This window comes from Phoenix dactylifera, chromosome 7, assembly GCF_009389715.1.
Source record: "Phoenix dactylifera cultivar Barhee BC4 chromosome 7, palm_55x_up_171113_PBpolish2nd_filt_p, whole genome shotgun sequence".
Lineage (NCBI taxonomy): Eukaryota > Viridiplantae > Streptophyta > Magnoliopsida > Arecales > Arecaceae > Phoenix > Phoenix dactylifera.
Window position 1 is genome coordinate 782,373 of NC_052398.1, and position 139,665 is coordinate 922,037.

A 139,665-nucleotide genomic window follows, 5' to 3' on the forward strand; every position below is an offset into this window, starting at 1 on the left:
ATTTTAATCATTTTATTTGAAACCGTTAATTTTTTAGCATCGTCAAATAGTATGGGTACATATGCAAAAACAAAAATTAAAAAAAAAGGGGTAGAATGGCAAAACAAGTGTTTTACGAGGATGTACATGCAAATATCAATTTGAGAAGGATATGCATGCAAAATTCGATATTTAGAAAGGTATTCATGCAAAAAATCCAAAAAAAATAAGTCTACCAGTTCTCGTCAACTATTTATATCCGAATTACTTATGGTCGATGTAAACTTATCTAAATTGAATCCTGCTCGCAGAACCACCGCCAATTTGGCTAGATGGGGTGCAACGTGGTGCATCCAACCCGACAAAATACAATATATATGTATAGATGCATATATTATTGCATTAGAGAATAGCAACTGAAACAAAAATAAAAACATTGTCCAACTTCCATTATTCCTTGCAATGAGACACAAGGCATTGCTTCCCAGTGAGGCCACCCAAAACTGGAAAAATACTAAACCCAACCTCCTCACCATGTGCGTGAGGGCCTTCCAAAGCAACCTCCGAAAGCCTTCAACCCCACCTTCTTCCCCTCCCAACCTCCTCTCTTCAAACTCCCCCACCCCCCTCCCAAGGCTCCAATCCCAGCGGCATTTAAAAGTTACTCCACCCCCCTCCCAATGCCTCCTTCCCTCACTCTCCCCGACCATCCCCCGCCACCCCAATTGAAACCACCAACCAGTTCCGGTTCCGAAAATCCATGGGGCCATCAAGGCAGCTCTTTGCCTCTGTTTTGGTGCTGCTCCTTTCATTCCACCTCTCTATGTGCTGCACCTTCACCATATATAACAACTGTCCGCATGCGATCTGGCCCGGGACGCTGGCCGGGGCGGGGACGCCGCAGCTGCCGACGACCGGCTTCCGGCTCGAACCGGGCCGGAGCGAGCGGATAGCGGCCCCGCCCGGGTGGTCGGGCCGGTTCTGGGCGCGGACCGGGTGCGAGTTCGACGCGGAGGGGGCGGGCACGTGCCAGACAGGTGACTGTGGGGGCCGCATGGAGTGCGGCGGGGCCGGGGCCCTCCCTCCCGCCACGCTCTTTGAGATCACCCTCGGTAAGAGCAAAGACCGGGACTTCTACGACGTCAGCCTCGTCGACGGCTACAACCTACCCATCGCCGCCGCGCCCCGGGTGCCTCGCGGGAGGTGTAACATTACCGGATGCGTAGCGGATCTCAACAGCGGTAATTAATTATTTCTCTTTATTAGATTTCATTTTTTGAAAAGAAAAAAAATCGAGTTACATGAGCTCGAGATCCAAACTTAAATAAAAATATAAATTGGATAATTAATTATTTCAGCTTGCCCGAAAGAGCTTCAAGTAGACGGGGATGGTGGAGTGGTGGCCTGCAAGAGTGCTTGCGAAGCCTTTGGGCTGGATGAGTACTGCTGCAGTGGGGAGTTTGGCAACCCAACCACTTGCAAGCCCTCTTACTACTCGAGCATCTTCAAGACTGCCTGCCCAAGGGCTTACAGCTATGCGTACGATGATGGAACCAGCACCTTCACTTGCAAGGCCTACGATTACACCATCGTCTTCTGCCCCAATGCCAACGGGTAACTTTCTGCCCTCTGTAAATGTTGCACCTTTCTCTGTTATCGCTATTATAACGGCTCCTTTCGTCAGTTGCATCGTTGACACTATTTTTTTTTTTTGCCTAACAACTTTACCCATGCTAATTCAGCTTTTACAGTCCTCAAGTTTTTGTTCAGCATATGATGGCCTCGTTATGCTTTTTCACTCGATTTCATAGAGCTGGGTGATTAAATATGCAGATACCTAATCTTTCATGATCTTGTTCATGTCTCCTTGCTTCTGCCTTGGCATTTCATCTCTGCCTCAACATTCTTGCTCTCATTCTGAATGCATGCATTCAGTTTCTTTATGTAAAAGATTGAATGATAAACAAGTACTGTATTTAACTTCCATCCCTGCACAGGATGAAGAGGTCAGATGGGTTTTCTACAGGCCAAGCAATAAATGGACATGGAGATGAAAGTGAACCCCTGGCGATGGCCTCATCTGCGACCGTGGTATCATTTCACCTATGCTTCCTTCTCCTGTCCGTTCTCTTTTTCTAGGCGGCTCTGAATGATCTGATTGCCTCAGCTGTCGCGAACAAAGCTGGGGCTCGGTGACAGGCTGACCTGAGAATTAAAAGCTCGTTCAAAGAAAATACGGCTGTACAACCAGCTTTACATCATGCGAATCCAGGAGATAGATCTCGAGCAAAAAAGGATATGGAACTGAAAAGATGAAGAACACCTGTGTACACTCCAGAAGAAAAAAGAGCAAAAAATTTATTGCAGAGACTCTCTAACCGGAGGTCATCCTAATAATTTCTTTGCGATTTCATACTTACCATAAACCTTGTATAACACTATCTGAAAGCAAAAGCAAAAAATGAGAAGGATACTAGAAACTGGAGGTAATAATATAGAGTTGTTTAATAATTGTTATTGGTGTAAAAGTCAATAACACAAATGAAATGCTGGATAGTGCTTTGCTCAAAAAAAAAAAAAGGCGAAGAAAATAAATGACAGAAAAGAAAGACGAATGCCCCTGCGGCCACTGCCACCACCCTCTACCCCTCCCACTCTTTTCTCTTTCCTATTTCCTAATTAACAATAACTAGTGTTGAAATGATCCGGTACAAAGATACAAGGATATATTAAGCAGGCGATCATCTCATTTCTTCTTCTTTGTTTTCTTTGCAACTTGAGGCTTCCTTGCTGCTTTCTTGGATGACCTTGCAGTACCTTTTGCCTTTCGCACCGAACCCTGCATATGAAGTCTTGTCAGTTACCCGTGCAGCAATAATTTATAATGGAAGCAAAAGAAGTTTATAAATTTAGAAGGCCCCAATCATGAGAAATAAATTAGTACTGGTATCCTTCATTACAACTCGGTTCCAGTTCAATGAAAGAATGATAACCCTTTCAGCAAAAAGAAGAAAAAAAAAAGAATGATAACCCTTCAGAGATCCTATACGACTGAGACAGCAAAATGCCACTGCAATTGTTTTTCATCCAATCTGATAGAAGGTACCTCAAACTCCTGTCCTGAGATATATTGCAGCATTGCCATCTGATAGAACAAAGGAAATCAACCTGTTCTCAATACTGCTCGTCTTCCACACTTTCCCGTCAAATAGCTGTATGGTCAGCGTGCATTGAGCACGGTGACAGTTGTGATGAATTTAGTGAACAACCATGATTCTCTTTGTTTCTTTCTATTTCTGATTAACATCCAAAATTGAACAAAACTTTTGCTTATCCTAAATGTCCCTCTAGGACAAAATTGCTAAACAATTCATTGAAAAAAGCTTCTATTTTATGGCTAGAAGCCACTATTTCTTACTTATTCGGGCTACACTAACCCCTCAACACAGCTAAACAAAAATGATAACCAACTAGCTGACCACACTTCTAGCCTTAATCCCAAGAGCCCACCATGAACTGTCTGTACCCAAAAGCCAAAGAACAAGCTGGTCAGGTATGTAGCTTTCTATTTCTTTGTAAGTTGGAAAAAAGCATATGAAATCATTTACTTAGTATCATATACCCAATTTGAATATTTTAAGCATATATAAATCGGTTTATTGAAGAGCTGATAATTTGATTCAGAGGAAAAGAGTTAATCAAAATCTCTCCCAACAGTAGTAATCTGTGCCATGAGCACCGTAACAAATCAGAAACAGTTATAGAAGGGACTATTAGTTGTTTTCCAAATATCAATGAGAAAGCATTAATCCAATTACTTCTATAAGAAAATAATTGCAATACTATTTTCCAACAAACTATAAGTGAAGCCACCAATGCTGTCAGAAATAAAAGAAAGTGATCTACCGTGAACTTTATCCATGCCAAATTAAACACGACTGCATCTTTGCAGAATTTACAGTTCCATAAACTGTGTCTAAAAGAAATTAACCAGGATTGAGAGCATACCGATGACTTCTCAACTTTTCCTTTGGTCTTCATATCTAGTTGGACCCCATTTTCATTGCTTCGATCACTTTGATGAGCAGAAGATTTAGGCAACCTATCTGCCTCCTCTTCAGAATCAAACGAAAATCCATCAAGTGTTCCTACTCAAAATGGGAGAGCTACTTGTTATATGATAGATAAGAATAGTGGCAGTAAGGCATATGTAAGTATGCATAGAACTGCATAAGGCAGCAGGGAGAAAGAAGATGAGAACAAGCTATTCAAATGTTGTAAAATGAATATTGGCATGTTGTTTCCAACAAAAAAATTCTTTTCATGCAGCCGAGCAAGGCTACTCCACTATCCTGTAGGTTTCTCATGAGGTGCTGGAAAACCACTTCCCTAATGCAGAATTATCCCAGGACATTGTCCTATAATATCCACAAGATGCTAAACCTTCTTAGATTGCTTCAACTAATTAATACGTATCTTCGAGACCCCTGCTTCAACTTATTTTGCTTTAAAATTACCTGTATCGTTAATTGAGATCTTCGTGCAATAGGTTAATGTTTCAAGGAGTGCTGGGTCTTGATTGAATGGTGAATCAATGATTGCTGACCACCACAATTAGTTAGTGCATGCACAATCAGTTACTAACATGAAGTATGATGACACCTTTCAACCTGAAGTTCTAAAGCAAAGGAGGATGGTTCTTATGCATTAATGAAAACTTATGATAGAGTTCACAAGAGCTAATCTAGCAGACATTAATAGGAAAAGTTGTACTAAATGGTTATGCGGGGAAAATTTATAAGATATATTTAAAAGCAAATTATGCTTGCAAGCAATGACAAAAGCAACAGAATTCTTCCTGTAGATATGATCATACACCAAAATTTAATATAAGGAGAAGGGTCGTGCTGATTTTCACAAAGAAGAAAATGTCTTGTTTCTACAAGACCAAATATTTGTTTAAACAAGTGACTATTTTAAGCCAAAAAATCTACCTTCAATCATTGTTTCAGCTTCAAACACATTAGACTGAGGCTCCAATTGGATAAAATCATTCATGATAGCTTCTATCTGTGCAGTCACCATTTCAAATCAACAACTAGATAAACAGTTTTGGAAAAGAAAAATTATAAACATCTTAAACATCTAACTCAGACTGGGCACTGGTATATCAAAAGATAACTATATGAAATTTAGATCTTATTGGCTCAGAGCTTGAAATAAACACACCGCTAACCAGAACAGCATGCAGATCCCAGGAAACTCACATGAAACTTCAGCAATTCTTAAAACATTAAATGCCATAAACCAGAATTAGTTTTTGTTCCCGGTTCTGCTACAGTACCAATTCCATTAAAATTGCACTTGCAAAATAATACACCATGATGTTTCTTTAACCAAAACAGGTCTGCATGTGCTCTAGATTAAGCTTGTAATGAGCTATTCATGATTTAAATTCTATAGAATAAAATTTAGGAAAAGAAGATGGAGTTCTCCTAACTCTACAGCTCACGGCACAACAAAAGATAATAGAATCTTAGAATAGAATAAGTATTAACTTGTGCAAAATAAAACGATGTGACACGGGACTCAAGTCTCCATGAATCAGTATGTGCTATCACTTGATAGCACAAAGAAAGTTATAACCATAACAACCTAGCCTTTCCCCAAGCACCTGGTGTCAGCTTTAGCAATTGCCCAGTGAAAAAATAAAATAAGACAGAATTATCTCTACAATCTTTGAGCATTGTGAGAAGTCATGGGAGAATTAAGCCTGCCGGCGAGGGGAGAAAGAAGTAAGAACTGTGAATCATAAAATTAGTTATGTTATGATTCAACAAATCAAGTTGCATCATCGAATTAAAAAATATAAGGACGATAAAATGTAGAAAAGGGCATTGCCATGTATTTCGCTTTCATTAGGATATTAACTGAGCTTACATTTCTCATTCTAAAAGCACATACCCAACAGAGAACTCAGAAAATGTTACTCTAGGTTTTCTAAAGACAGACCTTTGCTTCTGACTGTCCGACACCAACCTGAAAAATAAGAAGTATTTGTCAATACCCAGCTATCACTGTTATTTGAAATTCCAAATCACAGAAAAATCACATGTTTGAGTTCAGGAATAAGCTAGAATTAAATCTAGTCCCGAGATTATGATGGATGGCATACGATGCAAAATGTCCTCGAAGGAACTATTGTTGATTTATATAAGGTCCCTGTAAATCAGAAAAAAATATAGCTATTATCAGATATCATTTTTAAGTGCTGCAGATAGATGGATGAACAAGGATAAATACAGAAAAGCCTCTTTAAAGGGTTAACTGAAACTCCAAAAGACCTTCTCAGTTGATAAGAAAAAGAAATCCATTGTTAGCTTGAGAAAATGGAACACAAAGGGCTGAATTTAAAAGGTAAAAGAAATATAATTCATGTCATAACAGCATTCATAAGTTCAAGAAAAAAATTAGGATCCAAACTAGGATGAGGCGATTGATGAAGTGCTAATCAAGAGAGTGATAATAACAGAAACTCTTATCTGTTTTCTACTTCATTATGAACCCGAGCAAAAGTACCTAAAATACAAATGGTTCCTTTAACAAGTCCAGACCACTATATTTTACTAAGAAAGTACTCAATAGCAGTGACCAATTAGCAAAACAAATGAGATTAATTATTTGCGCTGGGAGAATTGGGGGCCAGAAGTATAATTGTCTCTTTGTTTTCTGCAATATTTGCAAATAAGTATCTTGAAAAGTTTTTGTGAGTCAATTTATCCTACAAGCAAGTTTGGATTCATTAGAAACTCTAAACTCTAAAGATGTGACTAAACACAAAGAAGATAATCAACAAAATAATTTCAGGTTCATGGAAATCTTGAGCTTTCTTATACAGTGAGCCACTTCCAATTCTAAAGCCATCTAAGACTTGAAATGCTTGAATTGAGAGGAAATCTATAGCTTTCATTTTAACCTTTCCTTCTATCCAGACATAATATTCCCAACCTTTCTCCCGAACAGCAAAAAAAAGAATATTATTTCACTGAGTTCAAGGATTTTTTTCCTTTTTTTTTAAAAAAAAAAAGAACAATAGGACACATGGAAAAAGCCATTATCGAGTACGAACCATGTGAAACATTTTAATGATTGGCTTCATCATCTGTTTCACAAACAGGGATAAGGCAGATGGTTCACAAAAGTTTATAAAAACTACCTTTTAGGTCTAAGAGCATTTCCTGGTTTCCAGCAGAAGCATTTGATATTACTATTCGCCCAACAGCACCCACATCCCCACTTAAGTCTATGGAATCCCCATCACATTCAACCAGTACCTGAACTTAACAAAAGCAACCATTTAGAGAGCGAGATGTTCACAAATATGAACTTCAAAAAAGTCAATTAAGTAGAGTAACTGTTGCTAAGGAAGCAACCTAATGTCCATTAGATACATGACATGCATTGCACAGGACTAACCTATAGTTCATTTGCAACTGTTGGAAGATAATAATATTGGTGGTTAAAATCATGTCAGATGACAGTACATACTCCATTTCAAAACTTAGTAGAAAGCCAACACTTCATGGATACTACTTTTTTAGCTATATACTACTGATCAAATCCACTTTTTTTTTCTATAAGATATATATCAAACTGTTTTTATAGAAAAGTATCCAAGAAATAATTTTCTAAAAACCAGTGATGCTTCACATGAATGATTAATGAATAATCAAAGCATATCTATTCAAAAAAATTTAATCATATAATACCACATCACTATGCTGTGAAGGACACAGGTGCATGTGCATTTCTGGTGATGGTGAAAGTCAAGTGCATATCCTAATTTTTTTCAGATTTATATCTATGTCATTAACTGTGTATGGAATGTGCATTTCATACAAGGAGTTATTTATTGGAAAAGTAACACATGCCATAAACAGAATATTGCAGAACAGTTTTTTTTTTTTTTTTTAAAAAAAGGGGGAAAACCAGACATAAAATAAATACCTTTGAACGTTGAACTTTGTCTGGGAACACTAGAGGCAACCTTGAGGAGATCTGAAATGCACAAGCGCATGTAACCCATCATAGGGTTGTGCATGAAAAGAAAACTAATGTATCCAGAGAATATTGGTAATTAAAGAAGGATGAAATAGGATGCAAAACCTACATTAACAATATCTTGGAAAATCAGAAAATTAGTTCCCATGACAAACCTATCAGTTAAACCCAAAATGCTCGGTGGAGAAATGACAATCATCACAATGAGCATTTCCAACATCAACATCATTAGTAGGATCTAAACTTAACCAGCAGTTCATTTAGCTTAGAGAGTTAAAGATAAAAAGGTGAATTAATGTTGGCATCTTACAGTAGGTCCAGCAGGTTTCTCCCTGATATCTTCCTCAGACGGTCCCTCGTCTTGCACATCCAAGGTGTCTATGACAGATCATGCAAACGTAAAATGAACAAAGAGATTAAACAGTAAAGTGGTAACTGAGACTAAAAGATTAGCTGCCGACATTCTGTCGAGCAGTTATTCCAAAGAATAATTGACCTCATTCAGTTATTTGACTACCTTCTTTTAGCTTTTGATTAGTTTTAGTTTTTACAGTCTTCTGTTTTTTTCCCTTGATGGCCGGGCTTTCTTCTCCACTGTATATTAGAATCGTATGCTGTTCTTTTTGACGTTTCTCTGGTACTTCGCGATGGATATGATCGGACCTTGCTGGGCTACTTTCTGGGGAAGAGTCCGATGCCGAAGATAGTATCACGAAACCTTGACTTGGTGCCTGTTCGAGAGAGAGAACCCTTGCGATTAGCATGAAGTTAGCAGTCAAATGGTGACCCATCATCATAAAAATCTAATAAATAGAGCAAAAATTAGGGCAAAATGGTCAAAAATAAACCAGCGAATAGCCAAAATCTCAAGCCGAATTACAGAAATAAACTAAACGCGATACTCTATAGCGAATTAATTGGACAAGCATATCAAAACCCTAAAAAGATGCCCAAAACCCAGTACCCGATTCAGTTGACCAGTACCGATTTTAGTAAAAAATATACCCTGAGAGTAAATAGCATCGGAGGAAAGTGAAATCCACGATGCCAATGAGTTAAACATACCTCAAACAAACATTCAAAGCTTCAGCAGTATTAATTCGGAAAAAATAGTTGAGAGGAAAAGAGAGATGGAGCTCAAAGTGAGCAAAAAGTGGATTCTTTTTTACTTCCTTTTCTTCGATCATTAGCTTAAAAAAATCTAAAAGCGAGAAGTGAGGCGTATAAATCATGAATCACGAAGAAATTGTAGCGAGAAAAATAGGGAGATAGGGAACCTGGAAAGCTCGTAACCAGTCGGGAGATTCTTCGCGAGAGTCGCTCATAGCGTCGGCGATCCAAGAGAAGGTGGTGCTGAGGCTTTTGCCGCTTTTCGTCGGGTCATGGACTTTGGGGATGGAGGAGGTGGAAACGGGTCGGATCTTTTATGTGTTTGCAAATCCGGTTTGCGAAGGAGGTTGGACCATAGTTTTACCTATGAGAGCCTGGATTTCGACAGGTTGGTGCTTCAAGCGAAGTATATATTTAGATAGTCCAATGGAGCAGCTGATTGGATAGCTTCTTTTGTTACTAATTATTTGATGGACCACCCATAAGAGAAAGAGGTGGAGTTGCCTTCTGTGATGCACTGCTTTTTAATTTTTTTGGTGCATGAGGCTTTCGTTTTCACAAAAAAAAAAAATCCAGATTCTACCGTCCATTAGTAGTTATTTAAAATCCACGAGGCTTTCGTTCCATTTGAATACATATTTTTCTCCGTACCATGGTTAGGTAGTGCCTTTCCTATTAAAACCACAGTGTAGTAACTTTTTCTAAAATAAACAATATCTTTTCATTGCATAAAGGTACATATGACATCTTAGACCACCAAAGACTCAAGATTCATTATTATTAATAATAATTATAAAAATACGGCACACCAAATGATGAGTATCAAATTTTTCGTTTGGAAAAAAATTTGGCCGAATATATCTATATTTTAGCTTTTTCATTATTTTTTTACTGATTATGTATATTTTGAAACAGTTATACCGTTTTTTCGATTAGAAGAAAAATCCAACCTAAATTGTTGAAAAAACAGATGCCACTAGCATAAGTAGAGTCTTTATAACATAATTTTGTAAGTAATCAATAAAAAAGAAAAAAAATCTAAATCTTATTTTCTTCACGTTTTCTACTTTCGTACTAAATTTTTCAAAAAATTTAAGTTGAGTGAATAGAAAGAATTACTTTCTTTTTCTTGGCCGATTTATGATTGGTGGTAAATCATGCCGTTCCCAATTGATTTCAAGTTTTCCCCAAAATTGACAGTTTTGGTTTAGGAGCATCATCAGAACTGGATTTCCTGGTCTTCCATCTCAATAGATCCGAGTTGTTGGTGAATGTAATGCTATGAGTTTGGAGAGTGAAAAGTAATTCACTGGTGCTTGTTCTTGGAGAGGCACCTCGGCATTTGAGCATATGCATGTTTACGCATGGCTGATAAATGCATTTCGTAAATGTCAACAAGGGCCAACTACCTAAAATAAGGTTAAGCAAAGGGCTTAGAGGTTGTTATATGCTTCTTTTTTTTTTGGGGGGGGGGGGGGCGCGGGGCAAGGGCCAACTACCTAAAATAAGGTTAAGCAAAGGGCTTAGAGGTTGTTATATGCTTTTTTTTTTTTTTTTTTGGGCGGGGGAGGGGGGTGGGGACATCTTTTGTCATGAGTGCAATCAACAGAGTTAAGTGAAAAAAAAAGGTACATAAATGGCTTCTGCATGAGTGCAGCCAACAGAGTTAAGTGAAAAAAAAGGGTACAAAAATAGCTTCTGACAATACTACAGAACCTCGCCTGAATGTTGGGCAGTAAAAAAGACGAAAGACGATATAGTCAGTTGTCATGTTTGCCTCTTGGTACATATGTACAGCCTGAAAGGTACTGTAATCCTCGACCATTCGAAGTAAGTCACAAAGCAGAGAGTTCTTATCCTCCCTTCGTTCCCTACCTTATAATCTCTCAATATCAAGGCTGAGTCTCCTTCGAAGATGATGCATGCTTATTTTTTTTGGACAGAATTATTCGATAAAATCTTTCATAATATTTTATTAAAAAAAAATAAAGGATCGGTCACCAAGAAGATGACAAAAGTAAAAATAGGAAGGATGAACAAGAAGAAGAAACAAGTCCGAACTCAAGCAACCATACAATGCCAAATAGAGATAACTAACAAAGCCTGATCCAATCAGAAGTAACAAATAACTAGAAGACATGTTGAATTAGATCACACGTTGCACCACTGTCACCTTTTTGGTTCTCAAGTGTTCAATGCCACTATGGTATGCTATGCATGCTTTTTGTTTGCCTAAATCGGTATGATCCCATTTTCAACGCGACATGGATGAAAGTGGAAGATAATAGGGTTTGGTAACTCAATCTCAACATAAAAATTGAGCATGTATGAATCATTCAAGGTTGCGAAGAATATTATATTTAAATTTTCCCCCCTCTGTTCTATACAAACTATTATTATTATTCACAAAGAAGAACCGGACATAGTATATTTCGCCAAAGCAGCAAATGCATGGAAAAAAAAAAAATCAAACCATGGTAGAACACCGAAAACCTACACATGTGTGGAGCACTGCACACGTACCAAGCAAAACCTATTGCATGTTCTTTTACTTGTAACGTTCTCACGTTTCCGGACGTTTGTTCCGATCGGGGCTGCGGCTGAGGCTGGGGCTTTTGTAGGACTCCCTGCCGATGGACCGCCCGAGACACCGCTCCTCGATCGGGTCCAGCTTGGGTTTCCACGTCCGGGCCCTCGGGCGCCACGGCCCATTATTCCCCGGGCCAAGCTTCCCGGAACCACTGACGGGCTGTAAGCACCCGGCCGGGGCCGGTCCGCCCCGCCGGGCGATGGCGGTGAGGCGGGTCATGAGGGAGGCGAGGTCTACCAGCGACGAGTCGGACTGGAAGACGGAGTGTGGAAGGAGGAAGTAGAGCAAGCCCGGTTCGAGCGGGTCGTCGGGCCGGATTGGTTGGGAGCCGATGGAGAGGAGGTGGGCCGAGGTGCACAGCACGTGCTTGGGGGGCTTCCCGGTGACCTGGCCCGCCGTCACCGTTCCGGCGAAGTCCTCCACGTAGCCGTTGATGTGGATTACCCGCACGCCATCGAACTGCTGCGATGAGCCGCGAGAAAAGAAGCAGCCCATCTCTCTATTTCTGAACGCTAGGCAAAAAGCTGGAGATCATACACTAAAGAGAGGAGATGGAGATTAGGGAGGAGAGCAGGGGCGATGATGGGGTTAGTTTGGTAGGTTTAACGCTGTCAGATATTATAACTATCTAAACTTGACGGGGTCGTTCTTATTGGTGCACCACTTCCTTTTGCTCTTGTCCTGCGATGTGCTGTCACTTTCGTTAAGTTTTGGCGCTAAGATGTCCCCTGTTGGATGTTTTAGCCAAAATACCCCTCAAATCTTTTTATTCGCAGCCTCTATGGAATCTCGGAAGCAACTCTCCTTTCTTTTTAATCATGCCCCACCAAACTATTCTCAAGGCACGATGCTTGAATTAGAAGCCACATGACCATCTTCGATAGAACCTTGGATTTAGTGTGATGGAGATCTTCTCAAAATGCCCTCCCCGGTCCGACGATTTCAAATATTTGCTCCTTCTTGTATCCTATACGACCGAGCCAAATCGCATTAGGTGAGATTTTTGACATATAATAATAATACTAATTGGTCATTGGAAGCCCGATTGCTCTAGATTGATTAATGAATCAAGAGTAGTTATGATATGAATAGATATCTATCAGCTGCTGCTAATATGAGTCACGCTGGAAGAGCACGTGATGATTTTGTTTAATAGCAGCAGCCATGGAATAAATAATAGGAAACTTCTATTAGCCAAGAGCGGGGGAACTTTGATGACAGCGTGGCTGACGAGGAGAAATGCAGTGGTATAGAGTTCGCCATCCGAGACCATGACGCTAGATTAGGTGCGACGGTGGTCTGGCGGGCTTTTGACTTGTTAATGGTGTGTGCCGAGGTTAAAGCAGCCTGAGAGGGTATGTACTATGCAAGACGGACACTGGGTGCAGACCGTATTACTCTTGAGGACGATTCGACCACGATGGTTGAGTGGATCCGAGAACAAAGACGCACAACTGAGGACCGGCCGTTGATCCATGAGATTCGCAAATTGATGGAGGAGTGCGACTCCCACGCCAAGCCTTACACGTGTATAGACTAGAAGCAAACGGGATTGCCGACTGGGTGGCTTCCTATGGGACCCATCACTCCGGTGGCTTCGTCTGAGTGGACAGTGGGTCTATGCTAGGGCCTTAATGTATTCTTTTATTTTCTAATTTGTTGGCTGCATTTACATCTGTAGTGTGTGAGCCGTCGTTGTGCCAAAACAATAAAAAAATAAAAAAAGGAGCAGGGATAGCATGGAAAAACAGTTGGCCAAGCAAAGTTATCAGAAAAGCAATTTTTTTTGACTCATCGCCATATTCTCCCGGCCCGCGTGCTGCTCAGGGTGACCTCGAGATATATATAGCTCATGCACGACAGCACGAGGAGTTGAAGCTACCAGCGATCGAATACAATACCTCATAACGGAAGCGAGAAAAAATTAGCTAGGATTGTGTATAAGACCATTCCTTGATAAAAACTTTTCAGGGAAACAAAAAATTAATTGCAAAGCTACCATTATATTTGATCGACTTTATGCAACAGGAATTAAGTGCTTAGTGGGGCTTGTTCCACTTTGTGTGGGCTTCCAAAGGCACGAGGTACATGTCAGCCATTCGGTGTTAATTTGCTACTCCAATCACACGTGGACCTCAGCATGCAAGGGCTCATGCAGCTTTGGTCATGCACGCGGGCGCATGCTCGTGGGCATGATATGCTCTAATTATAATGAGCGGAGTTCGATAAAAAACGACCTGCCTTTTTTATTGCCAACCATCCAGAAGACTAGTTTTGGATAGGAAAGACGGAGTTACCGAGTACACTTCATGATGTCCTGTTTTTGACTTTTTTAAATATATCTGTACACATTATGTATGTTACTCTCATTTTTAGTATGTATGTTACTCTTATTTTTAGAGAAAAAAAACATCTGGTACAACTGCTAATTATGTTACAAAGAAAAAATAATTTTCTTTGTAACATAATTGGACAGAAAACAACTGCTAAATCGAACGCATTGGATGTCCGGACAACAAGACCGCAACGCCCACAATTATAACACACACACACACACACACACACACACCTGAAACCTAAATCAAGAGAGCTGTATTGAATTGGAAAGCAATCCGAAAAGGTTCCATTCTGATCACAACAAGAGTCTCGGAAAGTTACAATATAGATAAACTAAGTATTCTATGTAATAAAAAATACTTTTCTTAATTTTTCATTAACTACAGTGTTATCTTAATATAATAAGCACGGCGTTAATTTTAGCCCGATTAGGGCCCGATCCACCTGACCCGCTCGAGTTGAGTTGAGTTTAGCCCAGCTAAAGTTGGGTGTTCCTTCCTTTCTTTGCCCCCGGCAGCTCTGGCTAGGAGTTGGAGAACTAGGGCCACAGGAGCCTCGGAGAAACTCCTCTATAAATAAACCTCCCCCGTCCTCCGTGACCCTCCGCCACGGAGCGGTGCCGCTCGTTGTCCCTCTTTTCCTCCTGCAAGTTAGTTGTTTCCCAGCACCGTGCCCACCAGATTGCAGCCAAAATCCTCACCGGAAACAAGGTATGAAGCCCGCCCTAAGCCCTCTCTATTTTCTTGTCCTCACGTTTCTCTATGATTAGGCTTGTTGCTACCCGAATTCCGATGATAAATTGGCCAGAACTTGACCAAGAACCCCAAGCCCTCCCCTCACCCAATGTTCATCACCACTATTTTTTTCTGTCATCTTTTCTTCCTTGTTCGGCCGCCACGGTGGTTGCTCCTCATTGTTGGGACTCGGTGAAGTCCGAACCAAGAAAAACCTCCTGTTTGGTCTCGTTTTCTAGCCGATTTCACACCTCTTTGAGCCGGTCCCCACTGCCGGCCGTGACCGCATCTTGTTGCTAGACCTTCAACCGTGCTGCCGCACCTAGCCAGACCCCCACCATCCCTTCCTTTCTCCTCTTTTTCTTTTTTCCTTTGGAAACAGCACGAGGAGTTCTTCTTTTCTACTTCGCTAAAAAAAAAAGAAAAAAAAGAAAAAGAATGATAGGTAGAAGAAGAAGATCCATCCCTCTTAATTTTCTCTATCTTCTCTCTCTTTCTTTATCTAACTTGACCGATGGATCCTCGTATAGAGTCTCATCTCTTTTTCCTATGGATCTAAGTTGATTCTAATAAAGAGATCCTCAACCATCCTAGTGTCTAAGTAGCCTACCGGACCAATCACTCAGACTCTTTTTATCTCTAAAATCTACTATTGATAATCCCTGTTGAATAATTTTGACCTTAATGGAGTCCATACTTCAAATTCATTGAAATCAAGTCCATACTTCAAATTCATTGATCGAAATACTTAAATCTGGCCCATCTATAGCCACTAAATGTCGCCACCTGACTAACAATCCCTTTTTTTTTCTTTCTTTTAAATTTTTAGTACCATTAAAGTTATTGAATATGAATTTAATGAGGCTTTAGATGATTTGAATAGGTTTAGCTGGTTCATATAATTAAATTTCGAAGGTTCAAAGATGAGGTAAGTCACTCTGACACTCCTTATTAATTTTCAAACTTGTAAGTAGTTCTGATATTTTTTACTAGTTTTTGCATTATAGGTTATTTTATCATGAAAAGAATGATTGTATTTTTCTTAAAATAAGGATCAAGAATATAATATTATAAAACTTATAATATATTATAAAATAATGGTTCTATAAATATTTTAATATTAATGGCTTGTTTTTGAAATATGAAATTCATATTTATAAAATTTATATTTTTGTTTTAAAAAAAAGATTTCATGATTGCTCTACAACTAAAAACTTAGTTGGAGGCTACAAATTCTGCAAAATCTAAGAAAATATGTTTTATGAAAATATAATTTTAAAAATATAGCTAAAGGCTCCTGAATAGCTATGCATGGCCTCTAAAAGAGAAAAAGATCAACATCTAATGCTAGTTCCGTACATCTCTGTTAGTGAATGATAGTAGTTAATATATGATCCTGCCAGCGAATAATAGTAATTAATATACGATCCTACCAACGGATAATAATAGTTGATATGCAATCTTTTTTTTTCTAAAACAAGCATTTTATACATTACGAGTATGAATACATTCAATAAAATCAGAAAACAACGAGTTATAAAGTGTTTTAGGCAACTTCCTCTCCCCAGCCCACAGGGTGCCTCCAAAACGGTAAGCCACATAAGCAACCACCCAGTCTGCTACTCTGTTGGCCTCTCTGAACATATGTTTGGCCTGAAAGACCACTCCATCTCTCACCATCGTCCAAATGTCCCGATATAGGGAGTGTCCCCCTCCGCTGCATGAGCCCTTTGGATATAGCTGATTACAGTGGTCGAGTCACTCTCCAATATAATCGTGCTAGCCTGTAGCACTCGTCGTGCATGACTTAGGCCGGCCCAAGCTGCCCACAGCTCTGCTCCAAAAATCGAAGTGTCGAAGATCTGACAGTTACCAGTAGCCACCACCCTAGAGCTCGGGCCCTTGATGACAAACCCAGCACCTCCCTTCATGCCTTCATCTAATACGAATGCCAGCGAATAATAGTAGTTGACATACAATCCTGCCAACGAATAATAGTAGTTGATATATGATTTTTTCAGTGGATAATAGTAGTCGATATGCGATCTACTACCGAATATAAAGTTGGAATATAAATTATAAAACGTGGCACCCTGTCGATTACAAAACATAGCCCCCTATCACAAATATAAAATGACCTTAGTACAAATATCTATAAGTAATGCTTTGAACTATGATCTAGCTGAATGGCAAAAATAATTTATAATTTTATTTGCAATATATATTTAGAACTATTTTATAAAATAATCAAAATTTATGGCTATAAAATTGACTTTATGATTTGTTTTATTACATGATACTATAAAATATTTTATTTTGTAATAATTATTATTTTCTCTAAATGATACATCAATCCATATGAAAACCAGATTGATCCAATCACGTAGTATAAAATTACTTTGGCATCTCTTTCTCAGACTAATAAAATCCTACAAAAAATGGTCCAAACTTGAAGTTTACACAATAAAACTTTTGTAGCAAAATTTTATTTTGTTAGTTGATTATAAATTTGCAGCTGCCAATTTTATAAAATTTTAAACATTTGAATTTTAGATTCAGCGGCAACTTGTTTTATCATTCAATTTGATGGGAGATTTGCCTCTTTTATATTTTACATGAGATGTATATTTATACAATTGCTATTGATAGCTTTGTGGGCGTTAACCTAGCATTATGTACTGAATTCAGGATGCGACATTTCATCTGCAAAAATGGATCACCTTGCAGCTGTTAGATAGGCTAACAACCCATGAGATCGAAAAAGAACAAAACCTCCATGAAACAGATAACAAAAGAATGCTATTGATTAAAAAGAAAAAAGAAAAATTATGGAGACAAATTCACCCGAGGGTAGAGCACTTGGAGAACTCAAACCATCCCTCATGCTCCAACAGTCTCTCCGCCCGTTCTAGGAACCAGATTGGCATTATAGATCCACAAGCAGTTTCATGCATACATGATGTATATATCAAATTTGGAACGGAGGGGTGAGGGGCAGAGGTTGAATGCTCGACCTAAGAATGATTAGTTCGTTGTTCATTCAGATAGAGCTGTAAAATTGGAGAACAAATTCATCAGACTATCAAGCGTTTCAGGGAGAAATTTTCTGGCAAATAAATAACATGGCCTCTTCGATCCATTCCATAAGCAAGGTCTCTTCAGCACTTCCTTCTGCAAGAGCACGAATGAGAGTGATAGTTCTATTCATCTTTGATTGGTGCATATCAAGAGAAAAATGCAGGGAACAATGAGAATGTCCCAAGTGGAAAAAAGAATCAGTAGAGTATGTTACAAACAAGAAAAATAAATAAATGACTACATATAGGAATAGTTCTGAGTATTGGTCCAACTGAAAGCTTAAAAACAGCCTAAATATATATCCTTGCAAATGACCATAAATGCAAATTTGGTGGAAGGGAATAATTCTGCATTACAGTCAGCATGGAAACTACAGAGGACAAAATTTCTCCTCCCAGCTAATGAATTATCAACCATTTATCCCTTTTTTAAAGTTTTCAGTGAAGATCTTTTCATGAATACAAAATTTGAGATAGGTTGCATAGCAAGTAAATTGGTTTCTGAGACTGTCTCTAAAGGCATAGTCATCCATGAAAGAAATTATTATACTGATAGGTATTGATAATGAGTTTAATTATTCTGCATTGATATTGCTACCAGTAACAACAGTATCTTCCACACGAATCTATTTTCATGATATCCTACAAAAGCATATTTTGAATAACTGGTAGGTCTTGGCAGGGTTCTCCATGAAAATATTGTCTTGAGTGTATACTTCATAGTCGATCCATCATGCTACTAGTTAGTGAATCTTTCTTAGCTTCAGTTTTTGATGTGTGTATACAAGCTAGCTTTATAATTTAGTATGAAGGTGCAAATTGTCATTTGTGGCTTGCTTGTTTGGCCTATTTCTATAGGTAGTAGAGCTTTTATTTGTAGAGTTTCCGTTAGTTGAGCTTTTACTAAAAAGCTGTTTGTGGTTTGGCAACAACATTTATGAAGTTTGTGGAACCATTAACATCTATTACCAAACCAAAAATGAGAAGTACTTTTAGAATCAGGAAATGACAAGGACATTGCATGGTGTTTTTCATTGTCTGACTGTTTGCACTATTAAAAACTGTTACCATAAAGTATTCTTAAATTATAAATTATTTATTTTGATGTTTTAATGTAAATAATATAATAACGTAAATTCTATATTTATTATAAAATCATAACAATATTTAGTAATATCATTATTTTATAAAAACAATATTATTAATATTTTAATATAATATAATCATAATAATATATTATTATAATATGATTGCTAATAATATAATAATGATACTAGTATAGTATAATTATAATATACTACTATTATAATATACTATAATAAATATAATATAATTAATATTATCATATCACATTACATTACATTACATTGTTATTGTACTGTATTATCAAAGTTTGCTTTATAAAGTGTTATAAATCTATATTTTTATATTTTAATCTAAATAATATAATAAATAATATAATTATTTTTAGGGTGATTATCAAGTAATGAAGAATATCATAACAACCAGCTGGATAATTTTGATTCTAATAGCAACATAAATGCCTGACTTTATTCACCCAAATATAAAAAAGGCAATAAAATTGTTTATACATCCACAATCATAATAGCAATATAAATGTTCACCAATATTTCTAAATATCCATGTTACAAGCACAATATCTTAAAAAAAAAGAGTCAATAATTCATAAGAAAAGCCGCAATATAATCATGCAAAACATGCATCTCATGGTTATTCAATGTTCAACTTTGTTCCTTACTCCTTGATGTTCCTTAATCTCTAAACAATCAGGAGTAGATCTCCACATTATTATAAGGTTGAAACACAAATTCCTTAATTGCATGACCATAGCAATAAAAAGACACCAAGTAAAATAATTTTAGCAATAAAAAATATTTTAAAATATTTTTTAAGAATTTCAATGCTGGGACTCGAACTCAAGTCTCTTGTTGCCCCTAGAAAAAACAACTTCCTGCCCCTGATGCATCTCAAGTAGAGTTTTTCCCTAGTAAACTTTTTTCAACTTTTCGAGAAACCAGAAAGCTATTTTAGTATTTTTGTCAAACCTTAAAATCACTTAAAAGAGCTTCTAGCACTCCAAAAAATGCTTATCGGTCCAAAAGTAATGCCACAGGGAACCTTTCCAGCTCTTTACCAATTAATTCATGTTCTCCCAACCAAATTTGAATTTCAAACCAGTTAGTGAGAACTTGACCACCTAATCTCTTTATCTCCCCATTAGGATTCATCAATTTCAAATGCCATGATTGCCTCTCCTTTCATAACAAGCATTCTGATGAGATAATTTTGGTTTCCCCTTTGCTATTGTAGATCCTCCATGAGAGATTCTCAATTTAAGCATCATTGCAGTTACATGTATGCGCAAGATTGTGGATTTTATTACAAGCTCTCTTTCTATGTTTTGAAGCTTATTGTTTGGGTTTTCCATCAAAAAGAAAAGGAAAAAAAAAACAAGATTATTGTTTGGGAGGTTAATCTATCATTTAGCGAAATCTGAAGTTATATTTGTGCCCTCAATTTTTAGTTACTCTTATTGGTCTTGTACTAGTACGAAACTTGGTTTCCACACTTTGGAATCAGGTCTTAGAGATATCCATCTTTCTTGGCTCTCCACATCTTACTCAAAATAAAACAGCTACTATACCCTAACTTATGGTCCTTAGCACAAAGGAGACCATATATTCTAGGGTGCAAGTCTTGTCATGCTACATCAAAGTTGTGGGGAACCTCTTGAGAGTATCTATATTTCAAAATATATTATAAAATGAAATGGTGCCTCGTATATTAAACTACATCTTTTATTGACACAGCTTACAAGGTTAGATCCAAAAGCTGACACATGCGTAAATTGGATAACATAATGGTCAGAAGCACACAAATAATGCAGTGAAAACTCCGAGCACTCTAGCCTTTCTTCTAATATATCAAATGCCCTAGTGTGGCTTAACATTCACAAATGACACCAGGAATATCGGCTCCTTAGTTGGGATCTTTTTTTATCAGAGCACTACCTCTTAAATCTCTACAATATATAGAGATAGAAGGGAAACATGTCAATAGAAAATGGGACATGAAGTGTCAAACTATACGAACAAATATCTTAAGGTCAAGATATGCTGTACCGGTACCAGTTGCCCGAGGGTATGGTATGGTGCAGTATGGTGCTGTTCCGTTCCGGGCCCATACCAATATAGCCAAAGCCAGCAAGGGAGGGGGGTAGGGAGAAGGAAAGAGATGGAGAGAGAGAGGAAGGGAGGGGGGGGGGGGGGAGAGAGAGAGGGGGCTTGCGAGCCCCTATTTCATTGAAGAGAGAGAGAGAGAGAGAAGGAGGGAGGGAGGGAGAGCAAGGGAGGGAGAGGGCTTTCAAGCCCCTCCCTTCTAGCCACATGATAACAAGAACGGAGCCCCTGCTTCAAAACAAAATAGGGACGAAATAGGGGCCTCACCCTTTTTTTGTTTTTTTTATTGAAGTCGGCACGTGTTGCCGACTTCACTCATAACAAATTAAGCAGAGTCAGCAGCACGTGAAGACTTCATTTCGAAGAGGAAAAATAAAATAAAGAGCCCCCAGTCCTTATTCCATTTGAAATCAAGGAACCGAAAGACTTCTGGCCCTCCCTTCGCCTCTCTCCCTCCCTCCCTCTCCCTCTCTCTCTTCCTCTCTTTGCCCCCGTTTCGTTCAAAATAGGGAAACTGAAGGGCTTCTGGCCCTCCTACCTCCCTCCGCCTCTCCCTCCCTCCGTCCCTTTCTCTTTTCCTCTCTCTCCTCCCTCTTCACTAGATTTCTCAAATCAAGAGGTCGAATTATGCCAGTCCGTCTCTCGTTAAAAATATATCATATAATCTCGTAGTTGACATCCATTCACATCAAATATACTTTAATTGATCGGTCTATCATTGCATTTGCTGAGTTTTATTAATAGATAATAAGAGCACATTAACAATTGCAGAACATTTTATTGAGAAGGAAAAGCATAAAAAAAATCATAGCGCACTTCAAATTGAAAAATGGACTAGGAAAGAAAGAAAAAAATGCAGAAAATCTGCTGTGTACCTTTTTATCACTTGTAACATGTACGCTCTCATCAATAGACTGCAAAAAGCACCATTATCAGATAAATCATTTTTTTGACTGTACACAAAATTGTAGATGTTACAGGTCAAGGAAAAAATAGAACTTTTCATTTTGCTGTAAAAAAGAATTCAAACATACTGTAATATTCTTCAAGAGCTCAAAAGTAACATCCTGAGCCTTATATGATTTTGGGTGCCACTTTCCTTCAGACCAATCTACATGAGTCACAGACCAATTTGCAATTCCAGTAGGATCAAACATCTGAATGATTTAAAGAAAAAAGACCAATAATAAACAAATGTGAAACACAAAAGAGGAAAATTATTTGATGAAGCTTTGAGTGTAAATGGTCTTATGTGCTGACATGGAAAAGAGTTGGCAAGTAATGTTCATCAGAGTAGCAATGGCGTCCTTCGAAACCTGGCTGTGAGAGTAAGAATATATAACATTAGTACACTTTATATAAAAGTGAGTATTATGAGACATTCTTATGATTGGAATTGTTTAGTCAGAAAAGTAAACCAACTCCCACAGATAGCAAATTTACTGGTGTTGCCAAACTCCATGCTGAATTCAAATATACATGAATGCATATATGTTTTCTACACAGTCACCATGATATCATGTCAATTAGAAAACAAATCCAAATCACTGTTTGCTTGCAGCTCATAATACTTTTAGTTGTGGAAATCTGGCATAAGTACCACATCATATAATACTCGCTATGTCAAGGTCAATCAACAGAATTTCAAAATTGTCACAACATGAAACAAGAAAAATAATTGGAAAAAATAGCTAAAATTTCTCGATTGTTTGCTGGAATTAAGTTGTAATTTATTATATACACAACTTACCTTACAATAAAGCTTCAATTTTGTGTAGTAAAGGCTGTCAGCCAGAATCAGCACAGCATGTTGCCGCTTGACTGAAAACCACTGCAATATGAATAACAGTTGAGATATTGCAGCAATCTCATTAACCAAAAAAGAAAAAAAAATGCTGAACCTACGGAAGTTTTGTTACTTCTAAAGATACTATTGTATTTGTACATTTGTCTATAAATTTTACACTTTTTTCTTTGTATCATCCTCTCCTGTGGCTCATGCAAGGATGTGCCCATTGTAACTATACATATAGGGCCTTCCTCTCACACAGTAAAATGCATTTTGCTGGCTTTGCTATTAAACATGATCCTGTCTCAGGTTCCAGTTACAGTCAGATACTCCGTATCATTTCAACAATCAACATGGAACTTGTCTCCAATCAGAGAATAAAATAAGCATACAAAAAAAGGAATGTGATATAGGGCATTGTTTTTTGACTGAAAATTCCAGAAATATTGCATGGTTAGCAGTTCATATTGTTAATCTGAAGATTGCCCAGGTGGACACCTCCCAGGCATACTGATGTATCAACAAAGATTCAGGCGGATAAAAACGAGTTATTATGAGAGAGGTTCTCTAAATCTACCTATTATTTTTAGGCGCATCACTTATTCTCAAGATAATGTATGTCATGCTTCATCCTTTTCTACTTTTGGTTGTAACTTATATGAATTTTTTACTTCAGCAAATTATTCATCCAAAAGCAAAAGAACTGAAACCCTGTGCACATAGTCCAAAATAAGATGATGTTTTGCAGAACTAAACTTCCATGTATCAACTCCAGTGCTGCTAATAGTGAATTAGTAACAAAATCCATCTTCAGCATGCATACTTTGTGCACAAAATACCCTAAAAACTCAACAACAAACTCCTATATGTCAAATTAGTTCTGCATAATATCAATACAATGACTCTAGGACGACAAACACCAAGCTGACCAGGATAATAGGGTACCTCAATTGCATATCATGTTATTCATAAATGGGATGATGACCTTGTTAATAGGCAACCCATAAAACTCCATCTAACCTCGTTAGTTTGATATTTGTAAGAGATAAAGGGCATTCAGATATCATGTTTCACCGATAGGCTAAGGCCAATAGTTAAAATATTAGATGATGCAAACAGTTGCTGACGACCTCACATTAGATCCTGCATTTCCTACTCTTCTTATGGTTTCATTTAACTCCATGACTCTCTTGCATCCCATGGTCATTTGGCCAAACTTTTTCTTTATCCTTATTCAGTTAATATCCTTGTGATCAATAAGAAATATACTTCAGCTTACCTGTGCACCTTTCCTCCAGTCTTTCTTTACAATCACAGGCGACATATGCTCTGAATATCTGCCTGCTCCATGTGGACCAGGATCGTTGAAACTGAAGATAAATAATTTGACAAGAGAAAAAGATGCAATTCAGTAAAACTATAACTGGGATCCATATATAAAGAATCTAAAAATTACTACAGCATCAAATAATTATAAATTTAATCAGAACAAATTTTGTGGCAAAATATCTGAGGGCTTACCAGTCAATAAAACTGATATTTGTTTCCATCAGATAACTATATACATAATCAAAATTGTGTAATGGTATACACCTGCAATGCAAAAAATTGGTAGTCAAAATGCTGTTCAGAGCACAACCAGAGCAACTTAAATAACTTGCTGACTCAACACAATCACCTCTCAGAAAGCAACACAAAATGCTGATTATCAGTGTCTTGGAGTGCATTTGCCAACAATCTCTTCTCTGCATCAACCATGGAAATTTTCCCCCAGGCCACCTACATGCACTTTGGATGAATAATAAATGTGCAATTACAATTTCAAACAATAATCAACAATTTAAGTTCCAACCAACTAATCCAAACCAAAACTACAAACATTTATTTTGAGAAAAGAACCATCACAGAAAAATCATGTTTTCAGATGGTACACACTGAAGTTCACAAAAATCAATATTTTACTCATAAATATTTATGTTTGCTATAACTGACATATTAGTTGTCTGCCTGTACTGTCATGTTACGCAAGTAAATCATTCGTTGCTTGTAATTATTCTGAGTGAATGAAACAGCAAGTGCCAACAACTTTTTTTTCCATGATGGCTTTCCTAAAGAGACCTAGAAATTGGCTCAGTACTCTATAAAAAAAAGAATACTTGAAAGTGACATCAGCTTGAATTAAGAATGAAAAAAAACATGAAATACATCAAAAGGAATTCCAAAGAAAATGCAAGAAGATCCCATGGAAAACATACTGCTGGTTAAGGTGTGTATTCATTAACCAACAAATAGAAAGACCATCTTTCCGCTTTAGATGTCATACCTAAAGCATGCAACAAATTATTCCAAGAGTCATTGAACAGTGGCAAGAATGAATGGTGTACGAGTCATCTTTCCTGTTAAAGACTGGCTAGAGTAAAGGTCAATCTTGTAACATAGAAATTTTAGGTGGCAGTTAAGGAGGCAATATTGGGTTATGACATTACCTTCACGTTTCATTTCAGAAAGTTATCAAGAATTGCAATGTTTAAGCAATAGTCTACTGGCTTAAAGCAGCTATCAGAAGAATGCAAAACACGTATTAGGGTAGCAACCATTTTGGCATCTTAATACAAATTAACAGATAGTTGTGCTCTAGCGATTAAATAACAGAAGCGTGATGTTGTCTTTCTACTTTCTGTTGATAGCAAAGTGGGACCATAGAGATCAAAATACAGGAAGAACATCACAGCAGAAAACATGACACTACCACAGTGATATTGGAAGAGCAAAAGGGGTTAGAAACCTATTAGGGTAGAGATCTAAGGATTTGCAAGAATAATAATAATAGTTGAAATCTTTAACTTAATATTCTAGAAAAAGCTAGTAGACACTAAGATGTTTTTACTTCAGCCTACTGAAATATTATAAACATCATTGTCATCTTCAAAATGATAGGAGGGAAGGTAAAGGATTGTTCCTACCAAATATAAGGAAGGTGATCGATTTGCACACAATGAAGTAGTGCTTTCCTGCTAAGTATCATAAGTCTGTTCACACATCACAAAAAGCTTCCATCTAGATACAACATCATCACACAAAACTAGAACCAAAACTGAAATTTCAAACTCTGGTCCAAACTTTGCAAAATTATAAGTCATTAAAATATAAAATTTATAATATTAAAGAACAAAGGCAAATAAATATATTAAAAGTATTTTGGTAATCAACAGCCTTAGTCGCACTTATATTTATGATGCACTAGAGCCTGAGGACTTTTACGGGCAGCTGTCAGCCTGATGTCATTCTTTGTGAATCAATGCTGAGGCAACATAAATTCATAGAAATCTATTTTCACAATGTTCTCTTAAATTTTAATTGCAAAAGGTGACTCATTATATATTTTTTTTACAACAATTGTCACAGGGCATCATGCACATAATTACAGAAGTTTTGCCACTTAAACAAGACATGAAGAGGGCCTTTTGGCTTCTTTGACTGAAATGGATTTACACCAACACTTTCAGCCTATCTTTAATGCTAAAGCATACATATGCATGATTAATATAGTCAAATAAAGAAAATTGTCACATAGTTGCAGCCCAAAAGCTTAAGCTATTGGGTGAAGGACTGCTCAGGCTTATAAACCCAAGTGGCATCCCCTCCCTAGTCGATGTGGATTCATTACATTCTCCCCTACCCAATCTCATGATGCCCTCATCAAGAATTCACTCCATTCACTCCTTGGAGAGGGGGGGTTGGCACAGGTCCTACTTGACCCCTAGTGAGGGGCCCACATGACTGATAGGGCTGCAATGGCCTAGGACTGACTTATAAATCCAAGTGGCACCCCTTACCTAGTCGATGTGGGATCATTATATTAAAGGCTTTGCAAAAAGAGGAACATGGTCTATGAGGAGGTAGTCGAGAGCTGCCCGGGCTTTTCCAAGGCAAAATCCATAAGTCCATGACAACATAAACATAATATTTGAAACTAAAAAAGTTACATAGCTACTCAGCTTCAAGCTAAAACCATGGATTTAACTACTGGTCAGAATGGCATGACAAGTGCTGCATCAGTGATATATTGGTGTGCGACAATGGCCCAGCACTGGTTGGGTGCTAGTATTTGGTATGCTGCCATGCTAGTGTGTAGCAATCAAGCGAAGCATTGCATGGAATAAGATGGCATGGTACATACAATGCTAATGCACGGCTTGGACACCACCAGCATGAAATACTTCAACATTTGGCTGAAACAATCAATCATTTTCTATTTTGGCCAAAACATAAATGATCTTCTTGTACTCCACAACATACATCTTCAACACAATATATTGGATGAAACTTCAAATATTGGGTTCTATTAACAGTATCAAACTGATAACATAGGGTTTTATATGTTCAGAATACAAGCAAAAGTTTCTTGCTTTCAGTAATAAGTACAATGATTGGTAATTTTTTGCGGTACATACATCACATAGATATACAATATGTTAAATAAAAAGGATAGCACAATTGTATCACATTATATGCAAGAAAGATCTTTATATTTTTCTGAATGCGGTACATAAGACCCAATTTGGCAATAAAAGCTTGTAAAGTAAAATAATTATAAAAACAAAGTAGAGAGAAAGGTTAGTTTAATAAAAAGAACAGCACGATCCTATCAAGTTATGTGCATGCAAGATTTTCATATATTATTCCTGGTGGGGTTTGTAGGACTGTATTTGGCGATAAGAAAACTTGTATAAATCAAGTGAGAAAGGAAAGGTGCGAGTACCTTATCACTGCGTACGTCTCTGCCAATAAATAAAGGACTCACATGTACTGGTTTTTCCTTTGATGCATGCACATAAATAGAAAATCTGCCTTCATGACCCTGCACATATAAAAAGCAAGTCAATAGAGAATGATATCGACCGTTCAAACAATAACCTCAATCAACATGAGAATGTTTGGATATTTTTTTCCTTCCATAGATGCTAACTGCAATTACCTTGAATGCCTTTACCATGTGTTATTGTGATTATATGCAAATATGCAGTTAGTCACTATTGACGAACTAAAAAATCTGTGATGCATGAAAAGGGTGGAGGGTCTAAGTTTCTCAAATGTTGCATCAAAAGCTTTCTTTTTTGTGCCCAGTTAACTTACTTCATTGGAACGGAACACTGATTTGGACATTTATAAAGCTATAGACATGGCAAAGAGGAAGGCATTTCAAGGGAATGTAAGATGGGGAAATCTGATGGTGGCATTGCCATGTTATTGTTTCTCAATATAAATTTCAGATTTTAAATAATATCAATTGGGTAAATGAAGGTTACCACATAAAAACTAACAACAGGATCTGCTTGTCTTAAAATAGCATTCTAATGTTTATGTAGAATGAAATCCAGCCAACGCCAAACCCAAATCTGACCACTTCTAAATCTAAAGATCCAGATTCATCAAGTATGAGTCCCAGAACTAGACCAAAGTTTCCAAAAACGTTTTTAATGGTTTTTGCAAAATCTGACCCGTCTAGTATGTCATGAAACCAAAGGAAAAAGGAAAAGTCAAAAGGTCATCCTATCCTGTAAAACTCAAATCTTTCTTTATCCAAAAATGAATATGATCCAGCCTAACTTTTATGTAAATGGGTTAGATCGAGTTCTATATCCCATATTTAGATCCAATTCAAATAAAATTCAAGTTATGCAAGATCTAGACCCAACCTGGCCCGCTTACACACCACAAGGAACCATTGCTTCCATTGGAAGCATTGATCTCCATTCCCATATCAAATATTATGCTTACTTAAGAAATAATTAGCATAGCTGAAGGGTGAAACATAATACACCAACAAGCCTCTATCTCTGCCTAGCAATCTTGTGATGTGATGCAATCTCTTTTTATCATAACAAGACTTTGAAATTACAATACTCACCTCAATAATAGACTTGACACGTAAGAGTCAAACAAATTACTTTGACAAATCCTTACAAGGATAACTATGGCTGCCTATGCTAGCCACCGTTTCATCTTATGAAGAATAAAGACTTCACATCCAATTTAAGATATATGTCAAGTTGAGATCTCTATTTTTCTATAAACCATAAGTTGTAACTGTTCACTCAATAGTGTGCTTGTTAAAACTTTATACTAGAGCAATTTAAGATTCTTGAGATTCATTGAAAGAACATAGTCATTAAACTCTCCTCACTGCATCTGTTGATCAACTATTCAAAACTAGATGTAAGGGGCATTGTCCCACAGATTGTAGTGAATATGAGTTATATTTTCACAACAATGGCATTAGCATAGGGGTGAAAGTGGACAAAGATAATATCTATCCGGATCTATTTTCGTATATGAATCTATCCGGATATGGATAAAAATTTGAGCATCCGACTAATATTCGTATCTATATCTGTAAAAAAAAAAGGATATGGATATGAATAGACAACTACCCGATCCATATCCAAATATCCGATTCTATTTGTAATTCTATGAAATTTTATATAGCACTCATGAACTTTTAACGAAAATATATAACCCTAATAATATACTATTAACTTGATTTACCATCCATTTAGTAATATTTTTTATACTATGGTCGTAAAGTTTTATCCGGCTTATATCCAAATTTCTAGTATCCGATTTCTATCTATATCTGTTTAAAACAAATATGGATATGAAGTTTTACATCCGATTAAAATTTATATCTAGATCTGCATTTGTCAAACAAAAAAAAAAAGGATATAGATATACTAGTATCCGATTTGTATCCGATCCGATTTCAATCCTACATTGGCAAGTTATCTTTGTGCCCCAAAATTTGATTTATACTTGTAACAGCGAATAAGAAGCAGCCGTCTAGGCCCTAGAAAGTTCCACCCACCCCTGTAAAGAGAATCAAACACTACAAACTTATATACAATAAATTTAGATAAAGAAGAGAAGCATATTAGTACCCCTATAAACAACCAATGAATTGTAAAGCAAAGCTAAGGAGTTGTACCCGGAAGAAATTCTCCCAAAGCTTTTCAAAAGGCAATGAACCTGGAGTCAGGAACATAAAAGCAATTTTGGGATTCTTCGATGGAATAGATGGCACTGAAAGAATCTCTCTTATGACAACACGAGCAGCAAGCTCATCATCAGTGTAGATTCTAGCAGGTACAGGCGGATACCAATCCTTAGGAGGACCACAAACACTTAAGAAATAGCAAGCTGAATAACGTTGAGGTGGATAAACGTAGGCCCCGATCAGTGCCACACACACCAAAGCTACAAGGACAATAATCCATAGAGGCCTTTTCGATGAGTTTCTATGGCGAGCCGCCCGCATGATTTTCACGTCTCCAGTGCCTGGCAGCCACGTCTGTGCTATCTTCATCTAGAGAACCTCGTCAGGGTGATATCTCCATCTGCAGCCACCTAATTCATTGGCATTGCAACATTAGCCTCCTATGTAGATAAAGTTACTCAAAACCCAACAACGGCTTCACATGCTATGACTGCTTCGTTCCGTGGTTAACCAAAGTGCCGAATCAACAGACACAGAAGCTCTCAATTTTCCCTTTCCAAAGAATAAAAAGAAAGATAAAAGCAGTTCCATCCACTCAAATCTTCATTTATTGTTAAAGGCCCAAGAAAGTAACTGAAATAAATAATATTAAGCACAAAATACAAGAGAGAAGGAAAAGAGAAGAAGAAGAAGAATAGATGCATGCAGAATGTAGTAAAGAAAGAAACGCTCATAGGTTTCTAACAAACCTAAAAGATGGGACTAATAAATAAGAGTAAAGACCCATTGAATAAATCAATCAATTCGTATATTTACAAGTTGCAATCCACTAAGTATTCTTCCATAAAATAGAGGAAAAGGATATTCAACAGATCAATCAGTCCTTTCTTTTCCTCTTCTCCCACAAATTCTTCGCACCTCTAACGAATTTTTTAGCATAGGTTCATCAAATCCATGCATTTTCGCTTATTAGTCAAATTCTAATTCCAAATTGAATCAAGAGACCACTTAAGGCAACGGCAAAACGCTTCTTATAAAGAGACGAGAGACATCCGTCGGTTAGATTTCCAGCTACCAAACCCTAAACCCCCCATTAAAATTATAAAAAAATAACGAGGAAAAATTCAAACCATCAGAACAGGTTCAACGAAAACCAAACCCATCTAGGTCGAAATCTGGAGGATAAAAAATTCACCTCTATCTACATTCTCCGAAATATCAAGTTTCAAAAAAATAAACTCGAGTAGCAAAAAAGAGACCGTCCTAGCAAAAAAAAAAAAAAAGAGACCGTAAAAACTCAAGAAACCAGCTCGGAATTTCAAGAAACTCCGAAAAAATCCAACCTTCCCAGCTCTTGAACTTCAAGAACTAAGAAGTCGAGGCTATCGACAAGAATCCGAACGATCGACGAGAAATGGCACAGGAAAGACCAGAATCCAATCGTTTCAAGCTCACAGAGCCCGAGTCCATCGAGAATAGAAGCAGACCACGACGAGAGAAGAGCGGATTACCTTGGAATCGCAGGAAGCGGCGGAGACGACGGGCCCCGAGATCCGGAGGGGGAATCGGGGTGAGGGATCTCCTATCTCCGAGATCTAATAAGGTGGGAAGGAGAAGGGAGAAAAGAGAGAGATTTTACTGTCGGAGACAGCGGTGAAAGTGTACCTGTGTCAGATTCGAGGATAGAAATTAAAGCGGCATTTATAGTTTGTAAAATAATATAAAAAATAATTATATTAATATATTATTAATTTGATTTTTTATTTAGTATAGCTATAAAATTTGGTTATCTAACTTATCTCATATATATATATATATATATATATATATATATATATATATATATATATATATATATATATATATATATGTGTGTATAAATAAATATATATATATATATATATATATATATATATATATATATATATATATATATATATTAAAAAGGAGGTTCAATGTTTGTAGGGCTCTCCACATAAAAGTTTTTTTGGTATTACAGGAAATATACGAGTTATATAATAACCATTACCTTCTAGAGCCACTTTTAATGCAACGAACTTTTCACCCATCTTTTTTAAATTCCGTCTGTCTGGGCACGGTATTTAATTTTACACTTAAAAGCTTTTTGCTATTATAATGAAATTCTTGGCTCTTTTTTTTGGGGATCTTACATACTCCACATGCTTTAAACATACGTATTAGCCTCTGCTATTCTCTATCAAGAAATATACAAGTTATATAACCATTACCTTCTAAAACCATCTCCAATACAATGAACTTCTCACCCATCTCTTTAAATTTCGTCCGCCACATGGTATTTAATTGCATACAGAAAATCTTTTTTGGTATTATTCTTGAATTCTTTCGCTCTTTACATTCAGATATTATATTTCATGCGGCTTGCATGCATATGTTACTCCATGCATTTTCTACCAAAAGTGTATGAGAGAGTCTACTTCATTGGCCGAAAATTGGAATAATTTTTTTCAAAAATATGCTTAAGTTTTTATATAAATTGAGAAAAAAATTGTCACTTTATTAAGAGTATAGTAGGTATTTTATACAACTTTTATAGAAAAGTGGATGCCCGATCAAATATAAAACATTCTGAAATATATTATTTTTTTGAATATCAGTTTTTTTTAAAAAATATTTAATATTAAAAAAAATTTGATGAAATAAACAAGATTTGAAAGTAGAAAAGTCGGAAAAGATAAATTCAACGATCTGAATCATCCAAGAAAGAGAAAGTTTATACTTTGAAAATAGGGCGACTTTTTGGGATCTCTCTCGGTTTCGTTGAAGTTAGGCCATGTTTGGGGAGCTTTTAAAGTACTTTTAGATGAAAAACTGTGTTTGGAAAATTTTTTAAAAAGCTGTTTCAACTTTTGCGGGAAGCTGAAAACAGCTTTTGGGAAGAAGCTCCAATTTGGAGCTTTTGGGAGGAAGCTGTTTCAGCTTTTTCGGAAAGCTGTATTTTTGACAAAAATGTCCATATTAAAATAACATATTAATGTATTATATTACATTACATTATAATACATTAATATGTTATTTTAAATAATTTAATATTATGTTATATTATGAGAAATTAATTTATACTAATAATTATAATAGTTTATACTTTTATTATTGTATTATACTATAAATATAATATATATTACATTATATCATAATACATTAATATATTATGTTAAATAATTTAATATTATGTTATATTACCAAATATTAATTTACTCTAATAATTATATCACTATTATGCTATATCAACATAATATTATTTTATATTACAATAATATATATTATACTATATCATATATTTATGTATTAATTTATGTTATGTTTTATTATGTTCTGTTATATAATACTATGCAATGTCCTTTATGGTAATTTTGTCATACAAAAATACTTTATCAGTTTGTTTACCAAACACAAAATAAAGTACCACAGCACTTTACGAATGTAGTTACCAAACAGCAAACAGCTTTTTATAATAGCTCTACTTCAGACAGCTCTAATTCCAACAGCTCTACTTCTAACAGCTCTACTGCCAACAGCTCCCCAAACAGGGCCTTAATCTTCGGAAGAAACAGGAAGTAAAAGAAGTCAAAGATCAGATTTAATAGAGGAAGAAAGAGAAATGATTTGAATATTCGGTTTCAGCCCTATTCAAAGACGGGAGACTTAAAATACATTATATTTATATTTATATAAATATTTAATGCAGGAAGAAGTTCTTTTAATTTTATTCGGTTTATCTCTCTTTTCTCACCTCCAATCGGAGCGGAGAACGTCGCTTCACGCGGTCCAACGTCAAAATCCAAGCCGGCGGGAGATTTATTATTGTTATTATAACATATATTACTAATACTTTTGTCAGATTAAGTAATTAAAAATCCGTTAGCTTTCCCGTTATACGTAGGAGCGTTACATTTCATGAGTTGGAAAAATATTAACGAACCTACTTCCCCAAAAAACGCCCGTGTATTCCCTCTAATTATTCGACCAAAAGTGCCGAGTATTTTTTTTTCTAAAGCAATAGAAAATGATAGGTTTTTAAAGAATATTAAAAAGTTGATTAAGTAGTTAGATACAATTGAGGTTAGATGGCAAGGCAGATCTCGGGAGCCGTGGACAGCCCACAAAGCTTTGAGTGAAAGCAAAAGAAGGGCAGCCTTAGCCAGGGACTGGTCTTTCTAACAATGTTCTCACTTCTCTTTATAGTTCTCACAGCTTGCATGGAGAAATTGTCTTCTAGTACTGAGTTCCAAAAACCGAGTTGGCTGTGACCAACCAGGTCAGCTCAACCAAAATAAGAGAGAGCATGCATGGTTGGCACAAATTAGGCTAAGTAATCTTGACCCATCAGTCGGTATACACTAACCACATATCTCGAGGAGTAGCTCTAATACGTACGTTTACTTAGACAGTATATGTACAGTAGGTTTTGTATGTTCCTTAAAGCTATACTCTATGGAATTGGTGGGTTTGACACACGATAGTATACAACTTTAAGAGCTGACATGTTTAACTGCTAATGATTGTTCTATAATGTAGCATTGCATTTACCTGAGTGGTGACAATTGAACCAGTCACTACAATCCCTAGCATATACTTTTCATATTGTTTGTTTGAGCTTGGCTCTCGAGTCATAGGTAAAAGGTGAGATGAAACTGATGGGCTAACTCGAGTCAGCTCGAGTCAACCGGGATGCGTGCTTTAATCCTTCAAAAAGAGACCTTGAAAGGAATAAGTGCTGCAAACCAAGCCAAGCAAGTCCTCGTCTAGCTTGGCGGGTTATGACATCTTCCTCAATACTTTTAGATGATGCACAGTGATCCGAGCTTGAGTTAGGTCAAACATAGTTGGCTCAGCTAGAGTTCAGTCCATAAGTCAACTCTGCTTTTTCCCCCCCCAAAAAAAAGAGCTATGCGAGCAAGAAATTAATTAGATATATAGCAGAGGCATGGTTTCAGTTCAAGTAGATGGACTTTCAGTACAGTGATTGCAGTAAAAACACCTATATCATGAAGCAGCAAAGGAATCTAGGACATTCAAGGACAGGTGATCTGTTATCTTATTGTTTCATAAGTAGATATCAAATGGAAATGGAGCGATTATTGTTTAGAAAGAGTACGAAAATTTGAGGATTGATCCAGAAAAACGATATCATGCAAAAAAAAACAGTCATCATAGACTGACAACCCTCAAACTTCATTTCATGGTTGCAGAATCCAGATGTAAGGTTCCATGCGATCTCTTGAACTTAGCATCGAGGGTGGTGTCACCTTCTGGATGATCTGTTTAACTGTTGAGACGTATACCCCAAATAAAAAGGCATATTCAGTGCTTTGCTTCATGCCTTCAGGCCATTCCACAAAGAAAAATATTGTATCTCTAAGAAAATTTCCTCGATTGCTTACAGCACAAAAGGAGCCAAAGAACACATCAGACATTAAAAAAAAGAAAGAAGAACAAGACGCAGAAAAATCTCCAGTGGTTACTGCTCATCGATAGAGCTTGTTACATTAGGCATTGATAAAGAAAAACCATTTGTTCTAAGGTTTCTCTCTTTTTTCTTTTTCTTTTTTAAAGGAAAACTTTTAGTTCCAAGTAACACAGTGAAAATTTCTACTAAAAATACCCGAAACTAAGTCCATAATTAATTCATGCATCTTTAATAAAGAAACTTTTTTCAGCCACATTCCAGCATGTTTTTTGATGGCAAATCACGCTTTGACTCACCATTATCTCCACTAATCACCCTTAATGTTCGATATATTCACCAAAAGTAAATTATTTATACTGTCTGTGCACATCAAAATGATTTTTGAGTTCACTGCCCTGAAACAGCAGCAGAATCACTGAGTTTTTTTTCAAAATATATATATGTGAGCCCCCATATGTACCATAAGCTATTTTTAGATTTGCCATATCTTGAAGTTGCTTCACTATCCATGATAGAGGCTGCAAATTGCTTGCAATATTTGAACGAAAACATGAAAAAAATTATCTAAAAATCCCTGCAAGAGTCAAAATTACGTTATGTTCCTTAAGTAACCACAACGTCTCAATGAGACGATGCATAGATCCTAACGCTTATCATAGTTTATTTTTAGGTGCGCCATATTGTTTTTTTTAATAAACAAGTCAACCATGAGACTACAAAAATATATTTATTTACAGATCTCTATACATATCATTGCTAATTATTTTTAGGCGTACAACCCTAAAGTAGCATCACCATGTCTATTACTGTAGACTAAAATTCAATCTCTACATGCAAACACAGAAGATAAAATTATTCATAATTCCGTGTATGTATCATTAACTACTTCTATATCCATCACCTTATAATGGCAATATTGTCTTGTCAAAAATAATCAAGCAGCAACATGGTTGTTTAAATGGATTAGTTTTTGGGCAGGTGACTAAGAGGTGGCAAAGATGGTCATCATGTGGTCCATTTGCATCCCCTCCTTTTAAGAGCTAAAACTTTGGCAAGAGAAGTTTGTATGTCTTAGCGCCCGTATTATGCTTTGTTTAATAAAAATGTGTTCTTTGATAAATGGTATAGGTTCGATCACCAAACGATATTTCATTTTCAAAACTTAGGCATTAGGTATTATCTCAAAAATTGACAAGATTTTATTACAGATAGAATGACATTTCTTATCTTCTCTTCGTAAACTACTGATGTATAGAAGAATCTACTTGTAGTTAAAAAATCAAAGTCTTATCTCTTTAATTTATAGGAAGTTGTGTTTCTAGTAAGTTGTGCTTGCATTTATTTTTGGTTTAGAAATTATAATGGGTGCTTAGTAAGTTGTGATTACATTTATTTTGGGTTTAGAAATTGTAATGGGTGCTTAGTAAGTTGAAGCATGATTAATGCGTAGATTAGTATAAATAGACCATGCGGTAGATGATAAAAGATAGATTGTGATTACTAAACTATTTGATATATGAGATAGCTTGAGCTTGTAGCTCGCCTTATCTATCCTCCTCTCTTGTTGTGAATAATTATTCATCCATTTATCCTTTCATTTGGCCTACCCCCTTTATCATTTGGTATCAGAGCTTGTGATTACGCTCTTGGGTTATTCTCTTCTTTCTCATGGAGGCATGAAGAGATAGAGGACGACGTGGCAACAAAATGAGGGACAAAAGGGATGATGAACTTCAAGCACTTCGAAGACAAGTCGAAGAACTTACTTTCATCTTGAGCGCCGAGAAGCTCGTAGCGAGCGAGGTGGTTTAAGCCGTGGGTTTTCTAGTGACAAATCCGATGTGAATCCATTTGCCAATCATGGAGGACGATTCGAAAGAATATTGTGTCGTGATTTCCACATTTTGAAGATTGATTTATTGAAATTCCATGGTCGCCTTCAACCCGAAGAGTTTCTTGAATGCATGGCTTAGCGCCATAATTCTTTGAATATAAGAAGACATTGGAGATTCAAAGAGTGAAGCTTGTTACTATAAGGCTTCATAATTATGCTTCAGCATTGTGAGATAGAGTTCAAGAGATGCAGCTTCGCAAAGAAAAGCCTAAGATTTCTTTTTAGGAGAAAATGAAATCTAGGCTTAAGGAGAAATTCTTTCTAGTGGATTTTGCTTAAATGGCCTTTTCTCAATTCAACAATTTTTGTCAATAGTCTAGATGTGTGATTGATTACACTGAATAATTCTACAAGCTAATGGCTCACAATAATCTTAAAGAATTTGAAGAACAACTTGTGCAAGGTATGTTGGAGGTCTAAGAATTTCAATTCGGGATGAACTAGAATGCACCCCCCCCCCCCCTCCTCCCAAAAATCACTACTAATTAAAACTTTTTTCTGTTGTCTATATGAATTATAATGCAACACTCCAGAGATCAGCTGAACCTGGTGGATTATCTACAAAACACTACATGCATCAGGTCCCAACCTGAAGAGTCCTTGTAAATTTGTTAGCCCAAAGTTACGAAGAGGAAGTTCAAGCCTAGCATACTATTATAATTAGGGCTTTATTGGGGCTTCAACGCATAACAACCTTCGGAGTATTATTGCGTTCTTGCTTGCGTGCTACCATTTGTTTCCTTATAAGATCATCAAAACAATATTGCGAAAGCTTCTTAGAGCTTACCAATTACAAGATCTAACATCTTAGGCATTACCGCGAGAGAGAGAGAGAGAGAGAGAGAGAGAGAGAGAGAGAGAGAGAGAGAGGGTTTAACCAGTATGAATGGAAATACCCGAAGCTACAAGTGATTAGTGTCTCAATCATTCTTTCTTCTACTGTCTTATATATTTCTAAGATGCCTCCCCTCTTCCTGTCTATTGAACTTACACGAATCCAGACTCTATGTTGATGGATTGACTAATTGAGAAGAAAAATTACTTGGACTGTCTAATTTTATATATCGCCAGCACTCCAAAATAAGGGTTACCAACGTTCTGAATTCTACATAACCTGAAATATTTATGACACCCAGAAAGATTTTGCTGAAGAATGCTAGAAACTAGCATCGTACAAGGTTTATATCACTTCGTTTCTCACCAATGAGATCTTATGGATGCACACCTGAATTCAAGACACTGCTTATAATTTTAACAAACAACTTTGATCTTTGGTGGGCCTACTTGATTTCTCGTGAGTGATTAAATTGCCAGGGCGAACCAACCTTCTGGTATACCGGCCATTATCCAGAAACAAGATCCATATAAATTATGGTAGCGTTTGATAAGTAAATCTACTGATATATGGATGCCTGAAGCAATGTTTCTACTGAGTCTTACTGATCACTCTGAGGTTTTGGCCCACCATTCTAACCCAAAAATAGCGTATGGAAACGAGCTTAGAGCGTTCTCCACCCTCTTTAATTCTCTCATTTTGAACTGCCCATCACTCACCGTCTTCACATGCAATCTTGTCGATGCAATAGGATAACGTGGTGGTCTGGAACTTCCTCATTGCAACTTTGTTTTAGGTGATGCCACCAACCCTGTATATGGCTACCTGGAGGACCATAATCAGATAGTTCAAGAAACTAGTCATGTTTACTGTCTTACTATGGGCCGGTGAACCAACCCATTTCAAGAAATCTTTTAAAAGTTATACTCAAAAGTTAGGAACACGTCTTGGATAGAAGATATTATCCTTAAGCAACCACAAGTATCTAAAATTATGTATGACTAAATACATCAGCAGGAATGGGAGAGAGGGGAGAGAGCTCCAAAAAGAAGATCAGACACAAATGTAACTCTCATGGTCATCAATAACTCAAATCCTTATAATAACAAGTGTGTTTCAAGAAAGAAAATAATCAGTTCTTGCTGAATGTCATTGTCACATTGCGCTTGAAGATTTGAGATCATGGTGTAGCACAGCAATTGATTCAGGCGGATGGATATCCCGGGAACTTGAAGTTTAATGATGCTGCGCATGTCTGTTGAATGTTTCAATGTTGGAATAAATAATGCTTGGTAGACAAATTCCAGCAACGGTGCGGAGATGTCTGCGACAAACGATGGCGTGTATGTGTTTCTAACAAACAACTCCGATGTGAATCAACACTTTGAAGTCGGCCGTTGTTTACAGTCGTGATTTTGAGCAGCTTTGGAAAAGCTATTAGCATTTCGTATAACCATTCCTTCAATTTCTTGACGCACTAAAAAAATGGTTAGATAACTCATCAAGTGTAGTTTAATTATCGGTCAATCTGTGTTATATCTCAATCCCAGTGACTATAATCTTGTTTTTCTACGTCGTAGTCAGTCAGACACTACAAAACTAATCCTCTAATCTACAACGCACTATTTCGTCTACCCGGATGTTCCATCTAATAATGTCATGACAGTGATCAAAACTTGCATGAAATTTCTTACTTTGAAGTGCTTGACAAGTTATTCAGGAGAACCATGCGTGTTCTAGTCTTCCATTTCTTTGCAGATATTATTGAAAAAAAGTGTTTTTCTTCTCATGAATCTCGACTTGAGCACTTAATTAAATTTTCTAGATAGACTGAATACTGGGTTCCTTGCAAGATCTCATAGAATTATTCAAAGATCAACTATAACATGGTTATTGCTTTTTAACACATGTACATAAAATTTATAAGTGATGGGAAAACTATATATGTGTCTGAATTTTTGTAATGAACAATTACTTTTAACCTTGCAATGATTATAAGCTAAAAATCATCTATTACAAGTCTCAATCGAGCCTTTTTATCTGTGAATTTGTTGATATTTGATAAGAATTATTAGATTGGAGTTCCCATTTATGGAACTTTTATTTGTTAGATAGGTTATATATTAAGAGAGCACGAGCTTATTATTTCTACACAATTGCTTTATCATAAGAAGATTAGTATATGACAAGATCTGTGCAATGCAGAGGCACAACCAAAATGTACAGATAGAATGCCAGAAACTATAACGCAATATATTATTTTAGCATGGATCAGAATGTAATCATGTATTATTTTAGAAAGAGTTACCTTGTAAACTATCATCACAATATAAAGAATTCATGATCCCATGTTTTAATTAATTAATGGTATTGCCATGATTTTAGTCCTATCATTAAAAACACTTGCATTCCTGAATGGTTCTTGTTCTTTACCAAAAAAAAGGGAAATGGTTCTTGTGAGGAAGATTGTAACTACAAGGATTACATGAGAAGCTTCCCATTAAAAAGTAGAGCATAGAGAAATGCATAACCATGACAACAGAATAATGCCAACTAAAATTTTAATGTTTGCACTCTCATGACACTAATATCATGTTGATTATGCAAGCGATCAGTGTCTTCTTTTAAAAAAGAAGAATGGCCATGTGAAAATGGCTCTTTAGGAATAAGTATCAGAAAGGCTACATCAATGTGAACACATTAGTCGAAGTTCGCAAACAATCAGAAGAACAGAAAAATTTTAAACTATGATCAAAATCCATCAATCAGACAATAATAACTTTTGATATTTGTTTGCATTCTGGTAACTCGTTCTACTGAGACCCTGGTTATCAGTTCAATAATACATGAGTAGTTATAATTTCTTTCTTGCATTAAACCACCATAACTTCCCACCCTCAACGACAAAGGATATATTTTTTTTAAAAAAAGCTTTAAACGACTTGGTAATGGTACCAAGAAAAATAATACCTGCCCTTGTAGGTTCGGTTCAGTGTAACAAGGTGAAAGTCCCATTCAAGAACATAAAATGACACCGAAGCCGCCCCGAATTTTTTTTATGCTGAAGTGTTTGACAAGCAAATGAGAAAGTAAAATCTAAGATATCCCTATCCATCATTTGTTTATAGAGAAGCCTCTTTACTATGCTCCATGAATCTACAAGGCCATCATAGAACATGTAACTGAATCAAAGAAGAAGTATTCAAAAGCATGTGTTAATTTACATGACATGACTGAAATAAAGTCTCTAATACATGTCTATGTCATAATTATAGAGAAATCTTGAAGGAAGTGAAATCAAACTGCTCTTTTCAATTTATGCAACCATTTTACATCTGGAAGTGTTCTTACTAATGTTTCTTGCTTTTTTGATGAATGCTAAGGGCATCTTTTTTATTAGAAGGTAAACAGAGGTTGCTCTCATGTGCAGTCCAATTATGAAATTTGGAAATGGAGAGGAAAGTTATTGCAGCAATTTCTATCGTTCATGCAGTGAGCATCTGCTTTCGTCATATCATAGTTTCTAAAACAAACAATAGGCAGATTTTGAAGAGCAAACAAAGAGGAAAACAAATCTTATGGGAAAGAATTTTGAGTTGTTCGGAAGCATGAATTATAACCATTTTACTAGAATGGATTTCCCTATAAATATGGTTTATATAACACCGTAAAGTGAACATTTTTGTTATCTTGTGACAGTATTATTTTGAAAGAGCCAAGAGGGAGAAATATACTCCTTGCTTGATGTCCATCATCATGCTCACATGATCACCCATCAACACTACACACATGAATATTGAAGCATGTTCCAAACATTTACAATGAAATTAGTTGCACTGACAGATGCAGACAACCTAACACTGAAAAAATATTTGAAGCCTGCCAATATTTTGAAACAACTTTAGAAACATATCTGTCAGATACATCAGTCAAACTTACATATATGATCTTAATCTCTTCTAGGTATGCAATTGCCAAACACAGTTAGATATTGTTGAGGAGTTGATAGAGACACTGCATGCATATTTTTGCATATTTCTCTAATATGTGATGGTGGGTGGAGAACATGAAGATGGGTTCAAAACTTACATGCCATTCCAGGTTTTGAAGTGTTTGATACGTAAAGCCGGCTGCAGACATTAGAAAAGCTTGTTCATCACTATACGAAGGTAGCTTCTTTGAGTCTTCCCTTGGTCATAACCAAAGAAGCATTAAGCTGACAGAAAGTGATACTGGCATTGAAAATAGTAAGCAATTTGTTGTTTTTTTGTATTTGTCTTGCTACTAAGATGCAAAAGCGAGCAAGCAATTGGTTTTGCAATTTTGCTAAAGGCATGCAAGATCAAACTTCAAGACAGAACATTCTTACTTCTATCTAAATTATTCTCTAAAATGCCCTGTTCTAGTTTAATAAATTTTGGCAGACCATAGCACAAAACCACAGATATGGAAACTACAATTAAGCGATTGGAACTGCTAGCTATCTGCCATCATGGTTTAATACTCCCCAAGACTTGGTCTCTAGATCCAAAGAATGGGAGTCAGTCTAAGTTTAGACCCAGAAGGATAATCTCTCAATCATACACAGCATCTGGTTGACTAAGGCAAGCCACGTGCACATACACATACATACACAGATATATACATACATACATACATAAGAGAGAGAGAGAGAGAGAGAGAGAGAGAGAGAGAGAGAGAGATTCTTCATGCAAAAAAAAAAAAGACAATTGATGAGTAGACTGATGTCTGTTTCCTCCTTGATCTGCATCAGTTACAATGCAATATGACTGTCCTTGCATCGAACGCCAGATTCGTCAATCGTCATTCATTCATCTTATTCTTCAGACATAGATTTCGAATAACAGGAACCGCTCCTGCACCATTGCTTAACATACTCAGAACTCCAAGCGTGCTCTTGTACTACTGGAGGCTGGAGTGCAACTAGCTTAAACCACATAAAGTATAATCTTATCCGTATGACATCCAAAATAATAGAAACCCTAGTCTCCCCCTCCCTGGTAGATAAATTAAAGATGTTGTTGTATTCTACAGGCCAAAATAAAAAAAAGTCCTACCCCCGTCCAAAAGGGAGAAAAAAAGGATTGTGTGAGAATCCAAAGGAAGAATGGTTCTTTTCCAAGCTCGGGAAGGTCAGGCCAAAAAGCCTGGCAAAAGGAAGAATGTTTCTCGATGAGCACACTGCTTCCTCTTTCTCAAGAGATGTCTAATAAATTTGTGAATTAAAACACAATAGCGTCCAACTTTCACTGGTTTCTAGTACCCCAACGGACCCCCCGCCCACTGGAATTTGAAACACAAACACAAAAAAGGACTTCCAAATAGACACACCTTTGGAAGGAAAGGATAGCTGAAGGGAATAAAAGAAGTCCATATAGACAAATATTTGGAAGGAAAGGATAGCTGAAGGGAATAAAAGAAGCCAAACTGTACGTCTGTACCCCACAAAACCCTAATTTTGGGCACGTAGAGAATTCAAAAGAGACAATAGTCATCAAACTATTTCCCTTTAATAAATGTGTTTTTTTATTGTTTAGTGGTGAGCGGTTTGCGTGTGAGGGGACCCGGAACCGGCTCGCCTGACCGACTGCTCCCCGGGTCAAAGAGGTCGGTTGGGACGTCAGCTGGGCCCAGGACTGACGTGGAAACGCACGAGTGGCTGGACCATTTGCCAGGCGACCCGCTCGCACGTGGCGCGTTGTTGACTGCTCGAGCCTTTGGTCGGGAACTCAGAATCTAAGGAGTGTGTGATTACGTGACCCGATCCGTGTGGGATGTCATCTTCTTTTGTGAGGCGTCCTATTATGCCAATTTTACCCCCATGCATTATTTAAAGTATTGTAGTACCCCCACCGAAAAAAAACGGACAGAGACCTAGAAGTTGACGATTTTCTAATCCTGGATCTTACGTCCTTCGTTTAATATGGCATGTGAGAGACTTGTAAGAATGCATAAGCCAAGAGTTTATCTGTTTTATCTTTATTTTTAAAGGAAAAAAAAGTTGGTGCTCTACATAAGCTTTCAATATATTGCTTAGAATATTAGAAATTAGCTACTAAGGCCAACCTGTTACATGTGGAAAAGTTAATAAAATAGAATGATGCTAATTTAGCAAAGTATTTGAGAAACTGAATATTTGAAATAAGAAGGTAATGATATTTACATCAATTACTTAATAATTTCTAAATTTTTCAATATTGCAAATAATTTATTATTTTTGGGGCAGTTAACTAAGAATAACTTGCTGCAAAAATCTCTGGTCAATTAATCTTATAATTTTTCTAATTATACATAGATTTTTCACATTTAGTTCATAAAAACTCTAAATCATTTTAAATATTTGATTTACCAAGAATAACTTATCTTGTAACCTATTATAATTAATGAATCAAGACAAAGCAGAATTTTTTTTTTTTTATAGACATCTAATTTCTATCCTATCATATAAAATTCTAGAAATATTTTACTTCTCAAAGCATTCGAATAATCATAAGCCTGGTGTCTGCCCAATGCAAAAGCTATTAACAATGCATCCATGAAATAAAACTTACAATTATCATTCCTTCAAATAATTAATGGAATTGAAATATGCTAGTGTCACAAGTTAATTATACGTACCCATGCGGTGTGGGTAAGATGGTAAAATTGCAGCAGCAATAGAAGACAACTGGTCACCATAGCCTCAACATTGTTTTAGTGACATATGAATTGGAGGATTTGATACCCTTTATCATCTTGTGAGTGAAGACCCTTAGTTGGTAAGAGCTTCATGAATACACTATCTCCACAGCAAAAGCTTAAATCTCAAACTTCTTGCGGGCTTGGTGCGAAGAAAGACCTGTAGCTAGCTTCCCTATATAATAATCCGAGAGACAGCGGCCCAAAGGCAACGGAGCTGCCGTGTGTTTCTCCTTGACCAACAACCTCAGCCCCTCTATTTATCAATATCATATTGTTTGTTAGCCACCACAGTTTACACCTTCCCCTCCTTTCCTTCCTTCCCTTACCCTTAGTATGTCGCTTAGAAAATCCAATTATCGTACAATAATTTCTTGTACTAAACGTAAGTTTTGATGTTCGCTTCCAAATCCTAATTCTCGATCTGAGCACAAAGGTAGTCATCAAGTAGGTCAAGTAAGGTGAAGGACCCCATCATCAATCTATTTGGAGTTTAGGGTTTCTTTCATAGTCTGAGCTTGTTCATAGGAGATTCGAAGTTCCGAGTAGCATACGATCTTTGTACGTTGAGTGTCTTGATAGGTTTATGTAAGGGTTTAGTTGTTCTGACCAAAAAAGAGGAACAGACATGGAAGGAGGGGATAAGGAGGAGCAGCTGCCTCCCGGATTTAGGTTTCATCCCACAGATGAAGAGCTCATCACTTTCTACCTGAGCCACAAGATATCCGAGGCTAATTTTAGTGCAAGAGCGATCACTGAGGTCGACCTCAACAAGTGCGAGCCATGGGATCTCCCAGGTAGCAATCTCAATACATAATTTTCCCTTTTTTTTGGTGTAAATTATGACTAACTATATATTTCAAGTAGGCGTTTTTTGACAAGCTTCAGATTTTATTAGAATGTCAAAGAAATTGAACTTTTACAAGGAATATTTTCATTCCTGCACAGATGTGATTTTTTTTTCCTAAGAGCAGTCCTTAGATGTATAAAATGGGTATAGCACGCATGATGTCTCATATCAACTGATACTGAGCATGCCTTAACAATCTTTTAAAAATATTATTTGTTTCATAAAATTATGTCATGTTGAATTCTGATCATCGCTCGATCTTTATATGAAATTATAGTGCATAGTTAGAGAAAAAAAAGCTTGGCAAGGTAGTCAAACATTTCATCTCCCTAATAAAAATTTGATGGGATTGTTATAATTAGTTTGATTCTATCTGCCAACGAATAATAGAACGCCCATTTGTATTTCTATAAATGAAACGCCAATTGCCTTTGCTTCCATACACAACTGTTTTCAAGTAATTTGTAACCACTGTGTTTTGGTGTCCTTTTATATCTTGAAAGAATTTCATAGCTAATCTGATATACAAAGCAAAAGATGAGTCATTTTCCATTATAATCTAAAAGAACATAAGGCCTGAATTGGAAATCATAAAACATTGTCATAAGCCATCTGAGGGTTTTTTTTCCTTTTCCCCTTTCTGCAGAGAGAGAGAGAGAGAGAGTTCCTTATATTTTGTTTTGTTCCGAGGTATGACGGAGAGAGATTTTTTTTCTGTTTTGTTTTGTTCAACGTTTTAGCAAAGAATGGTTTCTCATCTTCTACAAAGTTGGTGACCGGTAGAAAACATTACAAGCCAGGTTATAAGTTTTAAGAAAAAACGTATGCTACTGTCTCTCCAACCTCGGCAAGTTTTTCCAAATTGTTTTCCTTTCTTCATTCACGCTATCTCATCTCGCTGAAGGTTTTTTCTTTTTCTTTTTTTGAACGCCGAAATAGCCACACCAATTTTGTTCTCTCTCCTAATGAAATCTTGAATCTGTTATTAGCTAAGGCGAAGATGGGAGAAAAGGAATGGTATTTCTTCAGCCTACGCGACCGCAAGTACCCGACCGGAGTCCGAACGAACCGAGCGACGAACGCCGGCTACTGGAAGACGACCGGCAAAGACAAGGAGATCTTCAGTGGCCAGACCTCGGAGCTTGTAGGGTTGAAGAAGACGCTGGTCTTCTACAAAGGAAGAGCTCCAAGAGGGGAGAAGACCAACTGGGTCATGCATGAGTACCGCCTGCAACCCAAATCTGCCACCAAAGCCAACAAGGTAATTCACTTCCATTGAGGAGTCTTTCCAAACTCATAAAAGAAAATCTTAGGAAAAAACTAGGGAAACATACCTGAGATCATTCAAGTCGGTTGTGTTCTTGTATCATTTCGCGTCTACTAACAGTTTTGGACCTTGTCGAATTACAAAGGTTATATGCTATAATGGCGACGTCGCAAACGATGTCATATCTATAACAGCCAAATTAGGTAATGGTCTTTATGAATATACTTCTATTGTTTATATATATATATATAATATTTATATCAATTAATATTTTATAAACGTATTTCTACTATATATAATAAAAGGATTTCACCACATTCCACATATAGTGATTGTCTACTAGCACCGTTATTGTACGGTCGTTGTCCATTATTTCCCATCATAAAACTCATAAAGTTCATATAGGGCAAAATAATGTTACTTTACTATCAATATTACACAATATTTAGAGGTGTACGTCTTATGTAATGCTTTCAAGTTAGAAGGGCCAGTTTTCCCATATCACTGCCATTCACAAATAATTGTATTGTTTAATAATAATATCTGAATATGAACAAATCAAACATTGTTATTTCACTGTTAGCCATCAGTTCTTGTTTTAGCAACCAACAACGGCCCCTAATAATTAGTAACTAAATAACATACAGAAAAGTTGTAAGTTCTTTTAACAAGGTTAGCATCTATTAGTTTTGTATTTGCAGCAGCCACTCAGTAATGGCCTTCTACATGCTATGGTCGGCAGAGTCCGATTTTAGGAAAAGCGTGCTTGATATTAGCTTATTTTTATATGTATATGTATTTAGCGTCAGAAAGTTAACCTAAAAGATCATGCAGTATCGCAAGATATTGCAAATTAAGATATCATATCAAGATTCAAAAGTGCAATAGTCAGCTGATACAGATGTCTGGTTACTCATGTAAAGATGAGATCATGGGAGAAATTAAAATCAAACGAGTCTGGAACTCTGGTATCGGTGATGCGAGGTGGCAAATAATGCCCGTAAATAGGCATGACAGGTTCCAGTAAGTTGCAGCTAACAAAGAGCAACATTCAAGTACAATGTTTGTCACCTTCTCCCAAAAAGTAAATAGTAATTAAAGTTCATCCTCTTCCTTTATACTCTCTCTCTCGCTGCTTATCTCTATCTGTCTGATATCCAAGATAGGATATGATATAACATGTTGAAGGTGACACAGGACGAGTGGGTGGTCTGCCGTGTGTTCATGAAGAGCTCCAGCGGGAAGAAGTACCTGTCGAGCCAGCCCCGCGGCAACCCCTACCACCACCACCTGGGCATGGTCCAGCCGGAGGCATGCCACTTCGGAGTAGGCGGCCGCGGCTACCTCAACACCAACGCCGACCTCGTGGAGCTGTCCAGGTTCGCCAGGGGCACTCCGGGATCGAACCTCCCCATCCAGCCCCAGTTCAACTTCCCTCCCTACAACCTCTCCGGCCTCAACGTCAACCTGGGGCCCCTGAGGACCATGCCGGTCCCTCTAGCCCAGCAGCCACAGCTGGTGCCCGAGCCGCCCTCGTCGATGCTGGCCAATAACTGCGTCATGGCAGCGGACGGGGGATTCAGTATCGCGGACGGGGTCGTGACTTCTGCCGGGACCGGGGTAAGGTACCACCAGCAAATGGACCCATGCGTCGAATTCGATCAGGGCTACTGGCCTTCTTACTGACCAAATAGTGGAAGGACGGAAGCCTCCACTGATGCATGGAGTTTATTGCGACCTGCTCTTCTTGTTTGCATCATTACTTGTAGTACCGGAGCTTTTTGCTTCATGTTCTCTTCTTCAGCTACTGTAACTTTTTGGTTTCTTTGAAAGTTGAACAATTGTTAAATGCAAGCGTCACTATACTAGTGAGTGATCGATATGGTATTTCACGGCTGATAAGGAATAACTTAAATAGATGCTGATCGATTCTTCTATATATCCATAAGTTTCTAATAATCTTCGAGAAGAAAACGTTTTCGAGCTATGCAGCTGGGGATGACAGGATAAACGCAGAGGCCGAAGAGTGATTCGAGAGCTATAATATATTACAATGGAATACTTATTGAAAGATTTGGTGTCTGAATAATATATGTGGACAAAATACGGGGTAAGATCTTTGAAAAGATCGATACTAGGCTTGTACGTCGAGGCCTTCAATATAATGTAGTTGATCGGGAGAAGAGTCCTGTTTCCTCCTTATTCCCTCAGGGCTCGTTTGGTTCACGGGAAGTATTTTTCCTCTTAGGAATATGATTCCTGGGAATCAAGGATACCTAGGAAAGTACTTTTGGCATGTTTGGTTAACCATGGGAAAGTGACAAATTTCTAAAGTGTTTATGTTTGGTTGACCATCCACTTTCCTAGGAAAGTTATATATAATTCCTATTATGCCCTTAATAAAAATTAGGTCTTTAATGCCTCTTTAATGCTTCTTTAATGCTGAAGGGTCTTTTTGGGAAAAAATAAAAAAGGAGTGATTCCCACCTCATGGGAAAGTAACTTTCCCATGTTTCTCATGGAAAAGACTTTCCCATAAAATGTGGGAATCATATTCCTATGGGAATACAACTTTTCCATCTCTCTCCTTTGAAAACTCCAACCAAACAAGAGGCATTTCATTACTTTTCCGTTGACCACACTTTTCCCCCTCCTTTTCCTGCGAACCAAACGAGCCCTCAAAGACAGTCAAGGCCTCCCATGCCATTAAGTGGTAATAGAATGTCATACAAAATGCCACGTTGTTGCGGCCTCACCAAGAACGATGACTAAAGAAGAGCGAGTTCTTAAGTTGCTTACGAAATAATTTGTAATGGGAAAAAGAGCTATAAATCGCCCTCCAGATCACAAGACCAGTTCACCAATCTGGCGTGGAAATTCATGATCTACGGAGCACTACACAGGGCCCGATGGCTACAGCAGGACCTCTCCTCATACCGCACCAATCACCAATGTTCATATCAAATCAACCCGGTGAACGAAGCAGTGATCTGATGCATGACAGTACCCACAATAAAACAAACTTTTGTTCCTCGCTCTCCTCAATCTTGGGGTAGAGCATTGATTGTCCCATGGCCAGCTCTTAATTCTCCATGACAAATGATGTCGAGTAATCGCGGAGCATTTGCACGCACAGAAACATGAAACACCCAACCGTCCGTGCTTGGTCGGATTAGATACATGCAACAAGCCAGCTCTCGGGGCCCTGGCTCTTGCTGCCGCTACCTAGTACCTGGTTCCCTCGAAATCAGCCAGTCCACTCAAGCGCTGGATTAGAGAGCACGTTAAGATAACCAGGCCGGAAAGAAGAATTAGGCGGTGACAGTGCCGAATTTGTGCATTAATCGCAACGGAAGCCTCACACAAGATAGCAAAACCAAATGTTTTCTTTCTACCGGATAAAACACCAAAGTATATGCCTCCTACGATACAAAGATCTCATTGATCGGTGCTGCAAGTGACGTCTTGTACCCAATATCCACAGCATGCTGGCTGACAAGAAATACAGATAATCAGGCACGTCGCAAATGGTCATACATTTTGACAGGAGGAGTGGATATAGAGGACCAAGCATAGACACAAAAATTCAACTCATTAGGCAGAGGACCAAGTAGCGACCAATCCTACACCAAAGCAACTTAGTTTTTAGCGGTAGATTCGTTATCTAGATCCAAACACAAGAATCAGTGTAATGAATGGAATGGGAGACGAAAGAATAAGTCTTCATAAAACATATACAAGTGCTGCCATAATAAAAGCACATGCAATTCTACCACAAAAGGATGTATTGTTGGCGTTGGATGTTCTGAAAATGTCACACAAGGGTCCTTCAAACCCAAAACTATCTTCTACTCCCAACAAAGCTCTGGCGCTCCAAACGCTACGCAGCTAATTGTCAAATGCCAAGGTGAAACCTGAAAATAACCCAAACTACCAAGTAATCAATGCATCGCAAAACATTACTTCCGAAAGTCACAAAGAGTTTCCCAGGTTACTAAGACAGATATACTTTTTTAATTCTGAACTTGTGATCAAATGAATGAATTTGCAGAATTAGTTACATAAATTAATTTTACAGACACAGAGAAGATGGCACTAACATTAAAAAGAGGCCTATCTATACGATTATGAAAGAAGAGAATTGCCTGTCAAAAGGATTGTCGCCAACACCAGAACAATAAAACTGCATATCAATGTATATCATCCTTATGATTGAATGATCTGTGCACACAATTATATAGAGTCACTCTTCTGTTTCCTCCATTATCACCAATGTCTGGAGTCAGTCTTTATTATTTTTCTTTTAAATAACCTTACCACACACTTCTACTTATACGTGCATGGATGCCCCTCTTTTTTAAAAAATGAAAAATAAAAAATATCTCCGCGTAGAAAGAAAATAAAACAGTAATCACTTATATTAAAGATGGTATAAAGCATGAAATCCTTGGCAAAAACAAGAACTACAAACTTCTTATGTACATTTAAGACTTCACTACTTCAAACCAGCAGTCGTAGCTCAAGCAGTTGATTAATAAACTGTCCATGAATCAGCTTAATGTTCTTCTCCCTAGAAGGACAACGGCTTAAGAGGCATTGGCACCTCGAGGCTAGAAGCAATACTTTTACAACTAATCATCAGAGTTTCCAGCAAGGAGGCTACTATCAAAAATTGTTAGCCGAGAGGAACAATAGAATCCTCGCTCTCATTGTAGAGTAACTGATGGTAAAGTAAAAATTTCCAGATTTGACTGTTAAACTGGAGATTGCTTCAATAGTCGCAGCCCTCCTAAGAAAAGGAATTTCTAAGTAACAGTCTTGAAATGGTGCGTCCCCAAGTATTTAAACTCGTCTAACTTATTCCAGGTGGGTCTTCCTCTCTTGGGAGAAAAAAAAGTTGCTACATTTCTGCGCATAAGTTGCAATTGTTGTCCTCAAACTGTGCACCTAGTATCAATTATGCAAAGGAAGTTTGGCGCGACTTCAGCCAATATTATCAGATCAGAAAGAGAATTCCAATTGATGGCCATGAGTAAATGAACAGATAAAGTGACAGATTAGATATATAGCTTGGCACTAGCAAGAAGGAAATCAAAGAAACATATTAAGCTGGATAGCTTTCCATACCACCAAAGAGCTCTGTTTGGAAAGCACAACATTTAATAGAGCAATTAGCGAAGAAAATGCTTCCCAGCATCTACATCTCCAACAATGGAGACCCAAAAACAAATTATGAATAGAAAACAATGTCCTATCACACTACCATCTGAAACATTTTATCATCTTTGTGGTCAACAGATTTTTATGATCTTCAATGCCAAAGCCTCCATATAAAAGCAATCCAAAAATATAAGTGTGCGCTGTTCGCCTGCCTTCCTGACCACGGATAGGCTACGGGGCTTTGCTCATCCATATCTGAATCTAAGTTCTTGCCCCTAACCCCCCCCCCCCCCCCCCCCCCACAAAAAAAAAAAAAAAAAAAAAAAACAAGAGAAAAAAGCAGCAGCAGAAGATCTAACAAGTGAAGCAATACATAGAAGCTACTTTAGAAATAGCCAATTCATTTAATCAGGTATTAGTTGGCACCTTATTAGACAGGAAAATGGAGAATCTTTTTTTTTTTGGTGAAACATCCCAAAGAATGTGAACTTTTGGCAGCCATAGTCAAGCAAGAATTGGCGCATATGATCATAAAAGCCCCTTTATTTCAAATCCAAGACCGACAATCCACAAAAGATCATTTCTTTACAATATTTGATTGATAAATTATAAGAACACCCTATTGTGATAACCGACAACACTTGTTACTAGGGATTGCGCAGTTGGGATTGGCATTATGAAAACCTCATTTACCAATTATTCAAATCCAAGACCGACAATCCACAAAAGATCATTTCTTTACAATATTTGATTGATAAATTATAAGAACACCCTATCGTGATAACCGACAACACGTGTTACTAGGGATTGCGCAGTTGGGATTGGCATTATGAAAACCTCATTTACCAATTATTCATATTTAGGACTTACTCTAATGTTATTGCAACCTTCCATTACTTAAGGAAAAATGGAGGAACAGATAACACTACACCATGCAGTCAAACAATTTACTGTCCATATTCCTTGCCAATACAAGGATGAATTGCAAGAAAACATTGTCAAATGACTCAAAGCCAAACAATATCAAAACCAATGCTCCTCCATCCCTCATCACCCGCCCCCCCCCCCCCCCCCCACCCATCTTTTTGCAAAATCAAACTAGCTGCTCATGTCCTTCCTCCCCATCTCTTGCTCACTCACAACAAAGATGAGCATAGTTTTTTGCCAATAATATATATATGTGAAATATGAATATATGTAAAAAAATTATGAAAGCAATGTAGTAGCAAGTCAGTTAAAATATAAAGGATAATTGATCTCCCTCCCGAAGGTAACACGTGATGCCCTTTCCAAGAAAAAGTATTTGTTTCCCTTCTAATTTTCAATAAAAGCAGCAGTTTGTTAGTTAAATTTGGTGGCAAGCAAAAATCACTCTCTTGAAAAAGTTAAGACAAAACTCCCTTTCCACAAATATGAAACCCCTACCTATTGGGTGAAGCAACAAGTTCTTGAGCAAAGATAATTATAGCCACAAGATGATATGAACTAAACGTAAGAATATAGAAGAAGGAAAAAAAATCAAAATGAGACTAAATACAAATCTTAATCATCAAATGAAAGGATATGTTTTGAAGTCCAAAAGCCAATAAAGAGATTTCTCCTCTAGTACCCATCCAAATCCAAGCAACAATTTCTCCTCCAAACATTCAAAATGATACATGATACAGTAGCCTCAAAGAGCCCAAATGGCCACGATAAAAAGCCTCCCCCAAGGGTACGATAATTGAGCTAGTGCCAGAGAGTCATAAACTCTGCCAAATGTCACAATGCACAAGTAGATGAACCATGATATCATTCCCTATAAAATAGATGGCACTTTCTCTCAATATGAAGATCTCTCAACCCAAGAATTTTCATATCAAAGATCTATGTGAAACAACCATCCAGAGGGCTTACTGAATCAGTAAAGATACAAATAGGATTCCATGACTTCCTCCTCTAACTGAAACCCCAAGCTATATAAATTGTACAACAATGTGCTTGAAATTTTGAACATGGTAATCACTACAATTTGCTCATCCAAATTTCACATTTTGAAATCGTCTTGATGACTTTCCTCACACTCATAATCACTCACTTGTACACTCTGATGACACAAAATATAATCGAAAGAAGGAAAAACAAATTTATTTGCATCACCTATCCAAAAACTCATGCTACCACCCCTTCCAAATCCATAGCACTATTAGCTGACACCAGCAATGAAACCAACAATCCAAATTTTCTTTCAAACCATTACATATTAAACCTATTCACAGCCTCTTCTTACCACCCTTCCTCTGTGAATCAATTTCTCATCACCATTTTCCATAGGACATCTTCATGACTACCCAATTTAAGTAACTTCCTAGTCAGGGTCAAACTCATTTCATTCACCAATCTCTGTACTAACCCTATGAAAGCTTTTCTTTTCATACACACACACAGAGAGAGAGAGAGAGGGCACTCAACCTGGAATCATCACCATTTCCCATAGGCCATCTTCATCATTACCCAATTTAAGTAACTTCCTAGCCGGGGTCTGACTCATTTCATTCATCAATCTCCATACATAAACCTGAGAGAGCTTTTCTTTCACAAAGGAGAAGAGAGAGAAAGAGACAAGGAGAAGGAGGGAGTGAGAAGAGGGCGGAGGGAGACAGAGAGCATACAACCTGAAATCATACTTAACAAATATTTAATGCATTCATCTTCATTATGTGGTTCATGAGGGACCTTTAGATCCAATATTAAATTTGGTCAGCCCAAGCCTGGCTTGACCCAATCAGCATTCAACTTAACAAGTGTTTTTCCCCCTCCCTTTTGTATGTGTTGGTGGAGTGCTGATATTCAAGATGTCCTTGAGCCAACTTAAATTTGGAAGTCTTAAGTGAACCTTTTGTGTTCCCACATAATAAGATACATGTATTCAAGCTATATACGTGTATGTACATGAACATATGAGACTGCAACTTTGAGAAATACATGGAATAATACCAGCCTGGGCTTTGCACCACCATGGCTAGGATCGGGTTAGGCCCAATCAAGCCGAACCAAGTTGAGTCATGTAGAGGCTTGAGCTTGCCTCGATTCAAAATACTCGGGCTCGAAACTCTGACTTGAGATCGATTGAGCTTTAATATCCAAGCTTGAAGTCAACTCGATAATAAAAAAAAAGTAATACTCGAGTTTGACTCGACTCAACTCGAATATCAACCGGGCCATACTTGAGCTCGAGTTCAAGATTAAATTCGAGCCTTGATTATAATTAAGAATAAGCTTAAACCAAAATATACATCAAAAACTGGTTCTATGGCCGATCGACATAACCAATGTGGGAGTGCCGAAGAAGGAAAATTCAGAGTCCGATTTGGAAGTGCTTTTAGTTCTCATCCGGAAGCTACCTATGCCGTCTCCTATCTTCTTTAGTGACTTCTTCTAGATTGTAGTTGGTAAACACCTAGCTTTTCCTAAGAGTAGGACTCTGTTTGATCTCCCTAATCACATTCAAACTAAACATAATATTATAATTTAAAATATTAAATTAATAATATATATTATAAATAAAATATAGTATTATTAAAAATATATATACTAGACTAAGCTCGCGAGCCTTTAAGTCGAGTATTTGGCTGCTCGAGCTCAACTCAAAAACCTGGTTATGGTCGAGTCGAGTCGATCTCGAGCAACTCGCGAGCTACTCAGCTCATTTGCACCCCTAGCCTCAAGTCAGGCTCTATACAAAAGCATGATAAGAAGATGTGACCACTTGCTGAGCTAGGCACAGGCGCACAACTCATGTCACCACCATGCAGAAACTAAGACAAAGCTCCAAGTACATGGCGGTGACCTACAAATTCTTCAAACTTATAAGGACATTTTTCCCATCAATCCAATTAGCTAAGTAGCACGCTCAATGGTTATGCACAGAAGGTGCTGTTTGCACACATCGTGGTCAACATAAAACTTATAGCACCAGCATGCTAACTTGTCAACAACACTTGTGATGATTCATTGTAGTAACAAATTAGTACTAGAGATGTTTAGAAACATTGATATCCAGTAGTCTATTTATCATTATTGTCTATCAAACAGGCATTGCTAATGGTTAGACTCCCTCCAACAAAGCAGCCTACAAACTATATCCGGCGCAGTGTGCACAGACTGCAAAAAGTGTTTCCATTCGGACATGCACAAGACAATTCATGAAATACTTCCAAAGCAGGTTACCGTAAACAACTAGTAGGAAATGTAAATAGCAATATCCCTCAATTGCAACACAATAAGCAACATGTATTACCACTTTGAAAAGCCTTATTTAAGTCATAGCCCTGAAATTTTGAAACTTTTACCAGCGTATCCTTGTTCACTTCATTATGAAGTAGAAAAGTCCAAACTAAGATTATGAAGTTTTGCACCACCAAGACTCTAGATCAAAGGAACACTAGCCCTACTTACAGATTATTTTTATGAGCAAATACCCAACAACAGGGCTTATAACATCTAACTTTTTTTCTGAGAGAAGTGGGCATATGCTGCATATCAACTGCACATAGATTCACTAAAATGCACCGATACCACCCACAAACTATGAAGTATTCATTGTTTATTCTTAATTTCAGAAAATGAGTACAGAAAAGTTTGATTGCAAGAAATATAATAAACAATATTTAGACCATTGGGGAAGTTTTGTAATTTTTCACAACTGAATTTATAATGGATAAACACAGAGAGGAGGAATCATACCTTGCATATAAACATCAGAAAGATGAAGTTTATATTTTGATAAATTTACTGCTACTTGTCAGCATGCCTGCGCTTAGGCCTACGATGTGCATGGTTTGCATGGGCATTCCGTGCAGGTTTCCTAGTCTTCTTACTGCTGTATATGAAGTAACAGACAACAATTAACAGAAAATAATGATGGTAACCATGAAAAGGAAAGGTGGGGAAGTGATAGAATAGACAGACAAGTGGACTATATGTTAATGGATCTAACTGACCAGAAAATATCTGATAGGAGTCTGTACAAAAAGAATATTGGTAATGCCAATAAAGCAGAAGCCTGTAACAATAAAATGAGTTACAACAGCAGTAATTAACGATTTTTAAATAAAATATATGTTCGAAATCTGTTCAGGATAAAGTTTGGATACTACATACCACAAACCACACCAACTCCTTAGTTGCAAGAGGTTTTGTTAATTCATGTTTCTTTAGATGTTCCTGGACAGCAGCTTGAACCTACAACAGAATCAAATAAATCCCGAGCAATGGTAAGCTGTTTCAATACATGACTAACTAAAAAATATTGATGAATGGCAGGCATTTCAAGTGAAGAAATCAAGAAGTACTTCTGCATGGAGAGGTCAAGAAACAAAAGGAAAAGAAGGCAATGTGCCTGTAGCAGCAGTATTCATTATCTATTTATCTGTCACATAGCTAGCTGTGGATATCTCAGAGGTCCATGTGGAATGGATAGAACTCAATTACTAAAATATAGTCCCAGCAGCAGAGCATGAGCCATATTTGGAAGTGCTCCAAAACCTAAAAAAGAGTTACAGCAGGGTTTCCTTCGACTTCAATTACATTAAATTAGGATCCATTCAAAAAACATGAGAATGTTTCTCCAGACCCATTCCATTTGAATGGCATAAAGGCTTTGTTGTTGTTGCTGAATCTTTATATGGTCGATGCCATTTCTAGTAGAGGTTAGTTGACAAGTAAGGATGTCTCCATTTTTATAAAAGCCTGTGCTAGATCCCCATACAGGAGTTGTTGATTGTTAGGGGCTTAGGGCTCTACCTACTTGTATAAAAAACTACAGTGCATAAGAGAAGGCATGAAGCATAGGTGATATTTCTGAGTACAAGATGACAAAGTGCATTGTTGATGAGGCAGTATGAAAAGATAAATAATTTTCATAAAACGTAGGCAATCTAAGCTAATCATTTGGAAAAATATTCATTCTACACCACTTGTTCGTTATTCTCATAATTGACAATTAAAAGGGGGTTACTATTTGAATCTCCTTACTATGCATATAAAAAAGCTGTCAGTCAGACTTACTTAGGGAGTACTGATATTGACCAGAATAATAATGAATATCAGCTCTGCATGATTATTATTTTTTTTGAGGAGCTTCTTAATCATGCCAGATAAAATAACAAGTGAGAAATAGGTGATCAACACCCAATCGTAAAATATAAGGTTCTATGGAATGGTGAAGTAGATCACACTGAAAGAATAGTTGAAAACAGTGGGAAAAGAAAAGGCCAAGGACTACCTGGTGGTGATATGCTGTTGCTGATTTAAGAAATTTTCCATATGCACGAACAACATGCTTTCTGTAGGGCTTCAGAACAACTCGCACTTTTTCAACGTGCGGTTTGGTGACAGTAGCAACTTGATCAATATAGGGTTTAGAGAACTTCTTGGCTTCCTGGTATCAGATTTTGATAATGAAGTTGCAAGTCAATGCACAAATAGTAATAATAATAATAAGATTTTACTGAGTTTACACTAGGGCTTCCATGAAGCCATCTTGCTCATATCTCTATGAAGTGACACCAGCTAAACTTACCTGGTAATAGGGATCTGCCAGCTCTTGTATTTTAAGAATATGCGGCGCAATGGTACTCTTGGATGCCTTGTAAACCTCAACTGTTTTAATAGATATTGTTCGCATGTATGGTTCGGCATGGGTTAGAAAGATCATCCACTGTTGTTTGAAGGCAGGGATCCATTTCTTCATAGCACAGAACGAAAAATTAGTAGAAACTCAACTAAATCAAGTCAATAAGTCAATCAATTAGCTGTATAGAACATGTACAACTCAAGAATGCATGGAGCATTATATCAGAAATACAGCAAGGCTTTAGCGACCACAAAAATACTTTCTAGGATCACATATGAACTGACATGCCATGGAAACTCTAGCATTTCAAATTACAGCTATCATATACGATCACTTGGGATTGCAATTCAAAATTTTATCCATTAAAAATGCATATACTATTTATATTTAGGAAGATCTCTTACAGCTATCATGCATGATAGTTCAACAACAAAGACATCATCTAGCATTACAAATGGATCAGAAAACTTCATTTCAGATAATGTTTAGCAGCAACTTACTGTCTTAGCAGTTACCAAATGGGGTTCAGCCCATTTTTTTGCTTGTGCTGATTTATCTGATGCCTGAAATGATTTCGAAATCCAAAACTAATCATTTAGTGCACATACTGTATAAAAAAAATATATTTAAAGCAACAGCTTAACTAAGAATGCCAGAGGGCAATGACACACATCATACAATAAAAAAATTCTCTTAAAACTGCCATTTTCACTTTAGATATGTCATGAACAAGCACCTTTTGCAGGAAAACATCCAATGCTGGTTTTGCTTGCTCCTTCCAGTGAGTAGCTACAAGCTCCTGAACATGGAGCATCAGAGGTAGCATGAGAAGCATATACTATAAATGCATGTATGCACATTTCATAAGAAACAAAACATATACCTGACAATGACTTATATGGTATGCAAACCAAGGTGGTAGCCATGCTCCATGGACCTGAATAGCAAAAATAGTGGAACTTGTTTCACATCTGATTCAACTATTGCTACTATAAAGTTAGGATGAACTATTGAAAGAATTTTGACATGAAAGGGGCAATGAGATAGCAAGTTTATAGGATCACAATTCACAAGTACCACAACTGAATAAGGCATCAAATGCAGGGACACAATGATACTGGTGATAAGCATAACCTTTTATCACAATCCTAGCAACAAATTTACAACCACCCTGCAACAACAAACAGGAATTCTGACGTGGTACTAATTTGATTGGTTCAGTTCTCTTTAAGATCTCACTCAGGAATTGATGTCTCCCCCATGATCTCAGCTAGTTACAATTACTCCTTAGATAAAGTTCAGTTGTTCAATCGCATTCCACACTTTTATAGATCTTCTCTCAACATTAGTTAGGGCAAAAATTTTAAGAAGTTGGCAACTAAATACAAGGTTTTATCTTGAAAGTTTAAAGGTAGATACTACAACTGGTCCATCAGGGGAAGAGGTATTCAGCTAAAGAAGCAAAAATTCATATACTCACCTCTGTCAACTGTTTTGATTTTGCTGTTGCTTCTAACTGTGCCCTCAGCAACTCTTCCTGGCAACAATTTGAAAAATAAACATAAGCAACTTATCATGAATGAATATAATGTAAAAACTATGGTATCTACCACACACCTCTGCCAGTTGAAGAGCGCTTTCAGTTTTCTGAATTCTGCGCTTTTGCTCATTATTGGTTTTTTGTAGCTAAAAGAAAAAAAAGAGGAAAGATCGTGATGTTAGCCGTATGAAACTCTAGATAACTGTATTATACTATGTAGCCGTTCTACACAAAGTAGGTTGCCTCTGAGAAGAGGTAACTACCGATCCAGTACAAACTTCCGAAACAAGAATTTTACTTCTTATCGAGACATCACAGACTTTTAAATATAACAAAGCATAATAGCACATGTTTACATATCAAGACCAGTTTTATCAAAAGCACTGCCTAGGCACCTAGATGGTCTGCCTAGTTGTTTAGAGGGATTAGAGTCATTAGACTGCCTAATTAGTAGCTCACTAGGCACTCTTATATTAAAAGATACATATACTCCTTGTTGTTGCTTTGTTTATTTTTGCTGTTTTGACTGAAATACACTTATATGAAGTAAATCAGATATGAAAATAACAATCACTTTGCTCATTCCTTGCCCATATCTCCCAACCTAATGCCTCACTCACCTCTCAACACTAGGGCGTGGAACCCTCCAGCTGCTGTCTACCCATCCACCTATTCACCACCAATTGGTGGCTCTTGTGGAGCCCTCCAATAGCCATTCAACCACCAGTAAGGTGTAACTGAACCGAGCTTGATCAAGCTTGGGTCTAATCAAGCATGATTTGAAAGCAACTTCAAGGTCTAAAATCCTAGCAGTTTGGCATATACCTCTCGGGCCATAACATACTGAGGTCTCCTTGACACAAGGCATCTCCTTGACACTAAGGAAAGATCCAGCGATTTAGGGGGATCTAGTGGTTGGAGGGCGGATCAAACCCCAGACCATTCTCGAACTAAGCGATGTGTCTGGATACCGCTTAAGCAGTAGGTTAAAAGGTGATTCTCTCTTTTTTCCACCATTTGAAAGAGGAAATGTGAGAAGGAAGGACGAGCTATTATAGGGGTTTTCCAATTGGATCATCCAATCTACAACCATTTTTGTACTACTGATATGCACATTCCATTTGAACTTCCACTCATGCCAAGGCTTGAAATTATCATAAATTTTAAATAAATTATCAATTTTTAATTAATTAAAATATATTTAAAGAATGTTGTCAAATCATCAAAAAAGACAAGATAAATTGATGCATTAAAAGACAGGTGAATGCCCAAAGTGGATGCAAAGAACCTGCACATAGGGCATGTTATAGAAATATGGATAAGTAAGCTAGTTACTAGTACATGATCATCAATTATGGTAGTGGTCATTTGAATAATTTTGAGTTGCAGTTGCTACTGATACTAAATTACTTTACGAATTTATTTTTCTTTGTCTACTTCAATAGGTGGATTTTAACACCTATAAGTTTTAAATATATACCAGACTCCAAGTTATTTGATATTATATGATATTTATGCATGTTAATGACTTTAGAACAAAAAGAAAACTTTGACTAGGGCATTTAATTCGATACTCCTATCTTGTTGATTGCATCGCAAAGCATTTAGAGAAGAGAGCATGATAAAAAAACCGAAATTCCAGAGTTTAGAGGCCAAAAAAGACCACACCAAGGGTGTTTTGGGCATATTTATGCATGCCCATCAATACTCTTCACTTGTACGAACATTGATAAGGTATTATGCCATACCCACCCTGGTCAATACGATGTCAATCCTCAGTATTATAACATTTTGAGGTCTCCTCATAAATCTTTTCATATATTCTAGTTTATGCTCCTTTGCTAAATGATTCATAATTTCGCATGGTCCATTCTTGCTTCATAGCTAGCAAGAGGGCCCCATGCATCAAAATTGGTGATGAAACTAGAGAACTCCTTATGCAATGTAAACTAAATAGCACCCATCCTTTGAGAAAGGTTATAGTATCAACAATTTACCCAAAGCAAACCAGAATTAACTTCAAGAAGAGATAGAACTGCTACTATAACTCGAGGAAATATTTTATGGATACAAAGAGCTAACAATTCAACCTGTATCAAGAGGGAAAAAAACTTCACTTATGATCTTCCACACTCAATATAAGCTAACATCAATGTTCGAACACATTAAAAGCTTCAAATGATCAAAGCAGTAAAACCACCCAAACTATGTCATGAAACCCTTACTATCGTCCTATCCACTTCTTCAGGTTTTACTGGAGAATTTGCACTCCAGGATTCTAATTGTTGGAGGCCTGTCAGACACCAAGGGGCAAGCCATGGTCTCCACCAAAACAAGTTCTTCCCTGACATTGTAAAATTCTGTCAACATCTGGAGAGATTCCAATAATTAGAAGAAATCCTTAAATGACCTCCAAATCAAGTGACAAATCCATAATGAGAAACCTGCAGGTCCATCCTAGACAATAACTGTTCTTTTCATTGAAAAACTCAACAACAGCAAATCCTTCATCTACCTGGCTACAAACTCACTACAAGCTCCTAATTGGAGGTCGTATTACAAAATCTCATGTGAAATATTATGCGATTCAAGCATTGCCAAGAATATAAAGGCGATTCTATATAGTCAAGGTAATACCTGATATATTGGTTGAGTATGGAGTGTGACATTTCATTGAGTATTTTGCCATGAACATGGACCCTATTCTTGTCACTTGCTTTTACAGAACTAGAAACATATAAATTGTTTTCTGAACAAAAGTGCTAAAATGACAAAAATCGACATAAATACAACAATCTTATAGCTGTACAAAAGTTTTATGCCAGTAAACATTAATACTCTAATGAAACAATTGAAGTTCTTAAGTGCCTTTGATGGTGACAGCATCTCATTGCTAAGAGCTGATTATTGACACCATAAGGTGCAGACCAGCATCAACTGAATAAAAACAGCGGATACATTTTTAGCAAGATACTGAGAAAGGCTGGCAAAAATAATGACAGATAGATATGTCAGGATGACAAACAAATATACAAAGAAGCATATTTAAAGATCCACTAACAGCATAAACCCTACAAGCTAGATAAAAACAGATAATGTCGTTCATAATATGAAATAATTCAATCAAAAAAATATGTATGCTCACGCTTTCTAGTTTCAAATTCAATTCTTGCACCTTCTTCTCTGCTTCACTAGCGCGAGCCTCCAATGCAAGTCTCTTCCTAGTTTGTGATTCAATCTCATTTCTAAGTTTCTCAACCTGCACAGCGAATGGACAGCACAATCTTATTAAGTCCTTAGAAATATTAACAAAGTTCTCTCCTTGCATACTTGCTTCTCAAGTTCAACAGCTCTAGCAGAGGCCTTCCCCACTAGCTCCTCCGCATCAACAGAGCCCTTCTTCTACACAAGCGAAAACAAAACCTGATATGTTAACTGCAATCTCAAAAATTGTTTTTTTTAAACAAAAGACTGTGTCTTTCTGCAAGCTCACCTGAAGTGATTCTATCTCGCTTTGCAATGACGCAATGCTTGCTGACCTTTCTTGAATAGTCTTTTCCAACTGCGCAATGCTCTCATCCTTGCTTTTCAGTTCCTTGTTTTGACATGAGATACTAGATTCTATAATCAAAACCAAGACAGCACAACATCATATACTTAGAGGAATATCTCGCAATGTCGGAATTTCTTGAGCTAATAAAACCCAAAACTAATATTAGAATATCTTTCCGAACAAGATTAATCCAAGAATCGAAGTTTCTTTAATTTCTTGAATCGAAAACCTGGTCTTCATTTAATTTCTGAACAAAACCACAAAAAGCAGCAGAATTGGCAAATAAACATCCCATGATTTCCTTTATCTTTTTCCTACTTAAAAGAAAAAAGAAAAAGAATTCAAAAAGTTTGGGGTCAAAAACGGTAACCAACTTGTCAAGAAGCGTTCTTTATATAGGCCTTGCTCTGACATTATAAACAAAGTCAGAGAAGTCCGAATCAAGAAAGAATATAAACACCGAAGCAAGATCACTGCCCCAAAAAACAAACCAGAAAATATAGTAGTCGTAAGGCACTGAGGAAAAGGGAAAAAAAATCTCCTTAACTTCCATAGACCCTAACAACAAGACAATCGAATCACAAAACAAGAACTCCTCTAAAGATTCAATCAGGGCTGACCTAGGGCAGAGATCTTGGTTCTGAGCTGCTCTAATTCCAGCCTCAGCGCCGAATTCGAGGCCTCAGTTCCGGCGATCTCGTCCTCGATCCCCGCGTCGGCCCATATTCCAACTACCACAGACGAGATCGCGATCAAGGCTATCACAAGCTTCCAAGCCCCCATATAAATCTTCACGCAAAAAAGAACAAAGAAAACCCTAAAACCCTTTCTTTCTTTTTCTTTTTCTTTTTCCTTTATACGGTACTTTATCTCACAAAGTGCGGGAGGTTGAGGACGGTCGCGGAGGCCCAGTTCATGTGATTAGGGTTTTATTACGGAGTTCTGATAGCTGTGACCGTCACGTGTCAGCCAAAAGTCAGGAGATCGTCCTGCTGGAAACCGACACGTAGCGAGACGTGCTCTCCGGGACAGGCCACGTTGCCTTCCCAAACTGGAAGCACCGGTTGCTTCACGACCGACCTTTGATCCGTCGCATAAATATCTAACGTGTGGGTTATGATCCGCCGTTGAATCTGGCCATGTGTGTAGTGTGGACGGCAGTTAAGTTCCGCTTAAAACTTTTTATGCGACCATCCCAGGGATGAGACTTCCATTTTTGGTTATTGCCGTTTATGAGCGACGTCTCATCCGTCCGATGGAGATCGAATGGGGTCCTCTTACCGCCCGGTGAAAGTGGCGCGAGGCTCCTGACAGCTTCCTTTTTTTTTTTTCCCTTCAAGTGGGGTCCTCTTACCGTCATCAGCGCATTGTGTCGCCAAAATTTGTGATAGAGAGTGGCCGTATACAGGCGGCAGAGCTCAATCACATTATACCTAACGTAAGGATCTTGGCAGTATTCTACACGGTATTTTTTACTTGGAAGCTCCCACCATCGAGCTTTCTAAGATCAACTTCGCTGGGTCTATATTGAACGGAGGCTTGAGGCGAGGCGTGAGTTTTGTTATTCGAGACATATCTGCCAGGGTCGTGGCTGCAGGAGCAGTTAGCTTTTCGATATATCGGTTCCGGGTGCGAAGCTGAGGGCCGCGTGGAGTGGGCCTTCGCCACACCCGGCGTGTGTTACGGGCCGTTCCATTATTCTAGAAGGAACTCGACCATGGTCATCGGTTAGATCCGGGGGAGCCCTAGAGGTAATGGTTGCGTCCACCCCTTGCTCCGAGATATCTGAACAATGGTGAAGGATAAAGGAGCCTTTTAGATCAAGCATATTTTCTGTGAAGCTAACGGGGCTGCGGACTAGGTAGTTGCTTACGTAGCCAGTCACTCCGATAGTATCCTGTGGGCTGGAGATGGGAAGTTGCCACTAACACTCAGAAGTATTTTGTTTTTTGATTTTATTGGATGCATCCGTACTTGTTAGGTATGATCCAGAAGCATTCTTAAAATAATAAAAGGCTCTTAGCACGTGTTGGTGGAATAGAGAATTAGTCGCTCCTTTCTCTAGTTTAAACCTTTTCATGAATAACATTTCTCGATATTTAGGAGGAGGTTTAACTGAATATTTTTCTCTGTAGTCTTTTTTTTTTTTTGGTAAGAATTGCTGTAGTCTTTGATATTTTAAATCTTCCCCATACAATTATGTAATGAAAAATTTCCCTTAGTTTTTTTCCCCTTTTCTTAAACAAAACAACCATATTGTACCCTTGATCTAAGGGAATCTAATTTCCTTCATTTTCTTTGTGGAGAACATATCATAGTTTAACTGTTGAGATGAACTGTTTTTAATTTTTAGTAAATTAATCTTTACTGAAATTGGTGGATCAATTAAGACATGATGGTACCAAGATACGAAACCAAAGTGTGAACTGCGGACTTAGGATACCAACGCCAAGTGAACTTTTCTGAGGATACACTGTACTTGGAGATTGGAATGACAAAAAAAAAAAGAAAAAAACATATTTCTGGTTTTGATGTGAGCTTGAGGTCTCACTTGTTGCAAAGCATTTTGAAAATTGTGTACCATGAGACAGATGTAACTGAGGGTGACAATAACAGTATCACAACTGGCAGAGGAACAATGGCTAAGATTCTGGCATGTAGGAGTATGGCATGATTTCATGATATTGTCGAAAAGAAATCAGTAACAAAGGTATCTTGGTGTCCATCGGGTGATGAAGATCTCGAGAACTCAGGACAACTACAAAGAAGGCTAAAGATTATAAGACTTGGGAGAGCTATCTGAATTAGGAAAGTTATTGAATATTGGTTTTTGCATAATCGAGCCTGCACCTTATCCATGTGATCCCTTAGTATATGGGAAAAAAAATGGAACAAGGATAAAAAAAGTTTAACATTTTTCTTTTTCGTCTCTCCATTGTTTTAAAGGGTCGGTTTTGTGATTCTTTTTGCCATTATTTTCCTTTAACAGGTGATGATTGTTCATCTGCTGAAGGCGATCTTAGAAAGTGGAATTTATTGATGATCTAAGAGAGAATGTTAGCAGTGGAGAACCTTTTCATATTCTACAGAATTATGTAGAAAACAATTTCTTAGACCTTTGCAGGATAAAGACCTGAAACAATCACAGGTTATTTCAATTAACTGACAAAAAGATGAGCATCAGAGACACACTAAATAATTCTCCATCAACACAAGGTTATTTCAGTTAACATGTGATGGTTAATGCTATCTGTTAGAATATGCAAGAATTTAGATCAATATTTCTTTTTTGATTACAATTAGTTGGCTTGTGTTCTGTGAGTTCTTCAAAAGGCGTTCAAGTTTTATGTTTCAGAAATAAGAGCATGCTCTACAAGCCCATATTGAAGCCCCATAAAGAAACCTAAAAGTGTATGCTCCCTTCCCCTTAATCACTTGCTGCATTGCAAGCCTTTTCTTTGTTCTTAGGGTAAATATAGTTCTTCAGTGTTTAATGTCCCAATATGAGATATATTCAGTCTTCATATGAAAAGTTGGTCTTTTATTTATCTATTTATCTTGAATGTCCTATTCCTTCTAATCTAACAGTAGTATTATAGCTTTGTGCTCCACCTGACCTTTCAGGACCAATCAATGTCATGTTTCCTTGCATTGTTTAAAAGTATAAGACTAGAGTTTTATACGATGTGTCGACAATCAAAATCTTCCAACCAACCCTCCTGCAAATGTTATATTTTCTAAGCATGCGATCCTTTTTCCATCCAAGGGAAACAACAGGTTGCCAAACCTCTCAGTCTTCTTGGACAGGAATGGGCCAATCACTGTACTTACTCTAATTGCTTACTAGGGGACGCACCCAAAATTGGTTGGCTGCTATTGGTTCCATGATCATGAGGTAACTACATGATGCTTTGGCTCCTAATCTGTAATGATCTCAGGCAAGTGTACTATGCCTCCTCCACAGCAACCGTCTTTCTTTCCACATTCCTTCATGTAGCTCCTACAACACCCACCAATCTCTTTAATCTCTTGTGAAGGGCAGCCATCTTTGCTCCTGCATTCTTTCCAATCATTCTTGCAGCACTTACCTGTGTCATTCTTGTTTGTGTTGCTGCAAATGTTTGAAGATGCCCTCGATGAATCATTGTCCAAAGACCAATTCACATTCCCACATGCAACGCAGCTTCTACAATCGTCCCTTAATTTGGGTTTATGGTTGCATGCAGCAGGCTCCATAGAATGTTCTTTTTGCAACCGATCATCGTGAAGCCCTGATGCTGGAGTGATCGAAATCAGGTGCTCTTGGGTTGCATTCATTGTGTGTATAACTGATTCCTGAAAACAATGATAATGGCTGGGTGATTCCTTGTGACATTCTTGTTTCTCGCAGTTGTGTATCCTTACTTCCTCTGCCTCCTTGTGGTCATGGCAACTATGCTTATCCAGGCAACTTGAACTGTTTAGTTGTCCGCAAGTGCTTGCAGATTTGTGTGCACCATTGGCACAGTGGTCCACACATGCAGGCCTTTGCACAAGCGGCTTGTGTAGAGAACCACAGCATTTCTTCTCCTTCTGGGTTCTTGTTTGTAACAACATCATGCTGTTCAAGATTACAAGCAGGCATGTGCCAACATCAGCTAGGACAGCTGCCCAGAGAAGTGGATGGCCAGCAAAAGCCAATGCAAGGATGGCGATTTTAGTTACTGCAGAGAAGAGAATGTTCCCAATGATCTTGAAATGTGTCTTTCTTGCAAGTCGAATGGCTTTTGGGATCTTTCGGATATCGTTTGACATGAGGGCTATGTGGCTGATCTCCATTGCAACTGCCGAACCTGATATCCCTATTGAGATCCCCACATCAGCCATAGCCAATGCAGGTGCATCATTCATCCCATCTCCAACCATCGCTGTAGATCCTTCTCTGGTCTTGAGGTCATTGATGATACAAACTTTGTCTTCCGGTAGAAGTTCTGCATGAAGTTCTTCTATGGCATGCCCTATCTACCAAAGAACAACAAGTATTATTATAAGGACTGTAGGATTGTAAAATTGTGCAAAGTACATAGAAATCTATATGCAGGGCTAGACCACAAATGAGCAACTCAAATAAGGATGGTAGCTTAAAACTTCCTTCCAGATTCTTGTCTGTCTTCTAGTTAGCATATATCACGAGTAACGTCATTCTCATAAGCTTATGTAGTAGCCTCTTTGGAGGCATCTGATTATAAAAAATAAGCTTCATGCAGTAGGATTCTACAATCTATAATTACATACTTATTTTTGCCCTCCTCCTAAACATAGATTTTATGTACCTGATTCTGGGCATGCATGGCTGCTGCAGCGCTGTCTCCTGTAAGCATTGCGGTCTTTATACCTAGCAATTTTAACTCTTTGATTGCTTCTGTAGCCCCTGTTCGGCAGGTGTCAGAGAGAGTAAATACTCCAATTGCTACAGTACCAGAGAAGATGTACCCCAGAGTAACTCCTTCCTTGATGTCGTCCAACTCTGGAACTAAAAAATTCAAGGCCAGATGTCATAGAAATTCTTGGAAATAAGTAACAGATATGTTGGGTATTTGTACACCTTGTAATAGTTTAAGCATGTTTGGTCAAGTCAAAGAAACATGTTCTAGGCTTCTATCATACTACACTGCTGTAACAGATGTTCAGCTAGATATAGAGCGGCATAGAGATTAGTTGTTAGTTGGAATAATATTTCATGTCTTGGTTCCTTCTTAGTGTATCTTAATCTACATTTTGTGAAATATGTTATGAACCTTCTTTCATTTTTTTGATCAGACATGCTCAGTCAGTCACGTCTATCAATCCAGGTGCCAGGATGAAGCTATAGTTTAAAGGTAATATTTTAGCCACATTGCTGTATCACGGACTCAGGACATTCTCATGTGAAATAAACTAACAAATAAGTAGATAGAACCTCTATTTCTACAATTACTCTTACATTCACTCCCGTATTTCTCAAGTCATCATTGCCATCCCTCAGCACGTTGTTTATCTGGTGATAGCATCATTGTAAATTTGCATTTCACATAATTTGCTTTTTTAAAATCTCATTCGAGTTTGTATTAGTAGATTTCAATGTAAATTCCATAAACTTGGATAATCAAAGGGGGATTTTGTTATGAATTGAAGAATGGGATTGCTGCAGCAATAACAAAAGAAATAGGTATGAGCATCAGCTCCTTGAAACTTGTTGATGGAACAGATATTTCCTACCTGTCTCACATGAGGCCCTTGCAGCTATTCTTTTGTTTCCAATATAAATGTTTTTTCCATCTATTTCTCCATAAATTCCCTCGCCAGGATAGATGTGAAATTCTCTCACACAATCTGGTTTTGGTTCTATGGAATTTGACCGAGCATAGTCAACAAGTGCAGATGCCATTGGGTGGCTTGATTTACTCTCGATGCTTGAAACCCTGAAAAATTGTCACCCTCTCAAACCAATTTCCAATAATTTGCAAAATTCTAAGTCTCTAGAGACTAGTGAAAGGCAGTGAAATGCCTAAAAATTGTGCTAGAAAAAGTAAAGAAGAAAGGACGTGAGCAGCTCTGCATAGCTTCACAGATTAAAATAATATCAAAGTGCCCTGTTTCAACAAATTCTATTTTACAAGCTTGTTAGATGGGCCTATCGAAGTCTCCAATTAACTAAGCATCCTTGCTTTCACCTTTCTCCTATTTGTATCAATGCTCTTAGTTCTGATGGAGTGTAACATCGAAGGAATTATCATCATTTCTAATAAGATGGCGCTACAAGGATTTTGAGCATATAGAAAAGAGCAAGACAAACGCATCACGATAGTTTCTAGACTAGGCCTTTTTGATGTATTAATTTTAACTCGTTCCAAAAACCACGAAATAACGAATTCTTACCAATAAAGAAGCGCATGCAGGTTGACCTCATTGTTGATCGAACGGAACTCAACGACAGCGAACTCTCCTCTTGTTATGGTCCCTGTCTTGTCAAAAGCCACTACTTTAATCCTGGCCAGGGCTTCAAGAACATCCCCTCCTTTGACGAGAAGCCCTGTCCTTGCTGCCTTCAAGAGCGCACAGAAGGCTGCAACCGGAGTGGATAGCACCAGCGCGCATGGGCAGGCACTCACGAGAAGGACCAGTGCCAACTCGATCCAGTGTTTGGGATTATGGACCCTTATTATCAAAGGAATCACTGCGAAGCCCGCCGCTGCCATCACCACAGCTGCAGCGTGCATAGATAAAAATGAGTCAAAGATGGTGCAAGATCGATGTCTGCATCAATCGATACAAATTAACTGGAACAGCATATATTCAATGGCCCTCTTAGAATTATAACTTAAATAAGTGTTATGTTTTCCCTTGCTGTTGCAATAAGGATTTCTTTGATTAAGAGTGCCAACTCCAATCAAAGATGATGTTCTTACGTAACGTAAAATTCGCGTCTTCTCGTTCAAGTTTATTGATTGTTTAGTTGGCTGAGAGAAGCATTATATTCAAGAAGGGAGCAACTTTTGCAGGAAGCAATCTCGGTTGAAGCTTCTTCACCGACCTGGTGTGTAATACCTGGCACAAGAATCTATCAATCTCTGGGTCTTAGACCTGCTATTTTGGGCTTCTTCCACCAGCCTCGCCATTTTGGCCACGGCAGAGTGCTCGGCCAAAGCAGTTGTCCTCACGCTGATGTAACCTGCGATGCTTCCACCAAATCACGAAGGAGAGAGCAAACTTGACGCACGCAGGAGGAGAAAGAGGAGATGAGCAATGAAGGATTTATACCATCCATGTTGAGCGTGCCAGCCCAAACCGAGGACTGGGCTTGCTTGGCAACAGGGAAAGACTCTCCGGTCAGGCTCCTCTCGTCAGCTTCGCTCCTCCCGTCGACCACCACTCCATCAATTGGGATCACTTCTCCGGCTTTGACGGCGAGGATGGTGCCGATCTTTACAGCTCGGGCGTCTACGACCTGGCCTGTTTCCGCTAGAACAGCCTTCTGTGGGGCCATCTTCATCAGCGATGACATCCCGGCGGCGGCCTGCATGTCAGGTTCTGGTTCTAAAACTCGATACGAAACTGTGCCGGAACCCTTTCTCCATTCAATCAAACAATGAGAATTTACGAGAGCTGGTTGCTCGAGTTCCCGGCATGAAACGTTCGGGAAGGTCTACTGCTCTTGCACGTAGAACAAGTATGAACAAGGCCGAGCCCCTATTTCAATGATCGTGTTAGTTTGTTCTACAGCAAGGCCCAATACCATGGAGGTTAAGCCCATCAAAGTGATACTGGGCCTTCTTTCTTCACTCAATGTCGCACACCAATGCCCTATTTTTCTCGATTTTTTTTTTTTTTTTTTTTTTTTGAGTTTAGAAAGGACTAATCCTCATCGAGAGGTTGTCGTTTCCAACCCAACCTGCCTAAACCATCCCATCCGACCTGCCAATATGTCTGATGGGAAGGGTTATTGATATTTATATATTTTAAGAGATTTAAAAGCATATGAGCCATTGGACCATTACTGCAATGTCTCGGAACTAAAAGTAGAGAGATAAGATGTAGCATAAACGGGTTGGAACTTTAAATGGGTCAACAAGTTGGCTGCATGTGCTGGTAGGTTGGCCGTCGATTGAGTTCGAGTTGGTGGTTAGGTCAGTTTCGAGTCAGCCCCCCCATAAGCCTCGATATTGACCCACTGATTGCCACCCTCCTAACTCCAACTAGAATCAAACCCTAATAGCTGCGTGATTTTCTCCTAGAACGAAGTGGCGCGTGATTTCATCCTATCCTTCTATTATCATTTTTTGCTCAGCATCCTAAGAGTCATAAATTCAACCAAGGAGTGACACCAAGATAATTTGTCGGTTGAATAACTCAAGGCTTATGCTGATAGTTTCGAAAATATATTAACATTCACTACCTTATAATATACTTGAAATGTACGGGTTATGATTTTAGAAAGTTAATAATGATCAGCCTTCCACCTGTTGCGACCTCTTCATGGCTTGGTATTATTCCATGTAACTTTCGGTAGGAAAGTTACTGTGCCAGTACCGGTCGATCGATTGGCAGATAGGCAAGATGAATAACTAATTAATGTTGCCGTCACAGAAGAGTTTACCATAAAATGATAAATTATATTATTGAGTAAAAAATGCTGCTTATATTTAAGAGAAAGTAGGGGGGAAGAAGTTTTCTTGTCGTGGTAGCTGGATTGACCGAACCGGTTCGTGAATTCTAGGCGAGGAAGCTGAGTCGTGTTTGCTTTGTTATGAGCATCCACAGAGAGAGAGAGAGAGAGAGAGAGAGAGAGTACCTTATAGCTGGCTCTTGATTCCAACCATTGAGCTACAGTGAAGAGGAAGACAATGAACCCTGCCTCGGAGTAGTCCCCAAGGGCAACTGCCCCACAAACTGCCAAAAATGGACAGAAGACACCCATACACGATTGTGAACATAAATTACTTCATCATTGTATGGGAATAGTATTTTTGCAGATCTAAATTTAACAACAAGAGACACCCATGCCCCAGATTGAATAGAGAAAAGCTTACCATCGTACCATTGTACAAGATTGGCACATTAAAATAACTCTGAGATAAGTCATCAAGCAAAAATCTGAGAGATATCCGCATCCCAATTTGAGTATAGATGGATCTTTTTGTTGTATAAGACTGGCACATAGCCAAGATTTCCAGACGACAGACTTCTATATCTCAATGTAAGTACCACAGTAGCTATTACCGTACAATAATAACATATTAAAATTTTTGAGCGTGCTGGTGGAAGTAAAAAGCCCCGTTTTTGGGCAAGTGGAAAGCGAAACGCTAGTTATGTGCGTTCTCTGTGGATAGGGACGACAACATCGTATTGCCCTTCTATATAAGACTCTTCACAAATATGCCACATCTGTTCAATTGCATGCATCTCTCTCTCTCTCTCTCTCTCTCGGGTTCGGCCAACCAAAGCCTAGTTAGATAGAAAAATACTATATGCATCATTAGAATCATCAGTAAATAAGTGACCATTAAAGATGGGTCTAAATTGAAAATTATGGACTGCAGTACGATATTCCCAGAGTTGGAATCTCCATGCCGGAATACTCGCGCAATCTCCATCATATCACTACACGAATTTCCGTGATAGCTCACTGGGAGCTCAAAGAAAAAGTTGAAAGGTGCTTCCTAGATAGACCCACTACTGACACAACAGTGATTCTTATATACCAAATCCCTGGCAAAGAATCGCGTATCTTGCATCAGTTCTTCGCAATGAATTTTATATCTCATCGCGTGGGCTGGTTCCTACCTAAAGATAAAGGCTTTCAACTCAAGCTTAAGATAGATCCTCTGGGGTGCACTGTAAAGTACTGTAAAATACTGTGAAGGCCACCATCAGAGAGATGGATGGCCATCGAGTGCTGCATAGCATTCAATGGTGCAAATCACGCAAAAAATCTGTGCTCTGAGATGTATAAACTGAACTTAGGAAAAAATTTAGTGCAACAAAAATGCCTTTTGGGATGTCCGACATTAGACCAAGATGTTTCTTACCCATCTAAAGAAAGATTGTTCTTCCAGAGGTTCGAGGAATCAAATTGATGTACCTGCAATCAACATGAGGATGTTGATGTCCAGTGTGAATCGCCGGAGTGCAGCAATGCTTCTGAATATGATAGGCGGTGCGCCGACCGCAGCTGCTGCTAAGGCGAACCATTGCAGGGGATGGAAGAACTTTTTGAACAGTGAGACCAGCAGCAGCGCCCCGCAGGCCAATACATATGGACTTGGCCATTTCTTGATGATGCTATCCGTGCCATATGCACGTATTGTGGCTTCGAGCCTTGCCTGGTTGAGAGCTCTAACTGATGGAAAAAATAGAGTCACTTGGGGATTCAATAGAACAATCAAATGAAAGTGCATGGTTGGTTAGGTGGTCCTACAGTAGCTCTCAGAATCCAACTTTGGGCAGGTGGTAGGTATGTGGCACGAGATTTTTGCTTGATGGTGAGCATAAGAACTATCGATATAACCATTCCAAGTGCCAACCTCTTTAGAGCCTTAATTAGAGCAATCTCTTTTAATCACAAATAACCAAACTGAGCACTTAAACAGAGTGGACAACACTTGTTAATCAAACTAGCTTGGCACACCTTGAATGTCTAATAGTTAATCTCCTCTCTATTTGATTTGTGCACTAACCTAAGGGGTATGAAAGGTTAAAGTAGTGAAGTGCAAAAAGTCATCGGCATCAGTGTTGCTGGGGCCATCTGATGCTTGCTTACCTATCTGAAGCTGAGAAATGAGGAGGCTGTCATGGACTACTATGACCGTCTTTGAAGGAACGATCACGGAGACCTTATGGATGCCATCCAATGGCATTAAAATCTTTTCAATCAGGGGTACTTCAGAGGAGCAGCAGAGGCCCAAGACATCAAAGTAGCTCTTCTGATACTTCACTTCTCTGCTTCTTCTGTCGCTACCCTCTTCCCCCATCATCTCTAAGCTTTCTTTAGACACGAAGAAAAAGAAAATAACCAATAATTAGTCATCTATTCGAGTACCTAGCTGGAAGACAGTCAAACAAGAAAGGCATTAACATGCAATAATTTAAAATTGCATAAATTTAATTCAAAAAGATCTTAAGTTTTCAAGTGGCAGCAGTCTGGTTTATATTCGTTTGTACATGGAAGGAAAAAAAGAAAGGGAAAATTAGAGCTTTTGCTTTTGGGCAGCTTGCAGATAGAAGAAAAGTAATTGAAAAAGTTATAAACTTCTACAACATCAAATTACATACAAGAAAAAAATTATTGAGCATGAACTTCTCAAAAGAAAAGAAGAAGAAAGAATCAATATCAGATCACTAAGATGTGAAGATGCCTTGATGAGGGAAATAGGAGGAGATGGAGAGGCGTGAGATCACTGCCTTCTTGTCACTAATCATCTATATACTATATACATTAAAATAGCAGCAGAATATCATCAACATCTGAATTTCCAGTAAAGAACTTCAGAATGCATACAAGTAGTAAACACGGAAAAGAATAGCCCTAAGAGACCATTCACCCAATACTACCGAGGGGGGTCTGAGTGCCAACAGAGAACCTGGTTCCTCTTGCTTGTGAAAATGGGAGGAAAGAGAGGCGAGGTGCTTTAAAAGAACAATGCTATGATACGGTTTGTTGTGGGAGGGATCTATCTATATATATATATACATATCATTCTTTTCATGAGGTTGAGGAAAGGCTCATGGCATCCTGGCTCTCGAAAGAGGGAGGAATCCATATGGGCCTCCAAATTGGTCTCTCTTGTCGAGGGATATGTTCTCCTAAATTAACTTTTTTAATGGGTCATAAATTCTTGTGGAGGGATCCACATGCATGGTCATAAAAATTCTTGCCAATAAGCCAAGAATTATTACTTTCTGGGTGCCCAAAAGCAAAGATAGACCTGTGATCCTAGACTCCATCCCAACATCTCAGTCAGGTATCATCGAATGTAAGTAGGCCAATACCATGCCTCATTAGCGAAATTTGGCATAACTTGGTGCGTCCTTCTTGTAGGACGTCATTGCAACTCTACGTGTCAAGGGTATTATTTTGTTCAAAATCATTTTTGAATGAGGGTTGATGGGGGAAAATAGCTTCGGGCTTGATTGACCTCCCTGTCCTCCAACGTAAACCAAGGCGAACGACTTTGGCTCCAACCGAAGAGTCACCAGCTATGGAGAACAATCGGCACACATCAATAAGGGCTGACAGCCCCAACTAGCGACAGCTCTGCAATCCTAGTCGCAGCAGCATTACATCCTGCACCCCACTAGTACACTCTACCATCCACATAGACTGGCACTCATGTCGCGACCGTACCACTGACCACTTTTTGGCCATTATTTCATACTACATCGGCCCAGATAACGACAAACTAGCTTTTTTATATAAGAAGAGCAACCTGGAGGATCTTAGGTACACGATATACATGCAATACCCTACCTTTCTCATATAGCTCTCACTTTGTTGGAATCTCTTCCTTCCATACTATTGCTTCGTTGTTTTGACTTAGGCATCGGAGGGTCCTCTGCTAGAAATTCTTTGACAAGTGGACGTCTTGTATGCCATCCAGTAGAGGAGTTCAGTGTCCAATGCCTCAACCAGCCTGCTCAGCCCGTCTCCAGTCAATCTCAGAGTCGTCTGAGCTGTGCTCCCACCTTGGTCTGGATATGACGGCAACATGAGTGATAGTGTGAGAAAGCTTGGCAAAATTGGAACCTTGAGTAGACAAAAGTTACCAAATTCCTGATAATGCCATTTTACATGGTTAAATATCCCATAGGTGTACCGCCTGTGAGATTTAGGAGATTGGCAGGTTAGATTAGTACGAAGACACATAATTTGAGCTATAGTTGGCATGTTTACGGCACCTACATGTGTCATGCGCCGCACCAAGTGCTACTAGTAGCTAGGGTAGATCCTTGAAATTTGAAAGATCGGGCTTCTAAATATATTTTTTTCTAAACTATCTAATTAATGATCTTTTGTCTTTCTATAACAAATATATGATGTAATTACTTACCTTTGTTCTTCTTACTTTCAATATATGGGTATTCATTTTCCTCTCAAATAAAAAAAAGACAAAAGAACAATACATTATTTCTATAATGATCAGCATGTAGCAAATGGCATCATTAGGAATATGATTCATTCCTTCCGGTCATTTAAATGATTGGGGTTTGAGTTTGTTTGTATCCTCTACTTGGGAATTTGATTTCATAAGTTAAAGATGATGTGATTATTTTTCGATTAGGTTCTAATCATGATTCATGACACTTACCAGACCACCTGACTTAAAGCATACCATATCTTGTGTTTCATGAGCTGTCCTTTTCCCTTTTAATTTAAAATGGGTATGATTGCACTTCCATAAAGACTCTTTACCACATAAAGGCCCCATAGAAGAGCACATTTTCTTTTACACTGAACTTTTCTCTTATTGCCTCATACTTTGCAAAACTTGTCAGTGTCTTCTCTCTATCAACAATCTCTTAGTGGGATTAAAATGAGTTCAAGAGATGCGCCTGGTTAGGTCCCTCCGCAATGCCCAATATTGAATCCAATTCATGGTCCCATGCAAGAGTGGCCCACATTAGATCCTCCATTGTTAGGATTAGGTTTCTTTTGTTTGCTGCACATCATCAATGGGAAAGGCATATATAGAGCAAAGGCAATAGCACTTCCGGTCTCTTCCTTTGAGCAAAAATGATAATGGAAGGAAAAAACATAGTCATTTGAATTATTCAATGAACTAAGTGCCAGAAGAAAATTTTCTTATATTGCAAGAAGATATTACAAGACATGGAAAAATAAAAACTGCAATTAGTGTTTGGGCACTCTTCTAGTTTGTGAAGTTCGTCTCAGCTCAGATGGTCCAGAGAGCACAGTGGATGCTCTTATTAGGTGCTCCACAGAAAGGAACCTTTGGCCTACCATGCGGAACTTTGCCATAAAGAAACTCTTCAAAATAAAACCAAGATTCTAGCTCTACCCCCCCCCCCACCCAAAGAAAAAAAAAGAGGCAAGAATCTAATCCTCCACAGTCATGCAAGGCCCAGCTGAAAGCACAGAAACCACACACAATCTCTCTGTGGCATGATTTGCAACAAAGAGAAGAAAAGCAAGAAAGGAAGGCCCATTCTTACGCACTTAATTGTGCTGTCCAATTACCATTTGATACGTAAGGTCACATCATTTCATGCATCTGTTGTTTATTAGATGGATTGGATTTTTATCGCTGGGACCACCTTTTGGCTGGAGGCGGCACTTGTCGTAATGCACCCGGCTTGGGCTTTCATATAGTTACGGTATGTAAATCTTGAATAAATATATTATTTAATTCTGTAAAGTTGGTTGCCTCGGTATCAGATCTTATACGGATACTATTTTATTACAATATTAATATAGGGTATAGCATGAAATGATCAGATAAACAGAGTATCGGTACAATACAAGATGTTGTACTGATTTGATACCAATATAGTATGCTATGTTTGATATGGTATAGTATTCTGACATAACCCATAGCTAGTTTAATGGACAAAATGAATTGAGTTATAAATATATTCTAAATAGGTTAAGAATATTTTAAATAAATTAAATGGGTATGAAATAGGTTAAATGGATCTCCAATACATCCAATCATTACTCAACCAGATTATTAAGGTCAAAATAGGTTAAATAGACGAAGAATCTAAAATAAATCCTAACTATTTAATATACAATGTAGGTAGAGTCAACCTATTTAGGACGCAAACTCATTTATGTCAAATTTAAACTCATTTAAAATAGGTCAATTGCCGGTCAAGTTATAAATTACCATCTCTAATATTCACCATCAGCACACTACATCTAGCAAATCTAGCGCGTTGGTTGATGCCCATCTTGCATGTGGCCAAAAGTTGGCCGACGTTTTAGGGCCCAAACATCCTTCCATTCAGACGACACGGTCAGATTGAAGACTTTCTATTGCACAAGGCTCGGTCCACTCGAGCAACGATTTTGGAATTGCTTACAAACTTCACATCAAATCATAGGCCATTAGAAATTTATTTAGGGAACAAAAATCCCAAGCATCAGCTACAAACCTTAGAATTTTTCTTTTTATGAACTTCATCTTGAGATCGAGACAGACCTCCCTCATCAACAGGGTGGACATCGCATGACTTTCCCACTGGGTCCAATGGCAGAAAAGCCTTTGGTACCAACTGCTTGGCCCGAGGCTGAGGCCCGCCAAGGTGGATTTTAGAACACAGGGAATTCATAAATATTAAGAGGTACAACAAGCTGCTGCTTCTATACTTGACCCAGCCTGGGAGCAGGTCATTGCCATTCATTCACGCCTACAAACTGCTTATAATCCACTTTGCAACGCCACCTAACAATGTGACTGCAAATATCCGACTGTTTGATGGTCATCAGTATCTTCCAAGCAATTGGCATAGTTAACCATAAATTTCAGCACACCACAGCTTTGAAGCATCAGGACTAAGGTGTCTCGTGCCACTGCCAAGCAAATAAAGCAGCTAGTTCGATAGCTATGAATTATAGGAACAAAATCCTGTCAATCATCTCTGTCAAAAGTAGCAACAGTACACGGTGCAAGCGACTCCCCTTTTGTTGAATAAGAACTGCATGGCGCAATATCTTTCATTGAAGCACGACTCCCACCTAAAACAGGCATTGAACCTCCATCAGATTACATCCATCTATATAACATATGCCGCATGCATCATGCATCTTCTGTCCAGCTCGCTTCCATATAATTTGAGCCCTTTGCCTTTTCCCAAAATAGACTATCAGCAATCATATCCATTACTCAAGCTACATCTTAATTATAAAGTTGAACAAACAAAACTATCACCAGTTACATCCAAACAATGAACTCAGGGCCAGTATAAAGTGACTGACTCAAATGCAGATCTTGACTGTCCCCCTTTGGACATTTAGCCACTGCAGAGGCCTATAAGAGTGTTCTAAATTTTTTCGACGCTACTAACATACATAGTTAAATACCACAATGAAAAAATTATGCTTAGAATTAAGTACTGAACTTGCAGAGACCTGTGGCATGCCTCATCAAAATAATCTGAGAACAAGCAAAGTCTAACAAATAATATCCATAACGTCTCCCTCTTTTAAGGTTACCAAGACAAATAAAGCACACCCTAGCTGCTACAAAAATTTCAAAAAGATGGAATAGACAACGATTTGCTCTAGATCACCATCAATTCAAGTTGTCCAAATACATAGCACCCAAAATGTTCAAAGTTCTAGAAAAATAATTCTTGAAAAAGAACACCTAGAAAGGCACTATTAATTACCATGCTATGATGGAGATTCGTCTAGAGAAGGTCTGCAACATTAGATGGCAGCTCTTCAATCACCACGTTGTAAAACCTCTGGATATCAAACAACATCCTTTCATCATCACGAGTGACAAAGTTGATCGCAACACCCTTCCTTCCAAAACGTCCACTACGTCCAATTCGGTGAAGATAGTTCTCTGGTTGGGTTGGCAGGTCATAATTTATGACCAGTGAAACTTGCTGGACATCGATACCACGGGCAAGGAGATCAGTGGTGATCAGAACACGGGAGGAACCAGATCGGAATTCACGCATTATAATGTCCCTAGTATTCTGATCCATGTCTCCATGTGTAGCCGAGACCGTGTGATCCCTGCTCCTCATCTTGTCGGTGAGCCAGTCAACCTTGCGCCGCGTGTTCACAAAGATGACACTCTGAGTGATCGCCAGAGTCTCATAAAGATCACAGAGAGTCTCGAGCTTCCACTCTTCTCTTTCAACATTGACATAAAACTGTTTAATACCCTCAAGGGTGAGCTCATCTCGCTTCACAAGGATCCTCACAGGTTTGTTCATGAATTTGCGGGTGATCTCAAGGGCCTCAGGAGGCATTGTGGCGGAGAAGACCCCAACCTGGATTTTAGAAGGAAGAAGCTGGAAGATGTCGTAGATCTGCAGTGAAAGTCAACTGTTAAAACATAAACAAGAAGAATCCCCTTGCAAACAGAGTTAAAAAAATGCATCAGATCAAAGGATGAAAGGTGAAGGAAGCAAACAGCAACATCACAAAAACATAACATGAACACAGCTGCAAAAGCGCACACACAAGAACCATATGTGCAGGTGACATTATCTGACATGCCCCAGTAAGCCACTGATCCTAGCAGCAGAAGCATCACACACAGATTGAGCATTAACAATATAGTATTAAACCAACTCATATTGTTGTTACGGTACTGTGGACTGTCAAGTGCCTATTTAGTCACAGGTAGCATACAGCACGGGCATTGAGAAATGTGGCCAACAAATCATACAAGTCAAAAAAGAATCACATGCACAAGAATCCAGACTTTCTATGAGACTAGTGGTGAAGTGTAAGATAATTGCGTTCAGATGTAGAAATTTCCTGGTGATCTATTTTCAGTGATGTAGCCAGCAGGGAAACGTAAGAAATGTTAAAAACAAAGAGGAATAGCCAAAAAGGAACCTGGTCCTTGAAACCACGTGAAAGCATTTCATCTGCCTCATCCAAAACAAACATCCTGATATAATCAGGCCGAAGGGACTGCCTTCTTAACATGTCGAATACACGACCTGGAGTACCAACAACAACATGGACACCACTTGAAAGAATACGTTGATCCTCGCGCACACTGGTTCCTCCTACACAGGCATGAACTTTTACGCCCAGGTAGTCACCAAGTGCTCGCATGACCTTCTCAATTTGTTGTGCCAATTCTCGAGTTGGGGCAAGAACCAAGGCCTGGCACTCAAGCAGCTCGTAATTAAGCTGCTGCAAAATTCCTGAACAGAAAGTTGCAGTTTTTCCTGTCCCTGATTGTGCCTGCTGAATGACATCCAGTCCCTTGCAGAAAGGAACAATTCCTCTCTGCTGAATTGCAGAGGGCTTTTCAAAACCTACAGAGATAAACAATACTTATTAGTCCTCACACCAAGTGCATTAGCATATCATAAGTATGAGGATAAGTTAATTATATATGTCTGTACCATAAGCATAAATGCCCCTTAGAAGATTTTCTTGGAGCCCCATAGCATCGAAACTATCATAGACCTCATCATATGATGTAAAAAAGTCCTGACCATCTGTCGACAACCTACACTCATGGGCATATAACAAATATAAATTTAACAAACATTGTGGGAAAAAGAACTTATAGTAAAACAAAGTACAATGATAATAAATAAGAGGCAATACAGCTCAGTCATCTTGGCATCATATTGACGAGCATCAAATTGAGATCCCTCTGGTGTCACTCCTGCCATGTCTGCAAACAAAAGGTAAAAAATAAGGTTCATACGTATTGACAATGAAGCAAATCCAACTCCAAGAGGAGGGGAAACCTAATTATAGTTCTCATAATCAGTAATCGCAAGTAGAAATGCCTGGAACAGGAGCACTAGATCGGTCTTACTTGGACTCCTGAGTCCAAGCAAGAAAACCAAATCAGCATGTACTGGCATTGGATTGACTCTTTAAACAATACAATTTCTATTTTATTGATAATAGATTTCCTGCACAAATGCATAGACAAATATTGCTTTGTTGAGAAAACACCCTTCAAGACATGACAGAATATGGTTAGTGAATCCATGTCTGTGCATTAATCTCATTACCACTTTGAAAACAAGCTCAAGCATATGTTATACCGAATAATACAAACATTTGAAATCACGTAGTCAAAGCAAGAAATCACAGTTCAAGGTCTCAGTGCCATGAAATATATTTTTATCAATTAATATCAAAATATTTACTTAAAAGGTAGATGTCCAAACATGAAAAGCAATTAACATCTCTAATTATCTCATCCTTAAATGACCAGCTATGTATAGATGTCTGGTATTGGGAACTTCATGAAGAGTGTAATATGCCAACAAGTTATGAGTCAGGGAAACATGTCAACTCTTTTTTTTTTATTCTTTCTTCAGGAAGAAGAGAAAGAATGACACTATATATGAATTATTTACATGAGGAAAAAAAAACTCCAGAACAAGACCTAAAGAATCTTTCAATGAATGCAAGAGAAATCAAAAAAGAAAAGCATGTCTAACATGATTTTGAACACAAGGATCAAAATCCAGTTCAAGGATTTGCCATATAGAATTAAAATTCCAAAATCCTACAACATCAGATAAGTAGAAGTACCACGCAAGCATTTTTGGTGTCCAACATTCGTACACGTCTAAGAACTTGGATTCAGAAAAGACATGTAGACTAATAGAAAAAGGTATAGATGAGAATCTGAAATTTGAGAATCAAGACTAAATCATAAAAACAATTCATAGCGTAAGCTCGGCATACAGGAAAGAAGAAACGGACAAAAGGGATGAGAAGATGAATTCAGTTGACATAAAAAAATCCCTGGACGGAAAGGAATGCAAAAAGTTCTGGACTCAATTCAAAAAGAAACATGAGTTGCAAATTCAAGACATGCCAGAATAATATGAAACCATAATCTTCTTTCTCGATAAAGAAGGGACGCACTGATACTATTTCCTATAAAAAGGCTCCTTCGAACGCATTATTTACAGAAAAATCTACCCAGCTAGATCCGACTTTAAAGAGAAAAGGCAAAGAAAAGAATCCTCAACCCGCTCGAAAGAGAGAGAAAGCCTTCAAAGAAGGCACGTTCTTTAAAAAATATGAAACCCTAGCCCTAAAAAACAATAAAGCTAATCAGATCAAGCAAAATCTGTTTCCAAATAGATCAAGCAGAAAAACAGATAGAAAACTGTAACAAACCTTAAATTTCGAAACAGGACCATAAAGATCTGAACGAAATAACGAAAAAAAAAGTACCGAGACCTCCAAATCCAACAAAATCATCAGATCCAGTAATTTTCGATGAAATAGAAACAAGGTCTCGTCTGCGTAGAATTATAACCATAAAGAACTCCGAAAACGGATCCAGTCAAAGAGATTACAACAGCCTACAGACATTTCAAGATTCATAAAACATTTTCTACTTCACCTGCTTGCGAGATGGAGAAGGCTCCGGTGCTGGTGGATTACCGGGGAGAGACGAATCGAATCGAGAACTCTGATCAACTGCTGAACCCGAGATCGAGCCTCGGATTCGACGGCGACGGCGGTTGGAGGAGTCGGAGCCGGCGTCGAGAGGGATCTTTTAAAGGCGATGAGCGTGCGGGAGGTGCGAGTGTGGCGTCTAGGGTTTCCCACTTCTCACTGGCCACTAGATTGGACCGGCCCAGAACCAGCCCATTTGGCCCAATAGTCAAGACTACCGGCCTGGCCTGATCCTGTGGAGGCCCACACTTTGGGCTTCCTTTTGTTTCTCTCTCTCCTTCAATGAAGGAGAATTATTAGGTGGACGGTGGACCAAGTCCATTGTGAACCTAGGATGAAATCACTCCATTTTTCCTCCTCTTTCTTCTTTTTTTATGTGCAATAGCAAGAAGATACTGCACAAAAGAGAGTTACATGGCTGGCTCATGGTGCCACCTTCCTCTCACTGACAACTTCAGCATGATATAGGTATAATTTTTATGTGAGATTTCGGTGCGACATTAGCACAAATCATATGAAGAAGGGGCATATGATTTGGAAAATGCTAGTACAACACAAATTTCACATAAAAAAAGTTATTAGAGCTTTCGCCAGCAGTTACAAGTAGTAAACAAGTTCTTGTGACGTTTGTGTTACCATGGCACTCCTTTAGTTTCCATGACACCACTTGCATAAAAATGCTGAAGCAGAAGCTTTGTTGATGTGGTGATGCCACGTAAGCTGTTAACGTATTGGCCGTTGATTATATGACCAGTCATATCTTGCCTGATGCATGATCCTTATCTCCATTAATTATACTTTTGACCATAATAAAGTGATGTTGATGGCAGGTGTCACGTCCGTGTCTAAGTCTCCTTTCTCTACTTTATTTCAAGCACTGCGTTGAATCGTCATTTGCCTGTAACCTAATTGAAGTACGAGTTTACTCGAACCCCAGATATCAAACAATACTAACATCGAACCCCAGATACCGTATACGCAAGTTCTAGTCCCCCTCTACGCTGGCAAAAGATATCAAAGCAGGCCTATCAATCCACCTGGAAGAGCCGTTCCATGCACCTGTTCTTCAAGATTTTTCCCAAAATCCGGCAAACCCAATTCAATTTATAGATAGAAAATGCATAAAGAGCGAGAACTCAACCAAACAAAATAAACCCTAAGACCTCCAAAACCCAATCAGTCCAACCAGATCCACCACCAGTTTAACCAGGGCCGGCCCGAGCCCTAGGCGACTGAGGCGGTCGCCTAAGGCCCCGGGCCAATGGAAGGCCTCCGGGAGCAGAAGCTGGCTACGAGTCTTCCCCCTTGATGGAAGGGAGGTGGAGGGTTTCCTGGCCTGCAGAGGGCAATCGGGGAAGTTGGGGACAGTAGTTTTGTTTTGGGTGGAGAGAGAGAGAGAGAGAGAGAGAGAGGAGGGATTTGGTTGGCTTCATACACACCTGAAGCCACTCTTATCTTTCATCCCTTCTCTTTTTTGGTTTTGGTCTTGGTTTTCCTTCCCTCACATTACTCCTGATCCAGCTGGGCCATCAGGAAGAAAGATAGGGGGATTGGAGATGGACTTCTTGGAGGGTGGAGATTCTTTTAATTTTCTCCTCTCGGTTTCTTCTCCCCTCTTGGGTGGTAGAGAGAGAAAAGGAGGGAGGGGGTTGAATGGCTGCTGTGCCGTGATGTTGCAGTTGCAGCTTCGGTGCTCACTTGAAGGAGAGATGGTCTTTAGCAAAAGAAAAGGAGGGTAGAGAAAGAGAAGGAGGGAGGGGGGGTTGAATGGCTGTTGTTCCGTGATGTTGCAGGGGCTGCTTGGGTACTCACTTGAAGGGAAGATGGTGGGATGGGACTTTTATTAATTAGATGGAGTGAATTTCCCATAATGACCCTACTTTCTCTTGGACAAATTTTTTGACCGTGAAGCGCCATGGGATGGCCTTTTTCCTATTCTGCTCTCGCTTCACATGGTAAACAGTATTGCCAAGAACAGTACCATGGCCCCTTTTTTTTAAGTATTTTTTTTTAATATTTTCATTCAAGAATTATATTAAACTGAAGAGGCTTTTTGTCGACCTTTATTAGATTCATGCATCTTTGTTGAAATAGTGTACTTGACAGCAATCTATTTCCATAACATTTTTTAAGTATTTTATATTTATTAAAAAAAATTATTATTTAAAAAAAAGAGGCCCCATTTACTGAATTCGCCTTGGGCCCCCAGATGTATTGGGCCGCCCCTGAGTTTAACATATCCCCAAGGGAAAAACAAATAGGACAAAAAATATAGATTTTAATGCAGATCTACATGGACAGAGAGAGAACAAAAGCAACCCTACCACCTCCAAGATGAGATCTTTAACGCTCATGAGCCAATAAAGCGAACCATATCCAGTTGTTTAGAAATTAGAGATAAGAAAAACAAGATCTCTTCTAACTCAAACGAAAGCGGAACAGCAACAAAACGAAATCGATGTGGATTATGAAAACTATTAGATAGTATTGGATTCGAAGCAAGATGAACTCCACCTGCTTGCTAGATCGAGAAGGCAACGGAAACGACCTCCGGATCAAATTCTCTTGCGATTGAGGGAAAAGTGCGCGGCGATCGGCAGCTGAACCCGAGATCAAGCCTCGGACTCAACGACGGTACGAGAAGTCGGAGACGGCTTTTGGAGAAATCAGAAAGCAAAGTGTATGACAGAGGGAACAGAAGCGGCGGCGGGGCCGCGGGGCTAGGGTAGGCTGCCAATGGAAGCGGACTACGCCGGGCCTCAGCATTTAGGCCGAGGGCTGGGCCTCGCCTATTTACTGGATCACCGCTAGGCCCAAGACCAAGCCCCCTTTCTCTGAACCTCACAGGGTCCGATAGAAACGGACTCGTTACTGCTGTACCCCGCTTGGCTCCAAAGTACTTTTAAATAATATAATAATATATAGTAAAAAAATAGATAATTAGTTTTGATAGAAAGCTGAAAAAATTTATTTGAAAAACTCTATTTTGGAAATTCTTCCTAAAATTACTTTATGAAGTTGGTCGTTCACTTGCTTAGTTCCTATTTAGCATCATTTTTATTATTTTATTATTTTTATTATTTTTTAAAAAATAAAATTAAGATAAAAAATATGTTTAATGCTTTTTTATTTTTTATTTTTAAAAGCACTTTTATAATTTTCAAAAAATAAAAGTAAGAAATTTTTACTTTCTACTTTTTCAAAAATAACAAACTTATGATTTTGTTTTATGACTGATCAAAACCGCTTCTACGGTCATCACCGTCATCTTTACCATTATTGAATTGCTTCTCTTATTGATGCTATCACTACCACTCCCGCTACTGTCGCCGTCTTCACCATATTATTACCGCTATTATTACCACCTCTACCAATATTTTCATAATTATCGCTACATTATTGCCACTATTGTTACTTCCCCACCACATACTCAACATCCTCCAAGTAAGTTGAAGTCCCTCAGCTATCATAAACATAATAGAAATTAAAGGATGAAATAACCATATTGTTATATCCTTATTTGACATTGTTATTGCATAATGAATTTTTGGCATACTGCGATTAATGTTCATTTCTTAAAAAAAAAGAGGAAGGAGGAAAAGCATGCGCACACACAAAAAAAATTCTATTGAAATAAAAATATTTTAATATTAGATTGTATTATTATTTAACACAATGTCGTCACTAAATAGATTCATCATACTAATCATTACTTTATTTCCAAAATAGTAATTATATGGATGAACTAGCCAACTAACAAACATGTTCTACATGACACCTATAAATATCACTGATTCCTAAGGAAGTGCCGGCATGCTAGTATATATTCCATTTTTTTCCCATGGAAATGCATGAATATTTGGTTACCATTATAAAAAGAAGCTAGCAACCTAAGGCTACCATCCATGTAATAGTTAGCAACCTTTAGGTCATCGATGCAAGTAATTCAAAGTCTTTACCAACTAGAAAGGATTTAGGACATCCAAATTAGAAAATCTTAACTAATTGAAAGTCTTTTTCAAGCAGAAAGGATGATTCTGAACAAATATTATTATTCATAGTGCATTGGCACATAAAAATGCATGAAAAAAAGCAAATTCGATCCCATCTTATGTTTTTAAGCTCGTCACATGTACATGTATGTGTATATATTCATGCCTTTTAATTTGTTACATATTATATCGAGCAATCGCTAAGATGGTTAAATTTCTTGAATCTTATCTCTTAAGCAAATCAAGCATAAAATTTATTTGGAAGCAAGGCACCCATATAATAATTAGTGGCCCCATATAGCAAATTTTGTGGCACCAAGAACCAACCTAGGTTTGGCTCAGTTTCGTCGTTTGGCCTGATATATTCGAATTGCAAGTGGGACTATTCAAGTTGGATAGTCAAGCTTGAATATAATGCATGGAATTTGAGCCAAATCTTTAAACGCCGACGTCGCATTGAATCAGATGGTACATCATGGTCATGGTCATGGAAAGTCTCTCAGCTTCTTTTCCCCGCACCTTGCATTGTTATCTAGCAAGAAATCTTCGAACTATTGTTAGAAACCGAAAGGATGCTACGAGTAATTTCTTCGTTGCCCAAACAATGGTGGGTGATCTCGGGCCACCTTCAGATGGCTGATCAGGCTTTTCTTTCTTCCCCTTCCATGGCGTCACAGCCTTACCGAAGAATGAATGAATGGTGGTCTCGCCATCGCCGTCGTCATCGTCATCAACATGCGAGCCAGAAACTGCAGGGAGGCGCGTCCCTACCCAGCCGTTCCTCGTTTTTTACTCCCACCCATCTCCCACCACGCAACCCCGCCCCAAATCCTCCCCCTCCACCCTCGCCCTCCCTCCCTCTCTCTCTCTCTCTCTCTCTCTCTCTCTCTCTGAGCCTTTCGACCCCCCACCTCGATCTCTCTCGGCTATTTCTCTCATCCATTTCCTGTTTATCGATTATATTATCGCGATCACTACGGTGTATAATCTCTATATATGCGCTAAATTAAATCTATTAGCATACACATTGTTTTATTAGCTTCGTTGTTTATCCTGTCGAATGATTTCAATACTGACTTTCTCGACGAGTTTACTGATACCGTCTCCTTTTCTTCTTTTTTAATTGGGATTTATCGATTCTTTTCTTTTCTAGGCAGAATTGCATATTAATCAGCTGATTTGAATTTTTCATGGATACTTGCGAATTATTTTCTAGATGCAAGTTCGGTTCGAGATGATCCGAAGTCGGTAATGTGTTTTTGAGATGTGGATTTCCCGCCACTTTTGGGTTTTATGTTACCTCCAGAAACAGGATTTCAGACATTATTTGGAGGAGCTCGAAGAAGAAAAGAGGGATTTTATCAAACTTTTACTTGATAATTGTGAACAGGCACAGAACCCTAGTTCCGTAACTCTAACCGGGGATTTGAGGAAGCTCCGTTAATTGACACGTAATGACGCACAAGAGGTGGATGCGTCCATATTAACTAGACAATTCTTAAAATACAAGCAGATATCCCTTTCTTCCAGAAGTGGAGAAGAACAAAGCTTCTGATATTTGAATAATTATTTTTCGCAAAGTGAAGTGAATTAAACTTGGAGATATCATGTGGATTTGAGAATGAGAGGGCTATATGAAATTTCGAAACAACAAATGCAAAATATTTTGATGCACTTAGCGAACTGCATCATCAGTAAATACAAAAAGCCCGAGCAGGGCAGAATTCTTTATTACTAGGAGTGGTTGATGCACAGATGTTCAGCCATTGAAGACTGTGAAGTTGGTTTGAGCCAGGCTGCAAAAGCTATGACTGAATTTGGAAGTTCTGCATCTGATACAGCTGATGATATCTGGAAGTAGACATTAGTTTGGATAATGTGAGGGTACTTATTAATCATCAATATAGATATAGCCTGGAGCAATGTATAACATGTGCGAGTAATTGATTCCTCTCCCTGTCGAGTGGTTAGGTACTAATATCCACCCTGTCATGTATAAGACTTGGTGGAGCAGTGTTTTAATGTCATTTGTTCATGTGCTGATTCCTTGGTGTATGCCCCTGACCAAAAATGTTGGTTGCTACTTGGTCCTGCAGTTTTATGCATGGAGGCATGCTTGCCATTTCCTGATCTAGTGCTCTGTTGCTTTTACTATGCTGTCTTTGACTGTGACTTGGAGCATGGCACTGTTTCAACTGTTCCTTGTCTATCCATTCCCTAGATCGCTTGCTTTCTGCTGTTCTTGTTGTGGTAGAAAGCTCCCTTTTTTTTTCTTTTGCTGATATGCAGGGTGCTTAGTGTTTGTGTTATAATTCTCACAGTGAGGAATCGGGATTATTTTGTTGTGAATGAAACTTTAGCTCAAAAGCAAAAAAGTGGCACTAGGAGTTAGGATGATATAGGAGATTAAAATTCAAAACAGCATTACCACTTACTGTTGGAAGTTGAGTTCTCGGGTGGGAAATTCAGAAGGAAAAGAAGATCATGAAACCTACTTTTAAAATGAAAAGGTCAGGTAATAGTTGCAAGGCATAGATCTCATCATTTTAATATATAACTATTTTGATTTTTTTTTTTCAAATTTGAAAATACTTCTGAAGGAAGTTCTTGATGTAGAACTTTTTTCTTATTCTCTTTTGCTATGCCAAAAAACAGTAATAGACACGGACATGCATTTCTGGATTCATGTTTGATTACTGTATTACTGTTGTTTGAAGTATAGCTGATAATATGTTCACTCAGTTTCTCCTTAGCCAAAGTACTATATTTGAAGGATTTCCATGACCATATATGTATGTAGAATGATTTTATCTTATGGTATTTGCTGAACTAAGTCATCAGAGATTTACAGCGACCTGTTAATCTGTTTTTTGCAAGCCCTATGACCCAGGAGGACAATGATCATACTTGAAAGCTTTGCGATCATCTCCTTATAGAAATTTTTGTTCGGTTACCGATCTGTGAATGGGGTCAGATTTCATCTTTCAGTAAGCGCTGAGCTGCTATATTTCGAGGAGAATCTTTGTGGCAAACTGCTACTGTCAGGACCTGGCTTTCGGCTGATCAGAGGAAACGATGGCCCAAACCAATTCCTCAAGGTGTGGGTAGGAGGTGAGTTCTCTGGGTAAGTCAATTTCCTTTTGTTTATTCTGGGGGATATTGCCAGAAAGTTCTACTTTGTTTTCATTCTAGCAAACATGGGAGATATTGCAAGAAAATTTCATTTTTGCCAAAATGGGTCACTTTTTCTTTTTTCCTTTTGCAGAAAATCCATTTTGGACTTTAACAGGCCATTGTAAGTTTATAACCCTATTCTCACGACCACCATAAGATCATTTTCGCATGTTAATCGACCTAAATTACATGTGCATTTGTCCCCTTTCTATTGCACAGTTGCGGCATTGTCGTATTCCATTTAATATAATATAAGTTGAATCTGATAATACAGTCAACTGAAGGCACCTTTCCCTGACCTATGTCCATTGTGTGTTTTAGCTTCTGATATGTGTAAGTCTCACTGGAAAGCAAGGTAGCTAAATAGAACATAATAATCTCAATAATAAAAAAATCTCATTTTGTAAATTATTATGATTGCATGAAATGTGGTACCTGTTGACAGTGTGAAATTATATGCCTCTGTTCTCAATTTCTATACTTCTACTAAAACATATTCATTACATTCTAAAAAAAGTTGTTTCCTGGTTTGTTTTTTCAAGTCATACTCTCTTGCATGTTAAGCTGGTTAGACATATGTTTTCTGCAGCCTGCAGGTCCCTCTTTTCTGACATCTGATTTTGTTCTCATGATTTGAAAATTTTCTATAGGAAAAGCCACAAACACGTCACAATAAATCACCTTGAAAAGTGACTCATGGAATTTTCTGCAAAGGATCTGTGAATGCGAAAAACAAATCATATTGCAAGGTGGGAAGAGGTCTGCTTGCAGAAGGTGAAAGAGAGCCCTCAACAAGCAGTTGGTTGGGAAAACTGTCTGAATATGTGGAACAGAGGGAGAGCCTCCTAAAAAAATTTGGTTTTGGTTGCGTGTAGTTCGGGCTTGGGTTGGGTTTTGGAAGGGGGGGTGGGGGGGTGGGGTTGCAGGGTTCTGAAAATTCAGGGGTTAAGTCAGTAACTAGAGTTAGGCTTTTATAGGGTATTCATATCATGGGGTAAGTCTTCATTTGCACATGTCTTCATTCACAGTTATCCGGGGATAAAATCAGGATAACATCAATATCCCACCCCGAATCCCATTTCCAAACTATACCTAAATGGTAATGTCCCTTGCAGGAATCTTGTATAATATCCACTGTGTTATAGTTAAATGTTTAAAATGGATTTTGTGCATATTGATACAAGTGCAAGCCTTAATAGTAATATGTCACATCTGGAGGCACCATATTGTTCAACTTTTGATGTTTTCCTTCCTAAAGGAGGGAGGTATTAATATGGAATTTTGGATTTTTAGATCAAATATGTTGTCTTGATGTATATCCTACAGGTACGCCTAGTGAATAGGTGTAGTTTTGCTGCTTATAATATGACAAGCATCATGTGATAGAATTTGAACTGAAGGCTTTCTATGTTTTTCGCAGGTGTGCGTAACAGTAGCTGATACCATTGCAATCAAGATGACAAAATTGTGAAGGTTTTGTTGTTTGTGCATTTAATTAGAACCATTCTATTGAAGCAGCATTTTTACTAACTAGCAGTTTATCTAATGTATCAGGAGATATGCAGCCTTATATACCAGATGAATATATTGTTGCATTGGATGGTGAAATTGGCAAACTTCTTGGCCAGATTTACTTGTATCTGAAAGAGCGGCTTGAGCTTTCAATAATGCTGCCTCCATCTAGCATACTTCATGGAACCATAATTGGTTGGTTTTCTATATTTTTCAAAATTTCTGCTACTATGTCTCCTCGATAAGGTATTTAGCAAGTTTGGATTTCATGATATATGCTGTTTTAGTCATTTGCTGTAATTATGGAAATAAGGGTGGCAATGCTTATTCCTTTTGTATTTGGACAAAGATATTTGTATACACAAAAGGGGTAATTGATCACTCATAATTCAGAGTTTTCTGCAGCATGACCCATAGGTTCTTTTTTATTGCATTAAATGAGCATTTTAAACCTTGGAAGTGCACTTGGAGATTGTACTGAGAGGTTTTATATCATTCTTTTTTTAAAAAAAAAATGTTTGCTAATTAGATATTAGGGGAAAAATAAGACCCAGCCTATGATATTATATCACCTAGAAGCAGGGATCACTAAATTATATGACATTGAACCAGTTACTATTTTGTGTTTTTCTTGCTTATTCTCCAGAACACATTAAACTTCAATAGCATGAAACGGTAGAAAGACAATGCTGCTATTGCACCTTCTTGTTGCCACTCATTCAGAATGTCTTAAAAATAGCATGTTTCCGTGATAACAATGTGAAAATTCTGTTTGTTTTTGCTATGTATCTCCAGTGATGCATGTAGTTCTCATTAATCAGCGACCTCTTTTTTTGTTTTTTTTGCTTTTTTTTCTTCAAACGGATCAATTTGTTCCTTGTGGTATGTCAAGGGACAAGGCTTACGAACTTGCTTGCCAGATCTGGCTAGCGGTTATCAACAATTTGGAAGAAAATGAGCTGACATTTTTGCTGCTAAAGCTTCTTGCACAAGGAGATGTAAGCATTGTCATCACCCTTTTATTCACACTCAGTTTGTGCAAGACGGTGCTCTTCGTCTATATTATGATTTTAAAAATATTACTTGCTTTAAGATATGGCCGCATATTTAAATCAGATGTCACATTTCCTCAAAACAAGATAACCTTTAGAAAGCAAATTTGCAGTCTTTCAACCATATAGCCACGACATCTTTTAGAGCTAGTTTTCACCATATGGCATTTATGACAATGGGGTTTGTAGAGCAACTTAATATACCTCCTTTTGAATTGGGACAAGGAAGAGGAAGTTGACATTCAATATCGGGGTGTATGCATCCATATATGCTTTTTGTGCTATATGCCAAATCTGGTATTGTGTAGAGGCAAGGTTTTCAATCTCGGTACTAAATCCTTCTACCTAGTGGTTCGCATTCATATTATGGAAAATATCGTGTATAGGTTGTTATTCAATATCTTGCCACATATTATTTTAGTAACTCTGTAGCAAGGAATTAAGTGCTGACCATGCCATGCTATGTTAACTAGGTGCTGGTTTGGGTAAACACATGTGCCACGATAACCTACTTATCACAGGGTATCAACCCATGGTGGCCCATATGAATACATATCAGTTCGATAAGGGTCAATATGGGTCAATACCACTCGGTGTCGAGCCTTATTTGATTTTTTTTTTTTGGCACGGCACATATTGTTCAAGGCAGCCCCATTGAATCCTTGTTTTATAGTCGGTGACTTAACAAAGTCATGGCATTGAGATGCCAGCTGCACCAACTATGTGCAGGTTTATATTTTCTAGATGTCAGATCCATGGAATTGCAAACCATTCATTATGACCTTATTAAAGCACTTATAATATGTACAGGAGAATGTTAAAGCTAGGAAATTATCCGTGCTTAGCTTAGCGAGATGAGCATGTTTGCTACCTAAAAGATCATTTCACTTTGTTGCCTCTTCCTCTGTAGCTTGCATAAAACAGTTGACGTCCCCATGTTCTTTAGAACCGTTAACGAATTGCAGCTTGCTGGCATGAGCCAGAATTGGCTGTTATTGATAACCAAACAATGTAACTGGCTGCGGGATTCACTTATCTTCTCTTCAGTATAGATTTTGTATGCGGAAGGAAGCCAAGATAAAGAGAAACATTCACATTCTATGAAGCAACACGACAGCAATCTCTCTCTCTCTCTCATATCCCTGTATATGAAATACAGACAGCACATTTTCAACAGTCGTATCATTTTTCTTTAGTGTCAATGTCAAAATATCCTCCTTGGATCTTCATCTTGAACAGTAGTCAGATTGATGAGTTCATTCGGAATATTGTTATTCCTTGCCTCTTATCTCCCGTATACTTTTGGGTTACTTTTTATGACAAATCTGCAGATGCCACGCCCCCTCCACAACGTATGCAGCGGCATTGCAGTGTCAGCTCGGGACATTGGAGACGAGACGGATCCCGTCATTAATCCTGAAATGGAGGAGAGGTAAGATTGCTGTCTCCTAACAGGTCAGGCCTTGGTCGGTTCGGGCCTGGCAGGGAAGACCCAGGCCAAGACCCAGGCCTTTAACCTTTTGGACGGTTGAACTCGGGGTTTGGAGTTCAGATCCGAAGCTAGGTCGGGCTGGGCTCAGACTGAGAAATTTCGTTTGTCATCAAAGCTAACCCTGGCCTGAACCTGGCCCAACCCGATATTTTCCTCAGGTCTAAAAACAAGTGGTGGGGAAATGGGTCTCCACTCGTTTCTCGCGTGACCTTTGTTGTTCTTAGAGGCAAGCATGTGTATGTCTCCTGACATGTAATTTGATAGGCAGAGAAAATTTCAGCTGAGGGTAATCCCTGACCACCGATCATGGTCATGGAAAGACCTTGTTCATTCCTACCCCTTTCAAAAATCAGACTGTTGCTATAGAAAATGTATAAGCTTAGTATTGACTCGAAGCAGACCTTTGTTCTCCCACCATTTGATAAATAAATAAGTTCATGGTTTGCAAGGACAAGCAAATTGTGACCTGTTGTTACCTAAAACTAACATGTACGCTTGAATGCTCTGCATTCTCCTTTAAGAATGCAAGATGGGACCTTGCTTCTCTCGTCTTTGCGTAAGGCTGCACGAGTTTTTCTTTTGAGGATGTTGCTTTTGCCATGATTGCAGTCTTACTCTGGTGTTTTGGTGTAATATTCTGTTGGTTATTTTGATGCACCTGTCAGTGTTCTATTCAGCTGGCAGGCCTCGGGATGATCGAAAGATTGTACTAAACTACCTTTCCGCATTTTGAGGTTGATCTGCTTCACTATCACAGAGTATTTATCTCGCCACCTCTTGACTGTCGTAGACTTCCTTTACACCTGCAAGATGGCGCGTGACTAGAAGGTAGAGTGACATTCGACTAATTTATCTTTTACTGTATTACTTAAGTTTTCTAGCACCTTAATCAGACTAATTTATCTATTAATCGAGTTTTCTAGCAGCTTCTTTTTGTAGAAAGGAGCTTGTCGCCTATGAAGATTTTATGAACTTTATTGTTCAACACTTTCTTTTTTCTTTTTCAAGTTTTGAGCATATAAAACGCGTTGGAGGAAGGGTCCATGCCTATCTTATTTAATTGGCTTTATGTGGATCGTTAACAAACAGTTAGAACAACTAGTTGCATAAAATCACTGTAGTTAACACCCACAATTTGGATAGTTATGGACAAACTTGCAAGTTATATAGTAACAATGAGATTTGCAAGCTCATTAGTTGTGCAGATCTTGCCATTGTGGCAGCTTGTAAGGGGTACCGGCTTTTAATTTTGTATTATACCCATCTATGTGCATTTGGATGTGCCCTTAAATTGAAGTTTGATATAGAGGTCCATCTACCTGTCATTAAAGAAAGAAAGAAAAAAAATCTAAGATTCCTCATGCGCCCTGGAAGCAGGGCATGGTTAAGGAGTCAGGTTGTTTCCAACAAACCCATGCATCCGATATGAGGTTAACACTAGCCCTTAATCACCCGGTCATAAGAATAGTCAGATATTATGCTTAGATGGGGAAAGGATTGCACCACATGCATGGTATAAACAGCCATTCCATATTTTACATTGAGGGCACAATGCTATGGAAGGCCTCAGCTGATTATTCTTATTCTAATCTTTCTGTGAGTTGTGAGATTTTAGATTTATAAGTTACTGCAAACTCTATATAAATCATGTCCATTTCATATCTTGATCATATTCTCACCACCATCGCGATTTTTTTTCCGATAAAAAAAAATGTTATTACTGATTCACATAATTATACATAACTCAAAATCATCAAAATTATAGCGATATATGCTTCATTCTTCTTTTTTTTCATATAAACAAGGACTTTTGTTTGAGAGTATGTAATGTCATTAACCACTCGAAAAATGAGACTAGCTTTTATCTCAAGCTATTACAATCTTCATGGGCCAAAATTTTGATGCACGATGTTTCGGCCGAGATGGTTTAGTAAATAACTGTGCCTCCAGGGGCAATTGATGGGTACTCTTTGTTTTAGATGGAACGGAACGAATCTTTTCGGGTGGTTCTATATACACCCCCCCTATTGCTCAGGACACCCCCCAAAAATTAAAAAAAAATTAAATACTCTCTACACCCCCCCATTTGCTAAGGACACCCCTAAAAAATTAAAAATTCTTAAATTACCCCCCACCCTTCCCACCCCCTCACCTAAATTGCTCTCTACACCCCCCAAACCCCCCCCACCCCGCTCTTCCCCTCCAAAACACCCGCCGGCGGAGGAGGAGGGGGGAGGCGGAGGAGGAGGACGGGGAGGCGGAGGGAGGCGGAGGGGGAGGTGGGGGATGGGGAGGAGGAGGAAGGAGGACGGGGAGGTGGGGGAAGAGGAGTGAGAGGAGGTGGCGGAGGAGGAGGGGGGAGGCGGAGGAGGAGGACGGGGAGGTGGAGGGGGAGGTGGAGGGGGAGAACGGGGAGGTGGAGGGGAGGACGGGGAGGTGGAGGGGAGGAGGGGGGAGGTGGGGGATGGGGAGGAGGAGGAAGGAGGACGGGGAGGTGGGGGATGGGGAGGAGGAGGAAGCGGGCGCAGGGGGGAGGGGGGGAGGAAGACGAGGCGGAGGAGGAGGGGGGAGGCGGAGGAGGAGGACGGGGAGGCGGAGGGGGAGGTGGGGGATGGGGAGGAGGAGGAAGGAGGACGGGGAGGTGGGGGAAGAGGAGTGAGAGGAGGTGGTGGAGGAGGAGGGGGGAGGCGGAGGAGGAGGACGGGGAGGTGGAGGGGGAGGACGGGGAGGTGGAGGGGAGGACGGGGAGGAGGGGGGGAGGTGGGGGATGGGGAGGAGGAGGAAGGAGGACGGGGAGGTGGGGGATGGGGAGGAGGAGGAAGCGGGCGCAGGGGGGAGGGGGGGAGGAAGACGAGGCGGAGGGGTGATGGGGGAGGCGGAGGAGGAGGAGGAGGAGGCGGAGGAGGAGGACGGGGAGGTGGGGGATGGGGAGGAGGAGGAGGAGGGGGAGGGGTGATGGGGGAGGCGGAGGAGGAGGAGGAGGAGGCGGCAGTGAGGAGGAGGGGGAGGGGAGGAGGCGGCAGTGAGGCGGAGGAGGAGGAGGAGGAGGAGGAGGGGGAGGGGAGGAGGCGGCAGTGAGGCGGAGGAGGAGGAGGAGGAGGCGGCAGTGAGGAGGAAGGGGGGGTGTACTGAGAAAATTTCAAGGGCAATATGGTAATTACACTAAAGGTTAGTTTGGGTATTTTTTTTTTGGTTTTTGGGGGGTGTCCTTAGCAATAGGGGGGGTGTATATAGAACCACCCAATCTTTTCCTCTTTTGCTTTTCCAGCCTACACAAAATTCTACTTTGCCCTTTAGAAAATTCCGAATGCCTTCCCCTACTTTCCCAAACCTTTAACAAATACTAATACTATTTTGTTAACTATAACACCTTTCTAATCCCACAGATATCTCAAAAATCTCCGCACTAAATGCAGAATCAAACGCTCTTTTTTACCGTTAAATTCCCTACCGACAAAATTACTACTTTACCCAAGTCTTCATCAAAATATTTCGCATTTCTAAACGACTGGAAAAAGAAGTGTTGGAGAGGAACATAAATAAACGTCCGGAGAGCCGAACCACATGGTACGGTAACGTTCGACTTTTTTTTGTTTCCATAATAGCCATCTGCGTGCATCCCCTGTTAGTCTTACACACAGACACACGTTGTGACTCCGGCTACAATAAAGGTCGACCACAGCCGTCTGATGAGAGAACGAACTAGGATGGATTACAACTTACAAGGTTCCTCTTGGTAACTGATAAATAGGACGGTTTTTTCCATTTTATTGAACCTTAGGGGCAGTGTTTATGACAAGTGTCATACTCTTGGCCTGCCTACCCTCTCTCTCTGTTTTTTTAATGTGCTCCTCCCTCTCATTCGCTGGAATTCTTCTCTGAGCTCATCTGACTGCTCTCTCCCCCTCGCTCTCTCTCTCTTATAGTCTTCTGTCTCTCTTTTTTTTTTATCGAGGATTAAGTGTTCTTCTTCCCGCCTGAGTGAATCGGGTTAGTTTTGATCTCATTTGGATAAAAAATTGATTTTTTTAATATTATCAGAAGGTCTGGTTTCAAAGTTCGAGAGCAGCAATGCCTTCATTAGAAAAAAAAGAGAAAAGTCTTGGTTATCTTTTTGCGCTTTCGAATTCCTTCGTCTTTTACTTTTTTTTCTGGGGGTATGAACAGCTCGGTGGTTGTAAAATCCATTAAATGGGGTTTTAACTGTTCATCTCTTGTAGATTTTCCCATTGTTATATCTTTATAATATCAACAGTAGAATATCAGCATTCCCATGTTGTTAGCATAGCGTCTTAAAGCTTTGTCATTTTTTGTGTCATTTCAGTAATCAGATCCCATCTCCTTTAACTTTTTCTTGATAATATGCACAGGACTGCCGTTGGTTTCTGATGTCCGTGGGCTTAAAGACCCCCCATTTTTATCTGACATAAGGTCCTTGATGGAACTGAATGCTAGTGCCTTCACAAAATAGTGGCGTTCTGAACATTTTTGCTTTTGATTTTTATCTTCTCTTGCTATTCTGGGGTTTTACTTGTGTGGCTTACCTATGTTAGCCTCCTTTTTTCCACTTGTATTTCAAGAGGTATTGGTATATGTCAATTTCATATGATTCCTACCTTGTTTTACTTCTGCGAATATTTAGTCCTCTGTTGCTGCATCATGAGTTGTTCTTCATCGCGTGGGTGTGTCTTTTCTATTTCCTCACACATCAAGTGCTTCTTTTTCTGTTATTTCCTTTGCGAAATACTTCTCCAAGCATTTTTTTTCTATCTTTACTTGAAGTTGCATCTTCTCCAGGCTTTACTTGTTATAGGTCCTTGTATCACAATCATGCTCTTTTTTTGTTGTTTTGTGTTTCATTTGTACTTTTTTCAGCATCATCCCCCCTGCTTTTGGAACAATGCTCTTGTAGTTCGCACCTTTCATCTCTTCAATCATTTCAGAATCTAGTTGTCCAATTAAATCTATTGTCCAGACTCCAGAGGAACTATTATCAAACTGATTTGTCATTGCTCCTTTTTGAAAGCCCAAACGCTAACCCTTCTATTTTCTTGTTTCACTGTCCAGGAGGGCAGCCATTTGTGGTGGTTCGAGGTCAAGAACAGTTTTATTTTGAGAAAGCTGCAGGAAAGGATTTGAATGAGAGGAAAGCAATTTTTCAGAAAAATTTTCCATCCAAAGTCTTCTTTGAGTAACTTCTAAATTAAGCAAGGAACCATAAAGGTGTTGCTTCCACTGAAGTTTGTTTTGTCACCTTTATGCATTCGATGATAAATGCCACGGAGAATCTTTCGTCTCCATTCTTGCAGCAGTAGCTGTGTGCGATTTTCTCCGATCAAAGATGTGTATGAAACAGTACAAAAAGATCCTATGAATTTGGTCGGAGATCGGCACATTTTGGCACGTAACGCTGGTTTCAGTTGAGGCCTGAAGGATTCATAGACAATTTTGGAGAGATGGGATGTTATACTTCAAGATTGGAAGATGAAGAAGCTGTCCAGCTCTGCAAGGATAGAAGAAATTTGATGAAGCAGGCTGTTGAGCAGCGAATCTGCTTTGCTTCTGCGCATGTTGCTTACATCCAGTCGCTGAAACGAGTCTCATGTGCTCTTCGAAATTATGTTAATGGAGATGAACATCATGACTTCTTTGATTCATACACAACTCCTCCTTTCACACCTGTGAAAAGATTGAGCCCAAAAATCATAGGCATTCCATTGAAGTCCTGTTGCCTGACACCAAACCAGTCAGACAAGAGCTCCATTCATGCGGCAAAATTCTTGAGATCACGTGGGAATCCATCGGTAGCAGTCGAGGAGTGGCCCGACTCTCCAGAAACTGTGAGAATTGATTCTTATTACACTGCAGACCACAACGAAATTGATGGTTTTTTCGCTACACAGGCTTCACCAGTGAGATCATTCTTCTCTTCTTCTTATGATGGACCAAGCTACCCACCACCATCACCTCAAAATTCACAGTGGGACTTTTTTTGGAACCCTTTCTCATCAATGGATACATATGGATATCCCTACAGTTGCAGCTTTGACCAGATAGTAGGTGATGATGAGCATGCAGGTTTAAGGCAGCTAAGGGAGGAAGAAGGCATTCCAGAATTGGAAGAACAAGGAATAAGAGAAGAAGAGGAAGAAGAGGAAGAGGAAGAAAAAGAACTTATGGAGGGAGAAATAAACGATGAGAGATCTAAAGATGACTCAAACCCTACTAGGGTGACAGTTAAAAGTGACGATCCTCCTAAAGCCAACATCAAATCTAATACAGTTCACAAAGTGAAGGAACTTCAGTCGAAGAGAGTGAAGAGTGTTAAAGTATCAGAAGCACCCAAAGCTGTAAAACTCGAGGTGACTAGAGAGGAGGTGGAGGAAAATAGAGCAGCTGCAGAAGAACAAACCCCTGGTTTTACGGTATATCTAAATCGAAGACCAACGAGCATGGCAGAGGTCATGAAAGACATTGAGAACCAGTTTGTGAGGATTTGTGATTCTGCTCATGAGGTTTCAGTGATGCTGGAAGCAAGCAGAGCCCAGTACTCTTCAAGTTCAAGGGAACTTGCTGGTACATTCATCGAGCCATTAACATCAGTCTTTATCTTCTGTTAGTGATATTAACAAATTCGTGAAGTCTCCCCAAAATTATTTCATGCATTTCTATTTATTTTGGCTTTAAAATCAAGTGATGCATTTTGGGTTTTAATGCAGTTAGAACATTGAACCCAGTTTCCTTGTTTCGTTCTGCATCATCGTACTCATCATCTTCAAGGTTCGTTCAGGCTTCTTCCAGCTCAAGAAATGATGGCTATGAAAGCAGCAGTGATTACTCAATGGAAACTTGTATGATATCTGGAAGCCACCAGTCCACATTGGATAGGTTGTATGCATGGGAGAAGAAATTATATGATGAAGTGAAGGTAATTGTATTTTTCACGAACAAACTTAGGTGAAAAAGTAAGTCATGTATATTGTGTGGAATTTTTACTGACATATAGCTTTATCTCCTCCTGTTGGCAGGCTGGAGAGCGTATAAGAATAGCATATGAGAAGAAATGCCTGCAACTAAGGAACCAAGATGTGCATGGGGAGGCGCCTTCTGCTGTTTATAAGACAAGAGTAACAATAAGAGATCTTCATACCCAGTTACAAGTTTCTATACATTCAGTTGAGTTGGTGTCAAAAAGAATTGAAATTTTAAGGGATGAGGAGTTGCACCCACAGCTTAGGGAGTTGATACAAGGGTATGTCTCTATATTCTTGCTTCATTTTTTGAGCATATAATTTGGTAAAACTCATACAATTAATTATACTACAATTAAAGTATAACCTCATGCTCTTCAGACTAAATATTAAGTACTAAACAAGATAGCATTTGCCATTTGACTTAGAACAAACAAGTATTACTTGGACTACATTTTTTGAATGAGCAAGAACCTGTCTTAAGCTTATGGAGAGCATATCACCGGAGCCAGGTATGATGATCCATTATCATGTTGAATAAAATGATATATGCATATAGACAGCAAACCAGTACACTCTACATAAATTCACAATTAGGCATAAATGGTTGCAGTCCTATTGAGTACAACAGGAAAACAAATTAACAAGGTGACCATGATTATCATTTCATCTGCTACAAAACATTATTCATTTGTCTTACTGTGAACTTGCACTTAGTTGGTATTAAGGTGCTCTTTATTACATCTCAAGTATCATTGCATACCAACTCAAATAAGTCCGGGAAGGTTGTTAGGAACCTTGTTGTATGATTCATTGATTTAAACATGCATTTGATATATTCGGTGAACTAGGTTTTCATGCTTTCTATAATCATGCGTTATATTCTTGAGTAGTGTATAGTCATTTGCGTGATTCTGAGATTTCTATTCTTCTAGGAAAAGTTCATAGTTCCCATAGATGATGGATGTCACAGAATAGCTTACTTCCTAATTTAAGAACACTCCCTTTTCCTGCCTGATGCATTATTGGCCACAGAGGTTTGAAGTGTTGAATCCTTTTCCATTCATTCCTACAAAAAAAATTACCTACTTGTTTGACACAATCCATTTCAAATTCAGCTTCTCTCTTTTTTTCTATAACCCTTTGGATTGTAATCCAAGCCCCTTAAATATTTCAAATGAGGCAGTCTTTAGAGGTAACAAAGGAGGAAAGTGGAGTGAAAAATTATGTAGGGTTACTGCATTAGAAAAGTAACTAAGAGGTCATAATAGTATAAAGATAAGCAGCTTGCTTACAATAACTTTTTTGGACATACAGATCTAAAATGATTAACGAAAATAAATGTGAACTTTGAGGCTTACATTGATCCAGCAATCAAACTTAGAAGAAGATCAGAAATGCATTTCGAGTACCATTTAGTAAAAGGTTTTGCAAGGAGAAAACTCCTAAAGATAGGGGAATTTTGATATAGAATTAGATAACAATCAAGAGGATGCTTTAGTAAAGATACCGCATAGAAGGAAGGTGTGAATTGTGAGGGCCACTTGGAAACTAACAGCAGCATCACAAGTTGTAGGATGATAATGTTGGTTTAACTGACTCATTTATCACATGAAATCCTGAACATTTTGAACATAAGAACATAAAAAAAATCTAATGACATGGGACAGAACATATTTAATGCCAGTAAAAGAATGAGGTGATTAAATTTTTGAACCTGCAAATTAATTTGTGAGGCTTGCCTTCAAGCTAACACCCTATAGAAGAGGGTGGGATCAAAAGTAATGGTGATTTCTTTGAGGTCAGTTTGACTTTATCACAGGAAGTTTAACCATTAAAGCTAGTTTATCCCAAGGCAGGTGATCAAAAAATTTAGAGAGAAAGGATTCTCCATATAGCATTTTGCTGATCTGATGAAACTGTGGAATGAAGTTACAGCTCAACATGGACTGCTAGAAACTCCATATGGCTTCTATAGACTTGGAAAGCATATAATAGTGTTACAAGCGGTGAAACATTTAGCGGTCGTAAGGAGAGACATTCTATAGTGGACCGGAGCTGGGCATAGCAGTGGCGAGCTTGTGGAAGTGAATGATGATAAAAGGAGGAAGGGCAAAGTTATGGAAATGAGAGAAAACTTAGTGAATTGCACTTTTAGGCCAAGAGCTGCTTACGAAATAATTGATATGGTATCATCATGATAAGCTGTCTATAAACCAATTCAAGTGAGCTCTGAAAAAGATAAGACCCGAAAAATCTTGGGCGGATAATGATAGATAGCAAGGCGATTCATTAGGATTAAGAACAAAAAATGACTTCAGATTTAGAAGAAGGAAAATCCGAGACTCACTAATGAAAGAAGAGACTGGTAGTATCTTGAAGATCTAAATGTATGAAACAGAAACTGATGTTAGCATGATGTTTCTAATGATACCATGAAATTTAGGTGGTCCTCAGGCCCCTATTGTATGATATGGTGCGAGTTAAAAGAGCCAAGCTGCTAAGAATGGAAGCGGAAAGCTCCATTTGTATGCTAGGCAGTGCATACCGCTAGTAGAGCACGTCTAAGCAGTTTGACACAGTTTGACTAAAGTTAATAAAATCAGGTTTGTTTTGATTTGGAAAGTGAAGTTGCGCACTGCAATCCACAGAGCAAGTTAAGATTCCTTTTCTTTTCTCAAGCAATGCTTTTTTTCCCGAAAAAAAAAAAGACTAGAGAAGTCATGTGGGACGGGATCTTGAAGCAATAATCAATCATTATAATATAAAAAATGCAGGAGGCAATGATTGGACACAAATGAAATCCTGAACAGGATTTGGCACTTCAGGTGCTCGAAAACAATAATTTTCTTGAGATATCCAGGAAGTTTGAAGCAATGCAGTATATGGAATGACCAAATTGAAGATTGCTTTAAGGTTGTTGCATTTGTGAGCCACTCTTGCGGACAAACTAAGGTTGATCCACATATTATAATTCCACAATTTGAATTTCCTTAGAGGAAAAAAAGAAGGTAAAGCATGCGACAAGAACTGGGACAAATATGCTATTTTGCAAAGAATGCAGAACAGAAAGTTAGGCAGGTAGTTCCATCCATCGACCAAGGAATGGCTGGAAAATGTCACTTTCCTTCACATACCAATGTTCTTTCATAGTTCATACTAATATCATTTTCAACCCATGGACCATGGCCAGATACCGAACATCCTATACTCAGTAAAGTAAGTACCCAATTCATTCCCTGATTAAATTGAACTTTCCTCACTCTCAAAACATCAAGTGATATCGAAAAGGGATTCGACCATCCATGCTGCAACTCTGGTGGAAGGCCTAACTAAGTAACTAGTGCAACAGACGACATAAGAATGAGTAATATTTTGCATTTAGCTGATTCTCGAAAAGGTTTTTAAGGTCAAAACCTTATTTGTATGCAGTTTTCTAGCTAACAACAATCATGAAATGATGAACTCCTCTTTTTTTAATTTTTGGTCGAGATGAACTACAATTTCCGTTACTTAATACATGCTCTTGCAAAGAAGGTTGCAGAATATCAGATACTGACTCAATTCTATTCACTAAATACGATCAGCACAAAGCTGTTGATAGACTCATCGGATAATCATTCATAGCTTGCATGCAGTCCACATTCTGCTATTATTATTAATACCAAAGTACTTATTAAAAAATATTAGATATGGACAATATTTATCCTTTGTTCCATCTGTGTTCATCCTCTTGTTTTGTTGTATGACTCGATCCACTTTCTAACAAAGTAATATTTTAAGACTTGGAGTATGAATGGAAGACATGCACGTGATATGGTAGGCCCCCTACCTAGCGGAAGTACAGCAAATGATATCCGTTCGATGTGTGTGTCCTTCTTTGCAAGGTCCAGATTGGTGGGCCCCAAACCCCCACCCCAACCTCCGGGCGTATGTTAGCGTCCTCAAGCCGGGCAAGTTAGCATGAGTCCTTGATTCTTGATTCTTCTGGAGCGCAGGTTAGCGAGGATGTGGAGGACGATGGCGGATTGCCACCGGATCCAGAAGCGCACGATAGAAGAGGCCAAGCTGCTCCTCCTCTCCTCCTCCTCCTCTGCCGCCGCTGCGAAGCCCTCGGAGGCGGCGAGAGCGGCCCGTTCAGCTGCCGCACTCGAGGCGGAGCTTCGGAACTGGAGGTCCTGCCTAGAGGCCTGGATTGCGGCCCAGCGGGCCTACGCCCGCGCCCTCGCCGGCTGGGCCCTCCGGTGCGACGGGAGCGGCGGCGCGGAGGCTCGGTCGCCGCGGGGGGAGCGGCGATCGTCGTCGGGCCGGGGGCCGCTGGCCTTCGGGGCGTGCGTGCAGTGGTCGCGGGTGCTGGAGTCGGTGAGCGAGGCGCAGGTGGTGGACGGCCTGGATTTCTTCGCAGCGGGGATGGGGTCGGTGAGCGGAGCGCAGCGGCGGAGCGGGGAGGGGGAGGGGGAGGGGGAGGTGGAGGTGGAGGTGGAGGGGGGGCCCTGGATGACCCCGGAGAAGGTGGCGGAGGTCGCCAGGAGGGTGCTGTGCGCGGGGATATCGGTCGCCGTTAGCTCGCTGACGGAGTTCGCCGTTAGCTCCGCGGAGGGATACGAGTCGCTGGTCAAGCGGTGCGGGGAGGGGATGTAATTTTGTTTTGGTGGCTTTTCTCAGCGGGTGGTCGTGAGGATTGTAATTAATGATTGCTGTGGCGGTGTTGTTTTATTCTATTTTCTTTTTCTTTTTTAATTTGTGTCGATTAGCGCTGTTTTGAGATATGTTTTTGGGAATTTTTTGCAATTGCAATTTGGGAGTTTACGCTGCGCTTGGGGAGCTCGTCCTTCTCTGGATTAAAAGCAGTACCAGCATCTTTACGCCTAATCATTATCTTTTTGATACTATTTTTTACCGGAAGCTTTTTGGACCCGTTTTGCCAAGAGAAAAGGACAGGAGAAATTATGATCAATTAAAAGAAATGAAAGACATGTTTCTTATTTAGTTAAAATTTTCATAAATATGCGATAAAAAAACATTTTTTATATATTTTATTAAAAAAATTGTGTGAGATATAAAAAAACTAATTTCAAGCAGCTGAAAATTTAGATTTTTTTTTTTTAAATACTCTTAAATTTTTAGATGGAATGAAATAAATTTTTTTAATCAAAACTAGATATTTCACACTTTTTTTTCCGAAAAATAAATATCCAGCAAAATATAAACTACTTTAAAATATATTATTTTTTATTAATTAATCAAACATACAAAAATTATTTTTCTTAGTATTATATATCCAAAGACCAAATTGTTAGAATACAGATGCGTACTTTGTTAGGACACTTTGGTTAGCCGGCTCCTGTACTGAGAGAAACTGAGTTGCCCAGAGATTTCATCAAATATCGTATCTGTATCCCTAACTTAGATATCAGATCAGCTCTGGTATGTTCTACATCTCCCCTGGGAACCAATTCTGCAGCTTGAAGCATAAAATGAAGCATGCCTTTTTTTTCCGGGTACATTCAAAAGGAAAATCAGACTCAAACTCTTACAAAACCAGACCTATATCATCGTCCATTAACAGAATTAAGGTTAGAAGGAATTGTATCTCCCTATTTCTAACATCTTGGATCCTGATGCCACAAAATCAGTCACCTGATTACCTTCTTTGAAAACATGGGACGCTTTAAATGCCCAAATGGCTCGCAAATGAAGCAAATGCTTTCAAAAGCCAGCTTACACACAACGCCTCTGTATGAGGTAGCCCAGAAACCTCTATCTTATAAATAAAACAGGAAATAGCATTAATAAGATATTATTGTTCCCTCAAACAAAAATTTGCATGTGATTTAACTTGAACAGAAAACTTTGATTAGACCACTTAAAAGCGTGCCTTCCTTTTGCGAGCTGTGTATTTTGTATCAGGAGGTATATCATGCCCTTTTCTTCTCATCTGTTCCTTTTTCTTAAGAACCCATTCTCTCCCTTTCCCTTTCTTGTTTACTTTTAACTTCTTCCTTGGCCGGTTTCGATCATATATGCCAACCTGCATCCAAATAAATTGAATAAATAATTAGTTAAAATTCATTGTTAAGAGATGAATGAGATATTCCAGTTATACCGCTAATCTCATTCTTCCTACTAGCATATTAGTCGCTCACAAAATTTTGTATTTAGCAATACCATGAGCCATAGCCCCAAACCACCCACACACGTTTCCAGAGTTTCACCAGTCTCAAAAATTTCAAGTAAAATTCCTTTTTATTATTAGGACAATGTAGATCACCATGACGGTATCTCAGACATTGTAGATCACCATAGGCTACATCTGGGTTTATACTTATATAGGATTTTGTGCAACTCAGTCCCAACTGAAATGGTTTGCACCACGCTTCCAACAAAAAAATGTCAGGAAATAGGCAAACAATTCAAATCGCTATGGTATGTCCTACCAAATAGATGGTTACAATAATATCCCAGGAAATAAAAAGAATCATTGACTTTCAGGGGGATTTTAGATATAAGCTCACCGTTTGACTTTCATCATCACCACTCTCATCGTCATCACTGCACATCTCACCATCTTCACCTCTGCCCTTTGGAAGCGATGTTTGCATGGAAGGTGGACCACAAGTGAGAACAAGGTAAGCCTTCCTTGCTTTTGAACTGTCATTAATAGAATGCCTTAGCTTAGAAAAATCATTTAACATAGAAAAATATAAAAATGAAAAGAATCATTATTTGCGCAGAGATTTCAAAAGTTGACGGTATACAATGATGAAGAACGGAAAAATATGTTAGGAAGGTGAAAAGATTGCAGGCAAGTGGGTGGAATCCTGCCTTAAAATCATTAGAGAGACATTTAATTACTTTCAGAAAAGATAATATGAATAATGAGAATTATCCAGAGAATTTTTAGCACGCTTTCCATAAAATAGTGTTGTAACACCCCTCAAGTGCAGAGGTCAACAAAAACACTCAACCAAATGTATAATCTCTAATAAAAAAAGATGGACCGGGAGACCTATTGCAACCATTCATTTTAAAGTATGATTAAAAGAACTTTTTATATCTACATGCACATGCAAATAACCAGCATGATAAGAATCGTCTAAGGGCATACACGTTAACAATTTGATATGAACATAACTTTGGCTCCTACCAAATGACAACTTCTACTGCAAATCTGTAATTCATAATGTGGCTAAACTTATAGACAATCACCAGCAAACAGAGTTGACAGAAAAGATAATTTAAGAGAAAATTTTAAAAAGTTGCGTGGTTGAACAAATGGTTAGCGCATATAGCTTGGACATATAAAACCCATCATTGGTAGGTGTTTCCTGTGGATACCTGTGAGGCCAGTCAACAACAACACCACCTGCGAATCCAGCACGCATGGCATAACTCATGATCATCTCACTCTGATTTATATTCTCAGCATATAGCTGCAACACTGCTCTAGCTCCCCTTGCTAAGCATCTATATAATGATCCAAAGAAAGCCCTGTGAAGCAACCGCAGCAACAGTTAACATGATGATGACAGGAAAGACATGATATTTAACAGAATTTATGCAATCAAAATAAGAATATGAATCAAGCACATACTTTAATCGCATCCTTGGTTCATGAGAGGACTTGTCAGCGTAACATAACCACTGCAAAATCCAATTCAAAAAAGAAAGCTCAATTAAGCAGCACATAACAGAAGCAAATAAGCTTGAAATCAACAACCACCACCACCACCACCACAATAGAATCAACTTAACAATCAATTTTTTTATTATGACAGCAGCATAATTCTAATACTACAAAAGTAGCCTGTCCAATTGTGCAATGAAATGGGCATACAATCAACATTAAGGGCTTGTTTGGATGTGGTTCAGTTTTACAAAGAACAAATGAAGGGAGGCAACTTAAGAAACAGGGGCAGCTCAGCACAACAAATCCCTAGTTTCTAGGAATAAGATAGATCACCTGAAGGGACACTCGTTATCCATAAAAAAGGGGTAAGACAGGAATGGATTAGCCAATCATTCATTTATTTTGAACAAAAAACTACTCTTGTCAGCACCTAATGTCCTGGTACTGGATTTCAACATCCAAAAAGGCCCTAAAAGCAGCGTGACTTCAAAATCCTACAACAATATACAGGATGAAGGTCGGGCATTTGTCAGAAACATGACACCATAACTTACTTTTCCGGTTGAGGGAGTCTTTGACTTAAGGTACGTGTTCCATCAGGAGTTAACTGACTGAAAGCTTGATTCAAGAATACATGACCAACCAGTTGGGCATCTGTCTATCTAGAAATGGAGGCTAATAAGAGTGCAAGTCTGATTTTTTTGCATGTGGTTCATGTTCAGAGTTCAGCTAGAATAGGATTATTTTATAAAAAAATGAAAAAAAAAGCATAATCACTGGAAACTTAGCAAGGGCGAAATTCTGTTTATCTGTAGAATAGCAAGTGACCAAAAGCTAGAAGACTCTTTTTCACTTCAAAGAATTTAAACAAGGGTGGTAGAAGTACAAACAAACCTACAACAAGATGCTTGATCTTGAATCAAGGTATACCGTCTCGGTACCGAACCCCATACAGGTGTCACACTAGCATAGTGTCGGTACAGTACGATACGCAGTTTTTTTTTTGGCGTACCGAGTGTCGGTACGCCACCGATACCAGTTCCGTCTGGTACGGTACGGCATACTATATTTTGAATACACAACAGTGTCAAAGGTTTCCATAATATTTTACCGTAATGTTAAATGCCCATTATGACTAAAGAAGGCTACCAAAATCATCAAATAGTTGAATTGATGAAACTCGACAGTTCCCAATGCAGAAATTGGATGCCGCAGCACAAATAATCTTAATGGAAAGTAAACATGTATCAAAAGTCATAAAAAACTGAGTATCTTTGTTAACACAAAACTCAGCATTAGCTTGATACTATTCAAAAGTGACTCCTGGAAGGGAAAGAGCTCATGCATCAAGAAAATATGAGAATTTTTAAATCTTAACTTGCAAGCCCCATCTAGAAGAGCATGGCTTTATGAATCATATTATCTGTCAAAATTCCAGAATTTCTATTATTGGCTCTCAACCTAATATCAAACAATTGCAAATTGGTGTCAAACTATGCGCCAGCACTTCTTTTCTTTTCTTTTTTGGGTGTCTATTGCTACAAATAAAAGGGAAATTTAACAAGCTTATTCAATGAGCTTCTTTTACTAGAAGAGATGGATAAAATTAAAATGATTAGGATATGGTTTTAACTATCAATAGCTAATCATTTGTTTACATGCTTGGTTTTATTTATACCTCCACTTTTAGGTTACAAGATGTATTCTTTAAAATTTTTATAGATGTTCCAATAGAAAGATGAACATGCTTAATACATGAGTTAGACGATTCAAAAGATCTTAAAGGAGATTTTGATTAAAATAAAAAAATTTCCCGGCAAATCACACTTCCATACCATGACAAGCAAGAAACTGCATCACCTTGTTGACAAACACCCCCCAACCCCCCGCAAAAAAAAAAATCAAGTAAAAGCATCAATTTGCCTTCTTGCAAAAGTTTTACTCAAATAGGATATCACCAATGAATCAAGAAATGTAAAGCATACAAAATACAACTGTATTGTTTCCAATTGCTCTTTGGAATAACATGAGATTAGTTATTGTAGTCTCTTCTAGTGACTGATTGTCCATTCTTTGACACAATTGATTATCATAGTTTCTCCAATGCCCTAAATAGGAATAAGTCAAGGGTTGATGCTATTGCAAAAAGACACATATGTATGTATATGCATATGTACCCATGAATGTGTATGGGTCTGTATTTATTCTAGGAGGTTGTGGTGAGAAGCAAGTTGGGAAGCAAACAATTGAGAACATATGGAATAGAAAGAAGCAAAAAAAAAAAAGAATCAATATCAGTTAAATCTAATTGAGAATACACAGGATAAGGTTTTCAAAAATACTAGATTTGTATCCCAGCAACAAGAAACCATTTGTTATGACCAAGAATACTTCTTTTTGAATGGTACATGGAAAAGACTTTAAAAAGCCAATCGAGATACTAAGCAAACCCTTCATGATGCCTCTTTACATATAAAGCTTCTCGATACTAGCTACTGAGGATTATATGTCATCATTTCTTTTGATAAGATTCATATTATCATCGCAAGAATTTAGAATTCTAAATATTGTTTTAAACGTTTCAAACAAATTATTCCTTTTTTAAAAAAAAACACTATGCAAAAAAAAAAGCATCCTGCCAAAATTCATTGTATAACAAAAACTAAACTACAAACACAGGATGGCTAGAAATTGCAAGGACAAATTATGGCAATAACATCAAGAAAAACATGAAAAACATTGCAAAAGGCACATTTTTAGCAAAATTGCAAACCATATTGATATTAATAAAAAATTCAACAAAGAAACAAGAAAAATAACAAGCATATTGTCAATTAGCTAGTCAGAAGAAAAGGAAAGAGAAGGGGAGAAAATTGCCAACCTGAACGGCCGAGATACTGATGGCACCATCAATGACTCCTGGTCTCAAGCCTAGGCCCTATAATTTAACTTAATATCAGATCAGTTCAGATTGACAATGTAAACAATCTGTAATTGCATTACTGCAAACTACCCTAAAACATTTTCCATGAATTTCAAGTAATCATAAGCAAGAACCAAACTTAATGCAATCCTTATTTAGATGAGAGCAAGTGATATTAATATGAATAATCTCCATATCATATGAACATGGTAGTAAAAACCAAAGATACTCCATTATCAAATTCATCCTATAGTCAAGTCCGATACCCCCCCCCCCCCCTCCCACAAAAAAAACACCAAAAGATATATTTGGGAGCTGTTGTCTTCATATCAATCCCACTCAGGTGCATTTTTCAGTCCAACAGACCAAGCTGGCTACTCAGTATGAAGAGCGGTCTAAAAAAACACCAGAAGTTATATATTTGGGAGCTGTTGTCTTCATATCAATTCCACTCAGGTGCATTTTTCAGTACAACAGACCAAGCTGACTACTCAGTATGAGGAACAGTCAGTTTACCATTGGAACGGGCCCTGAACAAAATAAAGTGAAGAAACCAGAACAGAAAGCATCAAAAATCACACATTATAACTATAAAGTACTTGATATCTTTTATTGTATCAAACTTATTCAAAATTTCTTCACAATTATTATCATGCAAGTACTTCTACTATGCAAGCTAACAAAAAATTTCCAGCATTTTTTTCCCGAACATGCTACTGCCATCATTATGCAAGTAAATACGAATATCTTTTATAACAGTTCCAAGGCAATGTTTTAAATATGAATGGTATTGATCTCAAATCCACATTTAGTAAGACACCTAAGGTAGAGCTTAAAAGCATTTTCTGTATAATCCTGCTAAAGAAGGTCCCTAAAACAGGGTAAAAGGAATCTGTAAGAATATAAATATCTGCTAATAGCTGGCCTAGTATTCCATATTCTTTTGATTTTTTTTTCCTCTGAAGTAGATCTAGACTCAACTTCAAAGCAGAACATCAGCAAGATGCAATATATTGCATTACTTTAGCATTAACCAACACCAGGCAATATAGATCAATCCAGGTGGTTCCAACCTAAGAGGATACATAATTTTGAACATAATTCAAATTGTTGGCATGAACCTGTCAGTTGTAGGCCTCATTTCGTCACATCCCAAGCAAGATGCAGTCTACTCGAAAAGTTACTTCAGATTTTCAAGCAAATCAAAGATAATTTTGGCTCATGGCATGTGTTAGTACTGCATGGTGCCAACCCACACCAGAATCAAATAGCATTGGAACATCAAGGCTATCGAGATGAATTAATGAATTGCGAGATAGACCATGAAGTACCTACTCTAAGATGACCTATCATCTGTAAATTTACAAGTGAAATTTTGATGGCAAGAGGACCAAAAATGAATGAGACAACCGCGCAACAAATTAGAGTTATACCTGGCCCATATCAGCAAGCAAAAGATCACCCTCCGCTTCACGCTCCAGCGCGACATCTGAACAGAATTAAATATAGTCACGAACAAGAAATATTGGGGTGTGGGATGAAAAACAGAAACAAGTTATAGAGTAATCTTCACAATTTCTTTTTTTTTTTGAAAAAAAGGCAATTTACTCACCAAGCATTGACTGTGAAATGTCATAGCCAATCCAGTGGTGCCCATTCTCGGACAGGGTCTCACCACTAAGTCCTGAGCCGCAGCCTGATGAAGAAATAAAAGAGATCAGATGAAGAGAACAAGTCAGCTCCTGTACGCAGGTGAAGTAGAAAGAATCTGGTAAATCACTTGGTCATCAACAGCAAGCAATACTCCATTCAAGAAGCATAATTATACAATGTCCCATGGAATTTCCCAAGATAGAACTGTTTATTCCGCATCCAATTTAATGTTCTTGAAAGAGATAACGATAAATAGAAGTGTCGATCTCAATTTTTCGAGAACATGTTCGACTTTGAGGAACGCAAAGAATCCGCTCAAAAAAAAACAGAAGAAGAAAGCAGAGATATCAGAAGCGGGAATCGGACCTATATCGAGCAGCAGCCGGGGAACCCCGTCGTTGGGCAAGGCAAGAAGCTCCAGAGCCCTCTCAGAAATCTTCGCCTGAAACAATAATTAGGGGACAAGTAGATTATAACCCCTAGCAACGAAAGAAGATTATAAACCCTATTAAAAAAAAAAGGAAGGGAGACACAGAGAGATGGAGAAAGAAAGAAACAACTGACTTGGATTTCGATGATTCGAGAGGAGGTGGTATACTTGCGAGCCTCCGCCTCGTTGTAGAAGATCTCCGGCGGGGCCTGTATCTCCGGCCGCGGCATGACTCTATTGTATCTCGCCTCTCTCTATCTCCACCACCAAAAGAATCGAGAGAACGACGGCGGCAAAACCCTAACAACTCTAAAAACCTGCAGAAAGTAAATTGAAACCCGAGCGATGCGAGCGAGGTAAAGAGATAGGAAGTTCTTGGCTGTGATAAGGATGGTCTCCTTGGGCGGCTGTCGACGGGGAGGCGGAAGTAGTCGGCAAGGGGGAGGAGAGGGCGGAGGCGGAGGTCCGGAGGAGAGGAGAAGAGGGACAGGCAAAGAAGAGAGCTCGGGAGGTTAAGAATCCGGAGGCGAGGAGAGGGGAGAGCGAAAGAGAACTCGGGCGGCGCCATTGGACAAACACCAACCCTAAGGAGAAGTCGCGGACGGTGGACCTCGCGGTGAAATCGGGCCGAGGCGGGGAGTTGGGCCGAGGCGGTGAAAGCGAGCCGAGAGGGATAGTTGGGCCGGCCCTTGTGCTGTAGGTTGTGATCCTTATCTATCAGCTCAATAGTTAAATAAGTTATACGGATTAAATAGATCAGATATTTAAAATATATATCTAATTCAATTAATAAACATGTTAAATACGTCAACTTGTTTACGACTTAAACTTGTTTAGGCCAAATCCAAACCTGTATATGACGGATCGAACGCAGATTGGATTGGTGGGTCGGGTTATATTTTGCCATCCCTACCCAAGAGGGCGACATGCAGCTCGGACCCTGGCTAATTTTAGAACTCTTGGGGGATTAAGTTAAAAATACCTGGTGCCACGTGGTAGGAGAACTTTCTCTGTGTACCCAAAGAGGGCGCCGCGTAGCAGCACTCATTCCAGTCGTGCTAAAACCAGCCACGGAAGCAGACTGGGTCCGGTCGCATCAAAAGCCCGGATGCCTTCTACTTACGATTAATTTTTCAGGATTCTATCTGAAGGCAAGAATTCAGACTGATCATGCGAGAAGGACACAATACCGCGAGACGCATCAAAAGAGAATTTTTTGAAAAAAAAAAAAAACAACATGTCGCTAGAGTAAGAAATGAGCCAATATTATGGATCAAGCTTTCCCTATGGAGTCCGGTGAATTAAATAAATATTTAGCATCGAGGGTATTCAAACCTAAAAACTTCTAACAAATTTGATCTCTACTGCCATATTAATTAACCACTAGACTCAATCAAATATTTAGGCCAATAAAGAACAGGTTAACAATGTCCATCATATTTAATATGTACGGGGATGCAAATACGCTAGGTTGGGCCATGCCCCAACCCAAGTTTGGCCCGAATTTTTTTTATCAAGCTTCAGGTTAGGCTTACACTTAAGAAATTTGGAAAATCCAGGCACAAACCTAATCCGAGCTCGAGTTCAAGCTCAACTTGTAATCGGATTCGATCGGTCCCATCATCCCTAGCTCCACTCCGCCGCCTCCCATGGCGGCACTATCACCATGTGCAAGCTCTTCAATGCTGACTCCCCAGCCGCTCAGCAAACAGCTCCGCCACCCGCATTGCACTCATCGTCCCCATGAAGTAGAGGTCCACCTACACGTACACCCACCTTACAGTTCATATTTGAATGGTTGGCGAGGATCATGATGTTGGTATTGAGAGCGCTAGTGTCATCGAGGTAGGCATTGTTGAGGGTGGTGCTCTGGATGTTGAGATGAGGGGTTTTGGAACATATGATAAGGTAAATTATGAGGACAACAAGGATGATGATCATTCACATGAGGGCGCAGTAGGCTTCGGCAAACCACATGGCGGCGAGGGCGTGTTGAAAGGATTGGTAGGATGCGAAGCTTCAAATCAGTGAAAATCGAGTTGCTCCGTAGGCAAAACCAACCTCAGTGGAATCGAAGTCTGGGTAGCGATTTTCAAGGGTGAAGGGTGCATAGAAGACCTAGTTTTCTTCAAGAGTTACTTCAAGAGAAGACCTCAACCAAGAGATCATGCCTCGTCTTGGACTGGACCCAATTAGACCACTTTAAGTTATTAAATGGTCGGGCCTCAAGCCTCATTTAGTCTCGACTCTAGGTTGCCTTAGGCTTGAATTCGGGCTTCATTTTTTAGCTTGCTTCATGCTCAGTCTTGGGTTAAGCTCGGACCAAGCCAAGCATCTATCTGAGTCTGACCCGAGATATTTATGGCCTCTCCTTTTAAGCCCAAACCTAAATCAAATTTTATCAGGCCTAGGCCATAGCTCAACCCGAAGTCAGCCTATCCTAACTTGTCTGATTGGGTCCACTTCTAACCCTAAACATGCAATAGTCATTCGATGCTATCAATTTAGAAATAAGAAATGCAGCAAAACTCAATTTGGTTTCAAATAAAGTCAGGGCAAGTTTAGGTCAAAAAAAATCTGTTCATACCTAACAATGTAAACCTATACTTGAACAATTTATTTTTTTATAAACTCATGTGTATCCACCAAGCAATTAAGTTTTTACTCATCCATCATATACACATGACTCAAAAAAGCTAATAAAATATAGAGTGTATTTGGCATTGCTTATACCTTATGAACAGAGGAGAAGTCAGAAATTAAGTTTTCTAGCTTTTCCTAAGAGCATTTTTCCTTGTAGAAGCATTCTCTATATAATATTACCAAACATGTATTTTTGAGAGTGTTTTGAACTTTAAAAGTTGCAAAACTACTTTTAAAGCAATATTAAATACACCCATAGTCTACAAAGATTATGAGCAATATAATTAAATTTAGCTTCAAATATATCATCATAATCTTAACAAAGTAAAAATTTAGGATATATGATAATTAAAATAAAACTAATTAAAATGCAACTCGAACATGCCAAAATCCTGCGACGCATCATGCACATTACTCTCTAAAACCCCTTTTATCTTTTTATAGTAAATTGAACCACATTTGAGAACTATCGAATATTGGGTTTGCAAGCCAGTTGGCTCCTGATCAAATCAACTGACTACCTCATCAAGTCGCAGGGCCAAACCCAAACTCATTCATTTATAATTGAGTTGATTCCAAATTGATTTTGAACAGATCTTATCTTGTTAAACAATTCTTGTGTCCATCGAATCTTGCAGGTTGACGAGTGATGGTCAGATTTTATAACCCCTAACCTAGAGGACTAGATGGAGCCGATTTAATTTCATTGCACGAGTTATAAACAGTGACCATTTTAATTGCTCGTGTTTCGCAAAATTGCGGTGCGCAAATAGTGTACGTGCAGGAAGAAAATAAGGACAACATTGTAGAATGAAATGACGAGAAAATGATGATCCTGCTGCCACATCACACAACATGATTGATGTGGCTCACATGAACTAGCATGATGACGCAGGAATTAATATCTACCCACAGCGAGCTTTACTTCCTCCATGGGGCGGAAATTCACCAGGCCCTCCCGCCATGCGAGGACCATGAGATAAGAAAGCAGGTATTTGATCGCCCCTATAAACACCAACACCCAATATTGTTTGACAATTTTACAGCATCAACAAACGCCTTAGAGCACTTCCCTCTTTCTTTTTTTTTTCTTGTTTTTTTTTGTTTTGTTTTTTGTTAGGACGGGTGGATTATACCGGACGAGTAAGAATACACCCAATAAAATCAAAAAATAAAATACCTTCAAGTGCCAGGGGCAACTTTCCACCTCCAGACCATAAAATACTGCCGAAGTGATATGCTACATAAGGAGCCACCCAATCTGTAGCCTCATTGGCTTCGTGGTATGCATGCTTGGGCTGAAAGCCCCTCCATCCCTCAGACCCTCACCATAACCCAAATGTCCCGGAGAAATGGGTGGTCACAGCTCCTTATTGAATATAATAAAAGGCATGGAACTTTAGGCATCTCATAAAACATAAATTTGGGAAATCTACGAAGTTCTTGACATGTTTTGTTACCTATATTCGACATCATATATTAATTTACACATCATTGCACCCCGACAGAATTCCTAACATCTAAAATCCAAACAGCTCCTTAACGGTCATCCAGATTGTGTTCTCTCTGCTCTAGTTGGTTTTCACTTGCACGTCTACTTCAATGCCCAGGCTGCTTTTCTTCCCAGGAGCTACAAAGACAACAGCATCATTCTCGCATATCTATAGTGATATTGGGCCTCCGCGCTTGGTTCACCAAGTGATCCATCAAAGATGACCTGCCAAAATTGATTCAGTACATGGACTTCCACCCACTTATTATGATAGCAGAAAAAGGATGGAGAATGGATGGCAATCGAAAAGAGACTGAAGCAGAGAACGGAGCCCGCAACCATATGGTGAACTAGGATCTGCCCGTCCTAATCCTTCAATGTTCGTTAAATTTCTTCACACGAAGAGAGTATTCCACACACATGATACCTAATAAAGCAAACTAAAACCACAAGCTCATATTGTTCTCTTGAGAGATGACAGAAATCTTATCAAAGGGCGACAATCCCCAGTCCTCATCGGAACTCTCTACTTTCTCTTCCTCCTCAGCAGGAGGTGCCCCGGGAGCAGCACCATCAGCAACAAAACCAGCTGCTGCAGCACCTGCAGCTGAAGCACCAATGAATGCCCCACCACCACCTCCACCAATTATCACCTGCAGCGCTAAGGATTACCATGTTCAAGCAACTCAACAAGTAACAAACCCCAATGGAATAAAAAAGAAGAAGAAGAAAAAAGAACATCTCTCATCCTTTGAAAAATAAAAAGTCATGCTACAAGAGGACTGCTCATGAACAGAGTGCCAAGTGGTTATCTTCACACGTTCAGCAATTCAAAGTTCACCCTCAAAACAACCTCCCCTCTACATGGGGGGGCAGAGTAGGCAGGATAGCATGCACCTTTCTTTCTCACATAATGTCACCAAAAAATATACACACTAGGCCTAGCATAGACAGATATGAAAGAACGTTATCGTATGAAATTACACCAGAATTGTTTTTTTTTTCCTCAAAAAAAGGCAGAGCACAAGAAACACCAAACGACAACATAGAACACCAGAGGGGTAAGAGGGATGCAAGAGCACTTCAATCAATCCACCAACAAAAACTGGAAATTATCCAAGAGAGGATAACACAATAATCCAAAAGTTCTCAAAGGATTTAACAAAGCATAACAACCATTGAAAGGATAACATCTCACATAACCGCAGGTATCTAGTCAGCAAGCACAAAGAACACGATCAGATGTGCAAGAAGCATTACAGATCCAGATTTTAAGACCCTTCAGAAACCCAACTCAAAATAAATCTAGTCTCCAAGCAGGCAGTTCCCCAAAATTGAAGGAGACACTCAGATACAGATGCACTTCCAATTTTTCCATCCACGTACTTGATCAAGCACCATGCTAGCAAAAGCCAACTAGGCATTACTATTCACAGTTTAACACAAAAGCATCTGCACAAGGATCTCTAGCGCTAGGTTGCACAAACCCTTGGAAATATTGCACTAAGCATGCTTCTAGATACACAATATTTTTTCTGCTTCAGCAACCATTATTTACTAGGACCACTGCTACATTCAGCATATTAATTATTCACCGCACTCAAGACTTAGGCTCATCATGCTTCTTGATCCGTACGGTTCCTCCGTTGCACCGAAAAAAATTAACAGTTTCATGGCACACAAGAACTAGTATAACACATCACATATACATTCACCCTTTCAATCTTCCCCATCCATATACTTTCAAATACCCCCATTGCACTGTTACAACCATATCCCCTCAAAAAGACCTTACATTTCCATTTTCTCTAGCCCTAAGCCCTTGGATCGTTTATTTCTCATACTACTGAAGCATAAAAATTTAGCGCAAATGTTCACCTATTGTCCCTCTGTGGCAAAAATTCTTAAGATCTTCCAACACAAAACCCAAACCCTGAAAAGCACCTTTCCTTTTTCTTTGCTCCACATCATGGCGAAAAGAAAACAACCAAGACAATCAAAAAAGGTATGCATTCGGTATAAATCATGTAATGTAATCTGATCCTGAAATGAAATCCAGCGAATCAGTTGACTGACAAAGATCCAAACATCAAACTGAAGTACATTATAAACCCCATTATTTTTTTTTAAAAAAAAAAAAGCAAAACACTAGCCAAACCCTAGATCCAGGTGCGATTCGGATGCCATATAATCCCCAACAACAAAGCTGAAATCAACAATGAGAGAGAGAAAAGAGACACCAGATCGATCACCAGGAAGACGGTGGAACAGTGGGAGACCATGGAGAAGGAGGTAACCCCGCCGGACAAGTCGGCGGCGAGTGCGGCCTGGACCAGCTTCCGCTGGAGCTCGTAGGTCGAGGACGCCAACACCTCAAGGTCGTCGAAGAGCTGCTTTGCGCTCCACTCAGCGCTGGAACTCCTACACATGAATGTGAACACCCCTATTCGATCCGAGATGATGAAAACCCTAACAGTAGCCTCAAGTCCACTCGCTCGAACAATACAGAGGATTGAAGAAACTCTAGGTCCGTTTTATAGTGCAGAGAATTTAATCCTTAAGACAAAAATGCCCGTGACCATTTTTGCTGCTGCACAGGTTTCCAATTGACAGGATCGGGCAGGGCCAGTCCAATGTCTAAAGTTGTGGGCCAGCCGCCCAGCTGTCTGTTTAGCATGCCAAGGCGCAACATGGCCACAAAACTGATATTAAGAAACTTCTTTAAAACTAAGGTTTTTAATTTTTAATTTACAAAAAAGCTTGCCTACAAAATGGTGTAGATATAGGAGACAAAATAATGAAAAAATTATTTGAAGTCGCACTTGAAGGACAGAGAGAAAAGCAAATCTGGGAACATATATGGTGATACTAACATGAATCAGCTTGGTTGTAACAATTCACCATTATGAAGAGAATATTCCATAAACATAACACCTAATAAACTAGGATCTGCCAGTCAAAATCTTAATATGAAGAGTGCATTCCATAAACATAATACTAATAAAGCAAACTAAAACTGCAAACTCATACTGTTCTCCTGAAATATAAGAATGGAAATCTAATCAAAGAGCGAGAATCCCATATCCTCATCACTCTCTTCTTTCTCCTCTTGCTTCTCCTCAGCAGGAGGAGCCTCCGGAGCAGCACCACCAGCAGCCGAACCAGCTGCTGCAGCACCTGCAGCTGCACCACCAATGAATGCTCCACCTCCACCTCCACCAATTATCACCTGCAGCACAAAGGATTACCATTCGAATACCGCATCATGTTAAAGCAACTCAGCAAGTAATAGACCCCAAGGGAAAATAGGGAGGAAAAAAAGGAAGAAAAAGAACCTCTATCATCTTTTAAAAAATAAAAAGTGATGCAACAAGAGGATTGCTTATGAACAGAGAGGGGCATGCAGTTATCCTCACACAGTCAGTACGTAATTCAAAGTTCACCATACAAACCCCAACCACACCCTCTCCCCGGAGTGACGGGGACAGACTATACAGGATAACTGATAAGCATGCACCCTTTTTTTTCACATAATGCCACCAAAAAAAGATACATAAAAGAAAATATTATATGAAACTACATCAGATTTTTTTCCAAAAAAGGATTTTTTTTTTTGCTTTTAAAAAAAAGGCAGAGTGCAAGCAACAATGTAGAACGCCAGAGGGGCAAAAAAGGGCGCAAGAGCACTGCAATCCATCCACCTCCAAGAGAACTTGCCAATACTCCAAAGGTTATCAAAGCATATAATAAAGCATAACAATCATTGAAAGGATAACATCTTGCATAACCGCATGTATCTAGTCAGCAAGCACAAAGAACACAATGAGATGTGCAAAAGGCATTACCTAACTATATCTTTAGATCCTTCAGAAGCCCAACTCAAAATAAATCTAGTAGTTCATCAGGCAGTTCCCCACCTTCATTGAAGCAGATACTCAAAAACAGATGCTCTTCCAATTTTTCTATCCGGATACTTGATCGAGCTATGCTAGCAAAGGCTACTCATTATTTATTTACAGTTTAACACAGAAGCATCTGCACAAAGAACTCTCTAGCCCTAGGTTGCACACCCCCTTGGAAATATTGCAGTAAGCTTGCTTATAAATACACTATTTCTTCTGCTTCAGCGACCATTATTTCCTAGGGCCATACTGCTACATTCAGCAAATCAATTATTCACCCAACCATGATCCTGTCCGGTGCAGCCGGCACACCGCAGAATGATGTGCATCCCTGGATGGCCGGCATCAGGAGTGGATGGCCATCAAACAACATGCACTATGTATGACAAGGCATGCACTAGTAAACTGCATTGTTTGATGCCCGTCCAATAGTGGCCATCCATACCTGCACAGCACTCTGCGGTGCCGCGCGACAGCAAAAGATCCATGCTCTTGTTCACCAAGACTCGCCATGCTTCCAGATACGTACGGTGCCTCTGTTGCACCACAAATAATTAACAGTTTCATGGCCCACAAGGACCGGTATATGCATCCACGCTATCGAACTCCTCCTTCCGTATACATACAAATACTCCTTTGAACCGTTACCACCATCTCCTCTCAAAAAGACTTTACATTTCCATTTTCTCTAGCCCTAAGCCATTAGATCGTTTATTTATTATACTATTGAAGCATAAAGATTTCACGAAAATGTTAATCTATTATCCCGCTGCGGAAAAATTCTTGCCTCTGTCTTCTTTGGTCTTCTAAAACAAAACCCAAACCACGAAAACCCTTTTTTTTTCCTTCTTTTTGCTCCACGTCATGGCAAAATGAAAAAAATCCAAGAAGACCAAAAAAAAGTATGCATCCGGTAAAATTCCAAGATCCAGCGAATCTTGGAATGATAAACAAAGATCCAAACCCCCAAACTGCAGCGCATCATAAACCCTATCATTTTTTTTAAAGAAAAAAAATTATCTCCTAGCTTAACCGAAGATCAAGGTTTGATTTGGATGCAACGTAATTCCCGACAAGAAATCTGAAATCAACAACGGAACAGACAAAAGAGAGTCCAGATCGATCACCTGGAAGACGGCGGAGGAGGGGGAGACCATGGAGAAGGAGGAGCTAACACCGCCGGAGGAGTCGGCGGCGAGCGCGGCCTGGACCAGCTTCCGCTGGAGCTCGTAGGTCGAGGACGCCGACCCCTCGAGGTCGCCTGAGAGCTGCTTTGCGCTCCACTCGGCGCCGGAGCTCCTGCACACGAATGTGAACACCCCCATTCGATCCGAGTTGATGGAAACCTTGCCCTAGCCTCAAGCCGTCCTCCCGCTCGAACGATACAGAGGATAGGAGGAACCCTACCTCTCTCTCTCTTCGCTCACTTTTATAGTGCGAAGTACTTAATCCTTAAGACGAAAATGCCCATGACCCTCTTCCCTGCACTTGGGTTTGCCAATTGACCGGGCCGGGCCAATCCTATAGTAGCGGGCCAACCGCCCAGCTCTCCCTCTCCCTTTTTTTTTATCTTTTTAATTTTTTTTTAATAAGCATCAGCTGCTAGAATCCGCAGCCTGACTACCCTCATGAAACCAAGCCACAATACTGGACTTGTTGGTTGTTTACTTGGATTGGGTTAGGAGTCATAATTTTGACTTCAACTCACTTTCGATGATGTGGGATCTTGCCTGAGGTAGGTTACCAGACTTCTTTTCTTTGTTGATTTTAAAAACTAATATTAAGTTTTATTTTAATTTACAAAAAGGTGTATACATAAGTGCCAAAATAATGTAGAAATTATTTGAGGTCACGCCGGGAGGACCGAGGCGAAGCAAAACTGGGAACATAAATGGCGATGCTAGCATGTAGAATTCTTAGGCTGGAATATGACAGGAATCACCTTGCTTGTCGCAATTCGCAATTATAATTTAGGGAACTAGTTCATTGTGGCCCCAGAGGTATAACAAGAAGGCTCTGAGCAATGAGCATGCTGTGTGATTATTTTGCATTAGATTTCTATATTGTGTATGCTAGCACTGCCACTTAAAACACCTTAACGGTTATGCTAAATTTATAGAACTCCTTGTTTCACTCCATTCATTTTTTTGTATCAGGCTAGACCATACCCCAAACCAGCTTGAAAAAGGTTCCTACTTAAGCTGAAGGCTGAACCAGTTAACCATGGTGCTCAAGAAGCAGCAAAAAGGCTCTACATAAGCTATGAGATTATTTTTTGCATGAGAAAAATACTCCCACACGTAATGCCAGATTTATTTTCATGAATTCTCATCAAGCACTGCTTTACAGCCAAATAAAAATATAGGTTACTGAGAATGAGTTTCATGTCCTACCGCTGCAAATTCTTTTGAGGGCGCAAGCATGATTTCGCTCGCTAGTGTAAACTATATATCACTGACATCGATAAACTTAATGACTATCATTTTCCAATAACTTTTTTTACACTTCTCTCAGTTCTTTGCACCATCAGACTAATCAGTTGTGATACAGAGTTCCCACCAGCACTAGTCGATCCTTCTCGTCGCAAACATTTTCCATCTCGTTAGGAAGATCACCAGCCTCCCTCTCCAATGTAAATCTATGTATGCATGGAATTAGAAAAAATTAGCATCCTCCAATACAGGGTCATGCAGATGGAGTCGAGTACCAGGAGCCGTTACAACCGAGGTCTGTCCACTAGCAGAATATCCTTCCATGCTTCATAGAACATCCATGTAATGCCCGAAGAAGGCATGACCTTCAGACAGCTAGCACCCCACCCTCTGTAGAGACCCAACAGACCCTCCTCGCGAATGACCTCCGACAAGGCTGCTGCCATATGAGCCGGGCACCTTCCTTGCAGGGCTCCAACCATCAGCCGCTTCCTTGCCACTTCGAGTGGGAAACTGATTGTGCTTGCGGTAAAACCTGATGAGATGCAAACAACACAAAAGCAACTCCAGTAAATAATAGGCTACTATTTTGTTTCCCAATTACAAATCTCCGATCGATAAGAAAGATACATTGCTTTCAGCTTTCCCAATACCACTCCAGAACTTTGATGAACGAAAACACAGTTTCGCTTCTTGAATCACATCGGAAGCAATTCAGAAGGAAAAAAAGACCAGGGAATGTTTAAGCAAACTCTCACCTGAGAGAGCCCCAATAATCAGCAGCTCTGAACGGTTCAGAGAATTCTTCTTCTGTGCCTGGCAGTAAGATTTCTTCATTGACTCATACATCAAATAGTAGCACGTGCTGTATGGAAGCATGCCAATTAGTGTTGGCGAAAGGCCAGCATAGAAACCACCAATCCCATCATCCTTGTAGATCTTGCTGAAAGCAAGGCTAATGCTGGGGTAGACCTCTCGATTCACAGTCAAACGATCCTGTAAGAAATACAGTAATTGAAAAAACAAGACATTTGAAAAAGCATCACAAAATACCATACTGGTATGCAGTCGACAGTACCAAAGATCAATCAGTCTCACAAAATTAGAATAAGTTTTATGTGGTCTCTGATGTCTTGTTTTAACGTCTGACAACAGACACTGGTTATTAGTCTTAAATAGGAAACAACAAGAGGGACTTTGGTTTATAGCTGAAATATGTAAAATTTAAGGTGTTAGTTCTATGCAACATTGCTGGAACTAATCTAAGTAAGAATGAAACTTGCTAATTTATTGAATTTTTAAAAAAATATTCAGTGGAATTTAGGAAAAAATTCAGGATGATGCTTGCTTTCAAAATTGGGAAATTCAGTGACCAAAATGATAAAATCTAATTTAGAAAATCACAAACTACAAAATAACAAAATCTGATTTAGAACATCACAAACTAAAATTACATTAAGTAACAATGAGCAATGAACAATAGCTATATCTGAATCTACTTCAGGTCACAAAGTAATATTAAAGTAGCAAGTTATTGGATCAATATCAATGTCATCTTTTTCCACATTATGATATCATTGACCACTAGTTCAACCTATCTTTTTACCTTAATAACTTCGAGAGGATGGCATATGAGCGTGCTTACGATGCCAGCAGCTGCACCACCAAAAGCAGCTGGGAAAATCCATGGAAAGGAGAGGTCTAAATTGATATAACCAATATGCACCTTCGGACTTCCTTCTTTCCACTTCTCTTGTGCTGATGTTAAGGTCCTTTTGACACACTCAAATGTGGCAAGCTCAATTGCCTGGGTGGGAATTATACGGAGCATATTGATGGTGTTTCCAGCCCAAAGTCCTTGCCATCCACGCTCTTCAATGATCTCTATGAAACTGGCAGGAATGTGTCTGGATCCAACTCCAACAACCATTCTAGTTCTGCAAACAAGATGTCAATGCCATAAGATGTTTTCCTCAATCCTGACTTAGTCATCCTGAAAAGAATAATATCGGTGGTCTAAGATATCAAAGCTATCAATTGAAGAGTCTGACAGCTTTAGTTCACAAATGGCCATAAAGCACAAAGATATGCCCCTTGTTTTTAACTCCATGAACTCCAGGTTTTCCTTTTCTTTACTTCTTAGAAGTTAAAATAGACCAAAATGCTTGCTAGGTTCATGTGCTCAAGGCTTGTTATTAATAAATAAGTGATTCTAAAAGTCATTAGTTAAATAAATTATAGAAGATGAACTTTCAACTGGTTTAATATTTAAATAATATGATGAAGTTAGATATTATGACCTAAGGAATTGTATGATCCACAATACGGATCTAGATCCTACGATTCTAACTGATCACGATCCAAGGATGAGATCCAAACTGTAAGATCTGATCATGGATCATAAGATTTTTTAACAGCGATGGTTTCTAGAAAGCACATAAATAAAACATGTTCATAAAGAATCTACTGACAACAAATGCAATTAATATTTTGCCAACTGAGAACGGCATTAGATGTAAGCAAAAATTTGTGTAGTTAAATAAAGTTATGACAAGTGTCAACTGCAGTACATAACTCGATGAACTGAAATTTATGGTAAATAAGATTGCAGTAACACAAGTTAGTGAACTGAGCAAGATATAACTATGAAATTTTGAAAAGTAAATGGCAATCACAAGTTTCGGACATAGAAAAGATCTCTAATCACGAGAAGATTCTGGTATGCATTAAGGAAGTGACAATCATCACATATATGAATGCAAGAGAACCTAGCATGCAGCATGTAAAGAAAAACCCTTAACTGAAATTACATTTCTGTAATTTATAAATGTATGTATGTAGCATTTATATTTCAGTAAATCTAAGTCAGATGGCATAGTCTGAGTTCATGAATGGGTTTCAAATCTGAAATTAGATAAGATTTGCCTCATTGCTGCAGGTTTAGAATGTGAACCAAGTTCAAGAACTCTAAGTTGGGGTGAGCAGTGGAGTTTGTATTTGATGTTCATCGGTTCATGTGGTTCATCCTAGACAACTCCAGCTCCTTGGCCAGCATTCACTTGATGTAATATGAAAAATCCTAGGTAACTCCTGAGGTCTGCCTTTTGGTTTATCAACTTAAACAAAATCTATACAGATATCCATAGTTAAAAAGAAAGAAAGAAAGAAAGAAAATAAAAGGATGAGGATTTTTAGCAGCTGCTGCACCCTTTGCAAATTGAAAGCCAACTGGAATTTGAATCCATATCTTGCACGAATAAAATATGAATATAAAAAGATAGTGAGGGCAAAAGTATACATGGATTGAAATTTTGCAGAAGAATAAATTTTAAACCCAAATATCGAATTCAAGGGAAATATAATGAAAAGCCTGGAAAGAAAGAGAAGCCCACCGTATAGTCTCTAGAGGAGCAAGAACAGCTTTAGTCATGGCACCAGCTAATGCCCCACTGACAAACTCTCCGACTTCTCTAGTCCTAAAGAAGCTCTGCAGCAAAGCAAATAAAAGTTTATGGATCACCAGGCTACAAATCTATTATCACCATTCAGAGTTCAATGGTAGTTCTTAAACCACCTACGCACTTTAGATCGTTTTCACACTTGGACACACAAGAAGTATCTTGCCTGAGAACAACCTTCTGTGACAAATACAGCTTATCATAGAAGGGATTGGAAATTGGGAAACAAACATCATAGGCATGGTTCGCCGTACCAGCCCAAATCAGTCGGTACGAAACGTACCGTACCGGTTTGGTACTGGTATCCAATATTAGAGGTACATCGGTATGTAGAAAAAAATTTGTACCATGTTGATACAGTGCTAGTGTGGCAACCAAGATGGCGAAGCTTTGCTACTAACACATTAAGTTTATTTTAAGATGGTCTTGTTTGATGCCTGCACCAGTGCTCGAATGATGAGACAAACAAAGGCATTCAACCTTTCAATCCATATTGATCCCAAACACCAAGCAATTGCAATAATCAGAAACGCAGAACTCCTAATGGAACAGAAAGAGCTTCCCAAATATATATATATATATATATATTTGATTTTTTTAAAAAAAATCAACTTGTGGAATACTAAACCATTGTACTTCAAGGTGTCATCAGACCCTTCCGATTCCAAGACGAGGAATAGAGCTAAAAGTTCAAAAAAAGTGGGAACTTTGTAATGATGCATATAATTGGCAGAACATGGAAGGCTCAATCGAATTGGAAGATGCCGATCTTATTCAAAATCAAAAAGATGCGATTTTCACACGGGGAAGCAATGTAGGAGCAGAAAAAATAAAGAATCCATCTTTTTGGGAATTGAGAGACTCCTCTCCAAATCCGAAAGAGGAAAACAAAGCTGTAATCAAGGTGCGACCTTTGGCATGACGAAGAAAATACATAAACAAATAAAAGGCAGAGATCAAAGGAGAGACAACAGGAGGGATCAAACAAAACCACCTTGAATGCTCCTCCGACATCGGGGATCCGGATGCGGAGCTCGACGGCGGGAGCGTCTTTGTCGACGTCGAGTTCTTTGGGCACCGCCATCTCCACGGCGTAAGCATCCCCCAGCGGCCTCATCTCCCGCTTCTTCTTCCTCCTCTTCTGCGACTCAAACTTTAAACCCATTGTGCCGATCGCCTCTTCTCTTCCTCTATTTCTGGAAGCGTAAACAATTCTTGGAAGGCTGAAAAAAAATAAAACAAGAAAACGTGAGCAAATTGTAAGGTAGATTTTTTTTTTTTTTTTGCCCTTTCTTGCCTCGGCTTGTGATTTGTTTCTTCCTGTCTCGCGATTTTTTTTTCTTTTTCTTTTTCTCCCTTTATTTTTTTTTCAATTTTTTGTCCTTTTACCTTCTTTGGTTCTGCGCCGAACGTTTTCCAAGGGGACCGAACCCTAGCTTTTTTTTTGCTTCGACCGAACCCTAGCTTTGCGAAGCTAATCTTTTCACCAGGCGTATCGGTGGTAGCTTTCCAAGGTAAAGGGGACTGTATGGGTTTATAAAAGTATTTCCTTTCTCAGAAAAGGGGGAGTGTATGGGTCCCATTCAAGAACCCCCAAATTTGAGGAGTCAACTGAAAATTGTGCTTGGACTCTGACTTTGGTGATGGGTTCCAGCCATTGGCTAACTGGCTTGAGATGGTTCACAATCCACTCGGTTTAGAGGCATCAAGTTTTGATCACTTTATTCACCAGTAAATCAAAAATATTATTCAACAAAAATACCCTGACTGTTAAAATCCAATCCAAAAATTTGAGCTAGTAAAAGGAGAGACCTATGAACGTATAAGCACCACTAAAATTTTTAATCTATCCAATATGGAACTATACCTCATCACTAATAACTCAAAAATACAATTTAAAAATTATTAAGCCGGTGTGCAATATTCTGTACATCAGTGTATTGCTCTATTTTCTGCCTATATTGCAGTGGTTTTTATCAAGCCTATTTGAGAGTTGGATTTCATTGCAGAACATTGTTAACGCGAGTAGTTTTGCCATTGATATTTAAGCATCTAGTTGTGCTGAATCAATGATTTAGAGGTCTATAACTAGTTTTACTTTATATTGACAATTTTATAGCATAAAGATAGTTCCATATAGGGCTGAGAATGGGCTTAAATATAGAGCTTATTTATTTTTCAGGACAAGCTTGGGTGTATTATTGGCTCAGCTTGAGCTCGGCTCGAGCCCGAGCTTGAACAAGGCTAAAAAATGGAGCCCGAATTTAGGCCCAATCAAGTCTCAAGTCCATTAACATCTCTTTTGTTTTTTTTTTGAGCTATCAACTATCGAACACTAGAGTTTTCAAGCTTATATAGAATCTTCTAAAAATATAATAGTTGGATACGATTCAAGATATATTAAAGTGATAAAAATTTTGAATTATCAATAAAAAAAACTTGTTTGTGAATCGCAGTTCACACCACAAATTGGGACCGGACCAACAAGGTTCAGGTTGGGCCCGGACTTGGGCTCTCATCAGAGTCGGATAGGGCATGGCCAGGTCCCATCCAACCTACGTCTAATTCTAAATCTATACTATTCTGCTATTCATAAAAATATTAATACAGTTCTATATTTGAAAACATACCGATTGGGTCCGGCGACGCATGGAATTTTTGGCATCCCACCAAGCTCGGCCGATGTTAAGTGGATGGGACGGTGCATTATGGGCGTTAGTAGGGGTGGCAAAATATGACCCGACCCGCCAACCCGACCCGTGTTCGACCCGCCATAAACAGGTTTGGGTTTGGCCTAAACAGGTTCGGATCGTAAACAGGTCGACCCGTTTAACCTGTTTATTAATTGGGTCGGATACGGATTTTAGATGTCTAACCCGTTTAAACTGTTTAACCCGTTTAACTGTTGGGCAGGTTAAACAGGTCTAAACATGTTAAACGGGTTAAACAGGTTAAACAGGTCTAAACAGATTAAACGGGTCTAAACAGGTCTAAACAGGTCGGGTTGGGCAGGTTAAATAGGTTGGGTTGGACAGATTAAACAGGTCTAAATAGGTTAAACGGGTCAGGTTGGGCAAACAGGTTAAACAGGTCGGGTCGGGTTGGGTAAATAGGTTACCTGTTTATTAAACAGGTTAAACGGGTCGGGTCGGGTTACCTGTTTAATAAACAGGTCAGGTTCATGTTTGCAATTCCTGACCCGTTTAATAAACAGGTCGGATTCAGATTTATAGTTTTCTGACCCGACCTGTATTTGACCCGACCTGTTTATGCCTGACCCGACCCGATTGCCACCCCTAGGCGTTAGTTTCGGTCAACCTTGGCCGCAGCCCGTCCCCATCTGGCTGCTCCTCTACGGCTCTAATCACTAACTCATGGGTCAACGAATCTTGTTCGAACGCATCCAGAAAGACTTCCAGTGGACTTCATTCTGCGCGCTGTTTCAGCGTCATCAATGGCAGGACTTGCTGGAAACCGAGTTAATTTATCTGCAAATTAGCATGCCATGCGGGGAAACGGACAGTACACCCAACATATCAAAGAAACTTGGGCATTGCTCTTTCCTAGTCTTATCAAAGCATACCAATTACCTAGTAGATGCAGTAATTGTTTTTTAAAAAACTATACAAACCATCATTTCTCAATGGATCCTTGGCCATATTAAGAGTACTGCTACATATCATCACTCAATTTATTGAAAGATTAGTGCAGTATGGGGGTGTGATGATGGTGCTCAATCAGTTATTGATTTCTGTATTTTCCAGTGAATAAAGTGGTAATATAGTTGGTGATCTTCGTTATTTAAAAAGGAAAAAAAAAAAAAAGAGGAAACATGTGTCGTTCATGTTTTGATCCTTGGCCATAAAAAATTTTCTTTGAAATAAATGCAGAGAAAGTTCCAAAGTATTTTTCCTGGATGTTGCTTTCGAGCTAGATGATGGCACGGAGGCTTATCTTTCCAAAAGAAGATGCCAAGCACGAAAGCGAATCCTAGCCTGAGGAGGCTAATCTAAAAATGTGATAATAATGCATGGTTGACGTGACGGCTAATCCCAACCCACCATGGGTTTGGGTTCGGGCCTTTAAGCAATGGTCGTCATGTCGTTGTTGCTTGTCCGGTCCACCTGCAGGGTACCATCAGCTTCTTAGCTTGCATAGCCAACTTCCTTTTGAAGCCTTCCTTTCAGTGTACGGACCATGTCGTCATTTTGTCAAGAAAATAGAAGAAAAAAACTTTGTTGACAAAAAAAATTCTTTTGGAATTTTCTTTTCTACTGTTCAGCAGTACAAAAAAACAAATCAGTGGTAGAAAATTAAAGAGAAAAATTCTCTAACGAGCATAAAATTTTTCTATTCCAAAAGATGGTGATCTTGAGAAAGTATAAAGAGGAATCTCATATGGGTAAACTGCATATTACTTGAAAAAGCTCTTAAGATAATATATATATATATATATATATATAAAATAATAAAAAAAAGAATGGACACCATGTTGGCAATAAAAATTTGAAGCAGAAATAAAATTAAACTATTCTACTTCAATAAATAATAGACAGTAATAGGCTAAAATAAAAATTAAAAGTAAAAGTAGGAAAAATGGAACCCGAGATGCTGAGGCGTGGTATGTTGGTCACTTTCCTTGAAGTAGATTTCGCCGCCTTACAGTGCACTAGGCTTGGATGGCGTTCTACTCCTGAGATACAACAGCCTCTCGTTCCTTCTGCCTCAATGATTTGCACGGATCAAAGAAGGCTTCGAACCCAGAATCAATATGCAGCAAGCCTGTTAAACAATTTTGAAAGAAATATTTTAACTGGTAGGAAGAGAGAGTAGAGAAAGAAAAGGAATAATAAATTAATCTGTAGAGGTCGTCTATTTATAGACTTCTAACAGACGTATGGTTGCGAGCGCGTCTTTTGCGTGAGGCGCGAAACATTCGCGTGGATGGGCGCGTCCCTGAAGAGAGCGTCCCTCCGTGCCTTTTGCACGGTCGTAAAAGCAGACGGGCGCATCCCGTGCCTTTTGCACGGTCGTAAAAGCAAGGATGCTTTTACGTTCGTGCAGCAGCATTCTTGCTTTTACGTTCGTGCAAAGCTTGCACGGTCGTAAAAGCAAGGATGCTTTTACGTTCGTGCAGCAACATTCTTGCTTTGACGTTCGTGCAAAGCTTGCACGGTCGTAAAAGCATGTGGGAAGAAGGGGGGTGACACAAAAAACCTTGTGAGTACAAACCCCACACACAAACCAACCATACCACTAAGGGCTCGTTTGGTTCGCGGGAAGCATTTTCCTTCCTAGGAATATGATTCCTGGGAAACAAATTCCTAGGAAGAGGATGCCTAGGAAAGTACTTTTGGCATGTTTGGTTGACCATGGGAAAGTGACAAATTTCTAAGGTGCTTATGTTTGGTTGGCCATCCACTTTCCTAGGAAAGTTATATATAATTCCTATTATGCCCTTAATAAAAATTAGGTTTTTAATGCCTCTTTAATGCTTCTTTAATGCTGAAGGGACCTTTTGGGAAAAAGTAAAAATGGAGTGATTCCCGCCTCATGGGAAAGTAACTTTCCCATGTTTCTTATGGGAAAGACTTTCCCATGAAATGTGGGAATCACATTCCCATGGGAATACAACTTTCCCTTCTCTCTCCTTTGAAAACTCCAACCAAACAAGAGGCATCTCATTACTTTCCCGTTGACCACACTTTCCCCCCTTCTTTTCCCGCGAACCAAACGAGCCCTAAGAGATTGCAATAAAATAAAACATTTAATCATTAATAAATCCAATACACCATGCTACGAAGACTACCTATGGGTCCGAGCTTCAATGGGCCGGCCTGTTGGCCCAGCCCAGCATCCTTATGCCGCCCAAAGGCCCGTCTGAATCAGATTTGTTAGTACATGATTTGTCCTAAAGATTGTGTTCAAAATGATTGGCAACATACCACGAGCAGACCAGCGGTCTTGAAGGACTTTGTTCAAGATGATGCGCAGCTCACCGCTAAAAAATTAGTCGGTGCTATGACCATGCCACAGGATGATGTAGTCATACCACAGGATCGATAAAATGAATTGAATATTTGAAAGAATTTGAATTCATAAACAAAATTTAACATTTTAAGAAAAATTTGATTCGTACATTAGTAATGCATGTATGCTTATTTTATACAAATTATTATCTATTCGATTAACTAATTTATTTAGTTAAAGTGATCATTGCTTACTGGACTATCTATCTCATTATATAATTTTTTATTATTTTATAGATTTAGAGAATTAGCCTGATTGGGGTTTTTAATATGAGAGAGCGACTAGCAGAATTTTTGTACAAATTATTTTATATTAGAGTTCATTTAAATTGATGTATTACCTTAGAATAATATTAGAACTGTGAGACATTTAAATGTTAAGTTAGTTATTGAAATAAAAATTTGTATATTATTATTTAAGGTTGTTCCATTGTATGTTTATAAAATCATGTTGAAATGTCCAGTATGCTTGTGGGGAGGATTTTTTAAAAGTATGTGGTGGTTGACACGACCTCCGAATCGTGAACTCGGATCAGGGGTGTGACACTACAGGCAAGATATCAAATGATATCATGCACAATATTGCAAATCATTTCTTCAATTTAGCATCGCCCGCTTTTTGTTATATCAATTCGAACTTGCTCGATTTATGCAATTGTGATCTTATAATGCAACCGCATTCATCAAAAATTACTATTACTTGCTTCCGGGTTCTATTGGAACATCTTTGTCTAGATTTCAAATAAGCATCAACGCATCTTTTTATTTTTTGTTATTTTCTTCTATTCTATAGATATAGAATATTTGAAGCATCACGGGCCGCTTGCCCACCCATCTCTCGTCAGGTTCGATTTTTCTCATATAAACTTTTTATGTTTTCATCCATCTTGTATCTGTGGATCTGAGCCCGGAATGGGCGATGTGATACAAAATCAGCAATTATAGTAGAAATGAGAATTTAAAACTGAATCATTATTGGAGAATTACATTATTCTTTGTATCACATCTAGAATGATATGGATTCACCACACCAGTGCATTACATAGTTAGCTGTTTACTTATATCATTTTCGAATTAGAATTATTGGAAGGATAACCCTGTCTTGATGTAGGACTAAATGCATACAAAAATAAGAGAGTCACGAAAGGACAGAGAATCTCGAATTAGTACCTAACAAATCGGCAATCGATCAAGGTTTTTTAAAAAGAGGGTCATGAAACTTTTTTTCTAATAAAAATAGATATATTATACGATTCATGTATATATACATCTATGAGAATCAATATGCAAAATATCCAAAAACTGCATGGAAGACACAACTACATAAGTCTGCAATGTGGAACCACCCAAAGCAGAGGAAGTAAGGTCCCTACTAAGGAGATTTGTCCAATTTGGGTGAGTTCAAACCCAGAGATATTGCAGGACCTGGCCGGGGTTGGCATGGTTGAATTCTTTGGCAGTTGTGCCCAACTATTGTTCTATTGTTTTTGTGTTTGTTGCTGTCATGTTCTACTCTGCTGAATTTCTTAGTGTGCTTTTCTGTTTATATCTTCAATCTATGTACCAACAAGACCCAGAGACATTACACCAGCAAAAACAGAGCTAACAGGATGGTAAGCATAAGCGTAGGTTTCTTAAACTATTGGATGCAAGTATAATTTATTTTTAATTTTATGAAGATTTTGTAATTTACTCTAATTTTAATTTGCCATTTTTTCTGTCCTTACCCTGTAAAATTGTCGAGCAACTGTTAACTACATGATGATCAGAGGTCTCGCGATATTTTAGTGTAATGCACCATGTTCAGCTACAACGTATACTATGTTATATGCTTTAATGATCAACAAGCATTCAGACAATCCATGTCTACATATCTAATTTCATTGGACATCAGTGAGGATGAAGTGACAGCGAAGAGCAGAAAGCAAAGGTGATTTCATGAACTTTGTTATGAATCTTGCAATTCATTCATATGCCTGAAAATATTACAATGTAAAGATAGTTTGGGGGTTTCTCAGAAAACAAAAATATTTGTTGAATTTACAGGATAGACTGGTAAATTGATTATGATACCAGCTAGGAGCTTGGAAAGAGCATCCCTTGCCTCTTTCTTAACCTTCCATCTTGGTTGTTCTCTAGTATTTTTCAGTGCACTTAGTGCAATCCAAACACTACTTGGGTGATCCTCCTGGCACTCGTAGATGTACTCTGCAGAGTCTTTTCCGCAGTTCAATAGCTCTGGGCCATTCCCTGTGTGGATTTTCTTCATCTGTAGGAAAGAGGATTTTCTTCATAGCTTAAATTATCTTCCAAGCTTTCCCACCTCCCCAGCTGAACTTCTTAAGCCTCCCATAAAGCATGACGAAAGCCAAAATCAGCTTCCCCTCGTCACTCCATGCCCCCACAAAACTATATAACTTGTCCTGACATTTGACATCAGGATGTAGTTGCAGCAATCGGGCACAGCTATAGCCTGTTGAGAGCCCGACTGTTCCGTATGCACTGCATCAACAAAATCCCGATCCTCCGGTCAATGCGAGATATCTGATGTGTAACAATCTAAGCGGGCATATGTTTAGTCCTACATCAGCTGGATAGATTCTGGATACTTATGCAGAGCTAAAAAAACCAAATAATATCTTCTAGCTAGTTTTTTTGGATGAAGTCATGAGTTGTGTTTAACATAGCTAAAGGTAGATTCAGGGTTAAAATTTTTGCTAGCATTATCTAACGAACAGGGTTTTTTTTTCTTTTTTTTTTCATCTTCCTCGTTCAGGTCATTATTATATCATGACTGATCAAAATGTTGTTCACAGTGAGAGATCGAATACGCCCTTACCTCATCACTTCGAAGCTTATGTTCAAAATGGAAAAATTTAGTGGGTCTCTGGATAGCTTTCTTCTCTCAATGATGCTGATGGCAATGACGAAGATGACGATATAGGAGAGAGGCGACAATATTAGGTTCTGCACCAACCATCTTTTTCTCTTGCTTTTCTTATTTCCCACGGAGCTTGTGTCATCCTCTTGAATGGGTAGAAAGGTTGTGGAAGACGGAAGGTACCTGTGAAGCAAATGGTAGGTGCAAATAACCTGTCAGTCGGAAATCAGGATTGCCTTAATAAGGATTTAAAACTCCATGCCCTTAACATGACTTAACATTTACGAAGTTATGATTGTATATAGCAATACTACTTGATCCACGGTTTACATCCCCCCCAAAAAAATATTTAAATATTTTAGGCCTGAGTGCACCAGAGATGGGGAGGAGCGTGCATGGCGTATTTTGGATACATCATCCGCAGTAATAGTTTTGAGTGGTATATATAAAAAGCTCGCATCATTAGGTACCGTAAAATAAGCAATACTTAAACAAATCAGAGAATTCTTAAACAAATGTTCTTTAGCAGAGACAGAGTAGCAAAAGAGTAGAAGGTATAGAAAAAGAAACAAAAAAGAGATCAGAACCGACATCATGACGATGAATAACACCAGAACTGCTGGAGAGACGAGGGAGACATCGATGGAGTTTTCACCGGCGTGCCTGGTATTCACCGCCATGAATAAGGCGCTGACGATTTTCTGATATGGATTCAATCCATCGAATACTGCCGAGCTCCAGTCGAGGGAGCAAAAGAGCACGACCATAGCCGCTATAAACGAAAGAACGGTGAGAGACAGGAAAGCAGTTCGCAGTTTAGGAAGCAAATGACGGAACCGGATCTCTCTTGAATTCTTCAATAGATACTCGAATTCTGCAGCTCCAGAGAGCCTCATCAAGGCCCATATCACCAATCCGAGGAACAGAGGGAACAGCGTATTGCCGGCGAGAATTTGAGGAATTATCAGGAGTAGGAGACCTGGGTTCGTTTTGAAGATCGCCATGTTCTCGTTCGTCGGTATGAAGCCCGCATTCGCAAAAGAAGAAACGGTAGTAGACAAGGAGAAGAGGAAAACATGAATGCCCTTTCTCTTTAACACATCCCTTGCGCTCGAAACGGAAGCCATGTATAATAAAATCGATAGAGAGCCGGCGACATGAATCAGAAGAAGATAAACCATCACCACATAGCCCAAGTATGTCACAGAACGAAGCCTCAAATCCTTGCCATCACTCAGAGAAGCGTCCGAACCGATAACTGCAGGACCCAACTCCATGCGGTCAACGGCATTTGAAGGATCCGTAGACTCAAGTTCTGCGTCGACGACTGGATCAACTCTATTATCGGCAGTGCCTGGGTCGCCATACCGATCATCTTTTCTCAGCAGAAGGCCGAGCAGGGAAACGAATACCTCCCCTCCTAAGAACATCCAAAGGGTGAGGACGGCAATTTGAGAGCTCGAAAAATTCTCCATTTCGACGCTCGAGAGACTCGAGAGCGTCACTGCAGATGTGGACATGAATAGCATGTCGACGTACCTAGGACTGAAGGCAGGGTTGCTTGGCTTAAGTATCATCAGGACTAGAGAACCCAGCAAGGCAAGAGAAACAAAATAAGAAAGCTGAATCCAGAACGGGCTCAAATGCA

At 38.8% G+C, this 139,665-nt stretch overlaps 14 protein-coding genes and 1 long non-coding RNA gene across 32 annotated transcripts in view; 4 read left to right on the forward strand and 11 right to left on the reverse strand.

The window, feature by feature from the left end:
• The first annotated feature begins 211 nt into the window (after positions 1-211).
• LOC103715517 (pathogenesis-related thaumatin-like protein 3.5) lies at positions 212-2,559 on the forward strand. The gene is made up of 3 exons (XM_008803170.4): positions 212-1,220; positions 1,338-1,593; positions 1,977-2,559. Exons 1-3 carry the CDS (start codon positions 740-742, stop codon positions 2,116-2,118), a joined length of 879 nt encoding a protein of 292 aa, XP_008801392.2. The 5' UTR covers positions 212-739; the 3' UTR covers positions 2,119-2,559.
• On the reverse strand, positions 2,467-9,438 carry LOC103715516 (DNA-binding protein BIN4-like). 2 transcript variants are annotated; one of them, XM_008803169.3, is made up of 10 exons: positions 9,318-9,438; positions 8,558-8,771; positions 8,351-8,418; positions 7,987-8,037; positions 7,196-7,313; positions 6,155-6,201; positions 5,992-6,018; positions 4,974-5,049; positions 3,988-4,127; positions 2,467-2,818 (listed from the first exon to the last, which is right to left on the reverse strand). In XM_008803169.3, the coding sequence occupies exons 1-10, from the start codon at positions 9,363-9,365 to the stop codon at positions 2,726-2,728; spliced, it is 882 nt and encodes a 293-aa protein (XP_008801391.2). In that variant the 5' UTR covers positions 9,366-9,438; the 3' UTR covers positions 2,467-2,725. The 2 variants fall into 2 exon arrangements, with proteins under 2 accessions (XP_008801391.2, XP_017700297.2); XM_017844808.3 differs by lacking the exon at positions 7,987-8,037.
• Positions 9,439-11,474: 2,036 nt separating this feature from the next.
• Positions 11,475-12,307, reverse strand: LOC103715555. Its single transcript, XM_008803227.4, has one exon. It carries the CDS (start codon positions 12,233-12,235, stop codon positions 11,714-11,716), a length of 522 nt encoding a protein of 173 aa, XP_008801449.2. The 5' UTR covers positions 12,236-12,307; the 3' UTR covers positions 11,475-11,713.
• A 2,186-nt stretch (positions 12,308-14,493) lies between these two features.
• Positions 14,494-24,150, forward strand: LOC113463271. Of its 2 annotated transcripts, none has more exons than XR_003387249.2 (3): positions 14,494-14,787; positions 15,695-15,739; positions 23,187-24,150. It is a non-coding gene; the product is annotated as an uncharacterized LOC113463271 (long non-coding RNA). The 2 variants fall into 2 exon arrangements; XR_005512347.1 differs by lacking the exon at positions 23,187-24,150 and adding an exon at positions 17,500-17,583 and having other exon boundaries at positions 14,496-14,787.
• LOC103715518 (glycosyltransferase BC10) lies at positions 17,596-31,536 on the reverse strand. 3 transcript variants are annotated; one of them, XR_605405.4, is made up of 11 exons: positions 31,383-31,536; positions 29,863-30,281; positions 27,640-27,738; positions 24,556-24,656; positions 24,399-24,470; positions 24,157-24,247; positions 22,839-22,919; positions 22,349-22,408; positions 22,123-22,199; positions 21,964-22,002; positions 17,596-17,982 (listed from the first exon to the last, which is right to left on the reverse strand). XR_605405.4 is itself a non-coding variant. In XM_008803172.4 (11 exons), exons 2-11 carry the CDS (start codon positions 30,238-30,240, stop codon positions 17,848-17,850), a joined length of 1,179 nt encoding a protein of 392 aa, XP_008801394.1. In that variant the 5' UTR covers positions 30,241-30,281; positions 31,383-31,536; the 3' UTR covers positions 17,596-17,847. The 3 variants fall into 3 exon arrangements, 2 of the variants coding, with proteins under 2 accessions (XP_008801394.1, XP_008801395.1); XM_008803172.4 differs by having other exon boundaries at positions 22,123-22,245; XM_008803173.4 differs by having other exon boundaries at positions 22,123-22,245; positions 29,863-30,423; positions 31,383-31,512.
• Positions 31,537-44,952: 13,416 nt separating this feature from the next.
• On the forward strand, positions 44,953-48,752 carry LOC103715519 (protein CUP-SHAPED COTYLEDON 2-like). The gene is made up of 3 exons (XM_008803174.4): positions 44,953-45,545; positions 46,588-46,859; positions 48,063-48,752. Exons 1-3 carry the CDS (start codon positions 45,377-45,379, stop codon positions 48,549-48,551), a joined length of 930 nt encoding a protein of 309 aa, XP_008801396.2. The 5' UTR covers positions 44,953-45,376; the 3' UTR covers positions 48,552-48,752.
• Positions 48,753-50,438: 1,686 nt separating this feature from the next.
• LOC103715520 lies at positions 50,439-64,651 on the reverse strand. Of its 3 annotated transcripts, none has more exons than XM_026807854.2 (15): positions 64,355-64,651; positions 63,675-63,802; positions 63,512-63,583; positions 63,357-63,440; positions 60,259-60,327; positions 60,122-60,178; positions 59,525-59,578; positions 59,378-59,440; positions 59,142-59,204; positions 58,588-58,752; positions 58,291-58,446; positions 57,168-57,248; positions 57,008-57,069; positions 56,751-56,886; positions 50,439-50,779 (listed from the first exon to the last, which is right to left on the reverse strand). In XM_026807854.2, exons 1-14 carry the CDS (start codon positions 64,515-64,517, stop codon positions 56,802-56,804), a joined length of 1,302 nt encoding a protein of 433 aa, XP_026663655.2. In that variant the 5' UTR covers positions 64,518-64,651; the 3' UTR covers positions 50,439-50,779; positions 56,751-56,801. The 3 variants fall into 3 exon arrangements, with proteins under 3 accessions (XP_026663655.2, XP_008801398.2, XP_008801397.2); XM_008803176.4 differs by having other exon boundaries at positions 56,751-56,883; positions 63,327-63,440; XM_008803175.4 differs by having other exon boundaries at positions 63,327-63,440.
• Positions 64,652-67,352: 2,701 nt separating this feature from the next.
• LOC103715523 (cadmium/zinc-transporting ATPase HMA2) lies at positions 67,353-75,938 on the reverse strand. Of its 6 annotated transcripts, none has more exons than XM_039127843.1 (10): positions 75,833-75,938; positions 75,013-75,237; positions 74,335-74,592; positions 73,045-73,142; positions 71,514-71,769; positions 71,287-71,424; positions 70,632-70,959; positions 69,972-70,174; positions 69,047-69,246; positions 67,353-68,735 (listed from the first exon to the last, which is right to left on the reverse strand). In XM_039127843.1, the coding sequence occupies exons 2-10, from the start codon at positions 75,224-75,226 to the stop codon at positions 67,653-67,655; spliced, it is 2,778 nt and encodes a 925-aa protein (XP_038983771.1). In that variant the 5' UTR covers positions 75,227-75,237; positions 75,833-75,938; the 3' UTR covers positions 67,353-67,652. The 6 variants fall into 6 exon arrangements, with proteins under 6 accessions (XP_038983771.1, XP_038983770.1, XP_038983769.1 ...); XM_039127842.1 differs by having other exon boundaries at positions 75,794-75,929; XM_039127841.1 differs by having other exon boundaries at positions 75,804-75,927.
• A 4,423-nt stretch (positions 75,939-80,361) lies between these two features.
• LOC103715524 (eukaryotic initiation factor 4A-15) lies at positions 80,362-87,042 on the reverse strand. 3 transcript variants are annotated; one of them, XM_008803182.4, is made up of 5 exons: positions 86,866-87,042; positions 82,522-82,591; positions 82,314-82,420; positions 81,793-82,223; positions 80,362-81,257 (listed from the first exon to the last, which is right to left on the reverse strand). In XM_008803182.4, the coding sequence occupies exons 2-5, from the start codon at positions 82,587-82,589 to the stop codon at positions 80,622-80,624; spliced, it is 1,242 nt and encodes a 413-aa protein (XP_008801404.1). In that variant the 5' UTR covers positions 82,590-82,591; positions 86,866-87,042; the 3' UTR covers positions 80,362-80,621. The 3 variants fall into 3 exon arrangements, with proteins under 3 accessions (XP_008801404.1, XP_008801403.1, XP_026663657.1); XM_008803181.4 differs by lacking the exon at positions 86,866-87,042 and adding an exon at positions 84,296-84,487; XM_026807856.2 differs by lacking the exon at positions 86,866-87,042 and adding an exon at positions 82,668-84,242.
• Positions 87,043-88,813: 1,771 nt separating this feature from the next.
• On the forward strand, positions 88,814-107,550 carry LOC103715556 (protein ROLLING AND ERECT LEAF 2). Of its 4 annotated transcripts, none has more exons than XM_039127848.1 (10): positions 88,814-91,454; positions 91,609-91,638; positions 92,938-92,990; positions 93,072-94,027; positions 95,413-95,513; positions 96,239-96,401; positions 100,641-102,149; positions 102,293-102,501; positions 102,602-102,825; positions 106,543-107,550. In XM_039127848.1, the coding sequence occupies exons 7-10, from the start codon at positions 101,030-101,032 to the stop codon at positions 107,183-107,185; spliced, it is 2,196 nt and encodes a 731-aa protein (XP_038983776.1). In that variant the 5' UTR covers positions 88,814-91,454; positions 91,609-91,638; positions 92,938-92,990; positions 93,072-94,027; positions 95,413-95,513; positions 96,239-96,401; positions 100,641-101,029; the 3' UTR covers positions 107,186-107,550. The 4 variants fall into 4 exon arrangements, with proteins under 4 accessions (XP_038983776.1, XP_038983777.1, XP_038983775.1 ...); XM_039127849.1 differs by having other exon boundaries at positions 88,814-89,322; positions 91,221-91,638; XM_039127847.1 differs by having other exon boundaries at positions 88,814-91,638; positions 96,251-96,401.
• Positions 107,551-108,077: 527 nt separating this feature from the next.
• On the reverse strand, positions 108,078-115,752 carry LOC103715525 (18S rRNA (guanine-N(7))-methyltransferase RID2). The gene is made up of 9 exons (XM_008803183.4): positions 115,315-115,752; positions 115,117-115,192; positions 114,710-114,793; positions 114,531-114,586; positions 113,056-113,112; positions 110,139-110,188; positions 109,883-110,035; positions 109,060-109,195; positions 108,078-108,575 (listed from the first exon to the last, which is right to left on the reverse strand). The coding sequence occupies exons 1-9, from the start codon at positions 115,408-115,410 to the stop codon at positions 108,411-108,413; spliced, it is 873 nt and encodes a 290-aa protein (XP_008801405.1). The 5' UTR covers positions 115,411-115,752; the 3' UTR covers positions 108,078-108,410.
• A 4,003-nt stretch (positions 115,753-119,755) lies between these two features.
• On the reverse strand, positions 119,756-121,744 carry LOC103715557 (60S acidic ribosomal protein P3-like). The gene is made up of 2 exons (XM_008803230.1): positions 121,568-121,744; positions 119,756-119,968 (listed from the first exon to the last, which is right to left on the reverse strand). The coding sequence occupies exons 1-2, from the start codon at positions 121,742-121,744 to the stop codon at positions 119,756-119,758; spliced, it is 390 nt and encodes a 129-aa protein (XP_008801452.1).
• Positions 121,745-122,161: 417 nt separating this feature from the next.
• Positions 122,162-124,653, reverse strand: LOC103715526 (60S acidic ribosomal protein P3-like). Its single transcript, XM_008803184.3, has 2 exons — positions 124,345-124,653; positions 122,162-122,544 (listed from the first exon to the last, which is right to left on the reverse strand). The coding sequence occupies exons 1-2, from the start codon at positions 124,540-124,542 to the stop codon at positions 122,374-122,376; spliced, it is 369 nt and encodes a 122-aa protein (XP_008801406.1). The 5' UTR covers positions 124,543-124,653; the 3' UTR covers positions 122,162-122,373.
• An 835-nt stretch (positions 124,654-125,488) lies between these two features.
• On the reverse strand, positions 125,489-130,608 carry LOC103715527 (probable mitochondrial adenine nucleotide transporter BTL1). The gene is made up of 6 exons (XM_008803185.3): positions 130,497-130,608; positions 130,102-130,330; positions 129,042-129,136; positions 127,256-127,586; positions 126,408-126,645; positions 125,489-126,184 (listed from the first exon to the last, which is right to left on the reverse strand). Exons 2-6 carry the CDS (start codon positions 130,270-130,272, stop codon positions 125,934-125,936), a joined length of 1,086 nt encoding a protein of 361 aa, XP_008801407.1. The 5' UTR covers positions 130,273-130,330; positions 130,497-130,608; the 3' UTR covers positions 125,489-125,933.
• A 6,462-nt stretch (positions 130,609-137,070) lies between these two features.
• Positions 137,071-139,665, reverse strand: part of LOC103715558 (cation transporter HKT1-like) — a 2,815-nt gene continuing 220 nt past the window's right edge. The window contains exons 1-3 of one of the 2 annotated variants that reach the window (XM_026807857.2): positions 138,609-139,665; positions 137,976-138,200; positions 137,071-137,638 (exon numbers count right to left, since the gene is read on the reverse strand). The exon at positions 138,609-139,665 is cut by the window's right edge and continues 220 nt beyond it. In XM_026807857.2, the coding sequence (XP_026663658.1) occupies positions 137,434-137,638; positions 137,976-138,200; positions 138,609-139,665 (1,487 nt within the window). In that variant the 3' untranslated portion in view covers positions 137,071-137,433. The remainder of the gene's footprint in view (positions 137,639-137,975; positions 138,201-138,608) is intronic. The other variant, XM_039127852.1, reaches the window with a different exon arrangement.

Coding starts and splice junctions, on each gene's coding strand:
- LOC103715516 (XM_008803169.3), bottom strand. CDS start 9,365: ATGAGCGACTCTCGCGAAGAATCTCCCGACTGGTTACGAGCTTTCCAG. Junction 5,050..5,991: donor TCGGACAGTCAGAAGCAAAG/GTCTGTCTTTAG, acceptor GTGACTGCACAG/ATAGAAGCTATCATGAATGA. Junction 2,819..3,987: donor GAAAAGTTGAGAAGTCATCG/GTATGCTCTCAA, acceptor CTTCATATGCAG/GGTTCGGTGCGAAAGGCAAA.
- LOC103715555 (XM_008803227.4), bottom strand. CDS start 12,235: ATGGGCTGCTTCTTTTCTCGCGGCTCATCGCAGCAGTTCGATGGCGTG.
- LOC103715526 (XM_008803184.3), bottom strand. CDS start 124,542: ATGGGGGTGTTCACATTCGTGTGCAGGAGCTCCGGCGCCGAGTGGAGC. Junction 122,545..124,344: donor CCTCCTCCGCCGTCTTCCAG/GTGATCGATCTG, acceptor TTTGTGCTGCAG/GTGATAATTGGTGGAGGTGG.
- LOC103715557 (XM_008803230.1), bottom strand. CDS start 121,744: ATGTGTAGGAGTTCCAGCGCTGAGTGGAGCGCAAAGCAGCTCTTCGAC. Junction 119,969..121,567: donor ACTGTTCCACCGTCTTCCTG/GTGATCGATCTG, acceptor TTAGCGCTGCAG/GTGATAATTGGTGGAGGTGG.
- LOC103715519 (XM_008803174.4), top strand. CDS start 45,377: ATGGAAGGAGGGGATAAGGAGGAGCAGCTGCCTCCCGGATTTAGGTTT. Junction 45,546..46,587: donor CGAGCCATGGGATCTCCCAG/GTAGCAATCTCA, acceptor ATCTGTTATTAG/CTAAGGCGAAGATGGGAGAA. Junction 46,860..48,062: donor CTGCCACCAAAGCCAACAAG/GTAATTCACTTC, acceptor AAGGTGACACAG/GACGAGTGGGTGGTCTGCCG.
- LOC103715523 (XM_039127843.1), bottom strand. CDS start 75,226: ATGATGGGGGAAGAGGGTAGCGACAGAAGAAGCAGAGAAGTGAAGTAT. Junction 74,593..75,012: donor CATTTCTCAGCTTCAGATAG/GTAAGCAAGCAT, acceptor TTTTTCCATCAG/TTAGAGCTCTCAACCAGGCA. Junction 69,247..69,971: donor AAGGGCCTCATGTGAGACAG/GTAGGAAATATC, acceptor TGAATTTTTTAG/TTCCAGAGTTGGACGACATC.
- LOC103715518 (XM_008803172.4), bottom strand. CDS start 30,240: ATGAAGATAGCACAGACGTGGCTGCCAGGCACTGGAGACGTGAAAATC. Junction 27,739..29,862: donor TTTGGGAGAATTTCTTCCGG/GTACAACTCCTT, acceptor TTATATGTGCAG/GGTCATGAAGGCAGATTTTC. Junction 22,246..22,348: donor ACTTGCCAACTCTTTTCCAT/GTCAGCACATAA, acceptor TAAATCATTCAG/ATGTTTGATCCTACTGGAAT.
- LOC103715556 (XM_039127847.1), top strand. CDS start 101,030: ATGGGATGTTATACTTCAAGATTGGAAGATGAAGAAGCTGTCCAGCTC. Junction 102,502..102,601: donor AATTATATGATGAAGTGAAG/GTAATTGTATTT, acceptor TCCTGTTGGCAG/GCTGGAGAGCGTATAAGAAT. Junction 102,826..106,542: donor CTTAGGGAGTTGATACAAGG/GTATGTCTCTAT, acceptor TCTGGAGCGCAG/GTTAGCGAGGATGTGGAGGA.
- LOC103715525 (XM_008803183.4), bottom strand. CDS start 115,410: ATGCCGCGGCCGGAGATACAGGCCCCGCCGGAGATCTTCTACAACGAG. Junction 109,196..109,882: donor GTTGTTGACTGGCCTCACAG/GTATCCACAGGA, acceptor TATTAATGACAG/TTCAAAAGCAAGGAAGGCTT. Junction 108,576..109,059: donor GTGATGATGAAAGTCAAACG/GTGAGCTTATAT, acceptor ATTTGGATGCAG/GTTGGCATATATGATCGAAA.
- LOC103715524 (XM_008803182.4), bottom strand. CDS start 82,589: ATGGCAGGAGTGACACCAGAGGGATCTCAATTTGATGCTCGTCAATAT. Junction 82,421..82,521: donor GATGCCAAGATGACTGAGCT/GTATTGCCTCTT, acceptor CCATGAGTGTAG/GTTGTCGACAGATGGTCAGG. Junction 82,224..82,313: donor AAGGGGCATTTATGCTTATG/GTACAGACATAT, acceptor TTATCTCTGTAG/GTTTTGAAAAGCCCTCTGCA.
- LOC103715520 (XM_008803175.4), bottom strand. CDS start 64,517: ATGGGGGCTTGGAAGCTTGTGATAGCCTTGATCGCGATCTCGTCTGTG. Junction 63,803..64,354: donor AACCAAGATCTCTGCCCTAG/GTCAGCCCTGAT, acceptor TTTTGATTATAG/AATCTAGTATCTCATGTCAA. Junction 59,205..59,377: donor TGGATGTTTTCCTGCAAAAG/GTGCTTGTTCAT, acceptor AAATCATTTCAG/GCATCAGATAAATCAGCACA.
- LOC103715517 (XM_008803170.4), top strand. CDS start 740: ATGGGGCCATCAAGGCAGCTCTTTGCCTCTGTTTTGGTGCTGCTCCTT. Junction 1,221..1,337: donor CGTAGCGGATCTCAACAGCG/GTAATTAATTAT, acceptor TAATTATTTCAG/CTTGCCCGAAAGAGCTTCAA. Junction 1,594..1,976: donor TTCTGCCCCAATGCCAACGG/GTAACTTTCTGC, acceptor ATCCCTGCACAG/GATGAAGAGGTCAGATGGGT.
- LOC103715527 (XM_008803185.3), bottom strand. CDS start 130,272: ATGGGTTTAAAGTTTGAGTCGCAGAAGAGGAGGAAGAAGAAGCGGGAG. Junction 129,137..130,101: donor ATGTCGGAGGAGCATTCAAG/GTGGTTTTGTTT, acceptor GCTTTGCTGCAG/AGCTTCTTTAGGACTAGAGA. Junction 126,646..127,255: donor ATCCTCTCGAAGTTATTAAG/GTAAAAAGATAG, acceptor TATTTCTTACAG/GATCGTTTGACTGTGAATCG.